The following is a 138,558-nucleotide window of genomic DNA, read 5'->3' on the forward strand; positions in this document are numbered from 1 at the left end:
ATCTTGCACATGTTAAGCCCTCGAGGTTTTGCCACTTATTTCCCGTTCGTTGATTGTGTGTAAGTATATTTTCGTATATATCGTATATGTACATAAAAACCATAAGTGTCGAATCCTGGGGGACACACCCTCCCAGTTATGAATTATAGTGGGCAGAATATAGGTTCGTCCCCTTGGTTTTCATCTTCAGTTAACCCGTGTAACTCTTATAAATTAAAATTTTTATTTTTTGCTATCAACGTCAACCTTTCGCCCAAATTGCAATAGATTATGGCGATTTTAATAGTGAATTGTAATAATTTAGATAATTGACGTTTTTATTAAGCGATTGTATGTTCCCTGGCTAGATAAAATGTGCATATTATTAAGAAAGCTGTGCAGTCTTTGGTTAGTCATCTCATTTAAACGTTTAATTTGTAACGAAAAGTGGATATATGGCACCAGAATTTGAAAGGTTGACCCACTGCACTACCATATTCACTTGTTGAAATGTTTATTGCGGGTGATGATATATGAGTCTCATGAGGTCTTTGTCTGCTTTTCTCATCCTCAGATTTAATTGCTCACCTTGACGGCTTATTGTCTTGTGAAGATGACAACAAAGTTGTCTATCTTAACACTGAACTTCATCAAATTGATTTCAACAATGGTTAGACAGAAATAACAACTGTGTATACTATTTATACTGACGCTTCTTTGAACGATTACATTTTCACAAATCATTTGCACAGCAACAGCATAAAGACGTCCACGTTATAGCGTTGATGTTAGTAAACTTAATGCATTGAACAACTGTGTATAATAAACGCAGGATAGGCAGGCACAACATTTATGTCACGACTTAAAACGGAAAACAGGAAGTTATCGATACGCAATGTTATCTATCATTAACGTCACGGTTCGTAAAGCAGATGTCTGAAAATAATAATTCTATATTGTACAGTATTCGATTTGTGTATTATAATATCCCCTTATTATCACAAATTCTTGAAAACGTAAATAGTTGCTGGATTTCAATCAATAGATGGTTTTGCGAAGTACTTGTAGTACACTTCGAGTGTTACAAATTTGGAAGTGGGAATGTGGAGTGTCAATTATTTGGAAGCTCATGTCTAAAAACATTAAGTTAACCTTAAGAGTGCCAAACTATATCCTGTTACATATTTTAATTCAAAATTTGGTAAACACGGTTCAGACAACAACAAATTTTGGAATTGTTCTCGTTTGTATAGTTTAGTGACGTAAATAGTGTTGTCAAATTCTTTGTGGACAAAGGAAATATTTTGTGACACATTGATATGTAGAATTGGTGGCCTACCCTGATTGGCTGTTGCATAAGGTTAAGAAAAAAGGAAATAGTTTTGGTTAAATTCTCTTTTAAAATTTCTCTTCTAAAAGTCTGGGCTTGGCTTATGAAAATCTCTCTCAAAAGGTTGTTCATGGAAATGACATGATAGTCTCTTATGATGTAGGCCTAATTACGACTATATTTTGGAATTTAAGAGTTTGAATTTATAAACGTTGTGCTGACTTAAAGAAGCAATAAGCGATAGCCATAAGCAACGGAGTTAAAAGTAAAATAGACAAAAGGAGTTCAAAATGAACAATTAAAGCCTTTGGCTTTATGTCATCCAAAAACATTAATATAGCCCCCAGTCATCGCCACAAGATAATGGTTTTCGAAATCACCTGCATTGTCATTGAGGGGCTAGGTATAAATACGATCGAAGATATTAATCAGAGCATTGAATACAAAGGCAACTCGATGATGGGAGAAGATGGATAAAAAGCCCAAAACGAAAGGAGGGATAAAAAAGAGACAAAATAAATAAAGAAATAACAGTTGCTAGACAGCTAGAGCAAAAAGCACTGCACGGGACACACAAGCAGAAGTGAGACAAGAAAGCCCAAAGTTTGAAACGAGATAAAATAAGAAACTAGAAAGCGTCACACGGTGTGGTTTTACGCCTCAACTATGACAAAATAATGCATTTTTCCCGGTTTAATGTAGTCACTGGTGATGTGTGCAGCCAGTGGTGATGAAATTGTTTCTGATGTAACTACGACTATATTTCGGACAATTTGAACACATACACAGTTACACACTATTGAACACACTATTGAAAAGACCGAAACATGTTAGTGTTTTTGTGGTAATAAAACAGTATTAAGAATATCCCTGTTGTAATTGCATTAATTACGACAGTTTGGTATACTAAACCATTTTCAACCCTACCCAAGTTACTAAAATATTGATAGGCTTATTAAGATTAATAACTACGAATTGAATCGACTACAAATTTGACAAAAATTGAACGAGAAATAGATAAAACTTTCACCGATAGCCCATTTAATGATCCAGAACAAATGACTCCACAGCCAAAATGTTACCTTGTTAGCTATAATGCAAACCCCTGCTTGGGAATAGGGGTTCTTTGTACAAGTCGTGCAACCAAGTAGTAAAGAATACACGGAACTCAAGCACAGGTAGCAGTACCGCGGTACTTTTTCCGCATTGATTCAGGTACCGCGGTACTTTTTCATATCGATACCGATACAGTCGGTACTTTTGAAACTGTACAAATTATTCTGTTACCAACAATGTTTTTCATCCATTTTCTGTATTTACTTGTTAGTTTTTTTATTTATCGACAATTGATTTGAGCAGTGGGTGTGCAAGTAAATCTTATATATTTCGTCGTATTGCGCATGGTATTCCTGGTTTTACCAAGTTTCCTAAGTTGTTGATTGCAATTAATCGGTTGTTTATTTCATGCGTTATTTACGGGCTACCCCGTCAGGCGTGCAGTTACACTTTCCACTGACAATAAAACGTTATACCAATGTTTCAAAATATTTTGGAAAAAATTTATTTACGAAACAGCTTTACACAATAAAAGGCAGTTTTGTAAAATGCAATCGACCTAGCGCTCGCGCAATGACTCATTTGTACGCTATCATCAATATTTGTAAAGGTAAAATTAGCAATGTGCATAATCCAAATCAACCGGAACCTAACTAAAGCGAATGTAAATCGGTTCTACAAATTCAACTAGAAAAGTTAACAAACACGTAGCTGAATATATTTGAGACTTAGAAAATGCAATCAAACATGTTAAATCAAAAACATATCAGAAATATTGGACCAAAAGCCAGTGTTGAGGAAAAGAATGATAGATACAGTATTATGACGATGCGATTAAAGGCAGTTATCAAGTTCTTTTAAAGCACGAAAGGATAAAACCCAATAGAACATCAAGAAAATTGAAGTAATTCAAAAACAACGCTCCCGCAACGAGTAGTATGAAAATCACTCTATAAATCTCGTAAAAAAAGAGGATGCAAAATTTCTAGGCCGCACATTCGTTAGGGGGCCGTGTTTACCTAGGACAATCAACAAAGTGAGCGCAAAAATTTACAGGAAATTTTTTCTGCAATTACATCTTCCGGATTTTTGTAATTACGTTAGCTTCCACTGTAACATGAGCTAATGTGAAAACGTTATTAGAGCTTGCAATAGTTTACGTGCCCTGCATAACCTGCATCGCGTGCCTTTTTGTAACAATCACCCTTCAGAAGATTTGTGAAAAATCGTTGACGCAATCTTTCCACTTGCTTCGATAGTCTATGTTACGATGATGGAATAATAGCGTTGTCAGTTTGCTTTTCTGCGTTTGGCAGCTGACTTGGTTTTGTTTTTTGTGGCTTCCCTTTTCTTACCAACAGGCTTTTTCGCAGTATTGAGATCGTCCATGAAGAGTGTATTCTGTAAAAAGAAGTTTAATGGTCATGTTTGAAATCTCCAGTATTAGCATAAAAGTTTGATAACAAACACACAGTGTTAACAACACTTAATTACTTCTAAGAGACAAGAAAATAACATTAAAAGCATCCACCTCAACCAAGCGGTCATTATTTTCTTTGTGAGTAATTTCTTTGAAAAACTTGTTTCTTTGCAATCCCCTATTAGCAGCAATCTTGAAGAAGATATTCTTAATGTTGTGTGATACAGCAAATGGTAGTGGGTCAACAGTGATCAGGCCGATTTTAGTTTCAGGTGCAGCTTAATATTGAAAGACAAGTTCATTGGTTATAAGAACGAGAAATAGTGAATAATGATCTCAGACAAAATTGTGTTTGTAATTCATTTGAGAAATACACTTGTATTGCAAGTTTAAATTTTGCAACTGCTCAACCTACCATCTGAGTTTGGATCAATATATGGTCCATTTGATTCTGTCAAGTCAAAAAGATTACACAGTTTCTTGGCACATGCCACCGTAGGTTTAATCCATATCACAGGACATCCACGCTGTAGGAATACTTCAACAGACTGGATATGTTTCGACAAAATTTTGAATGAAGTTCCATCAGCAAAGCCATCTGAAGAAGAGCATTTTCTAATTATAAGAGTACAATAAAAATATATTTCTTAAGTATGCAGAATAAAACTCGAATAACCGTGACGCATGCAAATCTAAATATTGTTTTAACTTGGACAAATTTGAACTTAAAAAAAAATGGCAGTCCTGACCTAAAATTACTGGTTGAGTACAACAATGTCGTAGTTAAGACAAACATTTCGACAAAGCACTTCTGACATAAACATCTAAGTTGTTGACCGATTGTAATCAACTCAAGCTGTTCATGCTTTGAATAATCTCTCCATGCTTTGGATATCCCAATATTAGGTACAAGTATTAAACTAATACCCTTATTGATTGTGACAAATGACCATATTTTTTATAACAACATCAAACACAACATTTATATTTGTGCTTTTTTTTTACCTTGTTCTAATTGAACGTCAAGCTCCAGACCATTCGCATCGAGGGATGCAGGTTTAGTTGGTTGGGCGGCTTGTGAAGCGCTGGAAGAATCAATTCTAACCGGAAAACTCCTGAGGGTTCCCAAACGACACGTGCGAAAATGAAACTTGGTTTGCTCACTTGGAGCAGACACCAAGCCGCTTTCAGTACTGCCGGTAGCTTTGTTTGGTTTCTTTGCATTATTCTGCTTTTTGCCATTTTCAAGGTTTTCAACTTTATCCATACTTAGTGTGCACTGCAAATAAACAAAAAAGATTTGCCTGGTGTCGTGTCAGCAAGAAAATATAAAGACAGTAACGATTAAAATATTATGTGTAAGCGTTAAGCAAAAACATACACACTTGACATCAACTGTAACGATACCTGTACAAGCTTGTCATTGTTGATTTTGTGTGAAATCTCCTTGAAGAATTTAGTTTTATCTTTCTTAAGTTGCTTGGCGATGGACAAAAATATGTGCTTTATGTTGTGACTGACCGTAAATGGCAAAGGATCTTGGGCTAAGATTAATGCAATCTGTTGTTCGTATGGACCTAGATCACAGAAAATAAAAACCAGTTTCAACCATGTTCAATTATTCATATTAGAATCATAAATATCATGATAAAGACCATAAAATGATGTAAAAAACATAAAATTATAACGTAGGTCATTGGTACATGGTGGCCAAACTGTGGTATGTGAGCAGATCTTTAAATAATAAAAGTTGCAATTAGAAAAATAAACGCTTTCAATAAACAAACTTAATTTATAAAGTTTTTATGTTATGACTGAAACAATTTCCAAAAAACTTGTGATTAACTGACTAACTAATCATTTAATTCTAAACAATTTGTTTTGTTTCAAAAGAATTTACCATATTTCTTAGAATACAAGCTACCCTTGTCTGTAAGCCTCCACAAGAATTATAACTGAACATAAGGAACCGACAAAATCGGCATTTTACCGAAACCAAGCTATGCACATTTTTGCAGCGACGCATTTGCCGACCCATGCTATACATAAACACATTAAAAACAAATTTGGTATATATATATATCTCAAATCAAGGTAATAAAAGTCCATCTTCTCAGGATTGATGCTTTGAAGTACAAGCTACTGCTTTTGTTCTTTGCATTGCACAAATAATTGGAAAAAGCATGGAATAAATTTCAGGAAGCAGGTTTAAACGTAATGAAAAAAGATAATCTGCACTTCGCAAAGAACCACGATACGTAGCTATATCGCAACACAACGACTTTCTTTTTGTTAGTCTGCAGCAGCTGCACAGTAAGAGTTAACAATTTATGGCGTCCGGGAATGCAAATGGGCAAATACCAGAAAATTACAGCAACAATAAAATTATCGTGCGAACCAAATCAGATCGGCAAGAAACTTACGCTGACTTAGAAGGTTTGGGTCGTTCTTCCTACTACTACTTTCCATCTTGTGTATATCTTTATGTATGGCTTACTTAGAATGAAATCTTGTATGATAATTGTTTAAATTTTATTTTAAACAAAAACGATCAAATTAACTTGTGGATGTTGTGTTCATGCTGCTTCGTTTGTGTGTCTGTTGAAGTGGTAATTTTTGGTTTTATATAAAAGCGATTAGTAGTAACCTGATTGCATCGACTTTCAATACTCGCAAATAAGGATTTGAGAAATAGGGGAGCTTAATGCTACTTTCTGGTTGATTGCTTTTGACAGTGGCTTTCTACACTGCAGTATACCAAAACTTATTACTTACGCAACACCAGCGAAAACGATTTGAGTTATTATTTATTATTTTAGCAAATTTATATCCAGATTTAACCGAAATCCGAATATATTTACGATACTTTTAAAATCCTACTTGAAAATTCCTTCACTGCATGAAAACTATAATAGCGGCCATATGATTGTTGCTGTACTAAACAGGAAATCTAAGTAACTTATGTTATTTACGTATCCTTCTGTTGTAAGTTACAAATAAGTGTGCGTTTTGTCTTCAACTACGTATAGCTATCAATATGTATGGTATTTCCTTAAATAATGGCAGAGTACAAAAGTATTGTTTTGCTTTCTTTTGCAAATATTTTCAGTACTAGATTGAATGATTTGACCGAAATAATTTGGTTAATTTTTCCATAGATTCGATTTCGATTTCCAATCGTATCCTACAACACGATTAGGTACTCCCAACTTAACACCATGGTAAGAAAGGAAAACTTCTATCTGTAGCAAGTGATACAATGGCATTTTTCTCTTACATTTGAAAGCGCTGCTTGCACGCTGTTATTAATTAAACCTGAAATGGATATCAACGAAAAATTCGCAAAAGAATATCAATAGGTCAGCTTACCGAAGGGGGATTCAAACATCCTTCAGGTTGGCCAATCAGTCCATATCACATAGTGTTTGAGTGCTTTATGCCTGTATTGCAAGATACAGTATTGCAAACTTTTTTAACGTGGACCCCAAAATACATTTTTTTATTTTCACAACTCCTAGTGCAACTGTTTCATTGTGTTAAACTCTAAAAACGACTGTTTTCAGGGGGAAGCAAGGGTATGGATAAACGCTCAGTTTTATGGCTGAAAAATAGGTTTGATTTTAGTAAGGTTTGTGTACCCCAGTTGAAGAACCCTGGGACTACAAAGATACAAAAGGCAAGAATACAAGAATGGCATTATAGCAGGCTACTGAGGTCTTTATCCTATTGAAGTATATATTTAGATTTTACACCTCAAACTGACAAAGGAAAATTTAACCTTCGGAATTCGGATTAAAGTATGGTCCAGTTTCATCATTAATGTTACACTGCCCACGGATCTTCTTTGCACATGCTGCATTCGTTTTAATCCAAATCACAGGACAGCCACGTTGCATGAATACTTCTACATATTTCAAAGACTTTGCAGGGATTTCAATGAGTATTTCATCGACAGCATCTACAGATGAAAAAGTTCTGCATGTTTTAGTACTCAGCACATGTATGAAAACTATATAAACATAGATGAAAAAAAACAAAAAGCTACTAACTATTAGCTAAAAATAAGTAGATAAATAAAAATAACATTTATATGCATGTAAAATATCTAATTATTATTAATATCATTTTGAAGAGCGATGTTCAAATAGGGTTCCACAAAACAACTTCAGCAGAAAACCGTTTTCCTCAAAACTCTGCGAAGAATGGATCTGACGTTGCCGTGTTGGTTCAGTATTCAAGGACAATAGAACATATATGAGGTTAATGCTGAACATTGCGGAACATGGAAAATTAGTTTCAGCAAATTCTGTGAACTGTTGACTGTTCTTTCTTTATAAATTCACATTATTTTATGATTAACTGATGATATGATGTGTTTTTAATTAGCAAATTGTGCAATTTGTATGAAAAAAAGTCTATAACTCTAGTTAGGAACTACATTTCCAGTTTTGGCATTTAGTAATTTTGATACATGCAAACATAGAAGAATAAAGGGGCTAGAAAATGTACCAGTATATCATTCAAGATAATAATTTGTTACAACGTCACCAATGCAATAAACAATGAATAAATTCAACCGGGAAAGTATTTATGGAAACCAAAAAAGGGATAAGTCTCACAAAACAACTCAATAACTCAACTCAACTCAACAACAATAACATCAAGAAGATTATAGCATTCCAGAAATCTTCCACAAGTTCTCAGAGCTGGACCACACATCTTTTAGAGAGCGTTGTTCAAGCTCTCGCTCGTCAATGAAAAAAGCGCGCTCATTTTGCGAGGCCTACTGTTTTTCTTTAGATTGCTATAATTACTTTCCTGACTGATTTTTTAAAAACTCCTTGCATGGTTAACTTAGTGCAACCAAGCTGTTCAATATTTGGCACCAAGACAACTCAGTTGTGTGGAATGCAACAATCTGAACTTGTTCTTCATCCCTATGGTACCGATTTTCCCCTTTTTTAATCTCACAAACCAAAGCATAATGCAATTGCTAGCAGAAGTTGTCAAACGATGGTAATTTTTCAGGAGTGGTCAATTACTTTTGCAAATGACTGTATTTTGTATGTACATACCATTCTTGTTGCCATTTGTTTCTCAACATACAACAAAATTTCGTTTAAAAGTAATAATATATACTGAAACCAAACATAGTCAAAAAAACATCTTGAAACAATGAGTTTAGATTTGACAATGATTAGTGACCATAATTTTAAAACGTAACTCTTGCAGGTCTACATCAGGAACTTATTATACAAATACTGTACATAAACAGTGTTTTTTAGGCCCAAAAGAGCCTCTTAAATTTGTACTTTTGCATCGACAGTGAGCAGTTATATGATCTTTAAAAGTTGCGTTTTCCAAAAATTTCTAAGCGGTCACCAAAACCAAAGTTTAAAAAAACACTGAATATATATATATATATAAATACATAAAAATATTTGAAAACATCCATTCTACTCAAAACATGCATACTTTGGCTAAGGCGAATTGGAAACTGGATGCCTTTGGAATTCAGCATGGCTGGTTCAAACTGACTGCTCACATCCTTTGACTTCTCAGAATCATTTTTTATGGGAAATGCCCTGAAAGTTCCAAAACGACAAGCTCGAAAAGAGAATTCAATTTCATCGCTAGTTCCACTGGATGCCATTGTACAGTTTTTGAAGTAGATAATAAGACAAACCAAATATATATATACAAATACTCTGAAAATCTAAAACAAAGTAGCCTGATTTGGATGTAATTGATGTTAGCTGCTATGCCATCAGGAACATTTTGCGTTTATATTGTATATCACATATATAATAGTAATTCCTTGTAGTCCTACATAGGATCACCATCACAGTCTTAACACTGGAACCTTGCTGGCCATCATTGCTTAATGCTATAATTTAATTAATGCGATTTAACATTCTTAAAATGTATCATCTACAATTGGCCAAACCAATATCAACTGAGCATTAAACATAGATACATAAATACAGATAAGTAAGCATAATGAATGATACTTAAAATCCTTTACAACTGGAACCAAACTATGCGATAACTTTTAGGTCGGAAATAACAGTCAGACTAATTAGGTAAGCCACCATACGGTGGTACAGCCCAACTGCTCTTCTAACGGTGTGTCGATGAGAGTTTTTAAGGTTAACAAAGGAAAAGTCAAGTTGGAACTCTCCCAACTGGAAAGTAGGGGCATTTTCGATTAAAACTTGTGCGTGCAAAGACACAAATTTTGGTGTGCAGTGAACCCTCAGTTCTTTGCTTATTTTTTTTTAAATTGGGGTTCAAGCAAGAAGTTATTCTTTTTTTTTATACAATAAATCAGCATGAGGATAAAAAAGTTCAACATGTACTTTGATGAATCCCGTGCGTGCAAGTGCGATACTTTCCACTTAAGGCTGTGTTTTTTTTAATAACGATACATCAAAACTACTTTTCCTAAAACATTTAGTCAGTCGTGATCAGCCGGACTGCAGAGTAGGCTATGGCCGTTTTTAGCAAGATCTTGGATGCGTCAAACAATTAAAAATGACAAGTGCACTGCGCAAAAAATGCTTAGATGTAACAAAACAGTGCACTGAGGGGGCAATTATACAGCAGTAATGCATACACAGTTTAACTTATTCAATCCTTGAATTAACTGAAAACTGAGTGAAAAGAAGTTCTGTCCAAGTCATTAAGTACACAACAAAACACCTTAAGTGCGGCACTGAAGCTCATGAAAAGCAGTATTGAGTGCACTTATTATGCCAAACTTTGCAGCCTGGCCTATTCAAAGTAGCCTAACGAATTGATTTTTGAAACTTTGCCGAACATTGGTACCATCAGTCAGGCCAGTGTAGACGGGGGTCAGGCGGACTAATTAGCTCAGGCCTACAACTTTTAATGAGACCTATTACTTGCAAATCATATTTATCCTCATGCTTCATGCCTCATATTTAGGAATTACAAGCATAGGCCTACATAACTTTTGCAGGGGCCTAAATGTACCTTCTGGTCAGGGCCCACATTGCGCTCTACACCGCCTGCCATCAGTAGATTTTTTGCTAGTTCTGGGTGCTGCTACCGACACGATACCGAAATGGCGAAAATACTTTAAAGTAGCTTGCTGACTGCCACCGCGTTGCATGGTTTATTGTTCAAAAGGCACATAATTTGACACCAAAATACGTGACAATTTTTGCTGTAAGCGTCCAATGCCCACTGCTGCTAAGGGAAGCCACTTCGTTTTATTCAGAAAAAGTACTGTGACGAACAAATAACTTTGAAGTATGCAAAAGGCGAAAGATGATATTTTATTAGAAAAACTGGTAAGACTAAAAAGACTAGATACGGCTATTAAAAACGATCTAGCTATAACAAAAAAATGCAAAATAAGAACAAACAAGAAAGTTGTGTTGGCCTATACATTTACAAAAGCTTAAAATGACCAAAAATAGCGAACAGTAGCAGCGAAAGTAGCCAGGTGGCGCCCAAAGCGCAGTTTCAGAAACAAGCGCGTTAAATTTTTTTTTCAAATATGAAATAGGCAACCCTGATGAACAAGGCATCTTCTTTCCTTTCCCGCCATTGGCTATTTATTATGAAGACGTCAAGCGAAAACCGTTTGGTAACTATTATCCAGAGTCGTAATGATTCGAGTCACTTTTTCATAAATTAGACTTGACTCGAGTCTCTTTCTAAAAAAGTACAAAAATGACTTGACTTGAATCATCATTTGAAATGACTAGTCAGGTCAGGTCTTTTTGACTACGTTTTAGCATTAAAGTAAAAGGAATTTTTATTTTTTGGTCAGAATATATCAATGTGTAACTTAAAATGATTTTATCTGTCTACGAATGCGTACGTTCAAGCAAAATGAAGCAATTATGTAATAATTCCAAACGTTCGTCGTTGATGGAAAGTTTGTTTTTGTTTGGCTTGGTTTGAAATATTTATCGACTCGACTTGACTCAAGTCACTTGTACTAAAATACTCGACTTGAGTCTTAAAAGGTAAGAACTTGGTTACGAGTCTGCTATTAATTAATGACCAATGTTCTGTACCGTCTAAAACTTTAATAGAACTATGCCAAACGCAAAATAAATACTAAAAAATTGAAATCCTCTTAAACCCACAGCATTGTTCCAGGAATTAACGCAGTCTTGATACAATTGATGATCAACTGCTTGCATAGCACAAACGAAATTTCTCTGACAAATAGAATCACAGTATCCCTTTTGGTAAGACACCGTATTGTAAAGCGAGTACCGCTGCAGTATATCAGCATTACACTGATCATTGCTTGACTTGCAACCACTTGTTTCTGAAGCTTTGAATTTCAGTGCAAGGTCGTGTAATGACTGTGCGCTGACATTGGGAAGACCATACGTCTCAACAAAATTGTATTCCACCTGCCACTCGGCGTTTTGGCCGTCATTGGCTGCTTGCAAGTCGAAGACATATTGTGTGTAGTCCTTTAGTAATCATAATAATTAACTAACCTTTGGAAACAAATGTTAGGCAGGATAAGGTATTTGAAACAAAGTAGGCCTACAAACAGATACAGTAATTAAATCCACTGCTGTTCATGTCATGCCTTATAAGAATTTAGGTTAATAAAACCTAGTGAATACTTGTTGACATACCAGAATTTCAGTTGTTGCTTTTTCGTAGTGAAATAAACGTACACCAGGATTCACCGATCCGTCTCTAGTTCCTATTCTAGGAGTAACACTAGGAACGTGATATAGGACAGATATCTGTAAAAAGAAAAAAATTTATAGAAACGAAAAATTCTCCAGGCCACAGAAACACTTATTGTCTCACGTAAGTTAGCATGAGTGCTACGACATCAATGCATCACTGTTGCTTCTGAACTCGGGTTCCGTGAATCTGATGACTGGATTTAAAGGTTACTTAAAAAAAATTTCATTTAAGTTATACTTTTATTGATTGTTTTGTTCAATTACACTTACATGTATCAAGTTAGATAGGGTTTTTAATTATAATTGTTAAACTAATTATTGTTTGACGTCAACAATGATTATCACATGATACCAGGTTTTATCATTAAAATTTATTCTTCCGACTGCAAATGCAATATGAATATATACTGTAGGTAAAACGCGAAGGGGGTTTGGTGCTGCATTATGCTATAGTAGCCTATAAAGCATGATAGTAAAACGTTCCAAGGCTTCAAGAAGCGTGCTTTAATTTGATGAATGATTTATTGTACAGTAACCTATATAGTATTGAGTCTGTGTTATACGACGGGCACAATTTATTACTGCAATTGAATTTTTGGAATTTTTAACGTGGTGGTTCGTGGGGCCCATATGTGAAGGTATCAATAATTTTATACGGAGGTTTATAGTTAAAACATATACACATCATACCGGATATTTATCGGCATCGTAAAAAATCTTGAAGCTGTCTGTGTGATGGTGAGCAAAGAATTGTCCGCTTATAACGTCTTTGTACTGTTCAACAAGCTTCACGTATCTTTTATTGTATTCTGGCCAGAAGTAAGTTTCATTCACGACTCTTTCGAAAAACCCAGGTGCTATGTGGCCCATAATAAACACCTGTGAAGGAAGTAGCGCTATCAAAGGTGACTATAAATTTAGCAAAAAATAAAAAATATCTATTTTATCTTTGTAAATAACAATTTAAATTCACCCTGTTTCCAGCGATTTTGCTCAGAAATAACTGCTCTTCAAACCATTTGAACTGTCCAGCTGGGTCTCCGGTCCCAGTCACAGTCGGGTTGTACAAGTCCCAAGTGTTAGTATTAAGGACAATTACGCGTAAATTCGGCGCATGATTTGTTATACTTGAACAATATCCAGCTGTGAAATTAAGCCATTTTAACATATCTAGTGGAATTTGAGTAACTTATAAATGGGATTTTGATAATGTATAATGTGAGTCTCACTTTTAATTCATTTTTTGCTGTGATTGTGGAAGACGAAGAATTGTGCTGCCACTGATGGTCGCGAATATATCAGCATCAATGATAATTAATAAGTATATCACCACACTAAGATAGGAAAAAAGTTCACTTACTTTCTTTAAACAACGCGTATTGATCGTCTGTCAACCACTCTCTCCAAATTAAAGCGGTGTTGGCAACAATGTCGTTTGGAGTTGAAGGCATTTCATTTTTTGGAAGGTAATCGTGATTACCTAGGGCGGCGAACACCTGATCAAGAAAGCGTAAAACTACCTCAAACGTTTTTATATTCTTTTTAAAATGTCAATCGTTCAGCCACCAATGTAAGGAGTAACATGTGGAAATACATTTATAATTAATATTAATAAGTATATATACCTGAATATCAGGAAATGCTTCTTGAATGAGAGAAGTAACGTTAGACATGATATCGTACATTAAACTAACATTCAGATATTTCTCTTCTTCATCCGTATGAAATACGTCGTCACTGCGATGAAAAAAACTAATAGAATACAAAATTTTTAATATTATCACAGACATCCAGCTTACCCGGTCCACAATATGAAATCCGGTGTGGGTTCAATGGACTTCATGGAGTAAATGGATGAATTAATTAGACGAAAATTGGAATCGCAACTAAAAAAATACTTCGAAATATAATCACCTTATTCTCGACTACTTTTTAGAGAATAGACCAAAATAAACTTACTTGTAATCACCCCAAGGGCCAGGATCAATAGAGGGATAGTTGTAAGAAGACGGACACGTTATATTGGTAGTTGTTTTATTGAGGGAGTAGTAAATGTCGTAGTGTATATCGCTTATGTGCCAAAATTTGCCACATTCAGCACTACGAGTTACTACAGCAAGATTTAAAATTGCGCATACTAAGCATTTTGTAGAGATTTTCATTACTGAGCCCTAATTAGCCTATTCTATAAAACACAATTCAAATATTCTTCACAACTAGATCAGCAACACAGAGAGTTGCAAACCACAGTAACACGCTTCCTATCTGTTTTATCCTAATTTTCTTGATTTTGCCTCAATGCAGAATAGCATCATATTATGGAATACTTTAGCCACTTGATAGCTCCTGGTCATCTAGCACAGCAGGAATACCCAAAGTTTACCTTACATGGACCATATTACACTATTCTTGTGACTTGGCGGATCACAAATGATTATACTCATTTTTTATTTATTAATTATAAAAATTTTTAATTATATAACTTACTCATCATAATTTCGAGACTGGTCGACGGCCTCAATAACTGGCTGTGTGCCGCACCTTGGGCAGCCTTGACCCAGATTATATTAAATTACAGTTGGAGTTATCAGATATGACGATTTCCAAGATAAACGCATAAGGTGAGAAGAGATTTGCTTGTTTTCATATACTAAGTAGAAACCAATGGCTAAAACTAACGACAACTGCAGTTAAAACATATTTGGCACTTTACATAATTACTGTTCGAGAAAATATTTAAACCATCCCTCTTCACAGCGTATAGGTCAAAACTGAAAGAATAAAGACCTGTTCGCTTTTAAGCCAATTCAAAACGTCGGGAAATGTACATACAGATGATACAACATAAGGCAAAATGCGAATTGCGCTAAGAAAAAGAAATTTGCTGCTGGCAGAGAAAAGACCAATACGTGTTAAGCAAGGCAGAAGACGACAGTAACAAATAAAACACCACTGGAGATGAGACTCGTTCTACGAAACTTCAAGGATCAAATCAAATCAGAAGTAAATCTATCTTTCGCATGTTGATTATTTCTTTATTCAAAGTTTTAAAAGAAACAATTCGCCATTGTCAAGAACTTCTTAGTTCGTTGAACTGAGTAAATTTATTTTTTGTTAAAATTTGACCTACACCCTCTGCATAAAAGAAGAGCCTGGATGAGTTGATTATTATCGAAACCTAGGCCACATACGTAAATAAAATATATTTTTACTGTAACTACAATTGTCGCAGTCATTTGCGCGGCGTTTGAGAGGTAAAAACGTAATTAAAACTAAGAAGTGATTATTTTATCGTATGTATAGGTCACGCAGCCTGTTGTTAAAGATAAGATCAGGTTAGGAGAAAGATCACGCAAAAAGTTGATTTTAGCATTTTAAGGTTTTATTGGAGTTAGATTTAGATTAGCAAGTAGATTTAGGTTAGGTTAAGATTACAATGGTACAACATTTAAGTTAGGTTAACAAGAAATTGTGAAAAATAGCTTCGAACGCACGATTTTTTTCCGGCGAAATAATGATAGCCTCAAAATTGTGTCCCCAACAACTGAGACCAGAACCAGGATTAACCTAATTAATTGGGTTTTTACCATCATAAGACTCAAGGGTCCAAGAAACAGCTGTTGGACTGATATAGTCAACATTTACACTGTACGCTAGTTAATTGTTATCAACTTTTACTTTCACGCAACATAACAGCATGCCAGAACAACCAACGCCAAAGATTGGAAATATTACAGTATACGGTCTAGGCTACTCATTTAAAAGTTCATTTGCTCAACACATGACTCCACAGAGTGAAGTATTCAAGCAGTAAAAGAAATAATAATTGCGCCTTCCAACTAAACCAGGCGTTACCAAACTATGGGCCGCTTACTGGATCCGGCCAGCCTCACTGTTCCACAAATGAACTTATTGTATTGCAGCCTGTTGAATAAAGCCGGTATCCGGTCCGCGATGGCCAGTTCTCATGCTTCCCCGTATCTGGCCCTTTGTGAAAAAAGCTTGGTGATGTCTGAACTAGACTGTAATATACACCAGTTAACTCGGTTTCCTTTATGTGTCTAAGATACTTAAATGCTCAGCTATAACTGCTGCAAAATTGACTGCTCCACATTGATTTTGAGCACAAAAATCGCAATGGACTCCAGTAAATCAATTAAGCATGTTCTAGCAAAATTATGTTATATTGAAATGAAAATTAAAAGTTTTCAACTGCTCACCTTAAAGTTATATGCAATTAGTCACAAACTGTCTAACGCCTTCATTTACAAAGTAAACGCAGAACTTGTAAAATCAAGCAAACAAAGGTTTGATCAGACCAGTGTACATGCGGATAGCCAGGCGCTCTCCATTATCGTGTCATGAGTTTAAATATAATCTAAGCGTGGGACCGCTCGTTCACGCGTGAAACGAAGAATTCAGCATAATGATTTGAAAAAAAGATGATTAGTAACCAAATTTTTTTTTTTTGCTTACGTAAAAACAACAATGTTTTGTAAAATGCTTGCTTGGTTGTGGGCTATATGGCCATACAATATGAAAGTATACTTTCATACAAAATAATGTAAAGCGTAAGGATGTGTTAAATACGCTTTCATATTCACTTGCAAGAAAACACCATTAACACATAATCAAAACGTATCAATTAATGTTTCAAAGAAATAGCACAGTAAGTGCCGATGAGAAGCAAAACTTCTTCATCATGGTCTCAATGAAAGCCATTACAGTGAGGTCATTACTGCAAACTGGGACTACTTTTATTGGAAGAATTATATTTGTGGGCTCTGTAGCCGAGTGATTTGGGCGTGGATAATGTTCAATACCAAATAACGCTACCGTTGGAATGTCCTTGGGCAAGGTATTAACGACGTTTGCTCTAAAAGAGCAGTTACACATTCGGGCAAATAAAAATGTATGGAACGCCAACGCCGCAAAAATAGCAAAGTGTTAAACTGTATCGCAACTTTGCAAATTATATTTTGTTTTCATAATTTGGTTGGAGGGTTTTCAAACATAATTTGACAGAATCAGAAAACAACAAGCCAAACGTCAAAACCTGCATTCAAATGGGATTTTCTGTGATTGCCGTTGCACGATTCATGTGCCAATTTTTAAAATGGTTTTGCAACATTCACAATTACAACACAGTTACAATTACAACTTGATTTTTTTAAATCAAACCGCCTAATTTTAAGTCAGATATAACAATTGCAAAGCAAACTGGCTGTTGGCAAGTTACAATGCCTACATGTATGAAACCTCTAGGTCCTAGGAGTCTAGGTCTCTAGGATACGTTACTCGTACAATTATTCAACTTACATTTGTTACAAGATTATATTTTACTAGATCAATGATGAACTTTATTTCTGACAAAGTTAAAACAAAATATTGGATACTCTCTTGGAATGAATTCTGCCTCATTTTTTGATTTATTTTACCAGTTTCAGAGAGATCTAGAATCTATAGATCGCTGCATTTAATCAAGGAAGATGTCTACAACGGCTGATATGTTTACTTCATCATGATCAAAGAAACGTGATCTCTTCCATTTTCATTTTCGAGTTCATGTTACAGTTTGTCATCTCTACTTCCATAATTGCTTCATTCATTGTGTTGTCAGTTAACACCATATGTACAAGGTTCTGCGGCGGTTGTCGTCCTGCCATTGTAGAGTTATCAATCCTCGCAACAATTATAACATCACAAGAATGCAATATCACACATCGCGCTGCAATCAGAAGGGCAACTCAGACCTAGGAGTTGAGCGGTGGACGAAGACGAATGAGATGGCGAAGCAATTTATGACTTAGCCTTAAAGTGTTGTCTCACCATGGTACTCGTTAAACATGTTGTTAGTTGGTTGGTGTCATCATTGTACGTGGTGTGTAATACACTGAAGGTTTATTTTATAACTTGTTGCCCGATTATTTTTAGCGGTAAAAGTTTCGGAGTGCAGCAGTGCTCACTGGGAAGGACACGTCTTCTTGATTTTTTTATTTGGAGTCAGATAGCTCTGTTGTCAGTCTTTTGACCAAACGACACGGTTACCCGGAGCCATATTCGCCACACTGGTGACCCTTAAAGCCACAGTTTTTGGGCAAAACCAACAACGTCACACAATGATAAGCTTATCTGTAGCTAATTACGTTTCTGTGTCAAACTTTTAAGTTTAGCCTGACGCCAGGAGCACAGGTCCTGCCTAATGGGACAGACATACAAGCGGTCGCATTTCTATGTCCAAAAGGCGCGTAAAACGTGTTGCTGAAACTTGATCATATCAGATTATATTCTTGCTACTAAATATCTCAGCATAATTAGCGCACCTTACAGTATAGGTCTAAGACTCTAAGGAATAACGATTAATATGGTAAGACTTCAAAAGCGTTGATCGTTTAACGTCTAGTTTAGTCTGTACAAGTTTCGCTTATACGCTTCACTGATTCCAAGCTTTTTTCTGAAGTTTAAATTTGGTATCATGCGTAACTGCAAAAAATCGCTTTCGATTCCACAATATTTCCGTCGACTTCCAATTGAGACCTGGAAGCGTCTTATGATAAGATTCCTGACAGATCTCAGAAGCATTTTGACACTTTTTTTCAATGGTTTTATTGATAAGTATTGCTTACAGCAGTCTTGATAACTATAAACTTGATTATACCACAAATAATTTTGGTTACCGATGGACTGTTGGTGGATGAACACAGAAATTTATCGTAGAAGAATCTGAATGAAGGAAGAATGAATATACTAACAATATGTACCAGTATATATACGCGTTGAAACAGATGTATTAAAAAGTTTATCGTTAGATTTTTGCTAACTGTAATTAGCGCCAACTGTGGTTAATCTCTACACATAATGCCTCAGCTTGCTTGCCAATGTGCTAACATGCCGGTACGTATTCATCCAGGTTATCTGTTTTATACGTATGTTCACTATTCGCTTTCGTATTAAATATGTTGTTAATAGCCTCAAAGCCTGAGTCATTTAAACCGAACATTGCACACCTACTACAGCGATACATATAATCGGTAAGCATTTCTCCCACACATCGAAATCTGGCCATAACAATTCTTTGACATATTTGGTACAAGTTTGCTGAGAATAATCGGAGAAAATATACCGGAGTCTGAGAAACCTGGTACTGAAACTTAGCATGATTGCTCAAGTGCGTCATTTACACCAACAGTGCAACATAAAATCTATAAATACAACGTAAAATTGCAGAGGAAAGGGAATCTGGAAATAATTCTTCGCACACAACTACCCTGCTAGATTAACTTAAAATATAATACCAAACAGTAGCGTGGCTGATGATCAAACTGCGAGCACTTTGCACTGATGCGAAGAACAAAAATAGCCTATACAGGAAACATGAATTGGAGAAAATTTTATACAAAAAGCCACAGGGCGAAATGTAATGATAAATACAGAATCGCCAATGATGTAATAACTACTCTAAGCGTGGGAGATTATAGTATCATATGCTGGGTTGCCATACCGTCCTTATTTCTAAGATTTGTCCTTAGTTTAAAGATCCATGTTTTAAAAAATATTTTTGTCATTTTTTCTAAGAAATGTCCTTATTTTCACTTGCGTCCTTATTTTCGTCTTATTTTTAGGGCAGAGGTTCGTATTTTGGGCATTTTAACACCTTTAACATAACATTTTGTACCAAAGAGATACAAAAATTGAGAATATGCAAATAGTATCACGTTTTTTCATTTTTGGAACATCGATTGCCTTTTCCTGTTGTGCACTGTTTAAGATAGTATTCTTTTTTTGTTTCCTGTTTGTCCTTAATTTTGAGTTCAGACCGATGGCAACCCTGAGTATATGTAAGTTATTACTGTCTACTCAACTGTGACGTCGGGTGGTTTATGACTTTAAATTTTAGGCGTATTATGCCTACAACATACAACGGCTTCTCACACCGTCGTGGGGCCTGTTGTTGACATTCTAGCTTAAGGAATAGGAAAACATAGTTTGTTGGATACTTCAAAGTTTAAGACGACAAATCACGAATCGCAATAATCTCTCGAGAAACAATCGTGTGCGTTTAAAAAAGATACCATGACAAAGCAATGTATAGCAAGAGTGTAACACTATACCAGTGTTTCTCAACCCCGAGTCCACGGACTCATTTGAGTCCGCGTAAGATTTTTGTGAGTCCGCAAGCCCATTAATTTACTGTATATAATTAAATTAGGCATAGGTCATAATTTTCGCGACGGCTTTTCGCCTCAAAAGTAGGGGTCGCAAGAGATAAATTTTTCTCCTTTTAAAAAGATTTCCCAAGTTTCAGCGCCTTTTTTGTTTCTTTCCTTCTCCCGCAATGCGATTTCACCTGGGCACGTCACACCAGGTTATGCTCGCAAATGTCTGTGCATAGTAAGCCAGATTAGGCATTGTTGGTGGCGAAAAGTTAAAATATTTTAAAACTTAATGTAATATCTAGTCATGGCAAAACGAAAGCAGGTGTTTGCATATAATGATGATTAATTGACGCTTGGATTTACTTCGGTCGAGGTAAATGGTGAAGTTAGGCCACAGTGTGTGTTGTGCTTAAAAGTCTTAGCACACAGCTGAAGCAAAACTTCGTGGACACCTAGAAGCAAATCATGAAAAATTCGTCAACAAGCCTCTTGATGTGTTTAAAGAAAAAGAATATCAGATAAAGAGAAGTCGCTTTGATCACCCAACCGCTTGGGGAGGAGTAGTTTACTCTCACAACAAAGCAGTGCGCGCTTCTTTCTCTGCTGCTTGGATAATTGCTCGAGAAATCGACAAGCGCTTCCGTGCGAAGGCAGACAAGAATGCATGCAAATGCAAATCAAGCGTAAAACAACGTAACGTGTACTTGCGTAAAGCTGGATTTTCAACATTGGCTATGGTTAAAACCAAGTACCGGAATGAACTTTAACCAGAAGACGATATCAGATGTGCGTTGACGACCATAATTCCTGATTCCGACAAACTTGTGAAACAAGTTCTGGGACAAGGTTCTCACTGAGACAGGTTGAGCAAAGGTCGTAATTTTCAAGGTTCTCATTGAGATTTACATTGCAAATGTGCCCAATAAAAAAACTACTTCTGCTTTTTTTTGTGTTGTGTTACTGTTTAAGTGTTGAACTAACTTATTTTTTATTCCTATTACCTGAGTCCGCGAATACTTATGCTAATGGAAAATAGTCCGTGGGCTAAAAAGGTTGAGAAACACTGCACTATACGCACCCGACAAGCAGTGGAAACAAAACGAATGGATAAACAAAGTATACTAGCGCCGTGTTCAGGAAAAAAAGCAATAATAATAAAATGTCGGAAGGTTTATAGTTTGCTGTGAAGACTAGCGATGGCATAAAGCATATTGGTGATGTAGCGTATAATTTGAAACGGTTAGAATGAAAAGTTTCTAGTTTCTGAAATGAGCCAGAAATGTAAAACTACCAGCCCAGTAGCCTATTAACCCGGTTTGGCGGTTCGTTGTTGGCGTACAGTTCTGTCATATATTTCTGGTATTTGGCTAAGAATTGAATGGCAGCTTATTTGGTTACCGTTATGCGTAACGGATCTAGCCGGTTTCTATATCTCTGCGTTAACGAAAACAACCACACAATACACATACTTTTCTTAAAACTGTCTACGTAAGTAATTTTTTATTAAAAATTTGAAATCATTTATTTTACAGGAATATGTTTCGTAAAAATTTCTGTACAGTTGCATGAGCAGCATAAGCCCGCAGAATCGATTGTGTCATGGCTTGCCTTCAATGTTTCAGGAAAAACCAAAGTGAAGAAGCCAAACGTCGTTGCAAATCGTTAATGCTCGAGGCTAAGTGTGAAGCTAGTGATATATTTGACCTTAGTAACTGTGAACTGAGAAGTCTTCCGCCAATATTTTCTATGTGCCAAGCAAAGAACATTCAGACATTAATCTTACACACCAACCTTCTAAAATCTCTTAAAGCTGGAGGTATGTTGGGCGATCTAAAGACGCTTCAGGTACGTTTGTTACACGAAACGAAACTGAATGAAAATATCGTTTTTCTTACGTTAGTTACAAGTCCCTATAAGTATAAGACGTTGTTGTAGCGTTATAAGGTAAACAGTTTGACCGAAATATATTTAATAACTATAAAAACATATCTCGAATACGGACATTTTGTTGTTTTTCTAAAGATCTAACGTAAGTTAGCTTTTTATTTCAAAGTGTCTTAAAAACCTAATGTATGATATCGGCAAAAATGCGAATGTATTCTATACCTATACGGGCTTGTACAAGCTGTTTTTGAAAAATCGATTCTTTAACGTTTAACTCAACCAAATATAAGATCGATATTTCAGAACCGATAAGGTTTGCATTTCATTCAGACGTTATCGTGGTGAAATCTGTCACTATATGGAAAAGAATTGACCATTAAATTTGATTGAAATTACTAAACTATTATTGATTATGGCCAAGTCATTTGCAATTGTAGCCGTACCTCAAACAATATCATCTGAAGCTTGCGAGTGCTCTAGCCAGAAAATTTGATTTGGTTTGTAGCATCCACAATGGTAAACATAAATAATTTATGCACCATTTAGGTTTTGGATCTTCACGATAACAGACTAACTACACTTCCAGAAGACATTGGTCTTTTGCAAAATCTTATGGTAAGAGGTTGAATTTTTATTGAGCGTTGTGCTCGCAATAAAGTGGAGCACGTTCGATACCCAGTGGCGCTACAGTTTTAATGCTCTTGGGTAAGGCACGACGTTTGCGTTTGTTTAGTGGACCTGCTAAACTGTTCTACTTTCGGACAATACAATAAACAATAAAAAACGAATACTGTGTGACAATCGGTACTTGCATAACGGCTTGCTCGGTAACCGGGGATTGAACGATAAGGAATCATCGCTTGGTTTAAGTCAAGCAAAGACTTTCCTCAGTACGAGGATAAAAATAATCATACCGTATACCAAGCAAACATGTCCATTGTAATTTTGTGCATATAATAATTTGCACAAAGTATGCATATAATATTGCATATTTATGAATATTTATGCTTATGCACATTGGGTTTTTAATGTGTCTTTCAATTCGAATCAAATGCTTGAATTTATATAATTGGATTTTAATATTTAGGCTAAATATGTATTTCAAGTTAAACAAAAACGTATTTGCTTTTTTATCCATTAATTTGAATTTATTCGTGTTTACATGATATTCTATTTAATTAAAATTTGATTTTGTATGAGTCTATTTTTAATTAAATTGATTTATTTGAATTTTTAAAAAATGGTTTGAAAAGTGCATAAATTTGTAGGAATTGATTTGAAAATGTATGGAATTATTCAAATTTACACGAATGCTTGTAACTTTATCTTAAAATCATGACTTTTATAATGGCTAACAAGTGATTTTAACACTTCAACTGAGAAAAAGTAACTGAATAAGTTACCAGTGAACACGTAACTAATTTCATGTTTTGAAATGGCAACTGCATAGGTAAGCAAGGAACCGTTAACCGACTTAGCTTAATGTTATTTGAAGATACTAAACGTTGAAAACAACATGCTATCTGACCTACCGTTCTCATTCGGTCAACTGGAGAAACTGGAAAAGTTTTCCGCCCGAGGTGAGTTAGCAAACGTATGTTTTATTTCTGTTATATGACATTAGAATTACTGAAATTTTGCTCTGCTACAAATAACATTAGATATTTCTGTATGTGGAGTGAAATTCCACAAAAAGTTTGCAGCTTTACTGTTGTATTACAGTATAAGCTATCTCAATCTATAAGCGTCTTTATACTACAAGATCTATCTCCATGTGATTGCCTATTTGTACATGTATAAGCTTACCAATATCCATACTGCGATGATTCGTACAATTTAGCTAACTTAGGCCAAAGTAAGCCTAATACACTATACTTGCACACTTCTTGCTGTGATTTGATTGTAAATGCTACATGCACAAATTTGCAGTTTTTTATTAAAACTGTTACGGACTTTTAGTGGAATATATTGCCTAAACTAAATAAATTACTGGCTAACCAACTTGACTGCTATATCGGCTTTACCGTGAGATTCATAGAAAAAAAGGATTGAACAAATTAGATCGAACAAAACTACAGAAAATAGATGGTATAGGGCTAGGCCAATTCATGTGATCGATTAATTATTATTAATTATTATTATCAGTTACAGTTGCTCTTTTTGCTTAGGGAAGGCCTATGCCTTGACTGGTCAACATCAGCATGCGCGTATACACTTGTTTGGTAACAGCATATTTACATTATTCTTATAAGTAATTGCAGGCGTGTATTTTGCAGATAACATTTTAACCTGCCTACCGAAAAGTTTTGATTCACTGAAAAGTCTAAAAGTTTGTGATGTTTCCGGTACCAATCAAATTCGTTACCTACCAAGAGAACTTTGCTTCATTAGGACCTTGGAAAGTTTAGTTTTACCAGATCCAAATTTAATGGAATTTCCACCAGCGAGTAGGCTATACTGTTCTTGAAAAACAAACACTTCAAAATATAGTAGAATCATTTACAAAGCCTCTATACTGTATTCTTAATTTCGCATGAGTTTTTATTTGTCCACCACTAACAGATTGTAAATGATTTTTTACTAGTAATTGCTCTGGAAGGCTTAGATTCAATTATGAAGTTCCTATGCAGAGGTTTGCTATATACAATAATTGATTTCGTTTTTGTGCAATAGCCTATTTTCGTGAAAGAGCTTCATATAGTTTGGTATATACTGCCATTGGCTTAGGCTTCTTGTCCAGTATCTACCAAAGTTTTGATCTGCAGATTGTGGCATTAACCGCAACGCGTCAAAATCTCAGGACGACGAAATTTGCCCGCAGCCAGGTATATCATCTCGAAAATTGCGAAACAGCGTAGTTGAAGTAAGTGCATAAGTGATAATATTGTACTATAGTAGCCTTATATTGGTCATACGCAAAGCTGATGAAGTTTATAACAAAAGATGCAGAATACAGCTTTGAATTAATTCCTGTAAACTATAGGAGCGAAATATCTTCAAAGCGTTCACAACTGGCTTAAAACTATTTTTTATAGGAACGTGAAGTACAAAATATTGAATATAACCAGCAACTAGCAAAAAGGCGCAAAGAAAAGGCTGAACTATTAAAGGCAATAAAAAAGGGAAAATCGTGAAAACCGATGAAGCTTGAAGTTCTGGTGGAAACGTCGCAAATGTTGGATAATGTCGAATATGAAAAAGAAAAGCTACATTCGACAAGCATAAATGACCTTCCAACCTTGTCTATCACACAGCAACAGTATTACAAAAACCTGTTCACAATGTAGGCGTACTTACCTTATTGCCAGGGTTGCCATCGATCTCGACTCAAAAACAAGGACGATTAGGAGACGAAAGAAGAATACCACCTTAAACAGTGCACAACAGGAGAAGGAAATCAATGTTCTTAAAAAACGAGACAATATTTGCCTGTTCTTAATTTTGGTATCTCTTTGGTACAAAATGGTATACAAAAGGGCTCGAAATGTAGGCCTATATGTAAACCCAAAGTAAGAACCTCTGCCCTAAAATCAAGACAAAAATAAGCACGCAAGTGAAAATAAGGACGTTTCGTAGAAATAAGCACATTAGTATTTTCTAAGACATTACTTGAAAATAAGTACATTACTTGAAAATAAGTACATTACTTGAAAATAGACATTACTTGCAAATAAGCACAAACCTTAATAGACATAAGCACGGAACGGTAACCCTGTTTATAGCTTTGTCATGACGTTTGAATCTGTTTGTGCCAGCTGTTTGACATGCGCAAAACATTATAAAAACCATCATTATCGAGTGATGTTGGGAAACTTTTGTGTCACCTTTGCGCTCTTATATAAATTATTGCTAATAAGCATCAAACGTAAAAATGAAGATGATTTTGTCAGTAGGCCCACCATCTTACGAGGTTGCTTTTGAATTAGCAATCAGTTAGTTGTAATAAAAACTTAGTTGTTCGAAATCATCAAAATGGTCTATGTGCAACGGTTTTGAAAAGTGCTAAAAGTCGGTATTTTGAAAAAACAACGAGACACTATCTGCATGTTCTTAATTTTGGTATCTCTTTCTTGTCAGAATGCCCAAAATACGAACCTCGGCCCTAAAAATAAGACGAAACTAAGGACGCAAGTGAAAATAAGGATATTTCTTAGAAAAACGGACAAAATAAAAATTTTCTAAGACACGGACCTTTAAAATAAGGACAAATATTAGAAATAAGGACGGTATGGTAACTCTGGTTATTGGTCTATGTCTAATTCTAAATCAACCTAGTCGATCGATCCTACAGCCAGTGGTATACCTGAATTTTTTTACAAATTTCGTTTGTTCAGCAACAACGTTTTGTGTGTTTATTGGCTTGTCTTCAGTTTTGTAGTCTGAAAAAAGCTGAAAGCCAGCAAAGACGGATTTGCTCCAATATCGAATCTTTTTTTGGTATTCCCAAGATTCGAGATCTTTTTTAAATAGGTACGTTTCTGTTGAGTAGCCTATCACAAAGCGCTATTGATTCTAAAGTGCGTAAATTAATAACCAATTTTAGAACAGGAGAACTAATTCGACATCATGTTGTTGGAGATGTAAGTTTGAACGATATGAGCTATTTGTTTAGAAACAGGAATGTATGGACGCATTTGTTTGGTAAATCAACCACGTGTAATGCAATTGATGCATTTTAATCGTCCTCCAGAATTTAGCCAAAACGTTACTTTTTGATGCGAAGAAGTTTTAATTTAAGTTGAATTGCATGGATGTTCAAAAGTAGGTTACAAATACAACAACGTCTTCATGCTTTGAAGTGAAATTACATGTTATAGCTTGGCTAGCAAAGTTTACCAACAAAAATTATCTTTTACTGGAAAAACTCCAACTACTGATTTTGTTTAGAACCAAACAAAGGTGATTATGTAATTAGCACTCTCGGTCCATGATTTATGACCTATGATTTTAAGAATGATTTCACGCGAGTCGACGTTTGGAAGGATTGTGTGCAGCACCGAACTCACAGGTATAAATGGACAGTGAACGCAATAACTTAAAAACGCGGAGAAATAAAATAAAGTGTCAAACGTAAATATTTTAAATGAGCAAACTCGGAAGTACTTGAATATAATTGAACATCAGAATTAAATCAATTCTTCTGTTATAAGTACTTGTTTTTCAACGCATTTTGGGCCCGCAAACCCAAGCTGCTGCCCAGTCAGCCACTTTCTGGAAATCGCGCGAACGTTTCAATTTGGGTTCTATAATGTAATATCTCTTCATCCTAAAACCCTCACGCGGACTTCAGCGCACAGCATTAAGCACCCGAGTAGAGGCTGTTACTACCCATATTACACCCTGTAAATATTAGGTTACAGAAAAACAACCAACAATAAAAAAACTTATGTAAACTATTGAACTCAATTAAGATAACAGCAGTAGGTTTCCACCATTATTTTAAGTACTTTGGAAGCCTACACGAAAGAACTAGTTACTTCACCTAAACGGCTGTAAAACTCAACATTAGCTGTGTGACGTTTAATGCTAATATCACAAAACATCAAAAGGGTTTTCAGATCAAACAAACTTTGCATTTTATGAAAAAGCTCTAAAGTCTAAGGTTACACTTTTATTGTTTCTTTCCGCCAATTTTGTTAACTTCAGATAACTCGAAGTAACTTAATTAAGTTCAAGAGTGTTTACTTCATTTTCAAGTCCCTCGAGCCCGACCTATGCCACCCAGGGGCTTGATTACAATGCACCTTGATCTCTTGCTTCCAAGCTGGTGAATGCATGACCCTAAGAGAGAGAGCAAATGATTTCGTAATCAAAAACTTTAATCTTACACAAAGCATAACAACAAGTAACTCATTCGGTTGGCCTTGAAAGAATAAAAACTCACTGAGTCAAAAAAGGGTAGTGTAAATCTCTAGGTTTAAAAAAAAAAATTATGATTTTTTGTGATCACAGAATGTTGACCAACAGACATTTTTAACACGAGAGTTTTTTTTTACTGCACCTATGCAGAAGTGCAATAGACATGAATTTTCTTTCCGACAACCATTTTAATGGATGGAAATAAATGGCTTTTAACTGCTTCCGGATTTCACCAAAATTGAGTTGGATAAATGTTATAACCCGGTCACTTTTTCAGCCTTAATCGTTGTTGTCAAGCAAAGACGGGAATTATATAAAAATTACTGTCGGTTTTGCATGATCAGCTAGTTTATAAAACGAATGAAAAATTGCAATTTTTTTGAAATCAAACAAAAATATTAAAAAAAAGGAAGTTTTTCTCTGTACTACTATACGAAAATCTTGGAAGAGTGTCTGTACTGGCAATTTCACTTGGGCTAAAACTCGGCATTTCCCAAGATGAGAGCACCAAGAAGACTCTCATCTTTTTCGTCCGCTCTCATGCAGTTGCTTGGCGGTGTAGCCCTCCCATTCAATGAGGTATTCCACTCTTGGACCAGCACCGTTGTCCGACGACGCACCGCTCACCACACGCTTCGCTAGGACGCGAAATCGTTCTCCACAAGCTATTCGACCCTCTGCCCCGAAGTATCGAGCCATGGAACGACGCAGGTCTTTGTCGTATGCCACGTGGCTGCAATTAAACGCAAGGAATTGAGTTTTAACAATAAAGTTTGTATGTTTTACAATTTACAGCGAGTATTCCTGTAGAAGCATGAGAAAAACTAGTCAAGTCATTCGGCAGATAAGTACACAGTTTATCATTAGTAAGTTATGACGTTGCACAATCAGGTCGGGTCATTTGAACAGCATCAGGTATAAAATAAAAATTATATTTACTATCCTTTCCATTCAAATAGCGGTCTGTGGCCACGATATTGTTTAATACTCACCCAGGGAAGTTGTCGGTGCTTTGAGGACCCTGCAAATCCTGGAAGAGCTCACTCAACGGGATAACGGACATTGTTTCACTTGTGAATGAAGGAGCTTTTTTAGCTTTTGCCGCATCCTTGCCTTTCGTCTTTCCGCCGGTGGATGCAGGTCGACCACGACCTCTTCCTACTGAGGAACCCCTTAATTTGGGAGCGGGAAATCCCTCCTTACGCGGACGCCCTCGTCTGCGCTTTGGTTGCTCCGGTCCACTGAGATGTTGTGAATGGAGACATTAAATCGTTTAAGGTTATAAAATAAAACTGCTTAAATGATACTTTTGAAACCATATACGAACATCAACACCGATAAAAGTTCTATCACAAAAAACCAACAACAAGAGAATTGATATTTATAAGTAATTCTAAATAAGATGTAATTCCCGTTGTAAGATTTCCTTCCGCTGGAATGGTTTTTTTAACAACGCAATAGGCTTTTTAAGAAACAAAACGTCATACGAACGTTCCAAACTCACTCACCCAAGTGAAGTTTCTGGAAGATCGGCGAAGTTTTTCCCAAAATTGCTTGACAGCCTGGTACAGAAAAGCAATTTTTTCGTAAAACTCTCTTGACAAATACTAAAACAAGCCAATTTGAACCAAAGAACTAATCACATTTACATATCTGACTTTAGTGACTTACCTATCAAAAATATTGTCGGCAGTCGAATTGAGGCCAGCTCCATCTTGAATATGGTTATTACCACCACGCCATTCTTTCTGAAAGTTAATATAATAAGAACGTAACACAAACGGATAAACATAACGTTTGCTCCACAAAACCAAAGAATACCAATAGAAATTGCGACCTCCACTAATTCCCTGTGTAGCTTCTTTGAAGGTGACGCTTCGTTTACGTCATCAGGATCTCCGGGACCACTTCGTTTTAAAGGAGTCGGAGAATCGCTAAAATAATTTTCCAAAATTTAATCTATATTTGGTTGAGACGATGAATGTATTCCACCGAAGCGCGTCCCAACGTGACAGCTTATGATAAACTAAAGCGTCTTTTCAATGAGCAGCCATGGTGTGTGTCAGTGTGTTGGGTTACATTAAGGATTTTCTAAAATTAAAACTTGCTAAAAATTGAGAGCTACAACTGTATGGGAGCATGAAAGCAAAACAGAATATAGTCATCAATTTATCTGAAACTGATAGTAGTTATATGCAATCACTGTGCACTTTGTATAGTTATCAAATTGCAACATTCCCGGTGCTGTTAGATGCCAGAACAAAACGCAATCGCTTTCGAAAAAAGTGCGGAGTTCTCGACCAGTTGCACCTCAGTAATAACGAGCCATGGCGAAGGTCGAGGGATTTCAGTAACTCTTCGTCGATAATGCCAGTGAGTGGCACATTAACTGTGGGGGGAACTGGTGGGGAACGTGTACGTAAACCCCAGCTCATTTTTGCCTTTTTGCTTTCACTTCCGCATTGAAATCTGTAAATGTAAGTTTGTGGTTAAATGAATCAATATGATCTATAACAATGCTTGGAGTGACTAAGTGGTACTATTTCGTCCGCTTTAGTTCAGCACAGCTGATATACCTCGTTTTATTATTTTGCAAAGTTTCCAAAACCCGGTCCTTCAACTGGCTGCGAGTACATGCTTCATGAACGAGCTAAAAAATTCAACAAATGGATTTTAACAAAATGTTGAGACTGAAAACCTAAAAATGAAAACACTACAGTATAGCATAGGCTTGCTGTAAAGGAACAGAACACAATTACATCTCCCAATTGAAGCGATTCCCAGTGTTGGACAAAAAATGGAATCATAGCACCATGGAAATCGTAGTACTTGACAGTTTTTGCAATTGTAATGTTATATAAAACGAGATGAACCACATCTACCCTGCAATGATATATGTAACTTGTTATTGTTATAATAGTTGAAGTGATAGTTAGGCAAGGCACTATCATACCATCTCATTGGAAGACGTTTGACGTATTCGTTTCCATGATTGCAAATAGAGCAAACAAAAAGAAAAAAACGATCGCCATAAAGAATAGGATATTCTAGGCATTGGATACAGGCTGAAAAAAAAACTTAATTTTTTATCATTTAATGACAAAGACAAAAAGTTGAAAAACCAAGATCAAAAGTTAAAAACTCACCATTAATAAATTGTTTTGACTAACTATCAACATACACTAAGTGAATTTGTACCTTCATGAAACCACTGCTGACAACGGCAACATTGCAAGGTTTTCAAATACCAGTCGCCTGGTCCTCCACAATAACAGTATACCTGAGGTATCAAGGTCAATTAAACATAAAATTTGCTGATCTGAACAACACTTAGTTTATAGCAAGCATCATCATGCTTTTTCCTCCAAGCGCCAAAGCCCAGATAAGTATAAGAACTTACGACTGCGGGCCGGATTCCCGCTTTGTTCAATAGGCTACAATACAGTAAGGTCATTTGTTGCACAGTAAGGTAGACCAGGCACACTAACATCCTGGGCCGTAGTTTGGTGATGTCTGGTTTAAACAATATAAATGTCCATAAAAACTGCTACCAACCTCTTCTGTATTTGTTTTATGCCCTTTATCCCAAGTTAGTGAGCTGATGTCGTAAGGTAGAACTTGTTTCATGTGCCTTAAAGCAGTAGCTATATAAAAAAAAACACTGGGAAATCAATCACAGCAACTGCTCACTGTTGTGTTTACCTACTTGTACCTAGCAAACAACAAAAGCTTACTGGGGTTTTGTGCCAAGTGTTAACTTAAGCGGATTTAGCTTTATTTTTATATCAACAAGCACATTTAAGGCTTTTGTGACCTGTAAAGCAAACTAAATATTTGAAAACCATCCTCACCACCAGGACCATCTGAATCAGCACCTCCTCTTCGTGCTACAGCAGCAAAGACACATGTACGACATTGCCATACATCATCCTCACTTATAACTTTGGTGTCGATCACTGGAACGTGACACAGCTGATGATAACCTGGGAAAAAATTTATCGACTTAAATTTCACCTTTTGTAAACACATGTGTCATTTTGCGTTAGTTATTACGACATATTTAAATATAAAAGCAAATTGCATCATACATTCAAAAAAATTAATATCCTTATTTTACTGCCCGATTTATCTAAAACTTTTCAAATTATGCAGGACGATACTTAGCAAAATACTAATTGTTTGACCTCATATCAACAAGAATACTAGGGATGTGACAAGAGTAAAATTATTCCGTTTCATTCGAGCACAAATATCATGCAGGTCAATGAACCAATACGTATGGGTATCAAGCCATTAAATTTTATCAACATGTTGTCCTATTTGGCTTACAACATGACGCTATAGCCAAAACATTTGCGTAGTCTCCAAAAATATCTATTCCGGATTTATTTCAACAAAATTATAATTGGTTTTGTCTGGTTTATGAAAACAAGAATTCGTTTGGTGATATATATTCAGTGTAACACATATCTTTGTACTAGCTGTTTTGCCATCAAACTACAGAACATATTGTACTGCAGTATGATTTCCTGTCCACCTTAACAACTATGTGGAAATTTCAAGTGAGATATCTGAATACACTACAAAGGCATAAACATGATTGAATAAACTGGATTTTTGAAAGTAAGGTGACTGTGAGTTTGAGTTTATATTAGCCTCACTCTCATTCTTAATATTTACATAGCTGAAACTTTAGTACAAACCTTGTCCACATTTGTCACAAAGAACAATGTCATTTGGTGGTTCTGATTTCCCATCACGGCATAAAGCACATGTTAAATCTGAGTCTACTTCATCCAACAGCAGTTTATCTTCTTCATCATCTGATTTGTCACCACCATTGATTGGTTGCAAATCTTTAAAGTGGACTCTGAAGACAGACTTGTCTTCGAATTGCACCATACAATGGTGTTCAAAATCAGACACCTAACACAAGCAAACCACTTTGCTATGTAATTGTCTGCATTTTTTAACTAAATATATAGATGTTAACTTTAGTGGGAATTAGTGGGAACACAAAAATAAGCACTTTACCTTACAAACAGTCCCAAGATAAGACAGACCATCAGACCAACGAGCTAACACATCACTACCCTCCTTAAAAATGCCAAACATTTTTCTATACAAGGCAGGCTGCGCTTTCATTCTGGAGATGTGAAACAATCCATGATCTGAAGTTTCTTCACTTTTGACTGAGTTGCAATTGACATTGGGTCCCCTGATTTCATTGTTTTTAGCCTTGTACGTTAACTTCAGAGACTGTGGTGAAGTTTTTACCAGGCCATTCACATGCTTGGTTATGGACAATTTCTTATCTGGGGAACTGCATGATTTGAATATATCTCTCTGTGGTATATTGTCATCATTTGATAGGTTATTTGCAAGGTCGCCAAAACCTTTTTCAGCCGACCAAATCTTGGGTGACATTCCTGCTGTAGATTTGATCAATGGTTTCATGAGGTCTTTTGTATTGATTGATTTCGGTGATCCAAGCTTGAAGAAACCTCCAGATTTGATAGAAGATACTGGTAAAGAATCGTACTGAGGTGATTTGTTTGGACTTGATGACACCCTCTCCTCTTCAGGTGCGTGGCCATTTGACTGACATTTCTCTAATGTTTTTATTATGGGAATATTGGTGGCAACAGCTTTATTTCTTACCATTCTTGGGTCAAATAATTTACCAAGCTACTAAAATTTTTGACCTATAAACAAAAAAAGCATTTAAATCTACATGTACGTGCAATTTGAACAAATAAGTGAAAAGAATAAATAAGTTATAAACTTATTATACATGCAACTCTAGTCTAGCTATTATGATAACCTACAAACCAATAAAATAAGTACTGTGAAACTTTATCATATTACGATCATCGGGTCTAGAAAATGTCATAGTGAAGAAAAGAACTTGTTGTCTACCCAATTACCATATTCCTACCTCAGTCACCAGTGGCTAACGAGAGTTCACTGAAGTTTAAAAACAGCAATTGAGCCATTACGTACATTACATTTTCCTAACTTTTTAAACGATAGCCAATGAAATACATGTTGCCAATCAATCTGAAACACAATTCTCATTTCTTAAATTTTAGCAGCTAATTTGTATTTCAATCATCCAGTTACAACTGTATATACTGTACATGTAGTCTAGCCATGCAGCTCAAAGGTTTTCGTTGTTATATAATTATATATGCCCAGTATTGACAACTACTCTAATTTAATAAGCAGTGAACAGTTATTGAGAACATTCTGGCCAGAAAAAATTGACTGAAGCAAAATATTTTCATCTAGATTCTAGAACAATGCATCGATTGGACTCCACAGCCAATCATCATTAACACATAAAAAATGTGGTCAACTCAGAACTCCACAAATGTTAAAAGCTTGTTATAAATGTCCTGCATTTACACTATGATGTCACTTTTAGTTATGTAAAGCGTTTTGGCATTAATTTAAATTCTCAATAATTTAAAGTTATAAGGTCAAACATTACTATCTCAAAAAGTTGAGGTTGTAAATCATAGATACACAGGACTATGTACATAGAAAACCTACCCTTTCAAACATGCGGTTAAATGAATAAATTTAATTATCTAAACAAAATGATGGAACCTTGAGATATTGCAGTTTGTTTGTTGTACTTTGCTATGAAGCCACCTTATGGTCAAAAAACGGTTTTGCCTATAGCTCAAAAACAGCTAAACTGATGTTTGTCAAATTTGCACCATTAGTCTCACAAAATTGAGTAAAATGTCTTAAGCTAATAAAAAATAGGGTAGTTCCAACCAAGGTTCTCATCATATTACATAGATGTACATATACAATAAAATGACCTGTATGTGAACAGATCCTATTCAGCTGAATCTAACAAATAAAGCAAGTTGTAGAGAGTCAGATTTTTACAATCTAAGTAGAGCATCAGATTTTTTACAATAAAAAGAATTTTAGTTTGTATATACATTACAGTCTATACTAGCGCTCTTTAAAAGGAGTTACTTGATCTTTAAAAGTTTACTTCTCACATTTTAGAGGAAATGGCATGTTACAATTTGTGAACAATTACAATAATCACTAAATAACAATTACAACCAATAATCGCTGAAACACTCTCAAGTAAAACCTTTATATTATAATGCATAAAATTACCAGATCCAGAGCTCCAATTGGTAGGCTAGCAAAAAGGTCTAAATCATTCAAGAATATTTTTGCAAAAACGTTTAACGAAACAATAACAAAGAATTGTTTGCGGAGTGGATTTTTATTACCAACAGACAAAATTCTAATGTCACAAACTTCACGACTACATTCTTTGCATACTGCGAGGCAGACATGAAGTTCACATTTTTGCAGGTCAACACTATTATGCAGAAATGAATAAGTAACAACACTAATCTGCAGAAGTGATACACAGACGTGAATTAGAAATGTAATCTACTTCTGCTTACTTTTACCATCGCGAACGCGCAGCAAAGACAAGCAAACCTCAGCGGCATGTAAGTCCGCGTGGCTGGAATCCAACAGCCCAGGGAAATATATTCCCCAAACTCGACAAAAACTGCAGTCTGCCAAACCTTCAAATAGCCTACATTTGCAAGAAATGTTTTGTAATAGACCCTTTCCGAGTTACAGCCGCTACTTTTTTTTGGTCGCAAGATTTTTTCGATTGCTTATACTTTACAATGAAAATTGTCAACCCACTTTGATTCTTTTTAAATTGCAAGTATTCTGGGCATCAAATTGTAATGATTTGGACCAAAAATTAATATTAAAATAGCACTTTTTTGTAAAATTCAGCACAGGGTATTTTCGTAGACTGGCTACTTGACCCTAGTCCAGAAGTGCACAACCAAATAACATCAGAATTTGACTAACTAGGGCAGTGGTTCTCAACCGGGGTTCCATTTACGTTTCGCAAGGGTGCCGCAAGTTATTGCACACTAATCACTAGTCCAGGAAAACGGTTGCGAAAATTATTTTTATTTAATGCAGAAACTTTTTGGCTTTCCTTACAAGCTCGAAGACAATCCATCCTATAAAGTCACAGCCTGCTGGCACTTTACCCCGCTAACTCTTCTTATACGCTTTGGTGATCTCGCGCCTTTGCAAACTATCTAGTCTCAAAAATAAATCCCAGCCGTTTTTTGCTTTTTTTAAGGAAATTACAATTCCCGTTTCCCACGGTGATCTTATATTTATTCATATGTATCCTTAGAGGTATGCAGTTGGTACCGTACAATAAGACGATAAAGTTCGTATTTACCTTTAACACTGTTGTAGGCTACTGTACTATTTATTGTAACTGTGACGAAGATTAATTAAAGGTTGATGGATGTCACCATCGATCTTCGTCACATAACGTTTAAAAAACTTTTGCACTTGTCGGTCAAAATTCTAACGTTAGTTTTATCCAGGTTTTAACGATCGAGTTTGTAAAATATTTTTAACATTGCAAGTACAGTCAACCAAAAACACTGATTTTGTAATAATAATGAAGTCAAAATTTTATTGAAATGTGAAAGCAACGAAGAAAATGGGTTGCATTAGCAAAGAACAGTACCAATTTGTCGATGAGGCGCTTAGTCTTGAGCGCAGCTAAACACAGGGAACGAAGCACCGCTACCTTTCGTGGTCAGTAAACGTCAAGGCCTAAGACAACTTGATGTCACAAATATAATATTGGGGTCGCCAGAAAAAATGCGAACTAGGTCCCAGATTCCTTTTTATAGCGTTTCCAATAACGTTTCACTTGATCGTGAGCGTCTTTTGTCACAATCATGTTTCGTTTGGCTGCATTTTCCCATACCAGAGCACCTAGCTCCTGTAAATACAAAATAATTATAATTTTTACTTGGAAAAATGTGGAGTAATAACTGCAAGGTTTCTTGGCAAAGAGCAGAGCACAGATTTAATATACCCTTGCATAGTTTCTTAACACTTCAAAATCATGTTGTGCAAGAAATTGGTTGTACAAAACACCCTCTTGGAAGGTCAATCTATCCCTTTCCATGGCCCACAATCGAACTTGGTCCGCCAAAGTTGGAGCAATAACAGGGTCCTTATAGACAATCAACAAACAGTAAAATAAACTTTAAGGACAATTTCATATGTTAAAATAGAGTACTTCCATTACTTTCATAAAAACATTTTAATTGGTTATTTACTCTAATGCACACTAAACAGTATACATTAATACAAATTACTGCATTCACGCACGTTCTTCAGCATATCCGGATGAGCGTTAGCTCTTATGAAGTGTAATATTTGGTCGGCAGTGATTCCATTTACAACGGCAGTTTGAACACTCTCTCGCGTAAGCTGCAATACGCATACGTTTGGGAACCTTTCAAAAACAACTATACATGTACAGATTTACAATTTTTTACAACTAAACCGATAGTTTAGAATTAGATGTTTGGGACAGATAGGCAAAGTATTGTTCAGCTGGACCCAAATTTGTCTAGGAAGTCTGGGATATCCGGCAGGCTTATTAAAATTAAATTTTATGCCAACTACCAGCTTGCTACATTGTGGACAAGAATGGGGATTATTGCCTTGTAAGCAGGACCAGATTAACGCAGTGGCAAAGGTGACTGTTAATCCGCCCCTACCTATGACAGTTGTTTACTTCGAAAGCTGCCTTGCTTATTATAAATTGTCTTTTGTGATTAGAACACACCTACAAAACCAGGTGTAAGATTTAGCTTACAAATCAGAAAAACTTAAATAAGAATGATTGGTTTTATACCAAAACACGAAGTAGTGGCGGATCCTAATTTAATGCAAAATCTGTAAACATTTTTTGGGCTCCGATCCGACTGGCCTATACCCATTAAAATGTATATAATAACAATACAGCAGCACCAGGAAATATGGATTTCTAGCAAAATATTTGTATTTAATAACATTTTATACACCTGACTGCATGAATACTTACACCTTGAAAATACATTTAAAACTTTCAACAGAAAACATATGCAAAAGTTATAACATACCTGTATAGCATTTCACAAAAGAGGGCAAGAATCGCATATTGCAACTCTGAATCTAAAGAACATTGAAGGTTAAGTGCTAGCCAATCGTTAAGTACACAAATACTGGTTTCTTCTACACAAAACGGTTTTACTTACTTGTGTATGCATATATCCTGTAGTTGGTTTCAGCAATGATAAAACCTGTGCTGAGCGCGGAAGAAGATGAATTTTGCATGCGGCTCGCAATATTTATGACCAGTCGAGTGGGATAGAAGCGTCGAGAAGTTCTCTGATGACAGATGAAATGTTTAACTTGGATACTATAGTAACACTCTAGAACATGAATAATGATCAACTCCATTCCACACAAACCCTGAATAATATAAACATAAAAGCAAAACTTGTTTAAAAACACTAAAAATTGAAATAACCTTTCTTTGCATGACAAGGCCCATTTCCCTAAAATGTTGCAGACACTGCAACACGCGATCATCTTTGCCATCTGTAGGTAAGTCCTGCAAAAATTTAGCCTTTGTTGATTGACTCCAAGTGACATTTGGCAATGAACAAACCTTACTCACTTTGCCCACGGAAGAAAAACTTAGTTCAAAAATAAAACGAAGAATGGGGACCAAATTCATTCCTCTATCACGTACCCAATTTAAGTATTCAAGAACAAAGAACCAAACCTGTAAACAAAAACAGTAAGTTTGTTTTTACATCAGCCGATAGTATTTTATGGCATATTTTAACAACACTTTTCATCGTTCATCTGATTTCAATGATCAACTTGCAATCATTAAGTTACAGGGAAAAAATCAAACACAGACAAACTGGATTGTATTTATGACAACAGTAATATGATTATTGCCTGTGATCCACTGTCTAACAATAGAAACTGAAAACCTTTGGCAGTAATATTTGTGTATCTCCGTCCATCTTCTTCACCAACCCTGCAAGGTCAAATAACCACATGAAAAAAGTTAAAGTTTTAAATTTTCATCAAAGATATTGGAGAGGTGCAAAAGGTAAATCATCACTTATGCATTTCAACAGGTTACCATCATATACCGAATAAGGCCAGACTGAACAAGAAGATCTTGCAAATCTTGTGAGATAGCCGAGTTTGAAGCAGAACCGACAAGAAAATGTAACAAAGCTTCCCATCGTTCTGTGGCATATTTGTCCAGTTCAGCGACATCTTTTGCATGTTTGTCTGGCCCTAGATGAGCAGTGCTTGACCACGATTCACCACTAAAACAACATTCCTATTTATGATACTGAACCCATAAACATGTTATATATAGTTATAAGGCGTTATTTATTAATAATCTTAAAAACAATTTGATTAAAAAGTTAATTTCGATTTTATCAAAAAAGCTTTCGTCTGTTCAAAAGGGTCTGTACTTGAGCTCATACTGGACATGGCAGTGTGATGGTTTGTCAGTGCAAAACTCAAACAACATGGAAGGTTGAAACATACAAGTTGTGTAAACTAATATTATAGTAAGCCATGTTGACATTTAACTATGAATTTGATTGAGGTTAAACTAATAGCAAACTGGGCAGTGAATATTGGTCAATGTAATCAAACATAATACCAACCCTCCAATAAGTGTTTTTTGCAAATTTTTCCTGAATGTGAAACTAAGTGAATACGCAGAGGAAACGCCTCCAGGAAGTATGACTTCATTCCACACATGAAGATCACACAATGCTGCCACAGCTTCTGTGTGCTCACTGTGAGATAAGACACTTTTACATAACAAGATATTCACTACAATTTTTCTAATAGTGGATATGGTAATTATTAATTATTAAAGAGCTTAACACCTCCTTGCTTCATTGGTGGCCCATGAAGTAACTGCAACTTTTGTGATTGGTTTGTCCACAAAGAGCACCCGCATCACATAATATTTTGCTAGTTGTGGTAATTCCCTAAAAATGTCAATGAATAGTGATAACAGATTTTATTCTGATGGTAAAACTAAACTGTTTTTTCTCATGTTTTTATATAAACATATTAAATGTATCAAAGAATCGATGGAGCCTACAGTATTCTTAAAACAAACAGCTTGTTTACAGTATTAACGGACTTACCTAAATACAACAGTGCAAGTGGCTGGGTGTTCATAAAGAGACTCCAACAAAGCCTGTGGAAGAGTGCAGAGATATTGATGTAAACTCTTACACTCAAGCTTCACTCTTTCAATACCATTCATGCTGCACCTGTTGCTATCCAAGTGACATATTTGAAATAATACGTAGAATCACCTAATACGCATGGCAAGTGGCAGCCTTCTGCAAAAAACATCAAACATTATTCTACAACTTGGTGCTAGGTTGTTGTAAGCTTTACAACAGCAAAATCTATTGTAAAGAACGTTTTAAAGCACAAAGATTTTTGCAAATTTTAAAGACAATACGTAAGCGACAAAGTGATATGATTTGGATATTCTTGTCTGCAATTATAATATCACAGCCATTTCAAAAGATGTTTAACATTTATCACAGAAGTTATTGCACTAAATACAGATCTATATACTGTTAAGAGTTTAAACTAAATTTACGTAAATCAAACGCACAATTGGCAGGATTACTCCCTAAAAGCAGATGAGAGTTTTAGGTCCTTAGTAGTATGCTTCTCAGGTGCTTGTTTGTGAGCTAAATAGAGAAAACCAATGCTACTTAGGGCACTAACTAGAAATATAACGTCAAACCAGCGATGATAGAATTGGAACTGAAGGTCACCTAAAATTTGGGTGATAATCTTTCTGTATGATTCAGGCATATTCATTCTCATTAAGAGTACCGAAGAAACAAAATACATTCCCATAATTTGCGCCAAACCCATAACGATTATATTTGAAGATTTACTGCTGGATATAGCATAGAAGAACTTTGTCAATGTTATAAGCAACCCTCGAATTGAGGTAACTATCATTACCCCAATTAATATAAAAGAGACATGCTGAGACCAAAACCCTACATCAACATCAAATCCCATATAATGAACCAAAATTTCAAAACCCTTGGTAACAGGATCTTTTTTACCAACTCTATTAAAGACAATATTAATTGTGCACATAAAGATTTTCCACATGCAATAAAGTGAAAAGAAATACCCCAATATGTTAAAATATCTGCCCTTAAATGTTTTTGAATATTCAATACGATCTTTTGTGGCATGTAGATCAACAGATTCTAAAAACAATTGGCGACTGAGTTCCTCATGAATTCTTATATCTTCTTGCAATTGGGATACATTTTCAGTAGTTGCTAATGGTGTGGACGGTCGAAATCGTGCCCAGATTCCTCCACCGTTTGTGACTTCCTCGCCTCTCTGCGATTCAGCTGCACGTTTAGCAATTGCAAGTCTTTTCTTTTTGCTGATGATCATCTCGTTGGTCTGCAGTAGTTTCCTTTCAAGTGCATGTATGTCTGCATCAGTAACATGGCGCAAGAAGTAGGATGAATAAGTGTAAGGGCAGTTGACAGCACCAAAACCTGATAGCAATGCCATAACAGTGACACCAATCACACCGACCCTGCTTATGATTTGTTCGATGGAAAGTATTCCGTGTTGAGGACTTAAGATAGGAAATGGGTCTCCAATTTTTAAAAATAAATAAACAAATAATGTCCAGCAAATGCAAGCTGAGATGATCTTGTATTTTTGAAGAAACCTTATATTTCCGGTGATGAAATAAGCAATGCAAAATGGCACTAACACAACAACAACAAATAGCATCACATAAAGGTTAAGTTTCCAATGAAAAAACCTTGATCCCATATCCAGAAGTCCAATGATTTCAAAAATTATGAGTTCAAACATGGTGCAGGAAAGGGCAAAAGTTACAGCAAAGATCACTTGAACTGTACGATGATGACACTCATAGTCTTTGAAAAGGTGCCAGAGAAAAAATATCCATCCAAATGCAAAAAACAAAATTTGGGTTGAAAACATCACAATCGAATCAAACAGAAAACCCATACTGTTATTCTAAACTTAGTAACTACATTTACATAAATTTGAACTTCTAAAACAAAAAACATATCACCATCAAAACAGTGCAACCTCTTAAAGTCCCAGAATAATGCAGAGCTAAACATTTGGGGAACTGTCACCTATAAAACCTCTATATAGAACTTTATGTAAGAAATAAAGGTACCAGTGAGTAAAACCACAGATAATTTGTCAATTCAGTCAAATATATACTCAACTATTCTGTAGCAAACAAAAGAGGTGGGGAAAAATGTGTATATTTTCAAGTTTGGAAGAATATGGAATAGAATACACTGCTCATGCACTAAAGCAGTAAATTCAAACAACAGCATATATCATACATAGCATAATGACACGACACAAATTCTGGTCTTGCAACTCATATCGGAAATTTGACACAATTTGCTATGCAATTAAATACCAACAGCCACAAAAACGTAAATGACAAATAGATTTAGCCTAATTCTCTGAAACCCTTTACCATTTCCTTTTTCCGAAGGAATAATAAAATTATCTAACACTTTGCATGCACAAACAACAAGTAAACACAACCAAAATATTGCACCTAGCATCCATGTCAATTTGTAAATATAATGGTAATTACAATTCAACAACAATAACCTTATTCTAAAGTTTGCTGTACTGACAAGATCTACATAGAAAAAATTTCAAACAACAAGTGACAAACGTTTACCCACTGAATGCACTAATTAAAAAACTGCTAAAATAATGATAAAAAATTACAATACATTACTTATAGCAGAGATAATTGACTTGATTTCATATAGACTATATCACTACAATTGTTTCATAGTAGCCATTAAGTCTTCTAAAGAGTCAGTATTCGTTGTTACAGTTTCTGGGTTATCATTTTCTTTGTCATCTTTACTGGGTAAAGTATAAGCTACTTTTATTCCTTTTCCCAAATCAAGGTTTTGTTCTTTATCACCATCATCTCCCAGTGTTTCTGCAACAAGTTCAATGCCCCATTCATTTTCAGTGGAAACAGGTTCCTCCACTTCGCTGCCTTTTTCTGGTTCTGATGGAATCTCTTCAGCCAAACGCTTCTGATATATCTTCTGGCATTTTCTGCATGCACTGTCACTACAATCGACATTTGGTTTCATCTGCATGGTAGGAAAGAAGTCCAACAGTGCATTGTAGCCAAGATAAAATGCAACATCGCCAAACTTTAAAAGGTACTTCAGAACATTTTGTACAAGAAGACCTGCCACAACGCCCATAGTGGTAGGAAGACTGGCAGCACACACACCTTCTCGTTTTAGGGTTCTTTCATCAGTGTGTGTAGCTACCACCAGTGGTGGAGCACATGAGAAACAGGCAGTTTCTCCGGGTTTTATTAATTGAATGTGTCCAGACACAGCGTTTTCACTTACACCAGATTCAAACCAAACTTGTTCCAGTTCATTACAGGCAGTATTTATCGCCATGCGAGCTTCAAAATTATCAACACAACTCAAGATTAAATCCACAGGTTGTCCTTGCATTTTACCACCACACTTTAGTCTTCCCATGAAATGCTGAAAATTGTCCATAGTTGTAATATTATAATTGTGCACTTCAAACTCTACATCAGGATTAATATCGCGCAATGTAGCTTCAGCTGCTTTGACTTTGCTCAAACCAGCCTGATGTGGCTGAAAGAAAAGTCTGTTCATGTTCGCCAACTCAACTTTATCATAATCAAATAACAATAACTTTCCAATCCCACACCTGGTTAGCATTTCAGCTGTTACACTGCCAACACCACCAACTCCTACGACAGCAACAGAGTAATCTCTAATCGTTTCATAATTGTCAACAATACCCATCCTCTTCAGTGCCATGAGACGGCTGTATGGATTTGAGTCCACTACTTCAGCACTCATTTTTTCAATCTTTGAACGACCTTGAGTACTTGCTTTTTTTAGCGTTTCAACTTCAGCTTCTAGTTCAGTGATTCTCTTCTTTAAACTTTTAGCATCCATTTTGTTGAAAATCACCAAGCTTTTTACTCTGTAGCTAAAATTATCCTGGGCAGAAAAAATATAGATCCATGATAAAAATGTTCGGTCCATTCCACCCACAAACGATACATCCAGAATGAGTAAACTTAGGACAATACAACTAACATAACAGTAAACCCAGGATAATTCAATCTAAGGACTATTCAACCAACAGTTGTTGGTTAGGTGGTCCTGGGATTAGGTGTTTTGGGCTTAATTATACTTGGTTCAATCATTCAAACCGGGGGTTAAAGAGAACAGAAACCATGCAAAAACAGGACACATTATGTAACAAAAATACAACAAATGTTGGACAACAGATTGGAAAATTTACTTCAGTACGTGGGGGATAAAAATAAATTGCACGTAAAATGGCTATTGTTTTATCTTCTCTGCACGGGGGATTTCTTACCCAAAAACATCAAATTTTCCAATCTGGGACCTATAGGCTACCGCATGCAGATTGGTATCATGCCCCATGGCACCACAATCTTTATCCTAGGACTAAGGGAAGTCTTTGCATGGCTTAATATCGGTAATGATACCTCATTGCTTGAGTCCTGGTTGGCGGTTACCAAGCTTGTTTTTTGTGCAAGTTCAGATTCACACAGGTTTTTCTATTTTCGTAATGCCTGAATTTAGAGCTGTTCACAAGGTCCACAGAAACTATCTTACGTTATAGCCCTACTTGACCCTACAAAACTTAACCCCTAGTGTTGCCCCCAACACCTTCTTTCATCATCAAGACCTTTTAGATAAGATATGATTGATTGACTATGACTGGATTGATTCGTGGTTGATTGGAACAGCTTGGAGCAAACTTAGGAGACAGAGCTATGAACGTGCGTCACGTAATTACGTGGCTCATCCAGTTTGTGCGCCACAATATAAAAATTTATTTCTTAAAATGACACTATAAAAATATGCGAAATAATTCTTAGATTAACTATTACTTTGAAAAACTGCATACATGCATACAACTAGGACCTACTAGTTGAGCTCCAGATTCGTCTCCATTCCCCTTAAGTCAGAACATGGCCTAACACCATCGGCCAGTATTGCACATTGGCAATACCACCATTGTACATAACGCAAGTCAAAGTTTCTCTATAAGATTTCTAAGGACTTGTTCTTCAAATTCTTTCTCTCTCACTTGATCTTAAAGGGAAAAAATGACTATTTCACCGGCGTTCATTCACCGAAGTGGCAGAATCACAATTCGGTAACAGGCAGATTTTCGCTTATAGGTTTATGACTTTCGTTTTAAACGGCGAGAAACAGGCATTGCGATGGCGTATTGGTTGACGTTGGTACTTGTATACTAGAGGCCTCGGTTTCAATTCTTGCCATTGTTTTATTTCTTTTTGTTGTTCAAATTTATTTTTCATTTAATTTAGTCATGAGAGGTGAAAATTTGGGTCGGAGGGGATTAGCTTAGACTTTGTAATAAAACATAATTTTTAATTGAAAAATAACGTTTACGTTAATTTGCAGGCTAGCTTAGTAATTTAATCATGAGAAGTGAGAGTTTGGGTCAAAGGGGATTAGTTTAAGGTTAATTTACACTTAGGAAAAATTAGTACGTGGTTCTAAGTTTAAATTAGCATACATTTCAATTCAATGATTAGTGTAATAGGCCGTTAACTTATTCGTAGGCTATTTTCCTACTTCGGTAAACGTCACCAGTAAAATAAGTGTCTACTTCACCGGCCACCTTTTACCGAAGTAGCTTTTTCCACATTTTGTAACTGGCGCCTGGTGAAATAGACGCTGTCTGAAGAAATTGCGTCCCGATGGCTCGGTAACCTGGCTTCAAGTGGTAAAAGACGGTGTGAGTCGTGGCTTAATTTTGAGTTTCTTTATGATGCTCGAGGCAATATCAAATTGATAGAAAAAATAAGAAGTACATTGAAGTTTAGACAGGCAGAAGTTATTTCTAGATTCGGCCGAAAACCGAATATTTAAGATACTCTTAAAAACCTGCTTGAAAATTGCTCCATTGCAGGAAATCTATAACAACAGTGATTGATTGTTGTTGCACGTAACAGGAAATCTAAGAAAAGTTTAGATGTTTCACTTAGCCGTGGAAAGCTACCTTTTTTCTGTTGCAAGTTACAACTAAGCATGCATATGCCTACGTTTGTTCAAGAATCGTATTTCCTTAATTACAAAACCTGAGGTAGATGGGCACTGTTTCGTTCACTTTCACAATAGGAGTAATTGTAATGCTATGTATTGCATGATTCGACCGAAACATTTCGATGATTGATTAATCAATTGATTTCTTTTTCCAAAAACTCACTTTCGAACTGAATGCGAAGGACACGATTTGGAAAACCTTACCCCCCAAACAAAAAATCATTACTCATTAGGCTACAGAGTTTAGCTTAATAAAATGATTTTCTAAATTCGATGATAAGCCAACATCTTTATTCCAACTTTAGAAGATTTCATATAAACTTTTATTGTGGTTCTTATACGATACGACTGGCAGCTATGTTTACTTGTTTTACAAAAGCCCCTTCAAATTCAATTTGTTTTAGTTTATGAGCCTGAAGAAGCTTGGGCAATTTTTGTTAAGTCGAAAACGATTTGATGAATGTGGATAGCGATTTGTGTGTTGAATTTTATAAAAATACGCTTTCCTCTACATGTAAGACTTTTTTATAGAACCCCACCTTGTTAAGAATCTGGACTGGTGCAGGCCTGTTCAATTGGGCTGAAAAAAAACTATCAAAAACGACGGTTTTAGGCAAATTCGATAAAAACTTTAATACATCCAAGAAAATGATTTCATCATGAATGCAATTTATGAAATCTTTTGCTAACTTGAAGTCATTAAAAAGTCACCATAAATAAAACTTAGATATAGATCCACAGTCTACACATATTAGGCCTATTATTTACTTGTCGGCCACCGAAAACTTTTTAGGCCGCCACTATTTGACCAGAAAAAAATCGTGTTTTCGAAGCTATTTTTTACAGTTTCTTGTTAACCTAACTTACATGTAAATGTAATAACTAATAACACATTAACCTAAATTTAACTCCAATAAAACCTTAAACAGCTAAAATCAACTTCTTGCATACCAATTCTCCTAACGGTTAGGAGCACCTAACCGTTACCTTATTAGGACCTAACCTAACCGCCAATCGTTAATAACAGAATGCGTGACCTACATATGGTGAAATAGTCATTTCGAAACTTTTATTAATACTTGATCCAAATACCTGAATTATTTCTATCGTTTCTGTTATTGTGACGTCATCATTATTTAATTTGCGTTTTTGCATGTGGAGTTACAACTGATTGCTTAGTATAGGCTAACTAATGATTAGGTCATACATACTGTATTAATAATTAATGTATAAGAATTTAATGTGAATAAAATGACCCGAAACAAACCTTGAGAAAAAAATATACTTGTAAGTGTCAACACAATATAATTATTCGTTTTGCCAGTGAATGTAATGATGTCTTTGCGTAACTTGCGCTACTGTCGTCCAGTACCAGCGGCTACACTGCTATTCCTGTAGGTAATACGCTCTGAGGCAAACTACGTGGGATACAGCGAGTAGCACACACAAGCAGACTGTTGGTCTGATTAAACGCTTTTTTTACGAAGCGTCTCGTAGCTGCAAGGCATAGAAAAATACGCACTGACTTTGACCTCATTGGTCTCAGAATAGCTGAGAACTGTTCTTGCTGTAGGCCTGATTATTAACACAGTGTCAGATAGGCCTAATTGTTACGAAGTGCTGTCTACATGGTATTATCAATGTGAAAGATTATAGTTTTTGCTACGACATTGTACGCGCTGTTGTGTTAGCTGTATTTTAAAAATTATGTAATGTATGATATCTCATCTATAAAGCATGTATTTCAAAGTCGACTTTGTTTGAATGCTTAAGCCAAACAAAATATTATTTTTCACCCCCAGTATGACATAGGCTACTGGGCTAATTTTAAAACTTTTTATTGTGAGCATATAGTTTCCATATAGCCTACAGTAGGTCAACTGGAAGTTTGATTACTATCTTTTGATTTATCTTTGATTCAGTTAGATTATTATAATTTGACATCAGGAAAGCTACTTAATTCAAAGCAAGTTTCAAATTGATTAAAATGTTTGTGACGTGTATTTATTCTTACTTTGTCCTCAACAACTTCTTACAATAATATAGATTTCGAATTATTTTCATCTAAACTAGAGGTTTTCGTCAATATTGTCTTCGTTGAAAAATTTCCGCTTGGTCAGTCATCCTCAACATTAAAGAATTTTGCGCTCTTGACTTATGCTGTATACTTAACTCGCCAACTGACGTCATATCAGAGTCAGAAATTGAAACAGAAACTGGAAAGGTCAAATTAGTCACGCAAGTTATAGACAAATATTTTCCAGGTTTCTGATAGAAAACTGTTGTGTAACGTTATACAGGAAAAGCTGGTAAAGATAGGCCCACTCGCAGATTGAATAACACACGTTTAGTTCATCAAGTGAAACCGGTTGGTTATTGTTTGACAGTCTCTTAGTTTTGACATTCCGGAAAGACTTATGAAGATCAAACGTAGAAAAAACAAAAAAAGAACGACAAAAACTGAAGAGCCGGTTTCATCTTATCCAGAGGAAAATAATCCGTTTTCGGAGGAAAATGGTATCGCTAAAAACGCTGAAGTACTGAAAGGTAAAAAAAAGAAAATTATAAAGCCGAAGGAAAAAGAAAGCAAAAGACAAAAGAAACTGAAAGGGAAACGGGAAAGGGCAGTATCACGCGCTGTACTGGAACATGTTACTGCCGAGGAAAACAACAGATCGGCTATCAGTAGCACACAAAATCCTCCAGGTATAGCATCAAGTAAACTTGATGTTCATACCAGTGCTGGTTTTGCAAAAACTAGTCAAAACGGTGAAGATGTCGATCATAAAGATATGTCTGAAAAAGAAAATAAACCTGCAATGAACACGTCGATAAAAACTGATGATATAATCACTGGAGACGATGTTAAGCCTAAAGAGATTAATGCAACTGCCAATAACGATGCAACTACCAAAAAAAAGCATAAGAAAATAAAAAGCAAGAAAAAAGCTAAAGATAAAAAGAAATGTGGGCAAGATGTAAAAGCAGATGAGGCCGACAATGAAAAGAATGTTATCGAAAAACTTGAAAATCATACGAAACTGGATAGTGTTTCAGTCCAAGATGGGCAGCAGGAGATGCGAATGAAAACACATGCCACTAAGTTTCGTGATCGAGGGCATTCCAGACGTCATCGAACTTCATCCATGGTGGTCTCCTCCAAAGAGCGAACCAAGAAGAAAAGGTTGCGACTGATAAAGAAACTGAAACGAAAAAAGAAAGACAAGCACGACATAGATGAAACTGTGGAAGATCGTGAGTGGTAATTTTAAAGCTTTTCTCTGATTGAAGTTATAGATGCATAACTCAGATTTGAAGTTTTGTATAGTTGGACAAGTACCAATATTAAAATGAAGTTGTGCAATACATTTATAACTTAATTACATTCCATTTCAAACATAATTCAAAACAGAATGTGAAGAAGTTATGGATCAAAAGGACTACAATCCTAAGCCGAAAAAGGTAAACTCTAATCAAATCAATCAATTGCAACGACAAGTTGAAGAAGTAAAAACAGTTGTTTCCAACCAAGTCACGCAAACTTTGGAGCAACGAAACAGTGGGCTTGAACAGCTGGCCAAAAGCACAGAGCAGTTGGAAAATTTTGCCGAAAGTTTTGCTACCGTGAGTAAACTAACCTATGTATAACCTTTAATGTAAGCTAAATTCAAGTGAAAAGTACATAGTAATGCTGGTTTTAGTTATTAGACAACGGTTCTCGATTTTTTATTTAGACAACAAAGTAACCTGAGCAGTGCTTTTAATCTTAAGCGAAAGCGTGATTTGAAAATAAACGATGGCAACATTTTTTCGTTTCACACCGCTATCACTTTTTACAAAGGTTACTCATGAAACAAGATTGAAAAAGCAAACAGAGGCCAAGTGCTGCGGTGCATTCTCAAGGCACCGCATGTGTTGGTATATTTGTACATGTGAAAGAGGAATACAAAAGAAAAAGAAAACAAGAGATAAACTTTCTACAAAACCATCCGAAAATGCCCCTTTAAAATCAAGAGGTGAGATAAAACTGTGCATGTGATAAAGCTGTGTGTAATGCGTACTAGCACAAATGTTTATACAACTGCCAATAAGAGGCATGTGGTAGTGCTAATGAATTTTTTGAAAATAATCATAGCTTGTAAATATAGTTAAAGTTCAATTCCACGCAGCGTTCGCAGACCAAGCAGACGACAACGACGCGTATGAGATTCAAGTTACCCCTTCGCCTTGTACCTCTCGTGCTAAAGTGCGGTTACGAAATCGCACTAACGGCCAGGACAAGCCGAGTTCAGCAAGAAGTTCTTTGCACATACCGGGGCACTTGGGCAACACGAGCAAACGGTCATCAGCAAATTCATCCATTCTTGCTGGAATTCGCAATTCTAAACTTCTTGATAACATTAAACGCGCCTCCAATCCTGTTGTTTTAACCCTCAGGTATATTTGCTACGCTACAGGGTAGCTCATTGCATTTTAATAAATATTGAATTTTACTTGCGTACACAGCGTGAGTAGGTTAGAAAGACTATATTCTATTTTTGATTTCCTGTACTGCTCAAATCTATAATTGTGTAAATGAATTTTAACTTTGAGCAATGCACCACCCATGTTTTAATGAGTAACTCCGGTATATACAGCAGTTTACACCAATATGGTTTGTTATACATGTCCACATAACTTTTTGTGCGTTTTTTTTATATCAAATATTTCGCTGTTTTCAGGGGTTTACGTACTGATACCGTAGTCAGTCGAAGAGAGTCTTCATCGACGGGAGATTTGCACGACTTAGTCCAAAGAGAAGCTCGAGTCAGCAAAGCGACTGAACTCGGGATTAGGGAGATCGCAGAAGGATTTGATGATGAGGATTCGAGAAAAAGAGCTGCCGAACTTCTTCTTTTGGATCATGAAGGATAAAAGTTTTTTCTCGTCATGTTTTTTTGTCGTGATTCTTCCCCGGCTATAAATATAACAATTTTACAAAAGAATGTTGTACTGTATAGGGCAGGGGTCGGCAACCTACGGCCCGCGGGCCGGATCCGGCCCGCCATGCGAAATCGTCCGGCCCGAGACATATTAATTAGTTATCACAAGAATACGGGCCGCCGTGTCTTATTGAGTTTCAAACTGTAGTGTTAGCATTTAGCAATTATAGTATTAATGAAAATTCCGGCCCGCCAAAGAGTTGTACGCTCGACATTTGGCCCGTGACTAGCAAAAGGTTGCCGACCCCTGATTTAAGGGTAAGATATTCGCGTTTCAGAAAAGCTGTCCCGGCAGTTACGGCCCGCCAGTATATTTTATTTTATCAAATTGGCCCGCGGCTCAAAAAGGTTGCCGACCCCTGGTATAGGGCATAGGCATTTGTGAGATTGATAAATTAATTGCTATGGAAGATTTGGTTATGTTAATATCTGAATAATATTCAGAGAGTTGTTTTGGAAAACTGATGTGCAGTTTTGAATCGGAAGTTTGTTTTATGAGGTTGCCAATATAAGAAGACTTTCACTTTCAATTAGATACGATAAAATACACTACTCTGTAAACCCGTTTTATTTTTCAGCTCTACATTAAATGCTCTATATGAGTGATTCCCAACCGCAGCTCTCACTAACTTAGTAAAAAATTAATTAGTTGTACCAGAATTGTGTTACACTTGTTTTTGCCCTGTATCTTTTGCGTTTCTCCCTTGCGGCCGATTGCACGTTTTCGTGGTTAATTAAGCACATGTCTTTTATGATCGACGTGTGTCCGACAAGTAGATACACGGACAGTTTTGTATTGGAGCACCTGAAATGAGCTGTGTGAACGGAAACTTGACTTAACTGCTTTTAAAATAAAAGTTGTGCCTGTAATTCTAAGAGTGAGGACAACAAAACGTAACAATTGCAACAAAGGAAGTCAAAGAAATCAAGAATTAGTGAATTGTCTCACCAAGGATCCCGTGTATGAAGTACTAATGTTACGAGGTTACTACCGTCCTGCTGTGTTACTGTGTAAAATCATTTTGTGGTCTGTGACGTCATAATTGTGATTTTTTTATGCGGCTCCTTGCAAACCTTAGGTTTGAAATTTCACTCTGGCACTAAAAAGGTCGAGAATCACTGCTCTATATCTATTTCATAAATCTACAGTTTTACATGTTTAACTTACCGCTACTACAGTAAAAAAAATAATTGGGATTCAGCTTAGGGGTAATAGTTGAATGCAAATTGTTAAGAGTTAAGGCTTGTCTATTCCAAATATAGTAATTAAAAAATGTTTTGAAAAATGCCTGAATTTGGTAGCCTACATTTGTTTGAAATAATAACATGTCATCTATATGGCTCGACCAGTTTGCCTTCTACTGGTCCAAACCGATTTATAACTTCTGTTTTGTGCGGTCATCATCAGCCGTGCTTCAGAATCCTGCCTGGGGGAGCGGCAGTTGAAAATAACATAATCAACATTTCGGAAATCATTAAACATCGGTGTTATAGCAGAGCACAAAGTTTTTCCACCAATACATTTTCACTGCAAAAAAGCAGAATATTTTACTATCACTCTGTGGAAGTCCAGTTATTTTACATACGACGAGTTGGATTCGTTTAATTATGGTAAACTTAAACCGCTGCCGCACCTTTGCTGTTATCCCGTATACGAGGTGCTGATAAATTACATTTTAATAGACATGTTGCATGGCTCGGATAGGGTAAATTGTCATGCTGTCCCATGATATCGATCATTTTATTTTGCCTTATTTGTTGATGTTTTGGTAAGCTAGTAAAAATTAATGTATATAATAAATCCTTGAATTTAAAAATCAAGAAAAAACTTCATCCATACACATGCGGTAACTTAGCTAATTTACTAGTTACAGAGAGTATTTCCCGTCAGAAAAATAAATATTATTTGTGTTGCATTTTCATTGTTATTGTTCATGCCGTTAAACAACCCAATAATAGCATTAGTTTTCATTTAGTTCACAGTTTGCTTTGTTATTGCTTTATCGAATTTATTCCTCCCAGACTCTTGAAACAATGTGAAAATAATGATTGTTTGGTCGAGTCGAATCTCAAATCCTAACTTTACTTGAAAGGAAATATGTTAGTTTTTTTGTAAATTATTTTGTAATTACGTATATTGCCTAAATGTCGAACACTTCTCATCAAGACCACTGAACAGGAACAAGCGTTGTTAATGCTTGCCAAAGGGCATTAATTGCAACGGTTAACTCCATTGGGTATCGAACAAGGGTGGTATTATTGTCAGCCCAGCGTTCTAACATAACATAATGTAAAAAGCCGTTGTACGAGAAAGCAATCACGGTATAATTTTTTCCCGCATTGCAGTTTCTTTGTTTGCAACAAAGCGATAAAAATTGAAAACAGAACGATCGAGGCACAAATTCAATATCACAAAAAGATGTTAGATGCAGTTGGAAGACGCTGTTTCTATTGTCTTCCAAGTTGTGTCGTTATAATTATATTTCTGCTATTTACCGCGCTATTACATAACGTCATACTTGCCATAAGTTCAATCTCAGTTCACGGTATAATTGCAGACTTATCGAAGAATAGTTGATTGACAATCAGTTCCATGAACGTGAACATGGACCTTGCACTTTTGAAGTTATTGTACTAAGATAACCCCATACTTGTCATCCTATTTTGTAAACATGTTATATTTACATTGCATTATGAGTTTGCCGAATTCGAAATAACCTCTATGTGATTGACAACTTAATTGGTAAAAATGTTTATCTGCACCATTGACCTCGTATTAACAGTATGGTTTTTCTAAAAATAGACAATGTTGATTGACATTTATTTCCCTTTATTGAAAATTCGCTGATTGGAATTTTCACCTGACCTGTAAAACTTCGAGTATAAAAGTCCAAATCGTTTCCTGTTATTGATAAACGCATTGCGCCTCAAGTTGAAATTCTGTTTCTTTATTATCTCCTTCAGCTTGTGAATGTATCGTTGCAGGCTATGATTTTGTTAGTTTAGTTTAGTATTAGTTCTTCAGTATTCAGTTTAGAGTTTTAAAAGTTCAATGAATGAGAAGATATAGATCGTAATAACTCTGTGAACAATATCTTAAGTCAATGTGAAATTTAGAGTGATGCACTTTGATTGCTAATTGGTTCTTAAAATCCTTTTTACATAAATAATAATATTGTTGTAATTTTTAGTGCTTATTTGAAGTAATAATGAAGAGTATTAAAAGTGATATTAATCAGATTCTCAGTGTTTAAAAATTATGTAAACTATTCAACTGAAGTTTAGGAATTTCTATAACAGTTGACTATTACACAGTTGCCTTGTTTTAGTGTTTTTGCTTTGTCTTGAAGCGCGAGCACGACTGTCTGCAGCGTTGACCAAACATTCCAATGTTCAATGTTCAGACTTTATTAAAATAGGTACAGGCATTAATTCAACTTTTATCATGTATAACGCATATACCGAATATAGCTACTTTGGTTATACTGATGATTATAATATAACTCTGTATGTCTGTGCCGCTGGGCTGTTTGTGTCTGAACGTAATGTCTGGCTAAGCAGACCAAAGAGTTGACTAAGTGATGTTAGACTGATTTCACACGAAATCATGCACGAAAAAGTTCTATTTTTACATATTTTTATTGCAATTTGTAATTTGGTCGATTGTGTCACACCAGATATAACTTACGTGCAAAATCTATATAAATGCTTACGCAAATAACAAGTATTGTTTCTATATATAATACATTGCTTGAAATAGTTTGCAAATACGACTGCGCATCACTTTAGCAGTATGATGGCGTAAAAACTGCGGCTATTGTTGGTATCTTGATGTACCAGTATCTCAACACCACATCACATGCTGTCAAAATGAGCAACATATTGCGATGAGAAAGTTGTACATTTTATCCGGGCAATAACTTTCAGTTTTTGCCTGCTCAGGGCAACCAAATCAAAATCCTTAACTTTGTGTAAACTTTCAATCATTAAGTATACTCAGCTCAAAATAGTTTATAGCCATATTTTTATAAAGAACTAAAATATAATTGGAAACAGATTTGCTCATTCAACAAACTTAGCAGTTCTGCAACAACTGAGCAATTCAGCATCTTAGTGAAAAACATGAAAACACAGCAGACACCTGATGCGCAAAGGCCGGTCATATAAATCTCTACCGTTAAATTCAGATCAATATCACTGTAGTTTGGAACAAGTCCCATTGTTACTTTAAGAGCAAATCAACAATGATGTCAAAGGCCAGATATTGCTTTAACGTTGCGGTTTGTTTGCTGGAAATAATGAGTACCACTAAAATAACATCAGTAACGTGACGAAATGCACACGCAACTAATACGTAAGCTTCTGAGTAATTATGCTGGTATAGTCTACTCTATCCAATACATTATTTTTGTCCAGTGGGGAAAGTTAAAGTTGCGGAAATCACCGATATCGTGCACTGCAATATCATTGTTCTGGTTTGCACGATTTTTGAAAACACAAACGTTGTGACTGCAGCAATGCAGTTTGCATGAACGTCAGCATTATTTTGGCTGAGCATATTTTAAATTTAGTTGCGTGGTCATCAAATTCTACCGTAATATTCATAGTCTTTGGTTTCATACATGTTTATCATCATCTGCGAACAATAGCATAGCAGCCCCTGCAGTTCTTTATATTTTTTGGTTAAAATCCAGTATGCAAAATATATACACCAAAGTCTTTGAAAAGGTAAAGATCTTCATTATGTTTGTAACGTCTAAATTGACATTGTTGTTTATTCAAATTATATGATTTAAGTGATAATGATTTATATGATTTTAGGTCGCCCAAAACTCCAAATAGCTTTTTCAATGCATGTCTAGACTCCTGCTACTTCCCTTTCCTTGTATTGAATTCCTTGCTTTAGATCTGATGAGCTGTGACCTGCTTTGCTACCATCTGCTTGTCAACGCCCAGTTTCTTTGTGTTATATCTAGTAGCGCATCAGTTTAATCCCAGTCAATTTAGTATATGTATTGCAGTTGTTAGCCTGACTTGTTTAAGTGATTGTTTGCATGCAGTATGATACGTTAGTTGCCACTAAACCTGTTGTAATGTCTATATTTGTTAGACACGTGATTGACATCTAATTTACTAGTATCGCCGATTATAGCTATTGTGTGCAGACTGACAGGGTAGTGATCGTTTTCTTACTTTGGCCTTGTTTGTACTTTCAGATAATAAGTATCCTGGGTTCTGTACTTATAGAAGCCACACACACACACACACCCATACACGCCCACAGATTTGTAGCTGGTCTGTTCGAGTGATCATTTCTTTGTAGCCGTTCAATATAAGACTTTCAAGAAATCCGTGTGTATTTCTAATATCCAGGGTAGGGTAGAATTTAGGCCTTGCTGGCCTGAAGGACACCCCTTAGGTCATACGTGTCAAATTCCCGGGACGCGGGCCACATCCGGCCCTAAGGCTTAGGTGATCAGCTTTATAAATTTGTCAATTACAATGCTTACGTTGTAGTCAGCTTAATACGACTATGCTTTGAGGAGTTTGGTTTGTAAGAAATCTCCCTTGCATTCCTCAAATGTATGAGTGAAACCTTTAAGGTTTCAGATCTAGAATTATCAGTATTTCAATATTTAACTTTCTTTAATAAGCCTGCCTACGCATAAACATAAAAACGCTAAAACGTACTAATAAATGCACAACAGTTGCGTTAATTCTTGTTAGTTAGGGGCGTAGAAGCCTGTTAATTTTCCGGTGTTGACGTCACATAAGTTGTTGTCATATGATTTATGAAACTCTTTTCAACAAAAACAGAAAAACTGAAGCCTATCGTGGCTATTCGAATGCAGTTTCTTCCAACAGTTATAGGGGGATTTTTTCTCATTTGTTTGTTTTCGATTACGCGGTACTCAGCAAATAGCCTCCATCTTTTGTAATCATACGAGAAAGAAAAAAGGATAGAAATCTTTCCTTGTTTGATATAGCTATAACTATAGGATATGACTGTGAAAGTGCTCGATAAAGCAAGGCGTCGAAACATATATAATCGCGTGTTGTATCTTGGTAGCAAAATAGCATAGGTATCCAGTTTATACAGAATTTAAATTGCTGAGACAAAGATGTACAAGTGCAAGAAACAGAAGCAGAAGAAAAAGAATAACAACAAAAGTAGGTATCATGGCATGCAACTACTGTATTGTTTTCTAGACTTTATCACTTATGTATTAAATTACACGCAAAAACAACTTGATATGTACTGTATATATAGGCAAAATAGCGTACAGTAAGTTTTATGTTTTAAAAGTTGTAACTGACGTAGTACCACTACGAAGGGCATTTCTTTACATGTGCAAAATAAGGCGGATTTAGTGATCAAATTCACCTGAATAGCATTAAGTTTTAGTTGAGGAATTTTATACTTGAAATAAAACGTTTACTTGCAATTTTAGAACCGGCACCAGATCTTAATGCCCTGCAAGACGAAGTCGAAGAAATTAAAACTATTGTGGAGAACAAGGTTCGGCGTTTAGTAGAAGATAATATCCAGCAGCTCAATGCATTGCGACAAAGTGTGGAAAATTTGGAAGAAAAAGCTAGCGACTTTGAGAAGGTAATATTGATAACGTGAACATATAGTATACCCTTCATATAGTAAAACGTTTATCGTTAACACGTTGTCCCATGATCTATACAAGTGTAGTAGGGTATTTCTGGTAAACTGCAACGAAACAGTTACAGTGGTAGCTCATTAAATAGAATTTGAAAGAACCAATTACTTCGAGTTAACCACCAAAGTTAGTGAAAATGACGGCAAACAATCGAAAAATCAAAAAAACAAAACGGATGTATTTTGGTAACCAATTTGTCAATTTTGTTTGTACTTTGCTTTCGAAAGGTTGGCTGTCGCTATATTTCACCGGAAAAATAATTATACGTTTGAAGCTATTTTTCACAGTTTCTTGTTAACCGCTAACTTAAATGTTATAACATGATAACCTAAATCTGATTTAAACTTTCTTCTAATCTACAGTACATATAACTTAAATTCGACCCCAAATAGCTAAAATCAACTTCTTGCATACCCATTCTGTTTGTAATCGGCTATCGTTCACACCAAACATTATCTTTTGCTACGTTCATTCAAAAAATATTGGTAGAAGCTATACCGTTTCTTCGTATTTTCTGGTCAGAAAACTGATGTAAGTGCCAGTAAATGGCGAAGATAAGCTGCGGACGTGCTGGAGTAAATGTAAAAAATAAAAGAAAGCTGCCCACCAAAGTCCCCCGGAAGCGCCAGCCCTGGTAAAAGTGCTTTAATCAAGTTAGTTAGTTAGTTAGTTAGTTAGATATCGAGCTTTCACTAATATTCCGCTGGTTATGGTGCAACAAGAGCAGTAAGGTTGCGCACTGCGTACAAAGAGGTTAAGTTCTCAGACAAACATTTATATAAAATGCTTACAATAGCTATTCAAGCACTTTAACTTGCAGTACGGCAATAGTTAATAACGGTAAAAATTGTTATTTTGCTGGACGTTGGTATTAGGCACGCACTATACAGAGTGTTTGACAGCCGTAGATATTTCTCCGCAAACGGAAACAAGTTTGTTTATGACTAGCAGTCAGATACTTCACACTGAGCAAAGCCTGGGTTGGCAAGCATAGGCCTTACACCAAGCAAAAGAAGAAGCATTATTCTATATATAGAACATTTTTTAATTTACGATCAGATGATTCGTACAACCAATTGTATTAGACGTCGAAACGAATAGCAAGAAAAAAGAAGGCGCAAGCAACTTGCTGTGGACTGTTTTCCTGCTGTCCCAATGCTCTATATTTCTTGTCGGGTGGCTGCTTGAAAAAAAGAAAGAGAACTAAATCTAATACAACCAGTAAATCATCGGCGAGAGGTATTTTGGTGCTAATTAACTAACTTTGTGTATTATTATTCCCATACATTCATCACTTATCTGTTTTTATAAAAAAAAATGGGTTGGATTTTCCACTGACTTGTCCTTTAGGATTTGTAGGTTAAGTATATTACAAATTTTTTTAATCTGTCAAGAACCGAACTTGTTTTAAGCTAAAGGTTACTGAGCATTAGCCTCATATATTCTTTTCAAAATACGTTTAATTAACATTATATGTTTGATTGATGATTTAGCTTGTAACAAAGACAATGATTCTGCATTAAAAGTGATTGTTTTAAACATAATTCACAATAATAATTCAAATAAATTTTCTTTTAAAATAAAAAGCAAGTAATATGTACTCAATAACATCCGCACGTGTTTGATGTCAACGTCTTCGCAGTTCTCTTGGTGTCCATTTGGTATGACAACCGTTGGCCTATGTAACGTTATATAACCCAAGAAGGTGGTTTTCCAGTGTTTGTGTTGTTTTTCCCAAACAACTATTGTTTCGCATATATTCTATTTGCCAGCAAAGCCAATTAGGTGTAATTAGGCCACCCCTGTACATTCGTACAAGAATACACTTGTAACTAGAATAATATAGTTAGTTAAACCAAACCACATAGTTCTTTCCTTGATCCAACAGGCAGCAAGCCAGTACTTAATTTATTTAAACTGAATTTTTGATGTCTTTCAGCTAGCGACGATTCCCCCGGAAGCAAACAAAGAGTGTCATGGGAAATAGAGTTGACCGAAGTCGAAGGAAAGGAAGTAAATGCAACACAAGAAAATCAAACTGAGATTGAAGAAACGGAAACTTTAATGAAAAAATCGCAAGTGGAAAAGTAAGCAATCTTCCAAAAATTGTCTATCCGTCTCATATGTATGATCTACCGTACATATTTGGATAAGTATTAGATTTACAATCTGTGTTATTTTTTAAATAGTGGAAAAACTGTTAACTTGACACTGCAAACGGCGGAGACCGTGAAGGACGAACCAAGAGCAACCGAAGAATACCAGAAAAAAGTTGAAGAATTACTCGCTTTAGACAAAACAAACCACAAAAGAAAATTTCCTAATATTTTTCGTACGTTACTTTCGAAAACGTGCTGCAGGAAACGAAATCCGTAAAGAAATACAGACGATCTAACTTTCCGAATGCAGACAATATAGCTACAATAAAGCTTGGGAGCTATATGGTAAAATCAAACCTATCTGTGCCAATTTTGCGCATTCGTAAAGTCTTTTTCCCGGAAACGTTCCATATTTGCTACAGTCACTGCTGTCAAAACTGCCAGGGTTTTACCTTTTGTCTTACAATTACATTACACTGTTTTCCTTCGTCAATAGATGTTTGATTTTGTTGTTGTTTTCTTTCAAGGAAAAGATTTTGTGATAAGTGATTTAAATATTGATAACAATCCACTGAAGTGCGTGTCAAGATCGGTTACCGTCAGCAAGGGCTTGTAAAATATTAATGTCAATGTCAATGATCAAGTCAGCTTGTTTGTACTCTTTGTCATTATTTTTCCCTCTGCCAAGGTAGTTGGATTCTCATGATTGTTTGCCTGAATGATTATGCTGAATGCCTTGTTTGATTAATTTAGCAAAATTAATCAAAAATTCGCTATCCGTTTTTAGACAGATTTTCAGCACATATACCGATACGATACAAGAAAGGACCGATTTAATTTTGAGGTTGGCAATCTCAATGCTGGGGTCACGTTATGAGAATCAAAGAACAACCCACAGAGCCGTACCTACATATAGCACAGCGGTTCTCTAACCTTTTTCCTCCCCAACCCCAACTTTTTAGTTTCTATCACTTGTTAGGTTTTGCGATAACTGGCAAATTACAACATTTATCGGGATCTTTTTTACATCTATCAAACATACCGCAGTAAATAAGCATTAGTAGCCACCCAGCAAATGTTTATGAACTGCCTTAATTATAAGCTGCACCAAGTAATTATTTCTGATTTTCTAAATAGCTATTGATGCACGGCGAATGGCAATACTAAGGATAAGTTGTTATATAAATGACGCAGTGTGGATTCCGTCTGCGATGAAGATTTTATGCTGAAACGTGTCACACGGGCCTGGGGTATTGAGCTACTCTAGCAAATATATGTGTCTCTGACTGCCTTCCCAGTTTACAATTATTTTCACTTGGCATTATAGTGCCTGTATGTTCGACATCTTGTTTCTGATATACGAGCGAATTGCCAAACCCCTCGCATGAGTTAGAAACGATTTTCCATTATTTAGACAGGGAACACCTTTTCACATCAGGTGCTTACAATATAGTGGTTTTTGAGCTAGTTTGTGTGTTGCTTGTTGGCCTGTCGAGCAGAATTGTCAAGCAAAAGTCACAGTTGACGTTGAAATGTCAATCCTGCTGATATGGACACCTGCCATTGTTTTACTGGAAAATTGTACTTTGAGTTGACCAATATACGGTGTCATAAACATTTCCTTAACCAACAAGGAGAGCGTTATATTGATAATGATATTTATCACATGTCGGCAGAGAACACAGTTATTTTTTCGTTAAAGCTGAATGCTACGGATTTAGCTGACTGTTCAGTGTTACGTAGCGTTTCCATAACAACTAGGCCTACTCCTAAAACGCCAAATCTGTGCACTTCACATTTACATTATATTATGCATTACAGGAAGCGAAAGCTGATACGTAATAGCCGTCAACCTATTGTCTGAGCTTGATTTTGTTTTCCAAGTTCGTTTTCAGTTGCCTGTCTTGGCTAGCTACTTTTACTATATTTAATCGTTTGTATGTAATATAAATTGAGAACGCGTTGTGTTGGTTAACTAATATAACGTCCTTTGTTGCTTTTACAGCCAATTTTAAATTTTGCTAAAAAAAGAATTAGATATTCGATGGATTGTAGATGAGCGTCTTTCCATGTAACTTAAGGCTAAATTGTATATGCGTGCTGTCCAATCTGATAATTTTAATTTAAGAGCTTATAGTTAGGTGTATGTTGAACCACTATACAGTACATAAAGTATCTGTTTACTTATTTATTACAACTACCAAGGCCTTTTTAAGTGTAAAAGCCTTGATGAAGCCAGTAAATTACAAATCAAACAAAAAGCCGAGAAGAAGATGTCACACTCTAAAGTTAGTTTATACACGATTGCTACTCTTGTAACTTTTTGCTGTGTAGGATTTATACTTGTGATTCTTTCAGTTTCTGCAGTATATGCTGCCCGCGTCTACGATCACGGAAGGTTACTTAAACCTCCAAGCAGGGCAAGCATGTTCAGGGCATTCAAACTGTATATGATCCGTATGTCATTCCCTACATAGACATCATACAGGCAAATCACAACAACATAGGACTAAATTGTGGCGGACTAAATATAATCTTATAAAAACCATGTTCAACTTTCCTTGCATTTAACCATAGTTTAAGTGAATTATTGCTTCAAAGTTTAGAGAGAAATTAGCAATAACAGCAAATCTGGAGTTTGTGGTGACCCTTATGACGCAAAAGTTAGACCACATGAGGCTGGTGGGAAATACGCTTGGGGAGTAATAACAAGGTGTCGTATTTCCCAACATTTTAAGTTATTACAGTATTTCGTCACTTTTTAGTTCTGGTGAAACCATTTTTGTGCATCATGAAATATATATCAAGGTTTTTCTTCAAGACCAGCTTTGCGTTATAGGGTTAAACGTTAAAGTAAAACGTTTTGGTCGGAAATGATATAGGGATAGGCCTATGGGCCTATACTTTTTGTTAATAAAAACGGTTCTAAACAAAACTGTTTTTATTATCAGATCAGACTTTATAGGCTCCTGTATTTAGTTACTCTTATCAAACGTTGTCTGTAACCCTTTACAGTAATTATACTTTTGTTAAAGTGTACATTCGTTTGCAGGAATTATACAGCAGGGTACATAACTGACATTACTGTAGATATGACCGCCCAGCACAAAAAATATTTTGAGTTTTGTTTGTTTCTTTTGGAATAATATATACGAGGGTGTCCCTAAAGAATGCCTGAACAGGTAAGTTTTACAACTTAAAAGGGTAAAAAATTGGGTTTGGTGACACTTAATCACGCGACACTTAATCACGCGACGCTTAATCACCGACACATAATCACTAGGACATTTAATCACGCGACACTTAATCACGCGACACATAATCACTAGGACATTTAATCACGCGACATTTAATCACACATTTTCAATGTTTATTTACATTTACAATTTACAGCAATGTTATGCATGGGAAATGTACGCAACTGCACGAAGATAGACTAAAATCTCGCTTGACAGATAACGGTCAACTGTGTTTTGCACGCGCAGTTTCAGTGCCTTGTACCGCATTGGAATAGAAGGTTAAGTACCAGCAATTCCTTGCAGAAACGTTGCACGTTGTGACAATAGAATAATGTTAGATATTAATATTACATAGGTTATACGTAGCAATGCAAAATGACATGTTATTTCCTGATTGGCTAATGTGTTTGTATAAAAACTAAGGTTTGGTTAAAATCTCCCCTTATGGTCTCTACACATAATATCAGTTTTACCTTCTGGACTGTTCATTACCGAATTGGAGTTATAGTTGTGTTTAAATGTGAAAAGATGATGAAAATGTTTCTATTGTGATACAACTTACTGCGGACAATATAACAATTAGACTTTATGAAGCTGGTGTTGATTTAAAGAAACATTATAGAGAAAGCCGGCGCAACGGAGTCAAAGACAATTGTCGGGGAGTTCTAAAAGAAAGACTAATAGCCTTTGGCTTTAGGCCAACCTTAAAAGCAATCCACATCGCCATTCCCACAGAGAGATGCACACGAGCTTGAATTACTGAATTTTCCTCACGCTTTTCCGACATCCAAGTGATTATGTGTCGCGTGATTAAATGTCGCGTGATTAAGTATCCAAGTCGCGTGATTAAATGTCTTAGTGATTATGTGTCGCGTGATTAAATGTCCTAGTGATTAAGTGTCCTAGTGATTATGTGTCGGTGATTAAGCGTCGCGTGATTAAGTGTCGCGTGATTAAGTGTCGGTACACCAAAAAATTTACTACAACATTTATAATTACAACACTTTATAGGAACTTATATGATGTTTTATTCCTCTTGAGCTTTCTTGTCTGCTACATAATAAAGTTTCAGTGTTAGAAAACGATTTCAATTGTTTTGTTTCGATTTAAAAAAAAAAACTTTTGGAAGTTTGCATGTGCATCAAGCAATCATCGCGAGATATCCAATGTAGGCTACTCTGAAAAGGTTTTGGGAAATTTCCTGATCTCTCGTTTTCATTCAAACATCTTCCGCACTGCTCTCCCAAGCAAAACCTGTAGGCAAACTGCATAAGGTGATCTTCCCAAGAATAACACATGGTAAAAATCTGTGTAAGAAACCAATTTAAATCCCTTGATATACTTCAAACCAGCTCAATAAAAAACTATTTCTTATATGTTTACGTCAGCAAAACGTCCTTTTTCCGTTAAATCAAAAATTGCAATTCAGTCTTTAAGTTAAACTAGCTTATATATAATTTTAATTGTTTATATTTTACTTCTACAGACATCCATTGTTCTACGAAAACGAGGCAACAAAATACTATTTGTCCGCTGACCCAGACAAAACAATAGGGTTTCGTAAGCTGAAAGTATGTCTAACGGACGATGTAACGTGCCAGCAATGCCGTTTACAATGACGCTACAGAGCAGGTTACACAGTAGACCACATACGTCTAAAGCAAGAGCTCCAACCTTTAGTCTACTCTAGTCTTTCTTTGGTAAATCTTCGTAGGTGCCAAATGAAATTGTACTTCTTAAAAACGTATCTATAGGTAATTTGTAGGAATCATAAAATGAACGAAGTGGTTTAAGATTACTATTATTATTATTATTATTAGGATTACTACGCCTCTTACTACTACTAGTTCTACCACCATCACCATCATGACTACTAATATTTTAACGACTACACCGAGACCGAGACCGTTATTAAATACGCCTCCAACCTATAACCCAACAGCAGTAAATGGATCGAATAATCCAGGTGAAATGGTAGAGTAAACTGCAAGTAAGATGTTTATGATGTAAAGTTTACTTGCCTTACGTTGGTTATTTGATTTGAATGTTTATAAAGACACAAACAATAATATGTGGAGAACACATTAATAAGACAATGATATTCTTAACTGTGTTTTCTACTGAATACTTTGTATTTCAAAGAAGTGATAACATCCTATACAGTTATCAGACTTTTTTAAAAACTTTCCTTTTTAGTAACCTACATAGGCTTACTACAAATTAATTCTAAACCCAAAAATTTTCAAAAAATTGATTGCAGTCAAGCCGAACCAGGCAAACACATCTGTGGGAATTATTTTTCTTTCTACGTGTGCGTCTTTCAACATCTACTTCCTGTATGGAGTGATTGTGCTCGCGGAATACGATGCGATCCGTCTAGTGGTAGATGCGTTCACTCATGGCAAGCGGCATCACTATGCAATATTTCCTGAATTGTTATTTTAACTGGAACTTAATGAAATGTTGGTTTTGCATAAAGGGTCATATGTCGTGCCCACACTTCTTGTCAAATAAAAGTTATTTGCATAAGTTGGTTAGTTAGATATTTTAAAATGTGATCGGTATAGAGATGCACGAGTTGATTTGGAAATATTTCTTTCCGAAAATACCAAACGATCTAGATATCCATTACATTTAGATGTCCTAGGAAGACTGACCGTTATTTAGGTACTTAGGCCCAAGCGATACCATTGCCAGCGTTTTAAGCAAAAATATCCATCTTGAAATGAAAAGTTACATATAACTTATATGTTAATAAGTATAATTGTATTTGCACAGATAAATAATTTTTTTAACAGCATCAGCAATCAGCTGCTGTTTTTCTTTACTCTTGTTTCAATGCAAACAAAATTGAACAGACAATGTTTGCTTCTGTGATCATGGCAAAAATACCAGCAAGTCGGATAGGGTTGTCACGTGTGCTGTTAAGGTTAAGCCAAAGTGCCAGGTAGTTTTAGACCAGGAAGATTTAGACAGCATGAAGATTTGCATCATACTTCTAACGTTACAAATCATGATAACAACAAACATCCTCTTGGTCAGTACATCTACTGTGAAAACTGGATCCGGGGCTGGACACAAATTATTGCTGGTATCATTTGATGGATTCAGGTAACACTGTTTATAACACAAATATTTTAAAATAGAAAACATGCTTTGATAATGACTGTTTTTTTCAAATATGGACATTCAAGTGTTATATACTCTCTTTTTCTATATAAGTACAGTAAGCTATAACGGCAAAGACTACTGAAACAGGCGTATCTGAATATTTGCAAAAATGTAGGCCTATGCATTTTTAAGTTTCCTTAATTATAGCATAATACTTAGTTTTACAGTTTGGTCTTAAACAGTTTCCTATTTTTGTTAACATTGTAAATATTTTGGCACAATTTTAACTGAATTGTTAAAAATTTTATCTTCAAAACATAAATAACGCAAATTAAGCCTAAGTCACATAACTTGAAGTGACAATTAACAGACCTTCACCGCCTCATAATACCCGTGTATGTGACGAGTGGTGATAAGGTCCTGTACTTGATGCCGTAAATATTTTGTTGTTGAATTTTTCAGATCCATTTAGTTCAACAAAAAAGCGGTTAAACTATTAATTATTTTTCGTCTGTAATCGTATCATTGTATCGTAGCCTACGTGTGAAGTATATAGAGTATTATTGCATGTTTGCGAAGCAGCAAAAGCAATTGAAGTTAACAAATCCGACCAAGCTCAAATCCAACGGAACCGTGTGATTAATTAATGAAATAAAATGAAAATATAGAAACTTAGAAAAGTGTAAAAATATATGAAGTAGTTATATGTGAAAAACAAAATAAAAAAGAAATTTCCTTCTAGATATGCGAATTTATGTAAATTTATTTTGATGTCAAAAACTATTAAAGTTTGTTACATATGCAGGTGGGATTATTCACAAAGAACTCCAGACCTTGAAGCTTTTAAATACCTTAGAGAAAATGGAGTTGTAGCGGAGTATATGAAACCTGTTTTTCCGAGTCAGACTTCTCCTAACCACTTCAGCATAGCAACAGGTAAAATCGCTTTTACGACAAGAGCAAACGATTTCAGAAAACTGATCATATAAATCATTAACAATAATCTGTTCGTTAATGGTGTTTATTATTTGCGCAAAAGTTAATGAACGCATGCAGAAATAAATATTGTTTGTACAAGGTTTGTACACCGAATCGCACGGAGTAGTTCACAATTGTAATTACAACATCAGCGATGGACCACCCATCTCTAGCTTTTACAGCGCACTTGCCGTCAATGAATGGTGGGATAACGGGGGCGAGCCGATATGGATTACGGCGGTTAACCAGGTAAGAATATATAATACATTAATATGTGTATATATACAAGTCATTTATTTTGACAAAATTAGCCTATTTTTTGTAATTTTAACCGAAACCTTTTCAACTGTCCTGTCAAAGAACGTTTTTATTCTACCACTAAGGGTTTAAGAAGCGGAGGATATCTTTTTCCCGGAAGTTTTGCCAACATAAGTGGCGTAAGCGCAACCAAGAAAATTTTAGAAACTTTTGCAACACCTAGCGAGGAATCCGATTGGATGAAAAGAATTGACGAAACGATGGAGTGGTTTACGAAAGATGGTTTAGATATGATAGCACTCTATTTTGAACAGGTAACTAAAAATACCGTGGAAATGGCCATGTAAAATATAGATTAAATATATTTAATGAAATCAACAAAAATGTAGAAAAATCTACATTAAAAGTGAAACGTTCTTGGCTGATTATATCTGTATACGTAATTTAAATAATGATCAAATTTTCTTCGATTTACTGGTTTCAGCCTGATGTTGAGAGTCACGACAAGGGACCTGATTCTGAAGTAATAGCAGAAATTATGATGCCTCTCCTAAATCGAACCATTTTGTATTTATTAAAGAAGGTTGAAGAGTATAACTTGATTGATGATTTAAACATCATTATAACCAGGTGCATATAAAAATATTAACAAAGTTGATCTTATGTTAATAATGTACATGGCTGAATTTATAACAATATATATATTGATAAACCATAGCGATAAGTCCGCAGTAAAGTATGAATTAATATCGATTTTTTCCAACAGTGACCACGGATTTACAGCTATAGATACTTCGGTAAAAGGAGAGGACGCGATTTCGATAGCTCGCTATGTTAATCAAAGTTACGTAGACTTTCAGTTTTCATATGGACCACTTGGTCTCGTGGAACCGATACCTGGGACAGCCAAATATGTAAAAAACAAGCTACAAGGTACAGATTTAAACTGGATTATTTGCACAGTAGGATAATTGAATTATACTTGCTTTTTGGAATTTCAGCAGCAGATACAGTATACTGTATACTCGAAATGGTTGGAAACGTGTTAATAAATTTTAACGGTGTGCATACGCTATATACATCCTTTATAGAGGGAAATCAAAACATGAAAGTTTATTTAAAAGAAGAACTTCCAGAGCGCTTCCATTACAAAAACAACGACCGCATAACCTCCATAGTGATATTGGCTGAACCCGGATACGACGTTTATCCAGTAAGTTACTGGAAAGCTATTTTGAACACCTTGCAAAAACCCGTTTGCAAAACGACTCTATTAACCTGGTATAAATTAGATAATTATTTTTCGAAATAGTGAAGTGCGGTTTGCAAAATAAAATCTTTTCTAAGCGTTGAAATCTTTATTCAATAAGTTTTTACCGATTAAAAACATGGACATATATAGATATATATGCATGGAACTGACCGTTTTTAACAGTGCATTGCTGGTTTGCTTTCATCTCTTATTTGCAGATATTTCCTCTTTTCCACATTAATGCTGGTGATCATGGCTACGATAATGACCTGCAAGACATGAGAACATCGTATTTTAGTATCGGTCCTTCTTTCAAGGTAACAAGAAAAATTTAAACTCTAGTATCACTTTTTGAGGACATGGTATATATTAGTGAACAATTATTATTTCGTATGATACATTTCATTTGCTGCAACAAGTGCGTTTCTTCTAGAAACATGCTTTGTAGCTTAAAACAATTGCACGAAACTTGAGTAAAAACCTAAACTAAAAACTGGGTTTGTAATGCCAACTGACGAGTAAACTGTGTGCGACTACATATGGTTACATTGATTTCTTTTCGTTTGCTTCCTTGACGTAATTTACATTAGCTTTCATATTCTGCAGTTCTTATCTTAAGTAAAACAGTGATATTTTAAATCGCTCATGACCGGGCTCTTTTACAGAAAAATTACACGGTTGCTGGTTTTGAAAATGTTCACATTTATCCTTTGATGTGTCATCTGTTGGGTCTTGCACCTGCTCCAAACAACGGGTCACTTGATGTCTTGCTGCCTACTTTGCGCTCAAAAAGCGGTGGAAATGTTTGCTCTAATCTGTTTATCGTATTCGCTTCAACCTTGATTGGCATTGTGAGTCGGTCGATTTAAAACCCACATTCATTTGCTTATGTTGGTATACTTAAATCGTTCTTGAAATACAGTTTTGACATTAGTTTGTTAAATACTAGAAGCCATGTATTGTATAAGCAGTATTGAATTATGAATGGCCCGTATATTGAAACAAATATTTCATTTTGGTTTTGTTTATAATGATTTTTGTCTATAAAGATGTGTTGTCTATAGTGTCTAGATTGAATTACGTGTTGCAGTTGGTATTTGTTAACATTTATAGCACTATATACCCATCTTATACAAATGCCAACTCCTTTCCCTGGAGTCTGTGTACCGCTGCAATTAATCGGCGATGACAAACTGTTCCTAGCCGTACACTACACTGTAGTAGTGACCATACTAAATGGCAAATGTAATTTCAAAATACGTCTTTCACACTGAGACTGTCGTTATATAAACTTCATTTAGTTGTTTATAATTTTAAATCCTTATCAAATTTGTGGGGTTATAGCATGGCTCCTTTCCTGCTTTTTTAAAAATAAATAAACATTTTTTTTATAATTTTTGTTATAAAATCTGATGCAATGGAACTAAATGGTTTTTATTTCACTCATTTACTACGTTTTTAAAAGAATTTTATCATTATCAGAAACTTGTAAAATCACACGTCATCAAATAAAATGTCACTCATGATAATGTGATTAGCGTGTTGTAATATTTTCCGAGAAGAAATAACTTACTGTAAGTTGAACATAAAATTAAATTTGTTTCAAGCCAGACACCAAAATACCAATTAAAAGGAATGCAATTAGCACTAGCAGTACTACACGTATACGTGATTTATGCCGTCAATAGCAACAATTTGCTGTGGTACTTCATAGAAATATATATAGTTAAACGATGTATTGCATTTTAAATTCTTCACTATAAATGGTCTAGACTTTACAGTCAAAATAAGTTATAATCAAAGTTTAGTTTGCAGCAAATTAATATGCTGAAATGTAAAATAATGAGCCGCTGGTTGCGGACGGTTACAGCAGAGTGTCCATTAAAATGTCAAGAGATCCGTTGTTCGGTGCCGGTTTCAATCCAAGAAGATGACACATCAAAGGATAAATGTCTACTGACTCAAAACCTTCGATTACGTGATTTTTCTACATAAAAAAATGCATATAATGAAGGTGAGAAAAATACAATGGGCAAAACAGAAAACTAGTAATGAAACTAAACAGATAATTATTATCGTAGTACATTGCCTAAGAATAAAACCTCAAAAAATAAAAACTAAAACAGTTCTTCTCTGCTAGTTACTTTAAACGCTGGTCCAATGCTGTAGTAAATTGTTCGCATGCTTGGGTGGTCATTGTCATAACCATGATTACTTCGCTGATAATGATACCCAGGATATTTCTGAAATAATATCAATCACGAAAGAATGCAGATTTAAATATGAAAAGGATTTGTGTAAGTCAGTGACAACTACCGATTTAAAGCAATCAATATACGGTACCCGATATAGTTCGTAGCCTGGATTTGCAAGAATAACAATTGAAGGTATCCTGGAATTTCTTTTGTAATGCCACCTTTCCGGAAGATCCTCTTTCAAATAGACCTTCATTTGAGGGTGAGCATCTATACATCGGAGACGTAAACAAGCTTGGGTAAAGATATGTGTTCCAACGGAGTGCCTCATTTGTTACACGTTTCACGAGACCCTTACCGCGCAGCTTTTCGTACACCTGTTGTACATATCCAGGTTTGGGTTCCATCATTCCCATGGGACCGTATTCAAAAAAGTATTCAATCTGATTAAAGTCCACGTGTTTTTCAAGTGAGATCGCATTTTCTTCGGTCACAGACAAATCAATGGAATGATGTCCATGATCGCTAAAATGTTGACATTTAACAAGTCCACAATTTCCTCTATAGATTACTATTTCAAATTCTACGTACGGCTTACCTCGTTATTATTATGTTGAGATCATTTTCTAAACCAGTCTCTTTTACTCGTTTTAGTAAATACATTATTGTTCTGCTAAGCAAAGGAAGAGATACATCACGAATAATAGGGGACTCTGCACCATTCTTATGACCGTGAAGATCGGGCTGAAATAAGTCAATGCATGTAGCGACCAAAGTGATTTTATAAACGGACGCACCTGTACTTAATGTAGCAAAATAATAAACCTGAATGATAAAAATGCAATCAACCATTTACCTGATTAAATTCAGCACAAGATAATGTAGCTACGGTAGGTCTTTAACAAACCATGCCAATAGTGATACATTAGGAAACATTCATTTACGTCTGAATAACCTTGTGTTCGTTTAGAAATACAGCGCACATAAAATTAAAAGCTTATTCTGCATTCAACTTTACTGGTACCGTAGTCGTGGATTTCTAATACTCCTCTACATGGTTTTATCATTATTGTCACCATATACTTTGCTTAGTATTAGTTAAGTATACGCCATTATGACATCACATCGATGAACCGAATCTGTACCTAAGACAATTACTGCTTTCTATTCTAGCAATTGTAACTCTATACTTTTTTTGCAAAATTTTTGTATTCTACAATGCTCTGATCAAGCTAATCCGAATGGGTTAACCCAGGGGTCACAAAAATACGACCCGCGGACCGCATCCGGCTCGCAAGGTTAGTTTGTTCGGGCTTCCTCACTTACTATTACGGCTTATTGTATTGTAAACTATTGAGCAAAACGGGTATCCGGCCGGCGATCATCAGTTCACAACCTTATCTGGTCCTATGTGAAAAAAGTTTGGTGACGCCTGGGTTAACCATAGTTACTATACGTTAACTTTAGTGTAGCATCTACTGGAGTATAGATAGACGAATCGTTGGAAAAAATAAATCTCTGTATTGCCCCATCAGAGCGTTGTATTTGCTACAACACTTTATGAGTTGGTTCGTTAGTTAGCCCAAGTCACAAATACCGTCAAAATAAGATCTAAATGATTTTATAACCACGAAAAAATCAGAAAAAGATGCTATGTCCAACCTCATCGAAATAGAACGCGATCATGTCCAGGTTTTCTTTGGTGAACCAGTTCATCACCTCGTCGATTCGTCTGTGCCATATAGTCTCGTTGTGGAGCGATATGTTATCCTCCACGTATTTACCATTATATAAATTTGCTTGTAGCTTACCTGTTTTCAAATAACTCCCCGGAAAAAGATATCCACCGCTGCGCAGATTCTAAAAAGATTTCATTCATTTTTTACGGAAGGGCAAGGTTACAAAAATATTTGTTCGAATACTTTTAAGACGCAGTTTTTTTTTTTTACTTTTTCCTGAACATGGCTTACTTTATCGTTCTCAGTGAAAACATGATTAAAACAAATACTTACATTTCGATTAAAAACGAAACGAAACGAAAGTTATGAATGTACAAATAGTATAAACAGTATAAATTTTACTACAACGTTTTTGCCCAAAGTTAAGAAATTACAAGTTTTTGGCCGCAGTAAATTTGATGTCAAGGTTTTTTTCGTCAACCTGTTTAACTGCTGTGATCCATATCGGTTCAGCACCGTTGTCCCACCATTTGTTTTCGTGATAAGTGTCAAAGTATGTCCATGTAGGAACGATACCGCTGCTGACATTGTAGTGTAGATTGTGAACTACGCCATGGGACTCTGGGTACAAGCCTACAGGCAAAAAACAAAAACAATTTATAAGACACTGACGCGCACATACGCTATGTTGTAAATTGTCAAACGGAATTAAACTCTTATACACTCCAATCTAGACAGATCAACAGACCTTACAAGTTAATAATTAATACCATACAAACTGCGTTCTGAAGAATAAATAACTAGAGCGCGGAGCCGTGGACACGCTTGAATGGAATTGTCAATAAGGTGGCTAAAGTAGGCTGCTTACCAGTAGCAATCGTAAAATGACTTGGAAGTGTTAGAGTTGGAAAAGCTCCTTTCATATATTTTGCTTGAACGCCATTTTGCCTCAGGTATTTAAAGGCTGGTAAGTTAGGAGCCCGATCAAAGTAATCATGCCTGAAATGGCAAAACTAGTGTTACTCTGTTCATATTTTCATGTTTAGATATAAATAGATTATTGGCAATTGCAATGACGTCAATGTTCATCGTGCAAATTATGTTTGGGCCAAATTCGGCACTTCATACAAACAATTTTGCTATGCTGTAATAGCAGAATTTGCAACAGTATTGGGTAATTCTTCAATAAATAAATGATTAATTTTGATCCTATTTAGCCGCATGTTTATTTTAGTGTGACTACACTTAATACCTTCCACTCATTTTGTAAATTTAACTTTGGGGCTTAAATCGGCTGTTAGCATGAAACGTACATTTAACTTTCAAGCTACATTGGGGCTTTTTCCATTTTTGTTTCCCTGTGTTTAATCAAATTGTTCCCTCATGCTTGACTGGAAATATACGACTAGCTATAATGAAAGTAAGACACGAACCGTCTTGTTACCGACAGCATCTAGCATTCTAGCTGAAGGAATATAGAAAATAAATAAATAATGCACTTTAGCTTCTAAAGATCTGTTCATGTTTAAGATTTTATGAATCTATTTGAAGGAGAGTTAACATTTAAACTAACGATTTCGTTGCAAGTTGTTTACGTGAAGAAAACGTGACAGCCTTACCTCACACCATCCAAAGACACTAAGAGCAATTTTTGTAAAGGTTTTCTTCTTACGGCATATTGTTCTTGGTATAGACGTCCCAATATAATAGTACCAACCAAAACAACCAACGTAATCAAATACCGAACTTCATTGGCCATTGTCGCCTAATCGCCTCCAGTACACTCAAACTCTTTTCGATCAGTTGTTTAAAGTTGAAATTGTTGCCTGAACCTATACAGCATTTAGTATGAATTCGGAAAGTAACTCATAAACCTGCAACCACCAAAGCTGGCTCAAAATGACACGACTTGAAGTAACTTTCATGATACTGTGTTCGCAACGTTAAATTCCTACAACTATTTTGCTAACTTCGCATAGGTCAATTGTGTTTGATAAACAAATAATTGCTAACTGACGACTCGGTCCTTCAATCACAGATTGTAACAGAGATTAACTATTAGTCAATTATTGTTTAGCACAATTGTTTGAGTAATTGTTTATCAGCAAGCTACAAAGCAATGGGCGGCGGATAACGTATATGGTGTCGTCTAGCTCAGGGGTGCCCAAACTACGGCCCGCGGGCCAACTGCGGCATCTGTTTATTATTGGTCCTCGGTCATCATCAAAGTCACACGTAACTTCGTACCAAAGAAAAAAAAATACTAAATAAGCGTTTGAAGTTTAGGTCTAACAAATTTTATTTCAATATGGCTTATATGAAACTGTTAGGTTTCATTCAAACTATTCAGGTGCAAATTATTTTTCCCAGCATTTAGCGGTAATTATTAACTTGCATTCTTTGATTGTAAGGCGACCTACGTTACGGTACGTTATTGAGCAGATGTTCCGTAGTTTTTTTAAAAAGTAGCCAAAGGAACTTTTCGAATGCACGCACGTAAAGCAAAAATATTCATTGTTACATAAGTCTTAATCAAAATATACTGAGAACCAGAATGACTGACAAGCATTTATGTGACGTCTTGCGAATCACATCACGAAGAACATTGAAACATTACCATCCTTTATCCGCCCATTTTACAATAAAATCATTTAATCAATTCTTCTGTGACTTTTTGTTTTACATAGAGCTGGGCAGCGTAAACTTTGTGTTTGTGGCACCTGTTAAGCGAGTCGCTACATTTGTGTAATGTTGTATTGCTTAAAATAAAATAAAATTTGTTTCAGAGCCAGACACCAAAATACCAATTAAAAGGAATGCAATTAGCACTAGCAGCACTACACGTATACGTGGTTTGTGCCGTCAATAGCAACAATTTGCTGTGGTACTTTATAGAAATATAGTAAAACAATGTATTGCATTTTAAATTCTACACTATATATGGTCTAGAGCAGTGGATCCCAACCTTTTTCGGTGTCAGGGCCGAATTTCAAACTTCAGAGTACGTATGGAGCCGCATGAAAACACTCAAGAAATTATAACGAAAATTTTAAAGCATGTACCAACGAATAGCAACACTAACAAGAAGAATAACACAAATCAATTTATTGTCCAACTTCGCATTGGCTTCGATTTTTAACAACCTTGCCAAAGCGAGGCGCAATTGTGGTTTAGGATTCAGGAGGCCGTTTATGATTCACAATAAGTAGACGATGGGCCATTCACAACAGTATAAAGTAAGCTACATTAAGGTGTAACTGTATGATGTAAAATGAAAAATTTGTTAACAATTTTGACCTAACGCTATAAATTTAGACCAATTTTTGACTTTTTTTGACAAGTCAAAAAATAATCGCCTAATTATTATAGATAGATTTTTTATTTTTTTGTGGGATTTTAAGGGCTGATTGAGAGCCGCAAGAAGGCTAACTTGGAGCCGCATGCGGCTCTAAGAGCCGCGGTTGGGAACCCCTGGTCTAGAGTCTAGACTCTAGACTTTACAGTCAAAACAAGTTATAATCAAAGTTTAGTTAGCTGCAAACTAATAAGCTGAAATGTAAAATAATGAACCGCTGGTTGCTGACGGTTACAACAGAGTGTCCATTAAAATGTCAAGAGATCCGTTGTTGGGTGCCGGTTTCAATCCAAGAAGATGACACATCAGAGGATAGATGTCTACTGACTCAAAACCTTCGATTACGTGATTTTTCTACATAAAAAATGCATATAATGAAGGTGAGAAAAATGCAATGGGCAAAACAGAAAACTAGTAATGAAACTAAACAGATAAATAATTATCGTAGTACATTGCCTAAGAATAAAACCTCAAAAAGTAAACACTAAAACAGTTCTTCTCTGCTAGTTACTTTAAACGCTGGTCCAATGCTGTAGTAAATTGTTCGCATGCTTGGGTGGTCATTGTCATAACCATGATTACTTCGCTGATAATGATACCCAGGATATTTCTGAAATAACATCAATCACAAAAGAATACAGATTTAAATATGAAAAGGATTTGTGTAAGTCAGTGACAACTACCGATTTAAAGCAATCAATATACGGTACCCGATATAGTTCGTAGCCTGGATTTGCAAGAATAACAATTGAAGGTATCCTGGAATTTCTTTTGTAATGCCACCTTTCCGGAAGATCCTCTTTCAAGTAGACCTTCATTTGAGGGTGAGCATCTATACATCGGAGACGTAAACAAGCTTGGGTACAAATATGTGTTCCAACAGAGTGCCTTAATTGTTACACGTTTCACGAGACCCTTACCGCGCAGCTTTTCGTACACCTGTTGTACATATCCAGGTTTGGGTTCCATCATTCCCATGGGACCGTATTCAAAAAAGTATTCAATCTGATTAAAGTCCACGTGTTTTTCAAGTGAGATCGCATTTTCTTCGGTCACAGACAAATCAATGGAATGATGTCCATGATCGCTAAAATGTTGACATTTAACAAGTCCACAATTTCCTCTATAGATTATTATTGTTTCAAATTTTACGTACGGCTTACCTTGTTATTATTATGTTGAGATCATTTTCCAAACCAGTCTCTTTTACTCGTTTTAGTAAATACATTATTGTTCTGTTAAGCAATGGAAGAGATACATCACGAATAATAGGGGACTCTGCACCATTCTTATGACCGTGAAGATCGGGCTGAAATATATCAATGCATGTAGCGACCAAAGCCATTTTATAAACGGACGCACCTGTATTTGTAGCAAAACAACAAACCTGAATGATAAAAATGCCATCAACCATTTACATAATTAAGTTCAACGCAAGATAATGTATAGCTACGGTAGGTCTTTAACAAACCATTCCAATAGTGATACATTAGGAAACATTCATTTACGTCTGAATAACCTTGTGTTCGTTTAGAAATACGGCGCACATAAAATTAAAAGCTTAGTCTGCATTCAACTTTAGTGGTACCTTAGTCTTGGATTTCTATTACTCTTCTACATGGTTTTATCATTATTGTCACCATACACTTTGTTTAGTATTAGTTAAGTATACGCCATTATGACATCACATCGATGAACAGTATCCGTTCCTAAGAAATTTATCGCTTTCTATTCTAGCAATTGTAACTCTATACTTTTTTTTGCAAAATTTTTGTATTCTAAAATGCTCTGATCAAGCTAATCCGAATGGGTTAACCCAGGGGTCACAAAAATACGACCCGCGGACCGCATCCGGCTCGCAAGGTTAGTTTGTTCGGGCTTCCTCACTTACTATTACGGCTTATTGTATTGTAAACTATTGAGCAAAACGGGTATCCGGCCGGCGATCATCAGTTCACAACCTTATCTGGCCCCTTGTGAAAAAAGTTTGGTGACGCCTGGGTTAACCATAGTTACTATACGTTAACTTTAATGTAGCATCTACTGGAGTATAGATAGACGAATCGTTGGAAAAAATAAATCTCTGTATTGCCCCATCAGAGCGTTGTATTTGCTACAACACTTTATGAGTTGGTTCGTTAGTTAGCCTATGTCACAAATACCGTCAAAATAAGATCTAAATGGTTTTATAACCACGAAAAAATCAGAAAAAGATGCTATGTCCAACCTCATCGAAATAGAACGCGATCATGTCCAGGTTTTCTTTGGTGAACCAGTTCATCACCTCGTCAATTCGTCTGTGCCATATAGTCTCGTTGTGGAGCGATATGTTATCCTCCACGTATTTACCACGATGTAAATTTGCTTGTAGCTTACCTGTTTTCAAATAACTCCCCGGAAAAAGATATCCACCGCTGCGCAGATTCTAAAACATATTAAAGTATCTTTTAAACTTGAAAACGTTGTTACTACAAAATTAGGTCTTTCACTTACAGTTATCCAAAACAATGAAACAATGTCTTGTAAACATTAGATTTTTATCAACACAAAAAAGATTTCATTCATTTTCTACGGAAGGGCAAGGTTACAAAAAATATTTGTTCGAATACTTTTAAGGCACAGTTTTTTTTTTTACTTTTTCCTGAACATAGCTTACTTTATCGTTCTCAGTGAAAACATGATTAAAAGAAATACTTACATTTCGATTAAAAACGAAACGAAACTAAAGTTATGAAAGTACAAATGGTATAAACAGTATAAATTTTACTACAACGTTTTTGCCCAAAGTTAAGAATTTACAAGTTATTGGCAACTGTAAATTTGATGTCAAGGTTTTGTTCGTCAACCTGTTTAACTGCCGTGATCCATATAGGTTCAGCACCGTTGTCCCACCATTTGTTTTCGTGATAAGTGTCTAAGTATGTCCAGGTAGGAACGATACCGCTGCTGACATTGTAGTAAAGATTGTGAACTACGCCATGCGACTCCGGATACAAGCCTACAGGCAAAAAAACAAAAACAATACAATGTAAACAATCAACAGACCTTACAAGTCAATAATTACTACCACTAAAGCGCGTGGACACGCTCGAATGGAATTGTCAATAAGGTGATTAAAGTAGGCTGCTTACCAGTAGCAATCGTAAAATGACTTGGAAGTGTTAGAGTTGGAAAAGCTCCTTTCATATATTTTGCTTGAACGCCATTTTGCCTCAGGTATTTAAAGGCTGGTAAGTTAGGAGCCCGATCAAAGTAATCATGTCTGAAATGGCAAAACTAGTGTTACTCTGTTCGTATTTTCATGTTTAGATATAAATAGATTATTGGCAATTGCAATGACGTCAATGTTCATCGTGCAAATTATGTTTAGGCCAAATTCGGTACTTCATACAAACAATTCTGCATCCGAAAACAAACAACAAACAACAATCCGACAGCATCTAGCTTTCTAGCTAAAGGAATATAGAAAATAAATAAATAATGCACTTTAGCTTCTAAAGATCTGTTCATGTTTAAGATATTATGAATCTATTTGAAGGAGAGTTAACATTTAAACTAACGATTTCGTTGCAAGTTGTTTACGTGAAGAAAACGTGACAGCCTTACCTCACACCATCCAAAGACACTAAGAGCAATTTTTGTAAAGGTTTTCTTCTTACGGCATATTGTTCTTGGTATAGACGTCCCAATATAATAGTACCAACCAAAACAACCAACGCAATCAAATACCGAACTTCATTGGCCATTGTCGCCTAATCGCCTCCAGTACACTCAAACTCTTTTCAATCAGTTGTTTAAATTTGAAATTGTTGCCTGAACCTATACAGCATTTAGTATGGATTCGGAAAGTAACTCATAAACCTGTAACCACCACAGCTGGCTCAAAATGACACGACTTGAAGTAACTTTCATGATACTGTGTTCGCAACGTTAAATTCCTACAACTATTTTGCTAACTTCGCATAGGTCAATCGTGTTTGATAAACAAATAATTGCTAACTGACGACTCGGTCCTTCAATCACAGATTGTAACAGAGATTAACTATTAGTCAATTATTGTTTAGCACAATTGTTTGACTAATTGTTTATCAGCAAGCTACAAAGCAATAGGCGGTGGATAACGTATATGGTGTCGTCTAGCTCAGGGGTGCCCAAACTACGGCCCGCGGGCCAACTGCGGCATCTGTTTATTATTGGTCCTCGGTCATCATCAAAGTCACACGTAACTTCGTACCAAAGAAAAAAGAAATACTGAATAAGCGTTGGAAGTTTAGGTCTAACAAACTGTATTTCAATATGGCTTATATGAAACTATTAGGTTTCATTCAAACTACTCAGGTGCAAATTATTTTTCCCAGCATTTAGCGGTAATTATTAACTTGCATTCTTTGATTGTAAGGCGACCTAAGGTACGGTACGTTATTGAGCAGATGTTCCGTAGTTTTAAAAAAATTATGTATCACAAGAACTACACAATACTGTATCTTCTTATGGTCCTACCTGCCACAAGACACTGTAGTGCCTGTACACATCAATTAACTGTTAAGTGCTGTTATGTGTTACATCACACATGGCAGAACCAAAGGAACTTTTCGAATGCACGCACGTAAAGCAAAAATATTCATTGTTACATACGGTAAGTCTTAATCAAAATATACTGAGAACCAGAATGACTGACAAGCATTTATGTGACGTCTTTCGCATCACATCACGAAGAACGTTGAAACATTGCCATCCTTTATCCGCCCATTTTACAATAAAATCATTTAATTAATTCTTCTGTGGCCTTTTGTTTTACATAGAGCTGGGCAGCGTAAACTTTGCGTTTGTGGCACCTGTTAAGCGAGTCGTTACATTTGTGTAATGTTGTATTGCTTTGGGCGATATTTTTCTCAGCCTACTATTTAACATTTTCACTTAGAAAATGAAATTTGCCGCCAATTCCTTTGTTCATGATCTTTACGATATTTATTGCGTTGTAGGCAAAGCAGCGATCTTCACACATAGTGAGTGGCCCTGACACTGGTTCTTTTAGCACATGGCCTTCAATGAAAAAAGTTTGGACAACTCTTGTCTAGCTAGTTCAGGCGACTGGGTTTTAAACCATCATGATGATATCGGGCGCATCTATTGGCTTAGCAGAGTGATGGATATCCGAAAATAAATCGAAGGTGGTATTTTCAGGTAGAAAAAGTGATGGGTTGCTGTAGACTACGTTTGTTCGTAATCGTAGGCAACGCATTTGAATCTCGTTGACACTAACTTCGCAGGTTCTTATCGATTGAATTAGTTAAGTTATCTCAAATTATAATATGGCACTCTGCGGTTAACTTTTTTTATAGTTTTTCTAAACGAACTTTCGCAAGCATAAGCTTGCTTCTTGCGGTGTACTAAGAGATACGTATATCATAAAAACTTGTTCACAACGCTGATAAAATTACCAAAAAATTAACATGTCAGCCTACTAACAAAGCAAATCACCATCGCTAATCACGAAGACTTGAGCTAGGCGAGGTTATCGCTCTCTATGTGTTAGTATTTTTCCACCTCACCGTACTGTGACAGAATTATCCGCGACCTTGGTCACCTAGCACCTATGTTTTATTGAGGTGTTGCTTATTTTAACTTGTTTTAATTGTCTGATATGTGCGGGTGTTGTAGCTTCATCACGTTGCACGTTTTTCTTGTCTTACCAAGCATTCTTATAAGGATGCTACACGTACAGTCGAATCCGCTTAATTCGGACACCGGATAACCCGGACAACCGCTTTATTCGGCCAAAATGCTCGCGAACGGAACAAAAGTAAAAATTGAACGTAAAAAACTCCCGTTAATTCGGACAATTCTCCGCTTAATTCGGACACAGGTTCGCAATTCCTATCGTTACATCGTTAGGTTATGAAACAATAAATAGTATTTGGTTGGTTTTAACACAAGATGCAGTTGCATTATGAGTGATTATGGTGAAACAATGACGATTGATGCGGTAACAATCGACAATGAATTCATATAAGGACGTGCCAGCTTCATAGTCGCTTTTACTTCGGTACAATTGCGTCCATCTTGTAGAACAGAATGGTACAGAAAAGTTTAGAAGAAAACGTGAAATTGCTCACTAAAGTAAACGAAGAAAAAAATGACGACGCTTCCTTGACAGTTCGGCAGTTAGTTGCGTTGGTGGGGATATCAAAACGTACTTTGCAAGATTGGCAGAAAAATGATGCAAATCTGCGTGAACAACGTGAAAAGACTATGCTTCGTGGACGAGGTTTAAAGACAGAGAGGAAGCGGCTCAGAATGTGCGTTTTATGCGTACTTATTTACTCGTACTCTTGTGCGTTTTATGCGATCAGTGCCAATTACTGCAGTATAGCGCAGGTGCAATTCATTTATTACGCAACACTACAGTATTTTAAATGCGTTGTTTGCCTTTACGCATGACCATGAAATGAACAATCAATTTTCCGCTTAATTCGGACAAAGCCGTTTCTCCGCTTAATTCGGCCATAAGTGAGCGGAACCAAAGTGTCCGAATTAAGCGGAGTCGACTGTATATGGTTAATGCTGGCGTACACGCCTAAGCTGTAGCCCGGTAGCCCATGTAAGCAAGGTTGAAACATCGATCGCTTTCTTCTGGTGTGCAGTAATGTTTCGAATAAAAATACAAACACAAGGTTGCATTCTTTTCTGTTTCCTGGTCGTCCTTAAATTTGAATCCAGAACGATATCAGTCCTGCATATAGCTTACTTTGCCTTGACTCATTTAATCTATTACAGGCCTATAGGCCTGCACCGGTTACGCTAGTTGTCAAACACTTATTTACGAGTAAAAAAAGAACCACAATTTTCAAAGCTTTGACAAAAATTTCATTGCCTAAATGAAGGTCGCAGTATTTAAAAAAGACTTTTCAAAACTTCACTAGTGCTGGTGTTGGAATGTCGGTGTGATTTATTTATTCCTGCCTGCTTTTAAACTCTTTAAACAGGTTTAAACACTCTTCTAGCACCCTGTTAAGTCAGATTGTAGAATTTAGCAGGTGTAACAATGAGAAAGTTAACTTTCGATTACCATTTGCTTGTTTCTAAAAAAAACTTGTTTTTATATAAAAGCACAGTCTGGCTTCTTTTTTGCTTTACACACGGATCACACTCAACATCTGAGCAAAAACAGCTGTACTCTACCATCTTATTCAATTTATTGAATATAGTTAACGTATCGAAACCCAAGAAAGGTAGTATTTCGATATTTTTCGAAATATATACGTGACGTTTTTCATTCACCCTGCTCAGCAAACGCTGCTCTCAGGCGTTAGCCGATTTTTGTGTCGATGGTTAAATGAGAAACCCGGTCAAACCTACGTTGGCGTTGAAACAAGCGCTTCCGTGTTATACAGAGCGCAATTTCTTCAGAATAATTAATGTTACTAGACTGCACATCTTCGTATAATTAGAGATCAAATATAAGTCGGAAAGGATAGAATTTCAAAATTCTTTATGACTTCCTATGTTTTATTTGTAGCGATTAGTAAGTCGGAGCAGCGAACAGTTTTGAAGAAATTTGATGTTGATGTAACCATTTGCTGCATGGGTGCCTCTAAAATATATAGGTTCCCTTGGATTACTTTTCGTAAGTTTTGACCGCTAAGTTCGTTCGGATCATTCGCTTCGACCGCTTGGATCACTTGGATTGCTTGGACTGCTTGGACCACTTGTGAACGGGTTGAAACTGGAAAGTTTAATTGAAACCGTTCGTTTAATTAGGGTGCTTCGAACTCTTTTCTTAACACTTCTAACAAAATGCGCAATATGAATTAGTGGTCAAAGCGTGGACAAAACGTCGCAAAAACTGTTAACAGCCCTATATAAGCAGTTGGAATGAACATGCGCAAATCATCAAGGTGGTAAAAGTGCAACAATTAACATTAGCAATACTTTGAAAAACACTCGTTCGACTTCTGTTGAACATAACGCAAACAAAAACTCAAACTCAAAATTACTGCTTAAAGTTTGTGAAGTGTATTATCATAGCGATACCTTATAGACTTCAAATAAATTTTACAGCTTCAACCCAACCCAGGGATCGACGTTGTCAAAACGATGGAAGTGAACTAAGCGATCCAAGCGGTCCAAAGGATTCAAGTTGTCTAAGCGTTCTAAGCGAACCTGTATATTTTGGAGTCACACCCATTGAAAAGTTGAGCTTGCGCATGATGCCATAAAAATGCAGTAGGCTATTTGAGTAAACTGTCAAGTTTACAAGACCGATTTGAATTTACTTTACTTCATTGCAAGTTCGTAACTCTATAAGGTTTGTTTTAATCCGCACTTACTGCTAGATAATTTTGTTACTTTCTGTGAAGTTTTTCAACCAATATTATTATGTATGGCAAACCAAAATGGTTTGAACTAAGTGCCAAAACGTTGCATGCATAAAGCGACCAACGTTTAATAATTAATTACGTTTGCGTTCTTACAGCATTGTTTTGCCCCAGCAGGTTAGTCACAAACCGGAAAAGCTTTTAAATGCGGCGTTTAATACAGACGTCATATTTTCGTGCAGTATAAGAAGGTATAGAGCAGTGGTTTTTAACCTTTTTTCTATCAAGCCCCCCTTCAATAATGGTTATTTGCCTCGCGCCCCCCTAGATTTTAAATAAGTATCATACTAACAAAATTGCAGTTTTGTCTGTTTATTGTACATATCAGTGAGATACTTGACACTGCTTCTTAGCGACTAGATTTTTAATGCGAGGTTTAACTCCAGAGGACACGAGGTTTAACTCGTAGGACATTAAAGAAATTTAAAAAAATTGAAATTGTTGTAGAGCTCGCGCCCCCCCCCCCCCCCCCCCCTGAGAGATGCTTCACGCCCCCCCTGGTTAAGAACCACTGGTATAGAGCCTGACACGCCACGGTTAAGCTCTTCGATTTTTCTTTAAACCCCTGAGCCGTGTTTTTATAAGTATTAAAATAATTTTATTCCGTTTTTGTTTGTCTCATGACTTAAATTGTTCATGCTTCGCAGAAGGCCATTGCGTCAATCAGCCTTAACAACCCTCATTTTGAGAAATTTTGGTTAAGAATATACTGTATAGCCTTAAGTTAAGTATCAACCATTTGCTATGCTAAATGAGAAATAGGCCTAATCTTAGTTTTGTATTTGCAATCTTAAAAGGCGTTAGAAACGTCTCTATATTTTGGTGTTGTTCAGTTATAAGTAGACTAAGCATTTTCCATCAACTTTTATTTTCACCTGATTACGATTCACCCATCAGCGTTTCTGTAACCTGTACCAGCGAATTAGTAACCAAATCAATTTCAATTAACTTCTTCAGTTGATTATTTAGTAACCATTTTCCTTGTAGTATTGAGAACGTGCTGTCACATCATTGGAATAATCGTTGCCGGTTGTGCCAACGTCCATGTTTTCGTATGTTTGGACGTTTGAAACCCCACTGTTATAGGCGCAAATGCCACCCTTTAAGGCCATATCTTGAGTCCAGTCTCTGTGTTTTGCTTCCACACCATTTATCATGTCAATGAGGATTCCTGTGCCCTGCTCTATGTGTTCCAACGAATAAGGCCCACCTTTTAGAGTATGGTAACGATCATCGACCTACAATCATCAATTTGGTTCAAAAACCTTCAGAAAACTTTGGAAAGAAATTTTTAAAAAATTGTGTAAACATCGCAAACGTAAATAAACCTTCTTATTAATCCGGTATCACCTGCATTAAGCCATAACCATGTCCATCGCTTCCGAAACCATCAGACCCTAACACTTTCCCAGCTCTTGTTTCTCGACTAATTATTCCTGCAATATGCATAAAAATGTCCTCTTTAAAAACTTTCGAATCAACTCACTCAGACATTTGCTTTACCTGCTATAATCGCTGGGTCCGCGCAAAGTTTTTCACCAGCTTGAACAATTTTGGTTTTATATTGCGACATTGCAGTCAAATCATTTTCGGCCATTTTCCTTGATGCTGGCACACCTATATGCAACAAACATCGCAATACCAACCAACTTTTAAGAGATGTCTCAAACAATAAAGTTTAAACATCCTTTATAATAAAATATATACTGTAGCCTGCTATTTATACGGATATACGCCACGGATTATCTTAAATTTTTTTCTGATGAGAAAGAAAAAGTAACTCAGAAAGTTACCAGAATAATATAGATTGTCTTGAGAGGCAGTTGCACTCGAGGCTCCTGTTGTATCTACTTTCTCTATGTCGCCATAACAACCAGTGTTACTTGAACTTCCGGCTGTGTAGAGAATGTTTGCATACATCACAGCCATTACCATAATTTGCCGTTAATTTCATGCAATTGGACTATATACGGGCGTCTATTTTATCAGCAACAATATTTTGAAAACTTTAGTTATGATATTGAGTAATTGTGTATATCGCATGCTCTAAAAACTTGCAATGAAAATTTAAAAATTGCTCTGTAGATGGAAGGTTACGTAAATCAAGTCATTGGAGAAGTTCTGTAAATAGCTTCGCTATGAATCGTTTGCTGAAAGCCTAAAAGGTTTAAAGCCAAATCATCTTTTTTCGAGTCAAGTCGATGTCTTTGACTTTAAAGTTTTTCCTGGCGTCACATTTTGGAAAGTGAAATATAAAACTACTACGTGCAAAAGATAAGCGAGATCATCAATTCCTTCTATAAAAGTAGATATTAACGGTAAAGAGAATACAATGATATATTCCTTCAGAGAAGTTTATGGAGAGAAGTTTGTTATGGAAATATTCGTTTTATTACGTAAAACTCTATGTTTGTAGCCTACTTACAGTACTTCATGCACTTGCCATATATCTATCATAACATGGCTCAAATCAAAACGAGTCATTTTGTACATTTGACTTGAGAAATTACAGCAATGCCGGAAGGTTTAACCTAATAAACACTTACTGCTAGATGTTGAGCAACATTGTCTGTTATACGGACCACCACACTTTCCGGTGGCGTAAGAACCAGAGCAGTAGTTATTGTTTAGTTGACATTTTCCACCATCGCTAGTACATTCTGAATCACAACACTGTGCGTATTGATTTTCCTCCAACAAGCCTAAAAGGGGACCATGATTATGTCTAATGAGAAACACAAAGTATATTGGCAATGTAAAAACTGAGACATTACATGTCTGATCGCATTCTAGACAGCATTTTCTGTTTGAATCACCGTCACAAAGGCCTTGTTCGAAACCTGCTGTGCAAAAGTAGTACCTGTAGTCCAAACAGGTCCCTTCTTGCAATGTACAACTAAGATCACTTGACCGCGCTAAATAACAAAACAAGTGACACATGAAGGGTTTCACATTTACTTGATTAATATATACCACGATTACAGTTTCGTAGACATGTTCTACTTCTAAGTTCTAAGTCTATTAATTATCGTGCACTAGGGGAGTTTGGGTAAAGGCGTACGCGTATAGTGTAACATGGATTCGCGCAGGGCCGGTTTTAAGCCAATGCGAGCGATGCGACTGCGTTTGGCCCCACGCTGCTTAGTTCTAAAACAAAAATAACAATTTGGCTTTTATTCTGTGCAAATCAAAGTTATTTCTCAACTTGTGTTGAAACAGAATACTTTGGTGAAAAAATAGCCTACCACGGAGCAAAGCTTTTATGGGAGTTGATTTGCAAAACGTTCAGATTTGATTTACGCTATTGTTATTATTTGGCTATTATTACTACATTAAGTTATTTAAAATCGGCAAGGGGGCCGCCATAAGTTCCTGTATTGGACTTGCATGCTGCTACCTAACTGTGTAAACATGAAACGTATACCTTTATGACAGTAGCCTGCCGATGTGCAGAAACTTGTATCACTGATTAAACTACATAGACCCATGTGCCTTCCACAAGTTGTCGAAAAAAGCATCAGCGAACAGTACCGTCAAGAAGTTGCGATAAATAAGCTATTGCTTTGCTGTTGAAGGTATGAAAGCTGCAGGTATTCTAGATGGTCATGCAGATTATGTAATTTCTTTCTTTGAAAAGACTTTGTTGGGAAATTTATTGGCTTTCTGTTACCTATTTTTCAAAGATTACAAGTTATTCTTATGTCTTTGACTTTGCCCTTATCAGGCTATATAGAAACGATTAACTCTTGTTTATCATGATATTTTCAAATTTTGTTCTTTAGTAAATATCCCCAGTGGAGCTTTTATACCAGTCAGCTACCATGTGGTAAAAATATTATCCAATTAAAATTTCAATAAGACGACAATGTTTCGTAAGATGGATGGCAAATACCGTAGAATACAATTTAAACTTCTAAAGCACAAAGTGTGGAGGTATGCCTGCAAACAGTTACATCAACAACAATATGCGTTTAAAGCGGAAGCCTACGCCTATACTCCAGGGCTAAATCACCTCAACATATAGGCTTAACATACATACTGTGCACGCCAGCTCACCAGAATTTACAACAGAAAGGAGAAATCCAAAGAATGCAACTTTCATGATTCCTGCTGGAGTTAAAAGGTTTCTACGTTTTGCCCTGTTGACGACACAGATGACAGAACAGGAACTTACTCCTTTGGATGTAAAAAGAGATTGGATGTTTATCAACAATATAACTGCTGCATCATTTATCCACAACATAACTGTATTATTTATGCATTAATCTCATTGTTTTTACGGTTGATGACTTATATCCTATAGTATAGGATATATTGCTAGTCGCTTCACTCACACTCATAAGATTTTTTTCAGAGTTTTAGAGTACCATTGCGTCAATCTATAGGTCTAAGCAGTTTAGAAACACGAATAATAATTTAAAAACAATGATGGTGCCACTTTTCTGTGCCTCGTGACAGGGGAGTGGTTTGTTTTCAAAGCTACGTTTAACTGCTAACAAAATTTAAAACATTTGACCTTCCAATACCATTTGAGGTTTAGAAGCTATAGATCTGGCCAGGTAGCCTACATAGCCTAGGCTTCTATTAAACCTTATTAGTATAACAACGCATCTTTGACTTATTAGCCAAGTTAATTTATTTACTTCAAGTAACTGTATTTACCTTTCTCAAACACCTGACATTTTCCCAAGCTGAAACCGAACGACCCAGTTTATTTGCCGATTTCCTATGTATAAGCCCACTCACTTACATCGTCATCCAGGTGTTGGGAATCGATATAGCGAAATATATAGCATAGACCAGGGGTTCTTAAAGTATGGGTCGCGACCCAAACATGGGTCGCGGAGGGTCAGAAAATGGGTCGCGACATAGTGACATAGGTGGGTCGCGACATAGGTTAATATAATATAATATAGGTCTATAGGACATTAAAATGGGTCGCGACATAGGTTTGGGTCGTGAGGTGATCATGAAACTCAGATTTGGGTCGCGCTCAAAAAAGTTTAAGAACCGCTGGCATAGACGGTAAAAACAATTTTCCTCAAACATGGTGCTCAGCTGTTGCTACACGTTTCGCATTGCTTAAAATAGGGTAATGACGAAAGCGAATACAATTTAAAATTCATCCTAGGCCTATATGGAAGCTTAAACGCTTCCATATAGGCTAAGTTTTTACCTCAAAAATTTTACTACATTTAAATTTTTTGTTTTTAAGCTTTTTAAATAGAAACATCACAATTTTCAACTATATGTCTACATTTTTAGATTTAGGTTTAAAGTTTAGCAAATTTAGGTAAAAACAATCTTTTTGCCGAAGTAGTGGGCACACAACAATGTGGCGTTAGACCGCCAAGAGCTGTTATAGAGAAAACTTGAAATCGCACCTCTTTTTTTAAAACTGTTGATATAAAATTATAATCTTATTGTTGTTGGTTCGCTTTTTTGTTACAATAGTCTGTTTTGTTTTTACGTATTTTCTAATCACAAATCTGACGTAACTTGTACGGAAAAATAAAGCATGTTTTTTGGTCCAAAAGTGAAACAAATGTTTTCCTTCTCTGATTCCAAAAATAGAACCTTCAACGATTAACGCTTACTGCAAATTTTTAGTAAATATCTTTAACATAGGCCTGCCTAATAAACCATAAACCCGATTTAGCGCAGTGTGTTAGCGTTTTTTTTTTTTGTAGAACCCGGAAGCTAATGCTTTTCATTTTTGTGGAGCCAAATGGCTATGCCTTACACAAGGAAGCCGTCATACCACTAAAAAATTTTTACCCCCAATTGAGCCTACTGTATATGTGGTTTTACCTGTTCTTTTTTCGTTCTTACTTGCTACTCGTCATCTAGCCAAGTTTGTTGTCAACTTTTTTCCCTGATCCTTTGGGATGTTATCATAATCATTGTCTTCTGACTGGGGAAAGTCTGTCATTGGGCGACTAAAACTTCATCGGTCGAGCTTCGGTTACGGAGCTAACCGTTGCGCAAATTTCGACTGATACACGTTGTTTAATATATCGTATTGCACGAATTTAAAACTCTTTATATGAACCACTTCTGGCTAAGGCTACGTCACGCTCTTTATCAGCAGTTGCTACTCTTGTTCGAGCAGGACACAGCTCTTTAGTTTGCCATCCGAGTATAGCTTAGATTATTTTATTTATAGTTTTAGCTTTTATTGGCTTCTCGCTTCTGTATTTTTTATGTTTTTGGTTATGATTGTGGTTTTACGTTATTTTATTTATTTGACAAACTATTGATGCCCAACTGTCGGTCGTTGCCGTTAAAATATATTTTTTGCCGATCCAGCGCTTGTTTGTCGCTTACAGATTGTTGTTGAAATACTTATTATATGGGTATTAAAAACTAGTATAGTATCAAAAATCTTAGCAATCCCCAAGGATAATATGCAATGTAGATAAGAGAGTTAAAGCTATATTTCAAGCGGTCTTGAAATATACCTGGGGGCTTTTCCTTACATCACGCAGGGTATGCGCAATTGTACATACGTTACAAAATGCCAGTTACACGCACACATTTCGACTGAAAGTTAGCTTAAGTGACAGAAAATCACACTGTTAATTGCGTAAGTAGTTGAATTCGGTTTTCCTAAATAGACAATAAAACTGTTCAAGTGTGAAAGTATTAATTTTATTAAAACAGAATGCTCTGGATTAAAATAAAATTAAACTAAGTTTACGAGTTTCTAAAAAAATAGCAATAAAAATGTGATTTATCACTCGATCGACCAGTTATAACAGTTGTAACCACTCATTGGAGTTTAGGAATGAGTAGGGATGTCACATGACAAAAGATTTGAATTGGCAAGAATGCAAATAATAGATTTGATATTCTTACATATGCAAATCGGCTAACTTTGCTTATCATGCTTAAGCACCAAGCAAGAAAATCATACTGCAACTGGTCACAACAGTAATAACTGTTATCATTGCAACAAGTTGGTATAATAAAGCCATTTCAACTCTCCAAAAGTTATAATCTGCTTTTTTCCATACCACACATAAGCTACTCACAAACGTTCCATCGTGTTTATCATTAATCAACCGGAAACGTTGAGGTTTATTCGAGAATTAAACAACAAAATTGATCAATATTCGAGCGCATTATTCAGAATTGTGTTCGATTCGGCACATCCCTAGGAATAAGCAGTAAGAAATTACTAGCTGGAGTTACATACCGCATGTAACACACAAAAATTTTCTAAAAATAAAAAAACAAAGATAAAACGCATGGCTTTATAACTAAGACTATTATAAAACAGTATCCGATCTTTGGGGCATATTCAAAGGCTATCAATAAATTTATAAATAATTAATGCTATTTTACGGCTATCAATCCCCATTTTTGGGGGAATTGCTTTTCAAACTCTGAGTTTTAGTTTCCTTATTAATTTGCTCATGTTCTGTTTTAACAAGTGTCTCAAGTTCCTCCTGCCATCCCAGAAGAGAACATAATTCTTTGCAGCCATCATCACAGTCACCAAGCCAAGCAACATCTCTGTAAAATAACAAAATCAACTTTTGTCATTGTTGGGTTTAAACAACTCCATGAAACAGAAGCTGAAGAAACCAAGAAGCATTTTGAAAAATAAGTATAAGAGTCAAGAGAATTTATTTATATCCAAATGTATTAAGTTTATCGTTAACTCATTTTAAACACAACCGCAGTTATTTAGACGGTCCGTAATATCTACAGTAGGAGAGTGAACTAGCAAGACCAAATAAAATAAGGTCTTCGCTATGTTGCAAAATCATGAAATCAATTTAACCATTGAATATGTTGAAAACATCAAAAAACACCATTTCGGTAATTTTCTTGTATCAATTGACGTAACTGTTCTCTCAAAAATGTTCTAAGTTTAAGCAACTGGCAACTGAGGACCATATTTGATTGTGTAAAATGTATACATGGACACGGCATTTAAATTCAATGAGTAATTCTATACACAAAACGACAAAGTAACATAAAGGCTAGCGACTAGTACACAAAGAATGTCTCTTTCACCACCTTAACAATACACACCAGCAGTTCTACCTACTAAAGAGTTTGAATGCGATGATCAAATTCATTTTCAGATTCTCTCTACAAGATTCTCATTCACCATTCTCTAAACCAGGTCCACGACTGCGAGCATGAAGGACCACATTATGGTTTAAGGGGAACATTGGGGGCCGCAAATTGGGGTTAACTCAAGTGTGAGCAAAGAACTGACTTTAATATTAAAATCGATTTGTTACTTTGCCCCACGATTAATAACGTGGTCTTTGATAGTTTCTACTTGTTTGCAACTGTGCTTCCAACAAAAGGTTAAAATCATCGCATGTATGTGTCACCACAAAATACTGTATTAGCCATAAAAGGATTTTATCAACCCATAATATTCACATATTGACTAGCACCCCAATAATGTGTATATCTCAGGCTGTGCAACCTATTCAAATAAAATATAGGTGTATTTTACCAAGTTCAAATTTTTCACTGAAAAATACAGCGTACCAAAACTCCGGAAGTATTGGCGGGCCGTACAAAATCTGTCTGCGGGCCACATGTGGCTAAACTAAATAGGCAAGTTTCACACCTCAAATATAAAAGAAGCCTAGTTTAGACACTATAATTCAAATAGTCCCCGCAATATATGTAGCTCTTAAACAATCTTCAAAACCGAAACAAAAAAAAACTAAAAAACATATCAAAAACAATTGTTTATATTAGGAATATTATGACAGTAGAAAAGCAACCCCTATATCCCAAAAACCAACACGAAGAAACATTCCGCACTTTCTTCACCAACCTCCTTTATCTTAGAGTTAAAGATATAACTGTCCAGCTGGAGAAAGAAATTTGCCGATTCACCAACAGTAGAATGGATCATAACTTTAAACTCAACTTTACCAAATGTAAAACCCACATTAGCCACTTTTCAGTGCAAAGGACAACGTTTACCAGTTGGAAAGCAGAAACGTGAAGACCAGGCTTGATGACTCCCACAAAACCTCTACACAAAACAATGAACAAGTTGGAAGTAGCTGAAAACTTCTATGAAAACACCTTGCACTCGGCAATCCTGCACTCCATTCCAGTCATACCATCTTCAGCCAATCAGGACATGAAACTAAAAATAAACGACAGCATACAAACTCTCACACAGCCAATCACCTATGATCAGCATCAACGTCCAATCTACTATACCTAGGCTATTCAATGCCAGACACGGATTAACTTTTATCTTGTCGCTATAATTAACCCCCTTTCTGGAATCTTTATATGTTTACTCCTCTTGTGTACACCATATCTTTTTTTCCTTGCCTGTTCACGTTGGATATTATGGTTCGTCAAGTTTAGACATCACCACATTCTTTTCACAAAGGACCAGATACGCATAGGAATCAACGATCGCGGGGCAGATACCCTAGGATGCTTAGTTTTTTCACCATTTTGGAATTTGAAAAAGCTTGAGGTCTCCCTAGGTGGTATTTCGGGCACAATGAAAGAATCGAAACTTTTTTTGATTTATGATTTCATTTTGAGGTTGCAGCCCCTTGTTGAAGTTTCGGTGTGGGTGCTTTTTTCTGAATTGGCGATATCTTGGCAACTGATTGAGCTAGAGCTACGATCAAGGTGTCAAAAGATGCAGAATGGCTGGTTTCCTATTACCACTCAATATACTTTAACTGTATATTTGCTCTAGAAAAAAAGTTATTTGAGAAAAACCGAAATTTGCTCTTACTTCTTTGAAAATGAGCTAAGCGATTATTTTAGCCACTCTATAGCCTTTCAAACTGATTATGTACCAAGCTAAAAACACTCTAACATTTTAGGTATGTTGTAAGTATGAAACAGAAAGATAACACAATAAAAAAAAATGTTCGACCTCCATTCATTGGACTCTAGAAGCACAGTACAATTATAATTTATGTAATAAGTTGTACTAAGTACTAACTGCTTGATATTGCTCTAACATACCTGTAGGCATTGTCTGATTCAAAATCCATTCCTCCACCGAAACCCATAAGGGCCATGAAGGGATCTAATTCTCCACATTTCTCGCGATTCATTAGCAGTCGCGGAGTTGTATCTCTCACACTGAAAGTATAGCAATTTCTCATAAACCACAATTACTCTCAACTTGAAGTTGTTGGCAACAATTTTACATTTTGTATACACAGGGTTTTTTTGGCTAATAGTGACAATTATGAATGAAACAAAATATGGTCATGATAACAACATCTTATTCATCAACAAAAGTAAATCAACCTGCTTCTTGATGCATTAGTCATAAACAAAATAATGGATCAAAAGTAAGAGTCTATCAAAAAGAAATCTTTATAATTATCTGATCGCTTCAAAAACGTTTACCTTCCAATCAAAGAAGCAAAAGGCTGAACTTTTAGAGATGTTCCCATCACAATCAGCAAGTCACATTCTTCAAAGTCCTTCATCCGCAATTCATGAAACCTTCCTGGTAATGCCTCGCCAAAGAAGACTATATCTATAAGGAAACTGCAATGGCTAAAAATAGTTAATGTAACGAGAACATGGCATAACAATTAGTGAATTTTTTTTAAAAAAACTAAACCAACTGACTAGAGCCCTTTTGGCAGGATCAAAGCATAAGACAAAGAAAAGGTCTAATTATTTGGTATAAAAATTCAATAATCATCTGATCAATTAAAACCAGCTACCAAATATAATTTATGATCAAATTAAACATTTCACAACAAAAACTGGAATGCCAAGTAGACTTGTTACTTTCCATTAATAATCTTCACATTCCTATACCATAGCAAAACATAAAAAATTGCATTTAAAGAAAACGACCCGACAAGGGAAGTAGCAACATTCTTACCTGGCTTAACAAGTGATTCACATTCGCTGCATCGAGGAATTTCATCATTAAACACTTTTTCTATAAAGAGATGATTAAAGAATTGCTTTATGACCTAATTTGTTATTTTTGTAGTTATATAATTACAATGTATAAATATACACTACAGTACTTTACTGTACAGTACAAATATATTACAAAATTATAATGCAACACATAGAATCTAGGTAAATTGTTTCTAATACCCTAACCTTTCACCCATTCCTGAGTATACTCTTTTTTGCACTCAAGACAGTGGGCAGAATGAAATGCTCCATGGGCTTCAACTATTTTTTCTCCACTTATTCCAGCAACCCTTTCAAGTGTGTCAATGTTCTGTAAACAGATAGATATGGTAATCAAAAACCAATGCAAGCAGTTTGTAGTGATGCTAAAAGACTGGAAATGACTTTCTTCTGACTTGAAAGATGCCGAGTTAAACATCAAGGGTATCATGAAGTTAGCAAGTTAAATACAAATTCAGCTCATATATCACCTCACAAACAGATCAACGCTTTGCATTCTGATAAAATTGCTAAGACGATACAGATTATACCGCAGTTCATTATGGTTTACTAAATCTAGCATACAAAAAGCACAATACATACTGACAAATACAATTGTTCATTGAAGTATGCTTTTTAATATTTTTTAACATGAGAACTTTCCATACACCTTTTCCTAACTACAAACACACACATTACCACCAACCAATAAATGTTATTATGGAGCGTAAGAACACCACAACTAACGTGAAAAGTACCTGTGTGTAGGCTCTTAGAAGCAACCCCTTTTGCTCCAGCAATTTGATAAAATAATGACACCAGGTGGGCTGTAAAAAGATTTTAATAATAATAAACTGCTTAGCAATTAAATATTAAGTTAAAAGTTTAGCCACGTTAAACCATTACAATATGGAAACAAATCCTACACTACTTTTCAGTTGCAAACACAACATAAAATTGAACTCATCTGGTGGTGACTTAGATGAGTTCTATCGCACAAATGCAAAACTTAGGTTGCTAAGTATCCAGCAACCACACATTTAAAATAGATTCCCAGTAATACTGTAGAACTTACATACCAAGACAGTGTAGACCTTTGATTAATTATACAGTACCTTAAATGTGCCTGGGTAAAGCTCCTTTGCCAGAGTGAAAAAAGGTTGTGGATTTTCCTGCAACATAACTTACTTCTGAAACCGAAACCTTTTAATTTATTCTAAATATCATTACTCCAAAAATTTAAAACAACATTTTAACAGTACAAACAGTTCAGCACAATATTGTCATGACATAACATGCAAAAATTATGTGTCATTGAGGTTATTATATATATATATATATATATATCATATATCTATTATGAGTAGTTGTTAAATTTTGACAACTCTAAAAATATCAAAACTAAATAATAAACATTTATATTCCACACTAAAAACACACCTTAAAATAACCAATTTCAAATATGGCTTGTGGCGATGGCAGATCATATTTCTCTAAATTGTCATACAGACCTGAACCTGGACTTCGAAAGTCTGGAATTCCAGCAGCTATGAAAAATATGAACAGAGGTATATATAGAGTATATAAAAATACAATACATATTGAGAGTATGTAACTAATAATATATTTTATGACATTTATCGATGTAAAAATATACAAAGCAACAGTTTTTTCCTTTAAACCTAAACAGCTCTAAAGCAAGAAGTGCATCGAACCAATAATCTCTAAAACACAGCAAAATTCTTAGATACGTACAGGTTGATATTCCAGCTCCAGATATTGTAATGATATTTTTACCTGAAACAATATATATCATTATATATGTTGAAACAAAGAAAATTGAATTCATATTGGATTTTTGTGATATTAGTTTAAATACTGTTTTATATACTTAGTTTACAACGTATTTAAGGTTGCTAAGCTCAATGAAGTTCAAATATGAAATGCAGAAGCACGATTTATTTATTAAAAGTTGGTGTTCAAATTAGTAAACTTTAGCTTGTTTGTTTATCATAAACAGGAAAGGTTTAACGTGCACATCTCACGTGTGCATGTACCACATTCTTCTCCATAGAGTATTACAAGTCTACAACAGCAAGTAACAAGCTAATAGCAAGCAATAAGCACATAGTAAGAGTTTGGTTAATCATATTTAAAAGAAGCTAATATTAGAATGAACTCTTCAGATTGTGCATGATAGATTCTGGTCAAGATGCATACATCTGCATACGTTTTGTAATAATTTTAAGCATTTGAACGTACATTTATTAGACGCTAAGTATTCTGCCACCCCTTTAAATGAAACTTCTGGAAGCAACTGTTCTGGCTTCTCAACGTCTTTTTCCTCTCCTGCAGGATTTGGCATGGCAAGCTTGAAACGAGACAATAATGACCCCAGAAAATCAACTAAAAGAACATGTGGAGATGACTTAAATTTCAACTAAGCAATATGAGTGAGATCTCACCATTCAAACCAGTTCATACCATTGTGGGTTGTGGCAAATAAGGGAAGCTTCCAAAATAATGAAATAAAATATAATGCATAAAACGTGATAAACACTAGAAAATTCGTTTATTGATAACTGGAATGTAGGAGGAGAGCATTTCAGACAAACTTGAGAAAGAAATACATACTTTTTAGGTGCTGGTTTAGGTGATGGCTGACATCCAACACTGACATACCGCATTAACAAAATCACCGAAAATATTGCCTTGTATGCTAGTACTAAAATACAAATCTATACACATTGTACCTGTTGTTGTAGAGGAACCTTCATCGCTGTTTGGATGTTCTGCTTCTTCCTCTGTATTTTGAGTTACATTAGACATATTTAATGTTAACATATAAACATTAAAATCAAAAATCTATTGACATAAAAGCACAGTATTGGTCTGCCTAGTATTTTATCATAAATATTAGTTATTTTACATAACTGTAGCCGGTTTACAGGGTGCACTCAAGTACAGTTTTGTGTGGTTGAATATTTCAGGTGCATTAATACACACAGATACGCATTTAGATGTATCTTTGGGCCTAGAATACAAGTGCAAAACCAGATGACGTCACAATTTGAGTAGCTGGAGTCTAGTATACAAACTTACAAAGGCATCCTGTGGTTGTGCACCTGTATACTAGACCCAGGTCTTTTATCCATTTGATCAACTGTGGACACAATTTTTACGCATTTTGGGAATTTACATCATCTAATGAACGAAGTGATTATTTCACCGTATGTAGGTCACCCAACCTGTTGGTACAGAAAGGTGGTTAGGTTGGAAGAGTGGCTTCATGCAAGAAATTGATTTTAGCTATATAAGGTTTCATTGGAGTTAGATTTAGATTAAAAGATAGATTTAGGTTACTATGTTTGAACATGTAAGTTAGGTTAACAAGAAAAGGTGAAAAATAGCTTCAAACTCAAGATATTTTTCCGATGAAATAGTGGCAGCCTTTATTGAAGGTTTTATAGCAATCAGGATGTACAGGGACTTGCTAGAACATCATAACCTGCACTTGACAGCCTGTGATAGCACATTTGAAGTGCAATTACAAACCTTTTGCGCACTCAAGATATTGTCAAACAAGGCCGAAAAGTGCAGTCGGGAGGTCTAATACAAGCAACTGTTTAGAATTCTTGCAGTTAATCTGTGCATTTCTTCAGTCACATATCCTGCACTGTGCAACAAAGGCCTGACTGCCAAGTATGATAGTTTTTGATAACAAATTGTGGGTGCAAAGACACAAACTTTGGTGGAACGGCGTGCACTGATAACTCCATCAGAACTTGGTATATAATTTATTAAAATCTGGCATTTAAAATACCAACTTTTACTCGTTTGTTTATTATAAATCGGCGTTGGTTTTAAAGGATATGTTGCAATCGATGATCAATTATTTTGATGTATTAATTTAAATTATAGATAGAATAATTATTATTATAATTATATATCACTATTTATAGGTTTATAAAGTTCTATAGGTTAACATAATTAGCCTATTTCACAGTAAAATCATATGTTAATCATCATACGTAAATCCTGACTTGTATACTAAAACACCTGCTACTCAAATTGTCACGTCATCTGTATGTTCACTTGCATACTAGATCCTGGACTTTTTACATGCCCATTTTTATACGTAACTGCCTATCCTATGGGCGGCGTGACCTACTTCCAGTGAAATAGTGACTATGTAGCTAATACAGTAATGGTATTGTGGTGGTTAATACCTTACAGTTGTGGCAGTGGGTACTTCCCTTTACAACACCAGCATTCTTCACACTTTTATACATAGGGCTACAGCTAATCGCCTGAAAGTGTTGTATAGACTTCTTATGCAAACGCGGGCGTCTTGGGGAGAGATTTATTCAGTTCGGTTTCCTTCGCTTCAATACAAGTTGTATCAACGTTTCTCATTATGATGGTAATGTGGGTTTACATGCTGTACCAGATGAGAAGAGCACGGAACTTTTACTAGAGTCTGATTATAATCAGATAATAATTATTATCTGTGAGTCGTGACAGGAATATCCCGATCTCCCTCTCCTGTACCCATAAGCTATGCCCGTTATGTGCCTTCCAACTCACTTGTCATTAAGCTACCTGTGCTTTAGGGAGCGTATCCTTTGGTTGTATATATAGAGGTGAACGAGAAAATAAAGAAACAAATAAATAATATCTATTCTAAAATTACAAACGAACTGATGGTGAAAGAACTTGACTTGTGACCAGGTTGTGATATCTTGTATTGTCTGATTAGCCTATGACAAATAAAAAGCGTTCGTTTGTGTATTACTTGTGTGAAGTATTACACAACAAACTCATCTGTCGTAAAGACTGCGTATGCAGGCGGTAATTGTTAGAATATGAGCGAGGACGATTGATGGTTGATAACTTGTTTTACTTTTGCTTCGATGGTATGAGATCTCATTTTTCAAATTGCGTGACTATAATGCTGTTAGTTGCTTAAATTCTGTCTATATATAATACAGGTACTAAATTATAAAGTTCCCATTTTGTTTATTATAACACAAAGGCTTTTGCCTTTGGGCAAATCTTACTGAATGTTACATTGCGCTTGGTAACATGTGAAATCAATCACGTTAAAAGGAAAGATTGTAAACATTACATCGGTACAGTATATATATGTGACACACAAGTCCAATCGATGAAATGATCTGACGTCATTAAGGAGAATTCAAATCTGGTCAACAACTGAATTGCAGATCTCAAAATAAAATTCAGGCATTTCGAAAAACAACTCATGACTCGTGACGTAACCGTCACAAGCCAATCAGACGCAGGAAACACTTGTTCATTTGTCTGTACAATGACATATAATACCGGTATTATATTATTATGTCATTGGTCTGTATAAAGGTTTATAAATAAGATTTGTTAAGCGTAATTACTATAATTTTAAAACTATGCTTATTGCTGTGCAGATCGTCATAACTCAGCAAAAGGACAACAAACATTTCTGCAAGCCTTCAAATACTTTTTGCAAAACACACTGCAAAGTTTGCTCAGGGACATTTCGTCATTTCTTATTGTACGGAGAAAAGAACGTATCAAGATGTATGCAGTACTTACAAAACAAGGTCAAAGCTTGCGCAATGAAATCACATATCCATCAGACGACGTTTTTTGACGCAAAACAGCGTTTATCAGCGTAAAAATTAAAATGTTTGATTTGCACGTTAATGTATTTTGTGTAAACCGACCTGTGCCACATTTTGCAGTGTGACACTAAGGACCAGAGGTGATTGGAGTCATGTTTTTGTGGCGGTTGGCACCATGTCACCACCGTTTAATCTCTTTGTTTCCGAATTCTTTAGATTCCTTGGAAATTTTGCGTTGACTACATTGTTTTGTATTGTGTTCATTGTTTGTCAAGTCATTCAGTTGTTCATTATTTTGTTCCTTAAATTACTGGTTCAATACACTTTTATTCTCTTAAGTGTTGGCCGACAGATTTCTGTGAAAGTGCTGCCAAGAAAGACATAGGGCCTACAACCTTACAAGAAGTCAAGATGGGTTCGGTTCTGGCTCAAGGATACTGTATCTATTGCCTCGCTTTTCCAGTAAGTCGCTTTCGAATAACTTTAATAAGCCGGACTATACACCAACGTACGTTGAATATCCTGAAGTCATATATTCACATTGAATCTAAAATATGCCAACCAACTCGCTTCAAAGAAGCGCGATGTAAGGTTGAGAGAATAAAATTACAATTAATTATTGAATAAAAACATGAGTTTACATTACGAACTGGAGGTCAAAGTAACCACAAAAGTTACTTTATTAAAAGTATTGGTGCTCCAGAAAAAATTACTCCACTGCATGTAGAACTATTACTGTTCAAAACTATTCAAGTATGAAGAAGAAAGTAGCACATTTCAAACTAATCAAGTAAAAAGTAGTTATCGATCAAAAATATGTGGTTGTGAAAGCATAAATTATTACTCGAGCTTGCTAAAAGCAAATGCAGGAAACTGCATAATTTTATGAAGCTAACTAGCTTCAGGCAGACTTTCATTCTTCATTGTTACGTGAAACAAAAGTTGTAGACTGTATATAAACATTTAGTGCAGATGTGGATGTAGTGTATTGAAGTGCTATCTTTATTGTATTGTCTTATGATGTTGTAATGGAATGATTGGTTATTGTTGTTGAACTTGACTGTACCAGTCACTCCAATACAATCTATGATTGTCTGAATGTTTATTGTCCTCGAAGTAAATGAGCCTCAAGGTCGTTGTATTGCTTTATCAACCCTAGACTCGACTGTTCAGCTAAAGGCTGATTGTCTTGTGTTGCCGACAACCAAAGTTGTCCAACTTGACACTGAGCTACTTTAGTTTGTACTCATCAGTAGATTGCACAGGAATGTTGATTGTATAAACTGATTATATTGTTTCTACTTTATACGATTATAAATTGACAGAACATTGGCACATCAACAGCATTTCATTCAACAGTTAATGTTTTAGCATTTTGGCTTAGCTATATTCAATTGTATTAAATTGCTGGTTGCTGGTTACTGTAAAAACTGACTAAAAGCATACGCTAACACACTTACACTGGCAAATTAGACGCATGCAAGAAAGGCACAAATATTACGTCACAACAATGGTACACGAAGTGATTGTGACTCGTGTTACGCTTTGCTAAAACGACACATAAGTACGAGAATTGTAAATCTTACACAATCTGTATATTACCTTTGGTTATTATCATAATATTATCACAATGTCTATGTTTACATCCGGGTTAATTCAGAGTTATATAGAATCGTGTTTGTGACTAGCGTGCGGATTATGTTATAGAATACAAATGTAATACAAAACACGACATTTGGCGACGAGGATGGGATGCAAATGAAAATTGTATCTTCGAACTAAAACAGTGACCACTTTCTACTTTGGCATTTGGTAATGTATACTCAAAGACTGGAAACTAGTTTAGTAAACGTAAAAGTACCCATGAACAACACCACTTAAGTAAGAAGCCAAAATAAAAGAACTCTACTTAAGTAGACTGCTTTAAGTAAAACTGTTTCGCGACTGACCACCATTGCCATTAAGTGGTTTTAGATAGCTTTTCTACTAGGTTAGTTTTAGACTACGAACCGAAAAATAGTTTTAGCAGTTCCCGAACATAAGCGGCACAAGCAAAATTCGGGAAACTATATCAGCACTCAAATCATGAATATAATACACTTGATCTCCTATAACTATAATATTTTGTTGTATTGATGGCATTCGCATGAGTTTCCATTGTCACAAGATTTTTATCAATTTTGCAAACCACAAATATTTGCAAAATGACAAGTTATAGCAGTATATTTATTTACTTTCCGAGAATCATGTTATTTTAATGGTAAATACCTACGGAATAAAACAGCCTAACTTTTTGAAAATAGCAGCCTAAAAAAAGTATAAACGAAGAGAAGTAACTATGCTCATTGTATTTTCACTGAGAGAGTAAACTTCCATTGTACCCAAAAAGTTCAAAGTCACTGCGATATGTTTCATAAAGTTTTTCGATCAAAGACGATTCCAGATGCTTGTATGTTTTCAATATTTTCTCCAAACTAGTTGAGCTTGATCCACTTTTTCCATATCCAGTAGGGAAAGAAATTCTTTTCGGAGCATTTATAAGTTTCATTACGTACCTAAAATTGTAATCGTAAATTGACGAAACTAGCCAAGAACTAAATTTTGTATTAGTAATTTATGCTTGTAATAAAAACGCATAAAATTACTAATAGGTTAGAAGTTAGAAGTAATATTTCGCTTGCAATACAATATGATGAATAAAAAGTTACTTATAACTGTTGATCGTAAGCTATTAGGCCGGTTTGAGATCAGCCAGCTTACTTAGGTATAAACCTAGGTTTTCACATAATTGCATAACTATGCAGATAAGCTGTACTCTTATACTCAACAAGTTTGTCGTATAGTTAGTTGTAAAAATATACTTCTGACGTATTTCTTTGCGTAAATACAGATAATCTAAAATTTCCTATTGATACTAGCTAACTGACTACGCCCTATGGACCATATGCCATTACTGCACCAGCTCGAAAATGACGAGCTTACATCGAGTGAGCAATTAGGACTGCTATATAATTTCTCATCAGTCTAAATAATATTTAAATTGGTTACTAGTACAAAGCAGTACCTTGCATCTTCGTCTATCGTTTCGAGGTGAGAGATTACGTCATATTTTAATGCACAGGGTTGACATATGCTGTTATAAGTAGTCCAGTGATTATTTACTGTTCCTGTGTTAATGCTATTTGTGCCTTGGGTAAGATAGTTGATAAATTCTTCAAAAGTCGCTAATGCAGGTTGCTTGATAGCTGAATAAAAAATATTATCTTGAAAAGCTCAAACATGGCTCACCCTAAACCTGTATAACTGAACGTCTTAATCATTTAAGCTTAGCCTACACAGTGTACCGTAAATTTACATCTAACCAGTTGGTGATTGGTAATTGTTGTGAATTTTTTCCGAAGTTGTATGATATTGGGGTCGACTTCCGTCTGAATGAGGTCCAAGTTTATCGTTGTAAGAAGATAGCAAGCGATCATATGGATCCCTGACCACAATCATCTTCAAGTGATGATCCGTGTTCTTAGGAAATCCAACGGTATCTGTTCGATATTGTTTAGCTACAATCCCATGAATGTGGTCATGATGAAACTACAAGTGAAAATAAGGCATAGTGTAAATTATATGTTTAGGTGTTTTGCGTCTATCAACAATGAAATTAGATTTTAACGCTATGCTGTTATATACTTTACTGTGTTATAGTTTGATGCAGGTTTCTATCTGCTAACAAGTTCATAGTATATTTTTTCATAATGTAGTAAAACCTTTGCCAGCTCTTCATACGACGACACGTAATTATTTAGCAACAGTATTACTTTCTTCCAATTTGTGCAGCCTGCTTTGGGAACGAAGCAATATGTAAGATTGTATGGCCGCGATAAAACAAACCTCACTCTTTTTTCAGTTTTGTCAGGCAAACCTGAATTATAACGAAAAGTTTTTTCATAGGTGCATTCTGTATTCGTATTTATACTATCATGAAAAACTTTTTATCAGTAGACATTGCCTATAGTGCCACATGAAGTGTCACTGTCTATGAAAATGTGTCAGTGCTAACAAATGTCATTATAGGTAAATCCAAACAAAATGTACCCCAGACGACCCTACGAATTCCTACAAGGCGATTTTTATTGAATTAGCTACTCCAGTGCCATACAAAATTATAAAATATTATCAGAATGTAAGCGACTGCATATGAGAGCTAATGCGTGCAAACAAACAAACCAGTGATAACTTACCATACACAAGAACTTGTTTATTTTAATCAACACTACATGCAGTACAGTTACTACAGTAGGCTTCATATGTTTCTGCGCAGCCAATCAATTTTTCGGAAAAAACAAAAATCGTTGTTTGGTTTAGTTTTGTAAACTTTTTTTTCAGCCAATTTTGTCTTATGAGTGTTCTTATATAGAAACATTTTAAGCTCAAGGGACAACAATGTGATGTCCTTACGATTTTAGTGCTCTTATTTGTTGGTTAGTTATAGCCTCCACGAAATGTCACTGCAGCCGCATGCACTATAGGCGATTTGCCTTGTTTATTAACTGGTTGTTGTATTTAGTTTTGACTGTGATGTAAGTAGGGTAATGCATAGGGTCCAGTTGTTTTGTTTTAGCCTAGTTTACAGGAAAAGTGAAATGTCTGTTCCATACCTAACTCCTCGCATTTTTCTTTTAAAAGCTTTCTTCTCTCTTTCATCCGTCTTTCCATTCTGAGCATGAACTCGTCTTCATGTTCCTGTGTTAAACTTTCAGTTTTTGATGATGATTCATCTTTTTGTATCAATTTTTCCTTTTGTTCTTGTTCAGCTTTAAACTGAAAATTTTGAGGCAAAGGAAAAATCTGACGCTCTGGAAATCTTGCAACTGATAACACATGCTCTATTTTCAGCCTTTCAACACTTTGCTCTAAAACCAGTTTGTAAAAGACTAAACCACTCCCAAGTACTAGCGCACAGATTACGAAAATCGCAATCAATCGTTTGGGCGTGAAAAATTTTGCAACACGCATACCGCACATCCTCATAAACGAAATGTGCGTTTTTATCATAATGTTATTCAGAGTTTTGCATTGTTTAACATACATCTACAGATAAAATGATACAACGGACATTATTGCAGTTGAATGGTGCGAATAAATCAATAGTATTTCCGGTATGGATCTAGATAAAACATTGGCACAGCAACAGAATAAAGCTGCCACTGCAGGAATTATATTACAGCTATCTTTTTAGCACACAAAATAAGAATGAATAACTCATAATGCTCACACAATAAGCAGGAAGTAATCGTTTACCACACAGTGTTATGCTTCGCTGATTCGATATTCAAAGACGAGAATTCCATATGTTACACAACCTGCATATTACTTTTGACTATTATTATAATATTATCACAAGTTACTTAGTATATAGGTTACAGTTTGCTGCACATTCTATAGGCGTACAGTTGATTATCGTGGTGTCGTTATAGTGGTGCGAAACCGAGAAAATCGTCTTTTAGGAGTCGACTACTCGCAAACTGTCAATCGCTTCACTTTGCTCGATGCTTACACGCTTCGAGGACATTGTCAACAAGGTTGGAAAGGACAAATACTATAGCTCACTCCATCTACGGTCGGCCTACCACCAGGTACCGATTCGAGCGGAGGAACGCCCATTCACTACGTTTGAAGCTTTGGGCCGCCTGTATCAATACAAAAGATTTCTTTTTGGTGTTACAAACGGTGTGGCCGCTTTTCAAAGAATGATTAATGATTTTATTCCACGCCATAAGCTAAAAAAGGCGTTTGCATATTTTGACGACGTAACAGTTACTAACGCGACGATTGAAGAACACGACCAAAATTTAGAGCTTTACTAAATGCCGAGAAGCTTACAGGATTAACTTTCAACAAAGATAAGTCGAAACTGCGTCAGCAAACCATAAACCTGCTTCGGTAACAGATATCCCACAATCAAGTGAGGCCGGACCCCGAAAGACTCCGCCCGCTACTTGACATGCCTCCACCGAAATCTCCTCGAGAACTTAAAAGAATGTGTGGCATGTTTGCAGACTACTCCAAATGGATCGAGAATTTTTCCGCAAAAGCTGGCCCCCTTTTTAAAGCTACCGATTTCCCTTTAAACGCTAAGGCGTCAATTGCTTTTGCAGAGTTAAAACAAGAAATTGTTAAAGCTATATTCCCAGTAGTATCTTCAAAGATCTGCCGTTCGAGGTTGAGTGCGATGCATCCGACTATGCTGTTGCAGCCACTTTGTCACGAGGAGGGCGCCCCCGAAAGAGCCAATCAAACAATTTTGAGAACCATAAAACTGCTTTTATCCTCCTACAAAATCTCAGAAAAACATTGGGAACGTGTTCTTCCTCAAGCCCTACACGGAATTAGGTCGTTGTTGTGTACGGCCACTAACGAAACTCCACATGAAAGAATGTTTTCTTTTCCAAGACCGACAACTCTTGGATGCTAAATGCATACGTGGTTACTAAATCAAGGAACCGTACTGCTACGTCGATTTGTGCGAAACGAAGACGATCCAGTCTGCGATCCGGTTGAATTAATGATGGTGAACCCCACTTTCACTCGAGTTAAATATCCAAATGGAAAGGAAAGTACGATATCAATTATCAACTTCCGACCTTGCACCTTACCCACAAGTAAACCCAGCTAACGATAAAATTGAGCAAGCCGCAACGTCGGACGTCACATCCATTTCATCACCATTATGTCAACCAAGAATACGTTTGTCTATACTCTACATAGGCACTAGTGACAATGCGGCAAAGAGAGACCGATATTCAAAACGGTGGACACCAGCAAACGTCTTCCGTAGAGGCTGATTCACAAACCCTGAACATCAGGCGCTCCACGAGAGAGGGAGAAGACCTTCACAAAGATATGGCGACGGGACTTTGTAGTTATCGACATTGAAATTACTTTTTATTATTATTACTCAATATTTATTTAACCGGGGGAGAATATGGTGACATTCCTTTTCTGCTTTGCACATATTCATGCCGCCTTAATTGGTTCGTATGTTGGTTTCATCTGAAGGACGTCATTCAGTTATAAGCATAGTGTGGGCGGGTCGGTAGCTCAATACTAAGAATCTACCTATTTAAGAGTTATATAGTTTACAGTCACGTACGTAGGCCTAACTTATTATATTTTATTTTACGACTTGCAATTCTCTTTTTAATAAAGCCTTAGTTACTTTGATTTCACATTCGAGTTTCGAGGTCTCGACAACTACACATCTGATATCTAACTTTCCCAGAGTTTAGGGGGATAGTTTAGGCAATACGTCGCTCCAATCGCTCCACCCCCAGATTCTAGATTCACCGCTGATATAATAGTATGTGAGCTATGTTAGTTTTTCAACTGTGTGAAACCAAACGCTTACGACTTGCATTTAATACAATTTATTAATTCACTACGTAACAAAATTTTAAAAAAAGTTTGTTTGGCTACATTTTTAAGTGTGTCTGTATGATTTTTAAGCGCTGATTCCAAAAATGCTATCAGTTTTTTTTTCTATCATCGATCGTTATCAAGATACAATGAATTTCGTTTTTTTGTTAACTGTAGGTTTTTTATGCGGTTAAGATTGCTATGATCTGTGTCTATCAGCATTATCATGTTGTAAATAAGCATCCTATTTACTTGAGGAAGTGAATGGGCATGTGGGAGTGATGACTTTAAGAGTACTGCCAACAGAAATAGGCACTTGGAGTTTTCTGCCTACTTTGATGTTATTGAAGACCTTTGCTATTGCAAAGGTGTGGAAGGACTGTTTAGTGTTGTTGGAATAGATCATGATCCTACTCAGTGGCGGCTTTTCAATGACAGTTCTATCACAAGTCTTAAAGCAATGTTACTTCATAATGGCTACATATATCCATCAATTCCATTTGCTTATTCATTACAGATGAAAGAAGAGTACAAAACGTCAAGCAACTGTTCATTAAAATCAGTTAGCTCAGTTTAAATGGTATGTTGGTGGTGACTTCAAAAAATTAAAAATGTTGGAATTTTTGCTTGGTCTGCAGAGTGGTTACACAAAATACTCTTGCTTTTTGTGCTTGTGGAATACTAAAGCTGACTGTGAGCACAATGAGAAAATTCATTGGCCGACAGGGGAAAAACTAACCCCAGGAATGTACAACGTTATTAGGGAGCCTTTTGTAAGCTGGAAAAAAGTTTTACTACCACCACTTCATATCGAATTAGGTCTGGTAAATCAGTTTGTCAAAGCTTTGGATTTTCAGGGACAATTTTTCAAGAAATCCGTTCAATGTTTCCCAGACTATCAGTTACCAAAATAAAAGGAGGAGTATTTGTTGATCCCCAGATAAACACAATGTTAGAGTGTAAAAGCTTGGAAGAAAAAATGAATAAAACAGGAAAAGAAGCGTGGCAAGCATTTCGAGGAGTGGTTGATGGATGTTTGGGAAATAAAAGGGAGCGAAATTACAAAGAGTTTGTGGAAAAACTTATGAAAAGTTACCAGAACATGGGTTGTGACATGTCTGTCAAACTTCATTTTTTATGTTTCCATCTGGATTTTTTTCAAGAAAATCTTGGTGACTTCAGTGAGGAGCATGGTGAGAGACTGTAGAGCCTACCAGGTATTGAGCCAATGGAAAAACTATATAAAGATTGCTGGGACAGTGCATTGATGGGAGACTATATTTGGTCTTTGGTTAGGCAAGACAGGAGTGGTCATAAAAGAAAGGCTCACTCAAAAGTACATTTTTGAATGACTCTTACTGTTTGAAAAAACAATGTTACATTTATCTTCAAGCCTTCCTTAGTAAGAATTTTAAACTGGCTTTTTCGTTTAATAAACCGAACAAAACTTTGATGTGGAGTTAAAGTCTATTGCAAGAGTAGAACACAATTTGCTACATCAGCTGAAACAAAAAGTTTGAATATCTCAAAAAGTAACGATGGTACGAAAAAACTAACTGGATTTTTGAACTCGGCACCCAAAAAAACAAAAAGGGGCATTAAAAAAAGTAGCAAAACAAAAATTGTGTTACATAGTGTAATATTAACTAGAAGGGTGTTATTGTGCAAAAAAAAGTTAGTTAGAGCCTCAGGCTACTAACTGAATAAACTGGTGAAAAAGATTTTTAACAATTTTCACCAGTAAGGTAAATATCATCTAACGAGGGCAATCAGGAGTGTAGGCTACATAAATGTATATTTCACCAGCTAATATAAGTCACGCAATATCTTTTAACAGTAGGCTATACCTAATAAATCGTCACCACTGCTTAAATCTACAGATAACTTATCATGTGGCTCAAAATTTTCGTCAGTTCCATAAAAGAATTTTCTTGTCACACACCGTGATTTCGCTCTTCCACGTCACAAGTCACAATGACCATGAAGTTTGCGAGTTTATTCTGGCGATAATAATCTAACCAGTGAAAAGTTTCCTAAAAGTTTTCTCTCAGTGTTTTCAGTTTGCTGTTTGATATGAGCAAAGAAAGATTTGTTTACACACTAAACCTTCCACCTCCTTTGCTACAAAAATTAACAAAGCACCTTTTCCAAGATAAAAGAGTATAAACATGTAAAATATGGCATTCTATTCAAGTTGTCCACCAACGGAGCAATGTATGGTAGCAACAACAAGCTAAGTTTTACAGAAAACTTTAACTACTTCTGTTTAAATAAGAAGCAATTGTAATTGTATCGTGGTTCCCTTTTCTCATTCCTTTAAGTTGTGGATAATTTTATTTATTCATCATTTCACAGCTAACAAGTAACAAAGTTACATATTCCAGAGGTTTATCTCATCATAACCTTTTTAAAATCTACCCTGAATGGTAAGTCCCGAGTCAAACAGTTGTGAATGTGGAGCTTACAAAATTGACAATTTTTACATTTCTTGAAAATTTGCACCATCCAAAATCGTATAAAGATACACAGGTCAGTTTATGCATTGTTATAACATATTAGCAAAGTTTGAAAAACATTTAATATTTTTGTATGTGATGTATTAGAGCAATTTGGATGATTATCTCTAAATGTGAAGTTCCATGTATTTTTTTCTGTATATTTCGCATTTAAATTTCCCCATTTAAAATGATAGCGTCCAAAGTCAATTAATCTAAAGTATTTTAAATGCTGTACAATTAATGGAAAAAATATTAATGGCATAACCAATTTGGAGCACACAAAAAGTGCGATAGAGCAATGTGATTAACAACACAAAGAACACAAGAATAAATAAAGATATCAAAACAACAAATAAGGTAACATTTCTGTATCTATAAAGATAAACTGGTAAAGCGAGTTAGTTTCTCAAAAACAAAAAAAAACATCAAAATTTCATATCCTCCGACCAAGATAAAGTCTTGGCTATCTTGAAGCTATCTTTAATAAATTGGTATCACGCAAAACATTCTAAAATCATTCAAAGCTATGTCAGGATATTTTATTTCAAGCATATTGTTTTCTTTCCGTTCCATGGGTAAACCAACACAACATTAAACCAAGCAAGGTAAGTGGAGGTGCAGAGTCCAAGTTAATCTAAATAAAATGCCATATCATACCAAGCTTGTCGGCAGCACATAGCATATGAGAAATATGGAAGCAGAGTCAGACAAATCAAGGTTTAGGCAATATGCTTTTGGAGCGCCGTTCTTCTAACGTATTCTTTATAAAATACTCTCCAGCCTTATAAGAAGATCGAACTAAAGGTCCGCTGGCAGTGTACATGAAGCCAAGCTCTTTGCCCACATCTTCCCAGTGCTTGAATTTGGATGGAGTGACATATTCCGCGACCTAAATCGCAAAATATTTCATTCATGTTTCATGTTTGCTCACATGCAATGTTTCATTTCAAACATTTCATCAGTTCATTTCGCATGTAGTATAAGTTGATAGTGAGCATCACCATTACCAAGATGAGAATACTTCTACCTTAATATGTCGCTTTGTAGGCTGCATGTATTGGCCAAGTGTCACACAATCCACCTCTGCTTTCCTTAAGTCTGTTACATTTATAACGATTAGTAACAGATTCATAATAATTTTTTAAAAGATAGTATCACTTAAATATCTAAAAAATCGGAACATAAAAAATTTACTTTTCTGGACATACAAGTCTAAACAATCGACCATGTTTATTCTGACATTAACACCCAACAGGTGTGATTTTTTCCAACCACTCAGCTCGCTGATTACAAACAGTACATTTATATGCCAGGAAAGTTCATTGTGGCCGAGTTTTCAGTATGACACACTTCTTTTATGAAAGTCTATGTCAGGTGTAAGAAGATCATACCATCTCCATATGGACTATTTTTAAAGTGATGCATGACATAAATCACACATATATGTGAAGCAATCCGCAATACCAACACTACAGCATAACAACACTCAAAAAATCATTAAACCTTTTAGTGTGTTCATAACTTCATCATCAGTTTCCCCAAATCCCAACATAATTGATGACTTGGTTATTATGTTGGGGTTTACAAACTTGGCATGCCGCAATACTTCAAGTGATTGGTCATAAGTTGCACGTGGGTCACGAACTAACCTAAAAATGTTTATAGGTAATGAGATTGAGAATAACACTCAATTAATATCAGACAATAAGGCATGTACCAAAAATACATAAGATGATGTTATATATCAAAAAAATCTACTCCAAAACGATAATGAAGAATTACATGGCAGACTTTGCACCGTATTCATTCAAAAGCTTAGATAGTGCTTTAGGTTGGAGGAAAGCTATTAATTACGGCAGTAAAGCTTTTTTGTCCTATTGCAGTAATGATAAAACAAATGTGTTATACAACAGTAGTAAAGAAGTCAGTTAATCAAATTACAAAGCTTCATATACATTGGTAGAGACTAACTATATAACTGCAGTTGCTTTACAATACTTGTGCAGTAAACTTACCAAGTGTAATCTCTCACACACTCAATATTATGTGCATATACGTCCAACCCACAATTGGCCAATAACTCCACTGCAGAAAGGTCACCTCTAAAATCAGGAGTCAAACATTCAACCAAGACCTCAGGCGCATCCCGTTTTAGGTGTTTTACTGTCTCTGAGAAATGTGCTGCACCACCATCTGGAAGATCTTTTGGAGAATATGAAAAGCAGACATTATCGTATACATGCAATTTAATTTATACCATTGCTATAAAAGTGGCGTTCCTAAACTAGGCAAGTAGTAAAAATAAGCCAGTTAGTATGATCTAACAAATATACCAGCTCAGTGGCGTTCACCAGATAGTATGCATTAATTTTATGGCATGTGGCAAAAAAGTTGTTATTTCTATATATTTTAATCGGTTATGACAACAGAAGAAACTAAATACTGAACACAATGTTTTTCAATCACACTGAAATGTATTTTGTATGCTGTGATGATCTCTTGCTGCTGGCTCTCTTGACAACTGAAAATATATCACAAGGAAATGTTGTTGATGAAGTCAAATTGTGTGATGTCAATTCAACACAATAGTGATGAGAGGAGTGCTATAAATTTGTCGCACTATGAAGTAATAATTCTGGTGAAGTTCAAATTTGTTTTGGTCTTTAAATTTAACGCATTTCGCATTCAGTGGTGCTGGCGTGTAACGCTGACCACAACCAGACATGGTGATCGACTGTTCGTTGTGTAGATTATCAATCAATCAGTTTCGTGAATTTATTCAACCAATAAACTACCGGTCCGAAAAACAATATTTTGATTTTTACTGGCTGGCAAGCATAAAACAGTTGAGAACTACTGGGTTTGGTGACATTGCAAAAAAAACACAAAATTTTAAATATGGAAATGTGAAGATTTTATAATGAACGAAACCCTATTCACGTTGATGGTTTTTGTTTCCTTGATTATTCAAGATACAGAAATGGACTCCATGCATCAAAGATTAGAACAATAGTCCGCTCTAAAATTTCTAGGTGAAACAAGCAAATTGTATGATTCATTGGCAAAATAACTTTGCTCAATGATTTTTCTTAATGACACATTTCGAGGTAGACCATTGTTCCAATATCTTCTGCATAAAATCTACTTGTATTGTTTATCCTAAAAATCGAGCAAAAATGAGAATTATGAGCTATAACTAAAAATTTTTCGGTACAGTAGTATTTTATTGTGGGGAGGGTCATCATGTAATAGTAGCATAATACTAATAGTAAATGTTTGATTAACTCACCATCCCTATCGACAGATGTAAGTACAACATAATCTAATCCCCAAGCTGCAATTGCTTTGGCAGTATTAACAGGTTCCTTTGGATCGGGTGGAGGAGGTACACGTGCTGTTTTGACCGAACAGAAACGACACCCTCTTGTACATGTGTCTCCCAACAACTGTATAAAATAAGTTAACAACTGCAACAACTTGTTACAAGTTTTTTAAGCATAGAACGCTTTTCATAGCGTAAACATGCATAAATTCCGCTAAGAAGAATATTGATCGTCAAAATATATATTGATAGACATAAACACACCATAATTGTGGCAGTTGCAGTTTGGTGTTCACCACCTCCCCAGCATTCTCCAATATTTGGACAACGTGCTTCTTCACACACAGTATTCAAATTTAACTTACGAAGATTTGATTTTATTCTACTATAATTTTCGCCTGTCGGAAAGCTGGTTTTCAGCCAAGGAGGTAGTCGCAATCTGAAACGAGACATTATATATTAAATATTTACATAGTCTTTAATCTAATCTTGAAAGAGATTAACACGAAAAATAACAAAATAAAATATTATAATTTGTGTATAATATTGCATTTCGTGGGTAATTTCCTCAATTTTTCATCGTATTTTATGTTCCTAATTGTTACCTTTCATTTCATTTTCAAGTTAAAGTGTCTTAAGGTTCTCTACTTTGACCCACACTTTAAATTTGGGTTAATTCCATGATAATGTAGCAAAGTAGCAAAAATTGAATCAACAAAATATACAAATAAATTTATGTTTATGTTAGAGTATACGCCTATGCCTTTCTGAAAAAGACACTCTGAATTATTATACTTTTTGTATTTTATATATAAAAGCATTTGTGTATCTGGTATGAAGTCTTCATATAAAAATGTAAATTTCACCTCTTCTTATAACATAATTTGTTTTCTAGTGCTTAGTACATAGGACAATTATTACTCTTTTTGCACATATTATGAAAGTAAGTGTTTGCAAAAAAAAATCCGCCAAGTTCTACTCACCTTTCCCTGCATACAAATTTAAGGTTAAAAAAAGACAAAAGCATTTGTCCCGTCAGTCACAAAAATAGCACATATAGTTTGATAAAAAATGCATTACTGATATTATTGTTTTTCTTTCCACATAGCTATCTTCTACATTAAGCAGGACATTCTCACAACTAAAAGCTTTTGGCATATATATCTTAACTTTAAATTTGTAGGTAAATTAAAACTGTCCCGTCAGTCACGTGATCGACGGGACAATTTTTGGTCTGAACAAACATGATTAAATTTACCAAATTTACTTTTCTGTGTTTGGACAAAACCATTTGTTAATTTGCACCAAATCCCAAAACTGAACAAAATGTGGCACCCAAATGATATTGAAATTGAAAGAATCCCCAATACCAGGGATGCACACTTTTTTGAATCAATTAAGCCATACGAAATTAGGTATGCTGTGCATTCGCTTGTGAATAATGAACAAATGGACTGTTTTTCATTTATTGGGTCAAATGAAGTGTTAGTTCAGCCAAAAGGAGGAAATGATAAAGATTTTGCTATTGGATCTTGGGTTAAAGTAAAATACTTACCAGAAGACTTTTATGGGCTTGTAATAAATAAAATAGCTGGTGAATATAAAATACAATGCCTAAAAAAATCAGATAGTTCATCTTTTAGTTATAAACTAGAACCGGATCATGACACTGTTTGGTACACCAAAGATAACATTCTTAGTCAGATGAAAGATGTAACAATTCTTATAAATAGCCGAGGAATGCATAAAATAGTTTAGAACATATAAAAATCAGGTGCTAAAATATATTGTTATTTTAGTTTTAAAGTTTTCTAGCTTTGAGTTGTTTACGGTTGTTGTTTGGGTTTTATTTATGTTTACTAGTTCAGATGCATTTCTTCAAAAGTTGCAGGGCATATATAATTTATTTGTAAGTTAATTTGCAAGTTAAAATGATTTTATGGACGACAATGTTATTTTTATACAGTGCTATAGAAGTTTATTGTCATGTTTTTACAGCTTGCTATTTTGTTAGTTGTTTGAATTGTCAATTAGTATTTTCAATATTTTACTGCATGTCATGCAAAAAATTTGTTATTCAGATTAAAAAACTAATTAAATTTTATTTAGTTTCAGTTGTTAAATTGAATAGATGATTTTATTTAATACTTGATCCAAAAACTGTGAGTGTCCTTTTATTACTTCAGATGTTGTCCCGTCGGTCACATACAAAATGTCCCGTCTGTCACGTACACAATACACTATAATCTTGTACTTAGTAATTGCAGCCAAAGTTCGAAATTAGTTTAAAGCACAGTTCGGGTCAACAATGAAATCTACAAGGAAACACCTTGATTTATCAAATAATGAGATAGAAATTTGTCATCAGTTACACTGTCCCAAAAACGCATGTTAATTTCTGTCCCGTCAGTCACGCTAACAAAATGTGGTTTTCAAAACTTTCACTATATTATTTTACAAAAATTTATGATGCCATTTCATAACATGCAACTACCATTAACTGAAAACACATTTCCTTTTTTCCAACCTTATATAAAACTAATAATAATGCATTTATAATTTTAAAAATTCTATCTTTTGTCCCGTCAGTCACGCTGGAATTGACCTTTGATGAAATATCTTTATTAAAATTAAAGGTTTCTATATAGAAATAAACATTAAATAATAAGAAATCACTGACACATGGCATTAAAACATATTAAAACTATCTTTTATACAAAAACAAAATGAAGAAGTGGAACAGAATTATTTGTGTACACACGATGATATTGAGAAACACACATATTCCAAAATTCAACTACAATTTATTCAACTGCGAACTATCAAGTTAGTTTCTTTTGCATCCTTAAATTAAAATTCTGTCTTAAATTACGGTTCATTTGCGTTTCAACGCTTTTTATGGTATGCCATCTCAAGCTTACTTGATGTACATAAAAGTCAGAGACAAAGATAAGTCAAAAGAAAAAAATCTTTTGAAAAGCCATGAACTTTTAATAGTTTGGTGTCTATGTGCATACAAGCTATTCATGGAAAAAGGTATGTACACTTCATGAAATAAAGTATAGAAATATAATATATATAAACATAATAATTAAAAGGTATATATATATATATATACATATATGTAAGTTTATAGTTCACTTGAAATAGTAACGTAACAAGATATTAGTCCTCAAACTTGGAAAAGTTTTTGCACATTTTGATATATTTCACAGGTCAAGACTTAGATTAATTGATATAACTTGTCTGTGTTCGTTTTTATATTGTATCATTTATTTATCTCCATTAACTGTGCAAAGTGAAAATTACAATGACAACGACTATAATTATATATAATTAATTTTCGCTTTGCACAGTTAATGGAAATTAATAAATGAAAACAAACATAGACAATTTCAGCCTATAGTAACACTAAGAAAATGCTGAAGATCAATAATTAACGGAAAAACTGACAAAGCCTTAAGGGTTTGAAACATGCAATGTGGCAAATAATACCATTGTGTTATAAGATGGTACTGGTAGGTTAGCAAAGCCACCAAACCCATGATATTCTCCATGATCACAAAGTCAGTGTAATGTGGTGGAGTATGAAAACTTAAAAAATCAGGTGGTTTAAGCGTTTTTAGATACCCAACGCCGAAATTATTTTCTTTGGACTTAACACTAGAAGGACGGGGCGCGTCAATTGACGCATTTTCAACCTAAGTGCATCTATAACTTTTAAGTGGTGCATCGCAAAACCGTGATATTTCCTGACTTTTCCTACATTAGTGTTAGGTAACTAACCCATGAATATGAAGTTTTTATTTTACCGGTAGAGATAATTAACGTGGTCACTACCTAGAAGGACAGGGTGCGTCAATTGACGCATTGTTACTTCACAGTACAAAAACCAGTTCTCGCGATAGAGAGCATTGTTTTCCGTCTGCTGATAATTACAGGTTTATCGAATTAGGTCACAGCTGCCAACACAGAGGTGTGACAAACGTGTCGACAAACTATGCAAGTCGACTTTTCCGCAAAACAGAGTAGTTTCGTCACAAGCGCAGCCTAATTTCGGAATTTTTGAAGTTTATCGAAGCGTAAGTGTAGTAAGAGTTTCTTAGTTAGATAAATTAGATGAATTAGATAAATTCGTCGGCTTGGTGGTTGCTCGTGGCGTGATAGGAGGGCGCAACTTCCCTGTGAAGAGTTTGTGGGGGAGGTCGTGGGGATATCCGATGTTTTCCCAAACCATGGCAAGAGACAGGTTTCTGGAGCTCCTACGATTCCTTCGCTTCGATCTGAAGACGGAAAGGCGTAGGAATCTATTGCATGATAAATTTGCACTCGCTTCACAACTTTGGAACAGTTTTATATCAAACTGCCAAAAAGCATTCATTCCACAGTAGAAGATAACTGTGGATGAGCAACTATTGCCGTGTAAGGCACGCTGCAAGTTCATCCAATATATGGCCAATAAACCAGACAAGTTTGGTCTAAAGTTCTGGCTGGCAGTTGACGTTGAAAACAAATATTTATTCAACGGTTTTCCTTACGTTGGAAAAGATGACGCAAGGAGCCCCCACGTGAGTGTGCCCACCGACGTTGTACTGAAACTCATGGCTCCGCTTTTTCAAGGAGGTTACAACGTCACTTGCGATAATTTTTTCACCTCACTTGACCTGGCGTTGCGACTTGCGGAAAAGAAGTGCAGCCTCGTAGGGACAATGCGCCAGAACAGGAGAGAAGTCCCGGAAGAGTGCAAGAAGAAAAAGGAGTTGCGTGAAACAGAAGTGTTTAGGCACGAGTGCTTGTATTTTCAATGCGATTGCTTTTGTTAATTAAAATGCACAAAGCGGACATGCGATAGAAGTAGTTTTTTCGGAGCAACAGCACAGTTTTCTCAACAAAAAACGTTAACGTTTGCGCCGTTTTGACCTTTTGCGTCAATTGACGCACTCCGTCCTTCTAGGTATACGAAAATTGCCGTCCTTCTAGTGTTAAGCAATAAACTTTTTAAAAGTTGTTTTTTCCTGTTGTTTGAACCTTTACAAGGATGTAGTCTGAAAAAAAGTTTAATCTGCGGACAGAGTTTATCAGAAAATGAAGCACATTTTTAGCCATATTTTCTTTTTCCAATTATTTAGTCATAAATGCCAGTGTCACTTCCTGTAAAGATATTGGTCAATAATACACATTGGTCATGGTACACCTTCATGGTGTGCACATGGCATGGTCCAGAACAGTTGAAACTTTAAATAATAGCTTTATTGAAGCTATGACATGTCCGGTGCACAACATAGCTATCTGCGTGCACGAAATAGGTCAAAAAAGCTACTTTGTAGGCTAATTAATTCCAAAACAGGGACATACGAAGCATACTTTTTGTTGCCTACTAGGCCTAGTGCCCACCAGTCTTTGAAAATTACGCTGCCCGGTGTAAAAAAAACTTACATTCCATACAAGCTTATCATATCCGCATGTAGCGGCACGTTGATTAAGTTACCGTACCTTTTTACACCTTTTTGTCTTACGAGATCACCAGAATAGTTAGACCAGCTGTCATCTTTGTGTACTTGGCCGTTTATAAAATCTTCCAGATCTGGTCCTTTTGACAAAACAGCTTTTGCCTGGTCAGTCTTTGATTGTTTTCTTGGTGAAGAATTAGAATTAAGCCTCAAACATGCAACCGTTTGAAGCGCATTTGCTGCAGTGCATGTGAACTTATGGCTTGTTGCAATCATGTGCATAATATTCAAATATTGCAGTTCACACTTAATTTTCCAACAATGCAGAAATGCAATCCTTTTACTAAGAAAAATACGATAGTTTTCAAAACCGACACGGGTCTCTAGCTAACAATCGGCCTAGTTTCTCCTAAATCTAGTCCTTCCTAGCAGACCAGGGTTATAGCCAGGATTGCTATTGGTCTGGAAACAAAAATAAGAACGACTAGGAAACGAAAGAATACTACCTTAAACAGTGCACAATAGAAAAGGCAATCATATGCCTCTAAAAAAACGAAACACTATTTGCATGTTCTTACTGTTGGTATCTCTTTGGTACAAAACAGTATGTTAAAGGTGTTGAAATGACCAAAATAGAAACCTCTGTCCTAAAAATAGACAAAAATAAGGACGCAAGTGAAAATAAGGACGTTGTTAAAAAAAGACTAAAATATATTGTAAGACACAAACCTTCAAAATAAGGACATATTTCAGAAATAAGGTCGGTATGGGAACACTGGTTATAGCGCACAAAATAAATGTGACCAATTTTGGAGGCTGGGGGCCATCACACAGCCGATTATTGGCCTTCGACCATATACGTGGATATCGTGGTGTACATAGGATACCTATTGGTTAGATGTGCCCTTAAAAAACCTGGCGTCATCAATAGAATGTATCTAGCGGTATGGGTAGCATAGGCGTAGCCAGGGGAGGGGGCGAAAAGGGCTATACGCCCCAAATGTTTGTGTCTATAGGCTTCTACATCAGGTGGCGGTGTCTTAAAACAAACACTTTGTAGTTCCCTTGAAATCATGAAATATTTAGCCCCCCAATGTTTTTCTGGCTACGCCACTATTGGGTAGCATGCGCCGATAAACTCCTAGCGTGACCGATGGCATGTACCAAGTACCTATCGGTGATACGTGGAATTCTGTGTATATTTACTTGGTTTCGTTTAATTCTAATATAAACGGTCAACGCATTCTGGGTTTGGCGGCCGTGCTTACCTTTCATTGTTGTAGCACCACTGTAATTCACACATTGCACGTTTTAAGTTTTTGGGGTTTCGCCGCTTTTTCCCGTTCGTTGAACATCTGTGAGCATTCTTCTTGTTTTACCATTCTACAACAATGTTAGCACAATACTTTTCGTTAACCGCAGTCAATGGCAAAAAATAAACAATGCAAAAATCAATTGTGGACCGGACTCGCTTTCTGCTGTAATGTTTATAGCTTATGATACGGTAGTAGCATAGTATACTACGACAAATGTTTTAATATACTATGTCGGTAGTTTACCATGGTGCATTCCACGTTACCGAAGATGTATGAAGTGACCAATGGTCAACTCGGTTTGACCTTGGTGTCGCAAGGAGCAATTACACTCTTGTTGCAATGATTGCGGCAACCATGGAATTGGTTGAATTGATGAATTGGCGAGAACCGAGATGGACGGTAAAAGATTAGGCATGTTTCTGTGAACTTGTGCCTGATATTTGCAGGTGAAGGTGGTAATAGCCAATTGGCCCGTAGTAGAAACTTTGTCAATCTGTGCACACGAGATTCATCAACGCGCAAACCAAACATTTTTATTTTCAAGCCAGTTTATAATACCATAAGAAATAAACAAAGAAAAGCCCGTTGTATTAACACCAATTTATAACAAAGAATCAATGTTTCAGTGCACGCCCCCTCGACAAAAATTTCATCTTTGCACGCACAATGTCAAGTCGAAATGTTCAATGAACATTATCACACCTCCTAACCCAAATTACCCCCAAACTTTTCTGGCTATAGCTCAAGTAAGCCTGAGTTCTGTACATAATTGATTGCACGAATAAATGCTTTAATAATAGATGATGATAATACTGGTGTCATGACTGACAATACACAATAAGTAACATACACACTAAGTCTTTTAAGAAAGTTACTAAACTCACAGGTTATATGCACAAACATCACAGTGACAGCTGGAGGTGTATCAGCACAGAATTTAAACTTTTGCAACAAGTTACGATCAAACATTCGACGCACATGCTAGTTTTTTAAATGTGACGCCTTCAATTTCTTCATGGCTAAAAATGTAATAACTATAAGTACAATTTTGTTTACTGTAGTACAGTCTTTTTGTTCGATCATTATTTGATGCCGTTGTAACGACTTGTTTGCCACTAAACTTTTTAAACATACCACAAACGCAAAGTATATCCAGTTCAGTAATACTCCTAAATAACTCTCTTAACAGTAATTGAAGTGTGAGTTGGCCATACCTCTTTGGGTGTATATAGCGATTGTGCTATCACTAGGCCTACATTGCAAAATGACTATATAATGGTAGGATCTAGCCTATAATTTTATGTACTTTTTATGTATTATTTTGGTTTACAAAGGAATTGCATAGGTTAATTATTTCCCAACTGAACTTGCTAAATTTTCCACCGATTATGGACCGCTGGTCTAATGTAACGTATATATCTAACTAATGCTTGTGAGTTAAAAAAAATTTTCCATTTTCAGAAAAATGGTTACGCAGTTGTTTAAAACAGTTCGTTGGCCATTGTTTTATAAGCACTTGAAGCTGCATAAAAATGGGCAGAATTACCCCTTTGGGAAGACATATTTAAGTGATGTTTCAAGTTGCAGTAACAAAGAGTTTATGTTGACAAGATATAATGATCTGAAGAAGTTAATTGAAAATGATCATGAGCAAGTTTGCAATGTTGACCCAAAAGCAGTGTTTGCTATTAATCAAATAAACTTGGGTGAAGTGAAGGTATATGGCTTTGACTATGACTATACATTGGCGCAATATGCAGACATAATGCAAGACTTCATTTACGAAGCTGCTACCAAGATCTTAGTACAGAAGCATCATTTTCCCAGAGACTTACTTAACTTGGCATACATTCCTAAGTTTTGCATCAGAGGACTGCATTATGATATTCAACGAAGCCTTCTAATGAAAGTGGATATTTGTAACATGATACAATTGGGCACTGTTTATAAAGGATTACGAAAGTTAGAAGATGACGAAGTCAAAATGGTGTTTAGTGGCTCTCGCCATATACCTAAAACTATAATTGACCAGTCTTATGCTGGTGGTGATAACCTTCGCCAACTGATGGATATTTTCTCAATGCCAGAAATTATGCTTCTGGCCAACGCTGTGCATTATTTCACTGAAAGGAACATTGTGTATGATCCAAGAATATTGTTTGAAAGTGTACAGGATTCGGTAAGATCTGTGCACACATCTGGTTTGCTTTATGGCGAAGTTCAAGATAAAATCAGCAAGTATTTGGTTAGGAACAGTTTGACAGACCTCTTTAATTACCTCACATCCTCTGGAAAGAAATTGTTTCTTATTACTAACAGCAACTTCAGCTTTGTAAACTGTGGCATGGAACACTTGATTGGAAGCGGTTGGCAGGATGCATTTGATATTGTAATTGTTCAAGCAAAAAAGCCACGTTTTTTTCAGGAAAAGTTGAGACCTTTTAAAAGAGTAATCCTTGACAATTCTCCAGATATGCAAATCTCTTGGGACAGGGTACATGAGTTCAAGAAAGGAGAAGTTTACTGTGAAGGCTGCATAGAAGAGCTGATGAAGCTATCAGGGTGGGCTGGAAATGAAGTCCTGTATTTTGGTGACCAAATTTATGCTGATCTTTCTGATTTAACATATGCTTACGGTTGGAGAACTGGTGCTGTTATTCCAGAATTAGAAGAAGAAATAGCCATAATGAATACAAAGTTATTCGGCAAGTCTGTCATATGGCTTCAAACGCTTGAACGTCTATTGGAGCGAATGCAAGTATGCTATTATTACCTATATATATATTTAGATTTTAAGAAGATGTCATTATAGATTCAAACATTAATGCCATACATCAACACTAGGGTTATTAAATAATTGGAATTCTGAAAGCTAATATGTTGAGGTTAATGATAGACAATGTTGCTGAACCCATTCTTCAATAATTGATATACACGATAGTATAGACCAGTGATGGGCAAACTGCGGCTCGCCGGCATGTTTTTTGTAGCTCTGCTAGTCGAATCGTAAAATTCCAAAAAAGTTGTAAAGGTTACCAAGAGTACCGTTTATGAACATTTCTCTCTTTTTCTTTTCTTTATTTAGGCCAGCATTTCGTTTATGACGTAACACTAAACAAAGAATCCGAAGAGTTAGTTAACAGCAAGTCATTTCATTTCATTGCAAAGACAGTAAGCTTTAGCTCAGTTTAGTCTACTTAAATACACTGCAAAATGAAAACGATGACATGTAATGCCAGCAAAAAACGAAAAAGTGAAGATGAAAACAGAGATTTTAAATCTAGAGTGAGAAGAAAACTATGTGTTTACTAGTCAAGGAAATAAACCTCTGTGTCTAATCTGCCATACAAAACTGAGCCAAAACAAAGGCTTATTTTTTGTACTGAAATAATTTTGAAGCTCTCTGGTACTTGTATTTTCTGCAAATTGCTCTTCCATTGAATACATTTGCCCACCCCTGGTACAGACCAACTGGTGCAAACTATTAAAAATGACATACCCAATATCCTTGCAAAAACAACAATAAAGAAGCCATTGATTTACTAGGAATCATGAATAAAACATGACATAGCCAAGCTTGGGGATAAAGTTTTCGCCTAATTTCTTTAAAATAACTGTGGCTAAGCTCAACTTTGATTTGTTCGTGCAGTTCACATCTCACTAAAATTCTTCTTCTTTCGTATGAGGTCGGCTCAAGTATATTCAGCTACCAATTGCAGCCATTTCTTCCCTTCTTCGTGAGGGGTCTTCAGGTCCTCTTAGCCTATGGGTGGGTGTAGGACACGACAGTCGAAGATGATGTGTTCTGCTGTTTGTGATTCTGCACCGCAAATGCATGATGGTGATGTTTTGAGGCCCCAGCGGTGCATGCATTCGCCAAAACGGCCTACTCCAGTTCTGAGGCGGTTCAGGGTTGTCCAGACCTTTCGAGGAAGGTCTGCGCCAGCGTATGAGTATTGAAAACGTACAATAAAACGTTTAAGCACACCATATTAGAAAATAGAAATATATTAACCATTTTTCATGATAACCTGATGTGAGGAGCCTAATCTTTGAAAGTAGAAAAATCAGTTTTGATAATTTGATTATATTAGTTATTTATATGAAAAGCTGAAAACCGGTCAAAAGCATTTTTTTAAACTTATTTTGCGACACTGAAATAATCCAAACCACATTGTAAGGATTTTAATTTTATAATTTAGGCATTTTAGTTGTTTTGATACTAATTCCTAGAACTAATCCCAACTTCCAAATTATCCTGAAAGAGTCTGAACTATAGACAATTTTTGACATGTTATCTCTATCTGTTTTATAGATAATTCTTCCAGTATAGGTGTATCTATACATAATTTTGTGTTTATGAGAACAAGATTAGTTTTACTTTGTTGTATTTTGTTTTGTCTTTTTACTTTATTTTTTTTAGAAATCGTTTGCACAAATTTTACTTGCAGATTTATCGGGATGCTGAAAGTCAGCAGGTTCTGCGTGATTGGTTGAATGAACGTGATGATTTGAAGGTCATCGTGAAAGAGATATTCAATCCACACTTTGGTTCTGTCTTCCGATCTCATTTGTCAGCATCCTTCTTTACAGGAAGACTTTGTAGAATTGCTGACATTTATACATCACGTGTTACAAATTTGTTGCATTATTATCCAAATCATTTCTTTTTTCCAGTGCGTGGAACGCTAGCTCACGAACATATCATTAGTCTTGCTTATCAGCATGATGGTTTTGACTACGCTATTGAACGTGCATTGAGAGACAAACGTACAGGTGTTCCAAAGTAAAACGTCATATTATGAATGTTAAATTTTATCGTTTTCAAGTTTTCCTTTTAGTTTCAGTACTTGTTGGTACATCTTGTTATTAGTTTTGTTTCTCTGGAAACGACTCATATTTTTTAACTGACTACTCATTTCAGTTTCATTTTGATGAGTTTTTTTATTTCAACAGTTTCCAAAAGTACTACTTTTAATTCACTTGCAGTAATACATGTTAACTTAAATTTATCGTTTCAAAAGCACCAACGACTTAAGAACAGAACTGTTTGCCTTTAGATAATATCCTTATATTAAGTGTTATTATTCTGGTAGTGTAAAATTATATTAAGATATTTATGAAAATTTCTAAATAATGTATAGTCTGTAGAATATCCTAGTGATATTTGTTGGCTTGCTCATATCAGCTTTTACTGTCAAAAACATCTTAAATATACTTCCCTGTATTCTTAACGTAATATTATTTTTGGGATATATCATTTTGAGTCTTATGCATTGTCATGCAATTGTGTATTTTTACCTACAGAACTGCCGATGGATCGGCACATCTGACTGCTTTCGATCATTAACATGGTCGTGATGCATACTGTCATATCACTGTGTTATCAAGCATGCCAAAATTGTAGGCCGAAAGAGATTTGTTGAGTTTTATTTAACTTTATACTTACGTGTTTATCAAGGTTAGAAAAATTGCATTGATTGCCTGTTCTTTGGTCAAAGCATTCTTGCCTAATTTTGGTGCTATATACTGTACATCCTTACATCAATCCGCTGTACGGCACAATTCCAGGTTAACTGTTGTACCTTATCGCTTTACTTGTTTTGTGTGTACCACATAACAGTTTTTGCACCACTACGGTTGTTAAGCATGCTGATTGGTTTATTATTAGACTATATCAGGTAATCTGTATCAAAATGTTGCTTGCTCTCATTGGGTGTATTCACCGTGTTAGTTTCTAAATCATTTCACCACTTTAGCAGGAAAACTTGCTCAAGCGTTTATTTACGTCATTGGTCTGGTAACTGACCGAGAATTATGGGTTAAAATATTGCACAGCCATTTACTAAATACTGCGTTGTGAACTTGCAAGCCTCACGTCCATAAAAGTTTATAGTATTAGTATAGCATAAATTTTTGCACACATTTCCAGAGTAGTAAACAAGACAGCAAACTCAAGTCGCACATCGAGTAATATTCTTTTTGAAGCTCAATTGAGTCTTGGTAGAAGCAACTCGACTCATTTGCTAAATAAGAGTCGATTCAATCTAAGCCAAACAGAAAGCAAGAATATCATTTCTGTAAAGTTGTCAACCATAAACCTTTAGCATTGTTACAAAATTTTCTTCACTTGGCAACTCCGTATATCGTATATACCCGTTCGTAGACAAATAATTTCATTTTAAGTTAACACTTTAATGTGGTTGGACCAAAGAGTAGAGATTTGTTTTACGGTTCTAGGTCGATTCAACCCACAGACGATTCAACCCCCGGACGATTCATGTATCGATTCTAAATATAGACTGTTGAGCAACATACTAGAAATTTAGCAAAAAATAGGCCTACCTTGCTTTAATAAAAATATGTTATTTCGTCAAATAATATAATTCTTTGATTCCAATTAAGGAAGAAACAATAAAAAATTGCATTGGCAGGTAGGCCTAAGTCCCCTAATCTGAAGCCGCACTTCAAAATTCTGAAACTAGTAATAGCCTATTTATCTGATTTATTAAACAATCAAAATATTTTAATATGATTTATATGGAATGTGTTGGTTAAACATTTAAAATATAAGAAACTTTTTTTACACGTTTGGAGAAATATTGTTTTTGAATATTCTGTCTGCATTTTGTTTTATATTAAATGGTAGCGACGAAAATAAGTTCGAAGTTAATCAATCTGGATTAATTTGTGTCCGCCTGCTATGGTTGTGAGATGCTGTTATGAAATGACGTGGCTATGGGCTACATCTCACTCCATGTGGTGTTGCAGGCTGCGTGAACAATTCGGCATAGCACTTGCTATCAGCAGAGCGGACAACGAAAATGATAAAATATTTATTAGCAAAACTATTGTAAACGACGAAAACCTAATTGAACTGATAATTATAAAGTACTAAAATGCTATCAATGAAAGAATTTAAATTAAACGAGTAAACGAAAACTTAAATTGGTTTAACTATAAAAGATTATGTTGTCTGAACCGTGTTAATCAAATTCTAAAGTAAAATAAAAAACAGGAAATAGTTTAGCACTCTTAAGATTGACTTTATATTTTTCTACACGAGCTTTCGCAAGCATAAGCATGCTTCTTTAGGTGTACTGTAAAATGGCAAAAAAATATTTCAAAATTGCTCGATAAAGGTCTGCTTGGAAACAACAATCGCAATTGTGACGTAATATCTACATGCATCCAAGCAATCACAAAATACTTAACAACGTAACAAGATAAAAAAATAAATTGGTAAATGAAAGGAAAACGGGAAGAAAGCCGTATTAAAGTCAAATAATGAATATTTATTTATAAAGTCCCATAAAACCGGCATCTCTGTTAAGGCCGTCGTTAATGCAAATAAAGAAGTGAATGGCGCGCTGTTCCTCAATTCTGCGATCAAGACGGTTATTAGAAATTAATTTTCGTAATACGGTGATGCGTGAGTCGTTGATGTTATGGCCCGGTGAGTTGAAATGTTGAGCTAATGGTTTATAGTTATGTTCATGACGGATATCACTTTTGTGACCCGTGAATCGTTTCCTCAAGGCTGATCCTGTTTCTCCCACGTAAACTGCCTTGGGGCAGCGTTGACAACAGATGACATAGATGACGTTGGTGCTGTTGCATTGAAATCTCCCACTGATGCGATGCGTAAACCCATTTGGGCCGACAACACGGTCAGTTGTGTAGATGTAAGGACACAGTTGACATCTGGTGTGTTGGCAGAGGAATGTTCCCACTTCTTCAGATGTGTCGGGTAATTTGCTCGACGTCAGGAAATTTCTGAGGTTGGGAGGTTGTCGGTAAGCTATTAGAGGTTTGTTTGGAAAGATAGCATTGAGTGTAGGATCAACATTGAGAATGTCCTGTAGATCTTTAGCTATACGCTTTATGGGTCTCAGTTGTGGTGAGAATGTCATGACGAGTGGAGTCCTATACGACTCTATACGTTTTTACATATTTTCAAGATAAAAGACTGGAACCAGTTACTAGATTGAAACGTCACCACTAGCGCCACTCAAGTCTTCAGCTTCGGACCAAGAGGGGTCTCCAGTTTCAGCACTACCATCTATTGGACCGCATTTGCATCTTTTTCGTACATCATTGTCGATGTTCCAAAGAAGTTTTCATCTTGCAACGAGCAGTATTGTCATCACATTTTCCAAAGATTAATTATCATTAGTGGGCATTCACGCTGTTCAAGCTCGGGCTAATCAACAACGCCCTTCCTTAGTGCTATGGCCATCAGAAACAGGGCTCTTGCCCAGGATGGGGTTTCTTTTCCCATCCACTGATGTACAGCATTGAAGCAATTTTCATTCATCAGTTGCTTGAACACACCACCTGCTCGTTTGCTTAATTTTCACTTTTTCAACTAATGTTTTATGGATTTAAGTAGTTATAGGTTTAGTGGCCGTGCTAGTTGTTACCAGCAAATATCAACGTTATTTCTCTGGAGCACATTTTAAGCCTTTTCGGCTTTGTTACTTTTTCTTGTTCATTGGCGCGTGTTAGTAACGACTGGCTTGATTTTTCGTCCCTACTGCGCTTTTGGCGAAAAATAAAATGATTGATTGATGAGACCTAATGGCTTTTCGATGCTTGACATTTACACCTTATAGCTTCATCAATGCAAAGAACTTCGGGTTTCAACCGTTATATTGCGTTCTCTAGGAAGAACCTGTTCTCCTCCATTTCATTAGAGTCAGCTTGCTTGATTGCGCCCGACTTGACCGCTGTATTTACAATCAGACCACTTAGAAACTTGTAACGCTATAAGTCTTCAATCAATTCACCACAGTGATTTGTGTGTGTCGCATTTTGATATGATTTTCATGTTTCTAGGTATGTATAATTTATTAATTTTCTACACTTCACAACTGTTTTTTTTTACGTATTTTCTCTGTTTGGTACTAGCAGCTTTCCACATTAACTGAAATTCATTCCGGGGAAGCCCATAAACAGTTTCCCCCTAATGATATATGACGCAATTTATTCTGTTTTTTGTGCGATGACGTAAAATCACGCCACAATCGAAGGTGCTTCTTGATTGGTTGAAACCATGGTGGCCTCATACGCCGCATCACACATTTGACTGAATATCAACAACAGCAAGGTGCAGTCTGATGTACCAAGAAGAGCTGCTGAGCTGAGGAGTTTCATTAATTGTTTCAAAGATTAATTTTCTAACAGTGGACTGGTGGACGGTAGCAGGGTTTTGGCTGAACGAACCCTGACGTCCCTGCGTAGCTTAACTTTGTAAAAGTTTAGCGATTATGGCTGGTCTAATTAATGTCTACAGGCAGACAGGTTTAAAACTTGGACTAGCTTAAAATACTACGTTTGCCACTGCAGGCATAATAACACAAGATGCAAAGCACACAGATTGGAATCGGCAAACTTTGTCCGCCGAAGATTTATGCCAGCAGTCAAAATAGTTTACGCCAACATAAATATTGCATCAAAATTGTTAATTTGAAAATCTCTCCACTTAAAATGTATGTACATCATCCACCATGTATGTAAATCAAAAATTTACAAACACAAAAATCCTCTGGCGTGAAAACTGCATTTGGTTTTTCGCCATAGATCTTTGTCGGAAAGGCCCTAGATTCCAGCCTGGTAAAGCATCACTGGTGAAATATAGAAAGTTGAACGCCAATGTATAATAAATGAACAAACTTGAATTGAGGCTTCAGTGCACGCCATCACGTCAAAGTTTTCATGCATGATTATTGGTTGAAAACTGCAGTAGTTTCCAGTTGGGTCCCCGGTAAAGTCCACCCCACCAATAATAACAATTCTGCAAACAGACATGGTCCAGGCCGAAAGGTATGCCACTAACGTGGTATGAGCTGTGACATTCAGACATCTATGTTGCCTGCAGGTTATTTTACACCAATTCAATTGGCCTATAGCTATGGAAATTTAAATGCCAGCACGCCAAATTTTTATCCAAGTGCTGAAATCTTTGTAAAACATTTTTTCTGTAAACTTGTATGTTCAAAAATTATTCCTTTCTCAATTTAGGATATATTCTGTACTGCTGGAGGCACACACAAGACTATAGTTATAGGTTGCATACTGTAGTGCTTTTATCAAAAGTTTGTAGGCTATCCATCCGAAGATGGACTTAGCCTCGTATGTACTGGGAAGAGGTAATGATGATGACTTAAGTGCTAATTATGGCATGAGTGGTCTTGATCATACATCATCATTCGTGGATGCTATCTCTGAGGACATGACTGGTATTCCTGGAGGAAGTAATGTGGGAGACGATTTTATGGAAAATACGTTTATGGCTGATATTGATGGTTGGCTTACTTTGTATTATTTTTAATAAAGATTAAATATTCCTTAGAATTTTTTAAAGAAATGTTTGCCTCATTACATTCAGGATTTCCGGCTGTTATGTATAAAAGACCATTTTTTGGCTCTGTATTTCCCAAGTTGGAAAAATCTGCCAACTGTAAAGCCGCTAATTACCTGCTACTCTATCACAATTATGTTTTGTGTAACTACTACTTCCTGGTGGGGTACTAGACTGCTAAGCTAGTGGGTCATAAGTACATTGTACTACTGTAAAAATCGCTTATACTGACTGCGGCTACACAATAACTGTGGAGATTGGACTTAGTCGCATAACTAACATTGTGCAGTAGTAATAGACAGCTAATCTATGTGAATTTGATACAGTAGTACAAGAAACAGACAGTTGTTTTGAAAATAATTCTCTAATATAGTAATAACAATATATTTCTTGTAATTGGTTTGGAAAAAAAATTTAACGTTCAGCAAATCCCCAATAAAAATAAAATCAATACAGAACATAAGGTTAGAAGCGACATTGACTGAATAGAATTTGCATTAACTGAAATAAATATATACTTTGGCCTAACAGTAAAAATATCATAGTCTAATGTCAACATCGAAATCAGACTCAACCAAGATTTCCAGTGCAAGCTCTTTTACTCGATAAAAAACAGCAAACAAGGTGTCAGAATAAATCTAACACATGTGCAGTACTAATGCTCATTGTTAAGTTGAAGAGTGTGCTACTGTGCTTTTGTCAGGTGAAACATGAAACATCTCTATCGTTAAATTTAACACAATTTTTGAAAAAAAAAGCTTAGTGGAGTTACAGTTGCTTACATATTTCAATATATGTAATACATAAAATTAAGCCATAGATTTTATTTCATTATTTTTTTGTCTTATAGACTATTATGTAAGAGAACTGTATTTGGTTTGGTTTGTATCGGCATGCGTAGGAACTTTGATAATATAAAACATACATATATATAAAGGAACCTTGTATATACTGTACTTGTAGCCACATAAGTGTAAAATTGCTTGGGCCTTCTATTAAAACTTGAAACAGTTGGCAACCCTAGGCGATAGTATTCCTGATATATGTGCAAATATAAATTTTGAATTTGACTTTCAAGTTATTTAATTTTACTAACTTTATATATATATATACATATAATTATTTTGTTTTTCAAACGTAGTTAAATAAAGTTTACTATTACAGAAATTCTACAAGGAATGTCGTACGAAAAACAGCCGGAAGAACTGTCCAATTCTGTTGTTGCAAATTCTGTTGGACAACAGTCACTGAATGATTTGTTAAATGCCCCCCCACTATCAGCATCAACCTCTAAAAGTGTTGCTCGAAGAAGTCCGTTGTCTACCGGACTAAATGAAAATACAACATTTCCACCACCGCCCAATTCACCACCTGACATAAAACCGATCGTAGAGCAGGTTGATTTAGTTGTTAAACTTTAATTCTGCGTAAAGTTGTTCTTTCCTTTTCAATTATTCACTTTTCAATTTTAAGGATATAAATTATGTTGGTCTGTTACTTACTTTTTACAGACATTAGTTATACCCACTGCTGCAGTTTCTCCCATTCAAAATGTACTTCCAACAAAGTTGGAGCCAAGTCCTTCAATAGGACAAACTTCCACACAGCCAACAAGACTTCAGGTTTCCTAACTTGTATATTTTTTAATCAATTGTTTATGAAGAATTTGGCAAAATGTAAAAATACATGTTTCTGGGTGATAGATAATTAAATCATTTTTACAGTATCATACATAGTACTACTACTTTCTCATATTAACTAATAACTATAAAACTTACTTGGTTACTCTGCTGCAAATTCAGCTCATGCCAACCTAACCAGAGTGTTTTTATCCCGTGTCAACCACTAATCCAGCCAATTAAATTTTTTGTCAAAGTTGGCTAGAATAGAATTTTGAATTTTGAGAAATTAACTAGAATTTTGTCAAAGTTGGCTAGAATAGAATTTTGAATTTTGAGAAATTAACTAGAATTTTGTCAAAGTTGGCATTGAATTGATGTGGACTGAATTAACTAGCATGTATTGACTAGCAGCTCACAATAACTATAAAATGTAAACAAACAACTTCATTATTTTACCTTTTTAGGCATTGCTCATGACCCCCTCTGTACCCCAGGTCAGCTCCGTTAACCTAATTCCAGAATTGCTTACCAATTTGCAACAAAGCATATCTTCAGCTCAAGTCACTGTTGCACAGACTGTGCCTGTAGGTATCATGTTTCATGCAGCTAATACTATCCATTTAGTTAATCTCACTATTCTTTTTTAATGTCCAAATCATATTGGCTTTGTAGGTGATTGCTACCCCACCTTTATCACCACAACAGCAACAGCAAAAAGTTAACAATGTGGATTGGGTAACAGCACTGCGGCAAAATCCTCACCTTCGTGAGCAAGTGCAGCGACAGATTGTGCAGAATCAAGTCGTGGAAAATGTACATAGTTTAACTCCAGTTGGCAACCTATCACCAGTGCCATCACCTCCAATCGAGGATAATGCTTCTTCGCCGTTGCAAACTGTAAGTATGCAATTATACAACTGAAAGTAGTGTACATCTTATAGTTACAAGCATGTTTACAGGCTATTATTTAGCAGGGAGTGCAGAGTGTTTTTAATGGAAGTGCTGTTATAACTCAAGTTCCATTGTTGGTGGATGGGCGAAAATACCCCATACAAAGGTAAACCTTGCAGCATCAACCGATTGCCGTTAAGAATTTTAGAGGGAATTGAATGGTACTTTTTTGCGTATTCAGTGTTTCACCTATTTTCAAATTTGACCTTTACTTTATGTATGAAAGATACATATTACATATTATGTTAACATGGTTTAGTGATTTTGCATTTTCACACTTTTCGTATAGACTGCCATCTACTACAATACCTAAACCAGAACCGAAACCACAGCCAGCTAAACGATCATCGCATAATGCTATTGAAAAACGATACAGGTTGTGGCACTGTGATTGCCAAAATGCACATAATATTTTCATATTTTTGGTGCTGTTTTGTATGAGAAATACATGCTGTGTGTATTATCTGTATTTACATTATTAGGTTTTATTTTGTAGATCATCTATTAATGACAAGATAATTGAACTGAAGGACTTGTTGATTGGTTCTGATTCTAAGTTGAATAAAGCTGCAGTACTGAAGAAGGCGATTGATTACATCAAATTCCTGACTAACGCCAATCGCAGACTAAAGATGGAAAACCAACTGTTGAAGAAGCACTTGACATCAAATGAAAAACGTAATATTTTCTCACATCTCCTTTTTTCTTTGTTGTGAAATGTATTCACTAATGTTAACAGTTTTCAATAGTAACCGTGCGAGATTTGGTGAAGAATGACATAAGTGTATTGGATGAAACTGTGTTTGATCCCCACATGGAATGTCTTCCAACCCCACCTCATTCCGATCCAGATTCCCCGCAATCTTCTTCGATGCAAGATCTGGACAGTCCACAGATGATAGATGAATTTATCACAGCAAATGAAGTTGAGGTGGCAATTTTGTTTTTATGTTTATTGTTAATACTTGAAATGTAAAATGCAAGGTAATGTTTAATTTGACACAGCAGACTGCCTCTCAAGCAAATACAACCATCACTCAAGGCATTGACAGAAATCGTGTTCTTCTAAGCGTCTTTATGTTCACCTGCTTATTTTTCAACCCTGCAAACTCAATCATCAGTGCTCTCACACCTAGCGTGGGCAATCTTGAAGGAAGTGAACATATTTCTGGACGTAAGTTAGCAATTTGAATTAAATTTTCTCTTGTATCTAACCTGCTACTGGGTTGATGAAACCTAGCACTGTTATCCAACTTTCTTCGGTTATTTTCATGATATCAAACTTGTTTATCCAGGTCGGACAATACTTGGCATTGACATTGAAACTTTATCACCTTCATATGGTTGGTGGGATTGGGTTTTTCCAACTTTGCTTACTTGGTTCATCAACGGCTTTATTTCACTTGCTGTTTTATGGCGGTTGCTTGTTTCGTGGGAACCGGTTACAAAAGCACACTCTAAGTCCTCGGCAAGCCATTGGCATCACAGGAAGTTGGCAGAAATATGCATAGACAAGGTGATTTGTAATATTTAGAAATATTGTTGAAGTTCAAGTTTGTGTAAGGAGTAAATGAATGAATTACAATGTGTTCTGCATTATATACTGATGTAAAAGTTTTGTTCTGCACAAACAGGGAGATTTTGCTTCAGCAAATAGCCATTTGCGACGGAGCTTAGTAGCAGTTGGTAGACCCCTCCCTACATCCCGTTTTGATCAATGGTGTTCTGTGGTTTGGAATATGTTCCGCCTTGTGCTTGGAATCGTTAAGCTTGGCCCTTGGCTTGCACGAAGAAAGTGCAATTTATCAGTACGAAATTCAGCTCGTGATGCTGCACAGGTTTATCACAGACTTGACCAACTGCAATTGACAGGTATGGTAGATGCATGAGGTAATTCTTGATGTAAAGCCAAAGCACTTCCAGCCACAAAAATTAATACACAAATCATTTTCTTCTGCCCAACATTGGTGTTTTTTTTGTAAGTGGTTGATTTTTCTTATCCAGGCAAAATTTCTTCATCAAGGGTGATGGGAATTGTTTACTCTCTAAATGCAATAAACATGTGCGAGGTGGCAGGATGGAACACCACACCACCTGATGTTGCTGCCAGAATCTATGCCACTGCAGCGCTACGTTTCAAGCAAGATACTCCCGCTATACTACATTTCATCTTTGTAAGTTTACGTTTTTGCAAGTGTTGTTTTGAGCATAAATCACTGTGATTGTTTTTACAAATCTAACTTCTGTTCATTGCAGAGATATTTTCTGATCCAGTCTCGCAGTGTCATCAATGCCCATACTGACTGCGTTGAGAATTTAAGATGGATTTGCAATTCAAGAGGACACAGATTCATTGTGGATGAAAGTTGGACTTTTGATGGGATAGTGACTGATCAGCGAGATAATATGTTTGAGTTTTCTCACATATCTGATCCCAGTAAGCGGTGCAAGACAATTCATGTTTTTCATAAAGTGCAGCAGATAATTATTTGTTCATAATGGGATTTTCATTTTGCTAACCCCTTTTTACAGCGGATCCTCTTGCTCATGTTGCTTTCCACTTCCGCAAGCATCTCCTGCGGTCTGCGCTTTACTCCCTCATCAACCCAGTAACGATGAATGACGATGATGTCATTGTCCCATCACTAATGAGAAAGAAATGGTCGAACCCATTTTATGTGGCACAGGAACAGCTACAATTGTTTGATGAGGCAAATGAAGGTAACCATTGCTGCAGGAATCAATTGAACTTGTAATCTTACAATATGTTCTTACATCAGTGGTTGATGATGTTAACACGAAGTCACTTTTTTGAGTGCATTGTATCGGGCTCTGTCTGATCACAGATTTTGAGGTCGTTGAAGAGGAAGATATGGCAGAGAGCAAATTCTGGTGGGCTGCTGCAATGATCTCTTCTCGATGGTTGGTTTGCGACAATGACGGTGCATCTGACCTCTTTCAGTATATTGAAAGACCATCAAAGTCACTAGCAACGTCCAAGTAGGGATGCATTTGTTATAGAGTCACCATGACTTGATTGTCCAATCATTATGGATTCAAAACGTGGGAAACTTAAGGTATAAAATAGATATCGCTGATTTGCAGGAATCCATTGCCAAGAGCGCTGATGTGGTCACTTGTAGCCAGAAGAGACTTTTTGCTTCTCCAAGAGGAATTGAAAGATGATCCAAGATTCACTGATCAACTTGCTGCGTCCTTCAGCATCATTTTGCAGAGATGCAACCAGGCGTCTCGGTTGCTGAAAGACAGCCTTATGTGTCCGCAAAACAACGAGCTCACTGCTCTTGTACGTTTTTTCTTGCTTTGTTTTGGCAAAAGTTATTAGTTTTTTTAGATAGTTTTTTAATTGGTTTTCCAGTCTGCATATTCTTCTTGCTGCTGTCGAAAGTGCATTGTAGTTGCATTGCACGTGGCTTAGTGTGACGCGCAATGTTATTGCAGTGCAACATCGACTACATGCACATACTGCGGAAAGAGCTGTAATTAATACTGAAGGATATAACCATTGCATAGTACTACATGCGCAGTCAGCGTGTTCAGTTTGTTAAATTTACTACGATAACAGCCCGTTCTCAATAGAAATTTCTTTGGATATTGCAGGCTTTCCAAGCGACAGCTTGTGAGTGGCTGCTCACAACGCGTGCTGAACTGTGGGAATGCACGGGAGGCTCAATTGAACAGAGAGCTCCACTTGACCAGATTTCAGGGTTTGATGCTAACATTCACTTGATGCGAATGATCGCTCATGAACTGCCGTCAATGTCATGTAAAGTGAGTTGACTGCACTGATGCATGATTTTTTGCTATTACAATTAGTATTTGTTTGGGATAAGGCTAACACGTACCTTTCTCAGCATTCATTTACTTAGTCTTTTCAATCCAATTGGGTTCCTCCACAGGTGCATTTACATGAAGCGACACTACGCATGATGGCTGGAGCAAACCCCATCAAGACCTATCACATACTGGAAAGAAGTTTGCGCAAAAGACGAACTCCTAAATGTGAGTGCTGAATCCACTTCGAACTGTTCGAAGCTACTGGTGGTTGATCAAGAAAAATTTGTTTTCAGCTGAAGATGAGGAATCAAGTTCTCCTGAAGTTGGAGAAAGAGAAAGAGTGTCAGCTCTTGCACTTGCAACGCGACATCTGCCCTCATCCATGTTCTCTGCTCCTGGACAGAGGATTGGAATGATCAAGGATGCAATCCTCTCCATGGATAAGCTCGGTGACAAGAAAGGAGCTGATGAATGCCGAAGGATGCTGCTAAAACTTGGAGACTCTTCCTCTGTTTCTGCACGATGAGAAGCAACGGACGTTTTAATTTTTCATGTACATTGTTATATTTTTGGCGTTTTTTGTATTTACTTGCAAGTAAAAATGATTTCCTTTACATCTGA

General features: G+C 35.8%; 18 protein-coding genes and 1 long non-coding RNA gene across 25 annotated transcripts; 7 read left to right on the forward strand and 12 right to left on the reverse strand.

Annotated features, from left to right (window-relative positions):
* Nucleotides 1–2,854: 2,854 nt before the first annotated feature.
* On the reverse strand, nt 2,855–9,518 carry LOC143469894 (uncharacterized). The gene is made up of 7 exons (XM_076967777.1): nt 9,261–9,518; nt 7,564–7,743; nt 5,193–5,362; nt 4,791–5,064; nt 4,201–4,383; nt 3,897–4,063; nt 2,855–3,766 (listed from the first exon to the last, which is right to left on the reverse strand). The coding sequence occupies exons 1-7, from the start codon at nt 9,436–9,438 to the stop codon at nt 3,656–3,658; spliced, it is 1,263 nt and encodes a 420-aa protein (XP_076823892.1). The 5' UTR covers nt 9,439–9,518; the 3' UTR covers nt 2,855–3,655.
* Nucleotides 9,519–10,866: 1,348 nt separating this feature from the next.
* LOC143469708 (acid sphingomyelinase-like phosphodiesterase 3b) lies at nt 10,867–16,166 on the reverse strand. Of its 2 annotated transcripts, XM_076967499.1 has the most exons (9): nt 14,438–16,166; nt 14,278–14,364; nt 14,104–14,215; nt 13,839–13,974; nt 13,452–13,621; nt 13,169–13,357; nt 12,419–12,532; nt 11,881–12,247; nt 10,868–11,470 (listed from the first exon to the last, which is right to left on the reverse strand). In XM_076967499.1, exons 1-9 carry the CDS (start codon nt 14,638–14,640, stop codon nt 11,448–11,450), a joined length of 1,401 nt encoding a protein of 466 aa, XP_076823614.1. In that variant the 5' UTR covers nt 14,641–16,166; the 3' UTR covers nt 10,868–11,447. The 2 variants fall into 2 exon arrangements, with proteins under 2 accessions (XP_076823613.1, XP_076823614.1); XM_076967498.1 differs by having other exon boundaries at nt 10,867–12,247; nt 14,438–16,164.
* A 5,980-nt stretch (nt 16,167–22,146) lies between these two features.
* Nucleotides 22,147–26,317, forward strand: LOC143469496 (uncharacterized). Its single transcript, XM_076967209.1, has 7 exons — nt 22,147–22,479; nt 23,065–23,133; nt 24,014–24,098; nt 24,795–24,965; nt 25,103–25,150; nt 25,284–25,381; nt 25,554–26,317. The coding sequence occupies exons 1-7, from the start codon at nt 22,234–22,236 to the stop codon at nt 25,650–25,652; spliced, it is 816 nt and encodes a 271-aa protein (XP_076823324.1). The 5' UTR covers nt 22,147–22,233; the 3' UTR covers nt 25,653–26,317.
* A 2,002-nt stretch (nt 26,318–28,319) lies between these two features.
* LOC143469743 (metal-response element-binding transcription factor 2-like) lies at nt 28,320–34,533 on the reverse strand. The gene is made up of 15 exons (XM_076967549.1): nt 34,316–34,533; nt 33,412–34,082; nt 33,081–33,303; nt 32,229–32,360; nt 31,933–32,021; nt 31,576–31,657; nt 31,331–31,442; nt 31,137–31,260; nt 30,954–31,027; nt 30,688–30,846; nt 30,215–30,311; nt 30,049–30,125; nt 29,886–29,939; nt 29,370–29,618; nt 28,320–29,110 (listed from the first exon to the last, which is right to left on the reverse strand). Exons 2-15 carry the CDS (start codon nt 34,039–34,041, stop codon nt 28,897–28,899), a joined length of 2,316 nt encoding a protein of 771 aa, XP_076823664.1. The 5' UTR covers nt 34,042–34,082; nt 34,316–34,533; the 3' UTR covers nt 28,320–28,896.
* A 2,297-nt stretch (nt 34,534–36,830) lies between these two features.
* Nucleotides 36,831–40,725, reverse strand: LOC143469746 (general transcription factor IIH subunit 4-like). The gene is made up of 12 exons (XM_076967552.1): nt 40,449–40,725; nt 40,182–40,286; nt 39,954–40,088; nt 39,420–39,602; nt 39,220–39,301; nt 38,930–39,037; nt 38,780–38,863; nt 38,505–38,637; nt 38,370–38,421; nt 37,591–37,717; nt 37,292–37,432; nt 36,831–37,195 (listed from the first exon to the last, which is right to left on the reverse strand). Exons 1-12 carry the CDS (start codon nt 40,568–40,570, stop codon nt 37,079–37,081), a joined length of 1,389 nt encoding a protein of 462 aa, XP_076823667.1. The 5' UTR covers nt 40,571–40,725; the 3' UTR covers nt 36,831–37,078.
* LOC143469745 (Golgi pH regulator-like) lies at nt 40,648–42,343 on the reverse strand. The gene has a single exon (XM_076967551.1). It carries the CDS (start codon nt 42,340–42,342, stop codon nt 40,945–40,947), a length of 1,398 nt encoding a protein of 465 aa, XP_076823666.1. The 5' UTR covers nt 42,343; the 3' UTR covers nt 40,648–40,944.
* Nucleotides 42,344–42,386: 43 nt separating this feature from the next.
* Nucleotides 42,387–44,661, reverse strand: LOC143469747 (ubiquitin-like modifier-activating enzyme 5). Its single transcript, XM_076967554.1, has one exon. It carries the CDS (start codon nt 44,430–44,432, stop codon nt 43,152–43,154), a length of 1,281 nt encoding a protein of 426 aa, XP_076823669.1. The 5' UTR covers nt 44,433–44,661; the 3' UTR covers nt 42,387–43,151.
* Nucleotides 44,662–48,006: 3,345 nt separating this feature from the next.
* Nucleotides 48,007–52,300, forward strand: LOC143469744 (uncharacterized). 2 transcript variants are annotated; one of them, XR_013119194.1, is made up of 6 exons: nt 48,007–49,754; nt 49,912–50,123; nt 50,341–50,515; nt 50,669–50,936; nt 51,221–51,495; nt 51,853–52,295. XR_013119194.1 is itself a non-coding variant. In XM_076967550.1 (5 exons), exons 1-5 carry the CDS (start codon nt 48,917–48,919, stop codon nt 51,411–51,413), a joined length of 1,686 nt encoding a protein of 561 aa, XP_076823665.1. In that variant the 5' UTR covers nt 48,007–48,916; the 3' UTR covers nt 51,414–52,300. The 2 variants fall into 2 exon arrangements, 1 of the variants encoding a protein (XP_076823665.1); XM_076967550.1 differs by having other exon boundaries at nt 51,221–52,300.
* Nucleotides 52,301–57,490: 5,190 nt separating this feature from the next.
* On the forward strand, nt 57,491–60,890 carry LOC143469594 (uncharacterized). The gene is made up of 5 exons (XM_076967341.1): nt 57,491–57,652; nt 57,934–58,094; nt 59,238–59,391; nt 60,092–60,239; nt 60,342–60,890. The coding sequence occupies exons 1-5, from the start codon at nt 57,604–57,606 to the stop codon at nt 60,526–60,528; spliced, it is 699 nt and encodes a 232-aa protein (XP_076823456.1). The 5' UTR covers nt 57,491–57,603; the 3' UTR covers nt 60,529–60,890.
* A 5,504-nt stretch (nt 60,891–66,394) lies between these two features.
* LOC143469058 (ectonucleotide pyrophosphatase/phosphodiesterase family member 7-like) lies at nt 66,395–70,593 on the forward strand. The gene is made up of 9 exons (XM_076966612.1): nt 66,395–66,601; nt 67,407–67,537; nt 67,680–67,828; nt 67,963–68,151; nt 68,322–68,467; nt 68,604–68,770; nt 68,929–69,050; nt 69,308–69,406; nt 69,755–70,593. The coding sequence occupies exons 1-9, from the start codon at nt 66,468–66,470 to the stop codon at nt 69,956–69,958; spliced, it is 1,341 nt and encodes a 446-aa protein (XP_076822727.1). The 5' UTR covers nt 66,395–66,467; the 3' UTR covers nt 69,959–70,593.
* A 25-nt stretch (nt 70,594–70,618) lies between these two features.
* LOC143469059 (ectonucleotide pyrophosphatase/phosphodiesterase family member 7-like) lies at nt 70,619–75,566 on the reverse strand. Its single transcript, XM_076966614.1, has 9 exons — nt 74,583–75,566; nt 73,832–73,962; nt 73,445–73,596; nt 72,947–73,144; nt 71,883–72,028; nt 71,643–71,809; nt 71,433–71,554; nt 71,234–71,332; nt 70,619–71,076 (listed from the first exon to the last, which is right to left on the reverse strand). Exons 1-9 carry the CDS (start codon nt 74,720–74,722, stop codon nt 70,954–70,956), a joined length of 1,278 nt encoding a protein of 425 aa, XP_076822729.1. The 5' UTR covers nt 74,723–75,566; the 3' UTR covers nt 70,619–70,953.
* A 133-nt stretch (nt 75,567–75,699) lies between these two features.
* On the reverse strand, nt 75,700–82,335 carry LOC143469060 (ectonucleotide pyrophosphatase/phosphodiesterase family member 7-like). Its single transcript, XM_076966615.1, has 9 exons — nt 79,925–82,335; nt 79,450–79,580; nt 79,165–79,316; nt 78,546–78,743; nt 77,482–77,627; nt 77,239–77,405; nt 77,029–77,150; nt 76,830–76,928; nt 75,700–76,672 (listed from the first exon to the last, which is right to left on the reverse strand). The coding sequence occupies exons 1-9, from the start codon at nt 80,062–80,064 to the stop codon at nt 76,550–76,552; spliced, it is 1,278 nt and encodes a 425-aa protein (XP_076822730.1). The 5' UTR covers nt 80,065–82,335; the 3' UTR covers nt 75,700–76,549.
* A 3,210-nt stretch (nt 82,336–85,545) lies between these two features.
* LOC143468954 (lysozyme g-like) lies at nt 85,546–89,377 on the reverse strand. 3 transcript variants are annotated; one of them, XM_076966445.1, is made up of 8 exons: nt 89,359–89,377; nt 88,753–88,872; nt 87,471–87,611; nt 87,243–87,398; nt 86,490–86,591; nt 86,200–86,313; nt 86,047–86,132; nt 85,546–85,934 (listed from the first exon to the last, which is right to left on the reverse strand). In XM_076966445.1, the coding sequence occupies exons 2-8, from the start codon at nt 88,796–88,798 to the stop codon at nt 85,662–85,664; spliced, it is 918 nt and encodes a 305-aa protein (XP_076822560.1). In that variant the 5' UTR covers nt 88,799–88,872; nt 89,359–89,377; the 3' UTR covers nt 85,546–85,661. The 3 variants fall into 3 exon arrangements, with proteins under 3 accessions (XP_076822560.1, XP_076822559.1, XP_076822558.1); XM_076966444.1 differs by lacking the exon at nt 89,359–89,377 and adding an exon at nt 89,031–89,251; XM_076966443.1 differs by lacking the exon at nt 89,359–89,377 and having other exon boundaries at nt 88,753–88,977.
* Nucleotides 89,378–91,333: 1,956 nt separating this feature from the next.
* On the reverse strand, nt 91,334–98,495 carry LOC143468847 (NAD-dependent protein deacetylase sirtuin-2-like). Its single transcript, XM_076966286.1, has 11 exons — nt 98,340–98,495; nt 97,849–97,992; nt 97,342–97,383; nt 97,027–97,133; nt 96,702–96,758; nt 96,345–96,413; nt 95,794–95,917; nt 95,564–95,623; nt 95,074–95,206; nt 94,681–94,800; nt 91,334–92,214 (listed from the first exon to the last, which is right to left on the reverse strand). Exons 1-11 carry the CDS (start codon nt 98,428–98,430, stop codon nt 92,049–92,051), a joined length of 1,113 nt encoding a protein of 370 aa, XP_076822401.1. The 5' UTR covers nt 98,431–98,495; the 3' UTR covers nt 91,334–92,048.
* A 5,045-nt stretch (nt 98,496–103,540) lies between these two features.
* On the reverse strand, nt 103,541–106,350 carry LOC143468846 (carbohydrate sulfotransferase 10-like). The gene is made up of 5 exons (XM_076966285.1): nt 105,860–106,350; nt 104,969–105,123; nt 104,570–104,795; nt 104,272–104,452; nt 103,541–103,762 (listed from the first exon to the last, which is right to left on the reverse strand). Exons 1-5 carry the CDS (start codon nt 106,290–106,292, stop codon nt 103,561–103,563), a joined length of 1,197 nt encoding a protein of 398 aa, XP_076822400.1. The 5' UTR covers nt 106,293–106,350; the 3' UTR covers nt 103,541–103,560.
* A 4,728-nt stretch (nt 106,351–111,078) lies between these two features.
* On the reverse strand, nt 111,079–120,308 carry LOC143468354 (lipoyl synthase, mitochondrial-like). Its single transcript, XM_076965514.1, has 7 exons — nt 119,931–120,308; nt 114,702–114,876; nt 114,405–114,561; nt 113,131–113,317; nt 112,619–112,764; nt 112,143–112,213; nt 111,079–112,004 (listed from the first exon to the last, which is right to left on the reverse strand). Exons 1-7 carry the CDS (start codon nt 120,167–120,169, stop codon nt 111,828–111,830), a joined length of 1,152 nt encoding a protein of 383 aa, XP_076821629.1. The 5' UTR covers nt 120,170–120,308; the 3' UTR covers nt 111,079–111,827.
* A 1,733-nt stretch (nt 120,309–122,041) lies between these two features.
* LOC143468353 (5'-nucleotidase domain-containing protein 3-like) lies at nt 122,042–127,104 on the forward strand. The gene is made up of 2 exons (XM_076965513.1): nt 122,042–123,961; nt 125,655–127,104. Exons 1-2 carry the CDS (start codon nt 122,669–122,671, stop codon nt 125,991–125,993), a joined length of 1,632 nt encoding a protein of 543 aa, XP_076821628.1. The 5' UTR covers nt 122,042–122,668; the 3' UTR covers nt 125,994–127,104.
* A 1,364-nt stretch (nt 127,105–128,468) lies between these two features.
* Nucleotides 128,469–129,810, forward strand: LOC143469247 (uncharacterized). Its single transcript, XR_013119089.1, has 3 exons — nt 128,469–128,659; nt 128,743–128,999; nt 129,165–129,810. It is a non-coding gene; the product is annotated as an uncharacterized LOC143469247 (long non-coding RNA).
* A 1,400-nt stretch (nt 129,811–131,210) lies between these two features.
* Nucleotides 131,211–138,551, forward strand: LOC143468258 (sterol regulatory element-binding protein 1-like). Of its 3 annotated transcripts, none has more exons than XM_076965353.1 (20): nt 131,211–131,510; nt 132,731–132,963; nt 133,078–133,188; nt 133,653–133,772; nt 133,861–134,085; nt 134,160–134,245; nt 134,429–134,515; nt 134,636–134,817; nt 134,889–135,070; nt 135,145–135,313; nt 135,435–135,655; nt 135,774–136,011; nt 136,144–136,313; nt 136,396–136,576; nt 136,672–136,860; nt 136,986–137,139; nt 137,245–137,446; nt 137,761–137,931; nt 138,060–138,162; nt 138,231–138,551. In XM_076965353.1, exons 1-20 carry the CDS (start codon nt 131,324–131,326, stop codon nt 138,461–138,463), a joined length of 3,444 nt encoding a protein of 1,147 aa, XP_076821468.1. In that variant the 5' UTR covers nt 131,211–131,323; the 3' UTR covers nt 138,464–138,551. The 3 variants fall into 3 exon arrangements, with proteins under 3 accessions (XP_076821468.1, XP_076821470.1, XP_076821469.1); XM_076965355.1 differs by having other exon boundaries at nt 135,148–135,313; XM_076965354.1 differs by having other exon boundaries at nt 134,163–134,245.
* The last annotated feature ends 7 nt before the right edge of the window (nt 138,552–138,558 follow it).

The sequence above is a fragment of the Clavelina lepadiformis genome, chromosome 8, assembly GCF_947623445.1.
Source record: "Clavelina lepadiformis chromosome 8, kaClaLepa1.1, whole genome shotgun sequence".
In the NCBI taxonomy this organism is placed as follows: domain Eukaryota; kingdom Metazoa; phylum Chordata; class Ascidiacea; order Aplousobranchia; family Clavelinidae; genus Clavelina; species Clavelina lepadiformis.

Bases quoted from the DNA above. Each gene is read 5' to 3' on its own strand.
- LOC143469894 (XM_076967777.1), bottom strand. From the start codon at position 9,438: ATGGCATCCAGTGGAACTAGCGATGAAATTGAATTCTCTTTTCGAGCT. The intron at 4,384-4,790 runs GTAAAAAAAAAG...GCTCTTCTTCAG, and splicing joins TGACGTTCAATTAGAACAAG to ATGGCTTTGCTGATGGAACT. The intron at 4,064-4,200 runs GTAGGTTGAGCA...TTCAATATTAAG, and splicing joins TATTGATCCAAACTCAGATG to CTGCACCTGAAACTAAAATC.
- LOC143469496 (XM_076967209.1), top strand. From the start codon at position 22,234: ATGGCTTGCCTTCAATGTTTCAGGAAAAACCAAAGTGAAGAAGCCAAA. The intron at 22,480-23,064 runs GTACGTTTGTTA...TGCACCATTTAG, and splicing joins GCGATCTAAAGACGCTTCAG to GTTTTGGATCTTCACGATAA. The intron at 24,966-25,102 runs GTAGGCTATACT...ATTTTTTACTAG, and splicing joins AATGGAATTTCCACCAGCGA to TAATTGCTCTGGAAGGCTTA.
- LOC143468353 (XM_076965513.1), top strand. From the start codon at position 122,669: ATGGTTACGCAGTTGTTTAAAACAGTTCGTTGGCCATTGTTTTATAAG. The intron at 123,962-125,654 runs GTATGCTATTAT...TTTTACTTGCAG, and splicing joins GTCTATTGGAGCGAATGCAA to ATTTATCGGGATGCTGAAAG.
- LOC143468846 (XM_076966285.1), bottom strand. From the start codon at position 106,292: ATGTATGTTAAACAATGCAAAACTCTGAATAACATTATGATAAAAACG. The intron at 105,124-105,859 runs GTATGGAACAGA...GTTATAATTCAG, and splicing joins AGAAAAATGCGAGGAGTTAG to GTTTGCCTGACAAAACTGAA. The intron at 104,453-104,569 runs GTTAGATGTAAA...TTTTTTATTCAG, and splicing joins CAATTACCAATCACCAACTG to CTATCAAGCAACCTGCATTA.
- LOC143469058 (XM_076966612.1), top strand. From the start codon at position 66,468: ATGAAGATTTGCATCATACTTCTAACGTTACAAATCATGATAACAACA. The intron at 66,602-67,406 runs GTAACACTGTTT...TTACATATGCAG, and splicing joins GTATCATTTGATGGATTCAG to GTGGGATTATTCACAAAGAA. The intron at 68,771-68,928 runs GTACAGATTTAA...CATCCTTTATAG, and splicing joins TGTAAAAAACAAGCTACAAG to AGGGAAATCAAAACATGAAA.
- LOC143469708 (XM_076967498.1), bottom strand. From the start codon at position 14,640: ATGAAAATCTCTACAAAATGCTTAGTATGCGCAATTTTAAATCTTGCT. The intron at 14,216-14,277 runs GTAAGCTGGATG...TTTTCATCGCAG, and splicing joins GATTTCATATTGTGGACCGG to TGACGACGTATTTCATACGG. The intron at 12,533-13,168 runs GTATGATGTGTA...TTCTTTTTACAG, and splicing joins ACGATGCCGATAAATATCCG to ATATCTGTCCTATATCACGT.
- LOC143468354 (XM_076965514.1), bottom strand. From the start codon at position 120,169: ATGCACATGATTGCAACAAGCCATAAGTTCACATGCACTGCAGCAAAT. The intron at 112,765-113,130 runs GTAAGTTTACTG...AAACATTTTTAG, and splicing joins TGTGTGAGAGATTACACTTG to GTTAGTTCGTGACCCACGTG. The intron at 112,005-112,142 runs GTAGAAGTATTC...TTTGCGATTTAG, and splicing joins CTACAAAGCGACATATTAAG to GTCGCGGAATATGTCACTCC.
- LOC143469745 (XM_076967551.1), bottom strand. From the start codon at position 42,342: ATGGGTTTTCTGTTTGATTCGATTGTGATGTTTTCAACCCAAATTTTG.
- LOC143469743 (XM_076967549.1), bottom strand. From the start codon at position 34,041: ATGGTAAGAAATAAAGCTGTTGCCACCAATATTCCCATAATAAAAACA. The intron at 31,658-31,932 runs GTTGGTAGCAGT...TTGATACCTCAG, and splicing joins ATAAAACAAATACAGAAGAG to GTATACTGTTATTGTGGAGG. The intron at 31,443-31,575 runs GTACAAATTCAC...TTTTTTTTTCAG, and splicing joins TCAGCAGTGGTTTCATGAAG to CCTGTATCCAATGCCTAGAA.
- LOC143469594 (XM_076967341.1), top strand. From the start codon at position 57,604: ATGTACAAGTGCAAGAAACAGAAGCAGAAGAAAAAGAATAACAACAAA. The intron at 57,653-57,933 runs GTAGGTATCATG...TTGCAATTTTAG, and splicing joins GAAAAAGAATAACAACAAAA to AACCGGCACCAGATCTTAAT. The intron at 58,095-59,237 runs GTAATATTGATA...CAATTGTATTAG, and splicing joins AAGCTAGCGACTTTGAGAAG to ACGTCGAAACGAATAGCAAG.
- LOC143469060 (XM_076966615.1), bottom strand. From the start codon at position 80,064: ATGGCCAATGAAGTTCGGTATTTGATTGCGTTGGTTGTTTTGGTTGGT. The intron at 79,317-79,449 runs GTAAGCAGCCTA...TTTTGCCTGTAG, and splicing joins TCATTTTACGATTGCTACTG to GCTTGTATCCGGAGTCGCAT. The intron at 77,628-78,545 runs GTTGGACATAGC...GATATATTTCAG, and splicing joins TCGCGTTCTATTTCGATGAG to CCCGATCTTCACGGTCATAA.
- LOC143469744 (XM_076967550.1), top strand. From the start codon at position 48,917: ATGAAGATCAAACGTAGAAAAAACAAAAAAAGAACGACAAAAACTGAA. The intron at 49,755-49,911 runs GTGAGTGGTAAT...AATTCAAAACAG, and splicing joins AGATGAAACTGTGGAAGATC to AATGTGAAGAAGTTATGGAT. The intron at 50,124-50,340 runs GTGAGTAAACTA...CTTTTTACAAAG, and splicing joins TTGCCGAAAGTTTTGCTACC to GTTACTCATGAAACAAGATT.
- LOC143468847 (XM_076966286.1), bottom strand. From the start codon at position 98,430: ATGTTAACATTAAATATGTCTAATGTAACTCAAAATACAGAGGAAGAA. The intron at 97,384-97,848 runs GTACGTTCAAAT...ATATTGTTTCAG, and splicing joins ATACTTAGCGTCTAATAAAT to GTAAAAATATCATTACAATA. The intron at 95,624-95,793 runs GTTAGGGTATTA...ATCTCTTTATAG, and splicing joins TACTCAGGAATGGGTGAAAG to AAAAAGTGTTTAATGATGAA.
- LOC143468954 (XM_076966443.1), bottom strand. From the start codon at position 88,939: ATGTTGTGGATAAATGATGCAGCAGTTATATTGTTGATAAACATCCAA. The intron at 87,399-87,470 runs GTAATGTCTCAG...GTCCCCTTTTAG, and splicing joins TCTAGAATGCGATCAGACAT to GCTTGTTGGAGGAAAATCAA. The intron at 86,592-87,242 runs GTAAGTGTTTAT...TTCTCTACACAG, and splicing joins ATGTTGCTCAACATCTAGCA to CCGGAAGTTCAAGTAACACT.
- LOC143469746 (XM_076967552.1), bottom strand. From the start codon at position 40,570: ATGAATGGTATTGAAAGAGTGAAGCTTGAGTGTAAGAGTTTACATCAA. The intron at 40,287-40,448 runs GTAAGTCCGTTA...TGACATTTTTAG, and splicing joins ACTTGCACTGTTGTATTTAG to GGAATTACCACAACTAGCAA. The intron at 38,864-38,929 runs GTGAGTAAGGTT...AAATTTTTGCAG, and splicing joins GTTTTTCTTCCGTGGGCAAA to GACTTACCTACAGATGGCAA.
- LOC143469059 (XM_076966614.1), bottom strand. From the start codon at position 74,722: ATGGCCAATGAAGTTCGGTATTTGATTACGTTGGTTGTTTTGGTTGGT. The intron at 71,810-71,882 runs GTAAGCCGTACG...TCAACATTTTAG, and splicing joins CTCAACATAATAATAACGAG to CGATCATGGACATCATTCCA. The intron at 71,077-71,233 runs GTAACTAGCAGA...TTTTTTATGTAG, and splicing joins GCATTGGACCAGCGTTTAAA to AAAAATCACGTAATCGAAGG.
- LOC143469747 (XM_076967554.1), bottom strand. From the start codon at position 44,432: ATGGACCGAACATTTTTATCATGGATCTATATTTTTTCTGCCCAGGAT.
- LOC143468258 (XM_076965353.1), top strand. From the start codon at position 131,324: ATGGACTTAGCCTCGTATGTACTGGGAAGAGGTAATGATGATGACTTA. The intron at 133,189-133,652 runs GTTTCCTAACTT...TTACCTTTTTAG, and splicing joins CACAGCCAACAAGACTTCAG to GCATTGCTCATGACCCCCTC. The intron at 133,773-133,860 runs GTAGGTATCATG...TTGGCTTTGTAG, and splicing joins CTGTTGCACAGACTGTGCCT to GTGATTGCTACCCCACCTTT.